Source organism: Mytilus edulis, chromosome 7 (assembly GCF_963676685.1).
Source record: "Mytilus edulis chromosome 7, xbMytEdul2.2, whole genome shotgun sequence".
Lineage (NCBI taxonomy): Eukaryota > Metazoa > Mollusca > Bivalvia > Mytilida > Mytilidae > Mytilus > Mytilus edulis.
In genome coordinates this window covers 80,425,574-80,556,274 of record NC_092350.1, presented here as the reverse complement: position 1 = coordinate 80,556,274, position 130,701 = coordinate 80,425,574, and the positions used below count along the sequence as shown (strand labels likewise).

General features: G+C 32.8%; 6 protein-coding genes across 9 annotated transcripts; 2 read left to right on the top strand and 4 right to left on the bottom strand.

The window, feature by feature from the left end:
- Positions 1 to 19,063: 19,063 nt before the first annotated feature.
- LOC139482381 (small ribosomal subunit protein uS9) lies at positions 19,064 to 37,759 on the bottom strand. The gene is made up of 5 exons (XM_071266244.1): positions 37,604 to 37,759; positions 29,277 to 29,378; positions 22,114 to 22,210; positions 20,797 to 20,844; positions 19,064 to 19,261 (listed from the first exon to the last, which is right to left on the bottom strand). Exons 1-5 carry the CDS (start codon positions 37,649 to 37,651, stop codon positions 19,116 to 19,118), a joined length of 441 nt encoding a protein of 146 aa, XP_071122345.1. The 5' UTR covers positions 37,652 to 37,759; the 3' UTR covers positions 19,064 to 19,115.
- Positions 37,760 to 42,211: 4,452 nt separating this feature from the next.
- On the bottom strand, positions 42,212 to 46,120 carry LOC139483443 (uncharacterized). Its single transcript, XM_071267467.1, has one exon. The coding sequence runs from the start codon at positions 46,118 to 46,120 to the stop codon at positions 42,212 to 42,214; it is 3,909 nt and encodes a 1,302-aa protein (XP_071123568.1).
- An 8,095-nt stretch (positions 46,121 to 54,215) lies between these two features.
- LOC139482361 (di-N-acetylchitobiase-like) lies at positions 54,216 to 71,788 on the bottom strand. Its single transcript, XM_071266219.1, has 10 exons — positions 71,251 to 71,788; positions 66,124 to 66,277; positions 64,813 to 65,024; positions 64,051 to 64,228; positions 61,691 to 61,788; positions 61,008 to 61,172; positions 59,110 to 59,200; positions 58,243 to 58,371; positions 55,815 to 56,593; positions 54,216 to 54,748 (listed from the first exon to the last, which is right to left on the bottom strand). Exons 1-9 carry the CDS (start codon positions 71,398 to 71,400, stop codon positions 56,415 to 56,417), a joined length of 1,356 nt encoding a protein of 451 aa, XP_071122320.1. The 5' UTR covers positions 71,401 to 71,788; the 3' UTR covers positions 54,216 to 54,748; positions 55,815 to 56,414.
- LOC139482360 (ferredoxin-fold anticodon-binding domain-containing protein 1 homolog) lies at positions 71,735 to 88,501 on the top strand. 2 transcript variants are annotated; one of them, XM_071266217.1, is made up of 7 exons: positions 71,735 to 71,808; positions 76,537 to 76,703; positions 77,290 to 77,477; positions 83,781 to 83,937; positions 85,441 to 85,644; positions 86,348 to 86,482; positions 87,151 to 88,501. In XM_071266217.1, exons 3-7 carry the CDS (start codon positions 77,291 to 77,293, stop codon positions 88,481 to 88,483), a joined length of 2,016 nt encoding a protein of 671 aa, XP_071122318.1. In that variant the 5' UTR covers positions 71,735 to 71,808; positions 76,537 to 76,703; position 77,290; the 3' UTR covers positions 88,484 to 88,501. The 2 variants fall into 2 exon arrangements, with proteins under 2 accessions (XP_071122318.1, XP_071122319.1); XM_071266218.1 differs by having other exon boundaries at positions 71,790 to 71,907.
- Positions 88,502 to 98,823: 10,322 nt separating this feature from the next.
- Positions 98,824 to 124,996, top strand: LOC139482359 (cryptochrome-2-like). 3 transcript variants are annotated; one of them, XM_071266215.1, is made up of 11 exons: positions 98,824 to 98,947; positions 102,520 to 102,734; positions 103,755 to 103,949; positions 106,702 to 106,805; positions 108,938 to 109,092; positions 109,567 to 109,713; positions 111,855 to 112,019; positions 119,711 to 119,851; positions 120,275 to 120,426; positions 121,772 to 121,974; positions 124,474 to 124,996. In XM_071266215.1, exons 2-11 carry the CDS (start codon positions 102,520 to 102,522, stop codon positions 124,584 to 124,586), a joined length of 1,590 nt encoding a protein of 529 aa, XP_071122316.1. In that variant the 5' UTR covers positions 98,824 to 98,947; the 3' UTR covers positions 124,587 to 124,996. The 3 variants fall into 3 exon arrangements, with proteins under 3 accessions (XP_071122316.1, XP_071122315.1, XP_071122317.1); XM_071266214.1 differs by having other exon boundaries at positions 98,842 to 98,970; positions 124,474 to 124,691; XM_071266216.1 differs by having other exon boundaries at positions 98,868 to 98,888; positions 124,474 to 124,691.
- A 1,299-nt stretch (positions 124,997 to 126,295) lies between these two features.
- LOC139482358 (probable endochitinase) lies at positions 126,296 to 129,584 on the bottom strand. Its single transcript, XM_071266212.1, has 3 exons — positions 129,482 to 129,584; positions 128,634 to 128,657; positions 126,296 to 126,510 (listed from the first exon to the last, which is right to left on the bottom strand). Exons 1-3 carry the CDS (start codon positions 129,537 to 129,539, stop codon positions 126,332 to 126,334), a joined length of 261 nt encoding a protein of 86 aa, XP_071122313.1. The 5' UTR covers positions 129,540 to 129,584; the 3' UTR covers positions 126,296 to 126,331.
- Between the last annotated feature and the right edge of the window lie 1,117 nt (positions 129,585 to 130,701).

The following is a 130,701-nucleotide window of genomic DNA, read 5'->3' as shown; positions in this document are numbered from 1 at the left end:
CCCACTGTCAACACTAGGGACTATATTTGTGAACAACGAAAATCAAGGGACGACAATGGTGGTCTCGGACCTAATAGGGTAGAAAGAGTAGACAAATCTTAAAAAAACTTGGTATGAACAAAGCTTAATGTATTATAACACTACTTACAAAGTTTCATGACAATAGGATGTATATTATAGACATTAAGTTTAGTTCTATACTCATCTTTGCGTGTAAAATTTTGACGTTAAAATTGAAAAATTTCAACTATCAACATTTGGGGCTTTAAAAATTTAAATATTGCAAAAAAATACTTGTTAAATGCCTTAATATATAACTTATCATGTACTAAAAGCAATAGAGTACTCATTTGATTTATCAGACTTGGCATAATTATTCATAAGTCAAATTTATATGAGCCTGCGCCTAAAAATTCAGGTTTTTCAATGAAGTGGAGCCTTACATGAAGATGTAATATTTTCCAGCAATTTTAAATTTGTGAAGCTTTTTGGTTATAAATAATCCTTACATATGTATTTAAAGTACTTTAAATGGAAAGAAAAGTTACAAATAACATATCATATTAGTTTAAAAGGGTCTTAGGCCAAGTAAGACTGGAAAAAATTTAGGGTCAATTAAGGCCGTGCCACATATTTACATTTAAAAATGCATATTGAGGCTATAAAAAATAAAAATGTGTGTCTTTTTTATCATTTCTATACTCATGTGACATGATACAACAAATCTGAGCACAAAAAGACTCTTGCAAATAACTTTTCTTACAAGCAGTATGGGCTGAAATAAAGATTTTTGCCTTTTTAGGGAAAAACTTTCATGCAATTTATTCTCAACAGGCTTATATTTAAACCACTTGCTATCCTACAGAAGAAAAGAAATATAGTATGTGAAATGGAACAGGTACAATAGACATTGTAAAGTGCATTTGATACAAATTTAGTGAAGTCTCTAATATGGACATCAAATTTTATATACCAAGCTCCCCACTATTGCCTTCATCCAAACAAGGCGTTAGACAAGGGTCATTCATACAACACATTTTGCACATTTTATCTGAGATAAACTTCTTTTCTGTAGATTCAGAGTTCATAAATAAGTAAAAGAAGCAGGTAAAGGCATAGAAACACAAATATTGACACATAAAAACCTGTCAGATAGAAAGTCAGGATGCCATTTATGCATCAATATTGAAAAAGTTATAAAATGCCTATTTTGACCATAAAATGTCAAAATTGGTCGTTTTGGCAGAAATTCTATAAAATAAAAGTTTAAATCCTTTAGTTTCATGCTATTTGACAAGTTGACACCATCAAATCATTTAGGGAAGTTGCCAGAGTACAAATTCTATATTTACAGATTTCACCTCTTAGGTCCGAGAACACAATTAATTCGTAGTGCATTTCTTTTAGAACATAAATGAAAATAAAAAAAATCCCACCTGCGCTTTCTCAAAGAAACTTTTACAGTGTGTTGTACTACTTTTGGGACAAATTATATCAAATTTATAGAAAACTTCATCGCCTCTAACTCAAAATATGGCCAATTTTATGTTTAGGGCGTCTTGAAATCTTTTGACAGCTTCCGAAGTGCTCATTTTCAACCTTTTTCAGCTGGACCAAATCACTACTTTCCTTTAAAATTCTGGACCCAAATTTTTTTACAGTGTAATTTCAACCCCCTTCTTGCAATTTGAGGCAGTGAACATGGAGAAATAAATTTGGAAGGGGTATAAAAATTAATGGCAAGTAACCCACTGTCAACACTAGGGACTATATTTGTGAACAACGAAAATCAAGGGACGACAATGGTGGTCTCGGACCTAATAGGGTAGAAAGAGTAGACAAATCTTAAAAAAACTTGGTATGAACAAAGCTTAATGTATTATAACACTACTTACAAAGTTTCATGACAATAGGATGTATATTATAGACATTAAGTTTAGTTCTATACTCATCTTTGCGTGTAAAATTTTGACGTTAAAATTGAAAAATTTCAACTATCAACATTTGGGGCTTTAAAAATTTAAATATTGCAAAAAAATACTTGTTAAATGCCTTAATATATAACTTATCATGTACTAAAAGCAATAGAGTACTCATTTGATTTATCAGACTTGGCATAATTATTCATAAGTCAAATTTATATGAGCCTGCGCCTAAAAATTCAGGTTTTTCAATGAAGTGGAGCCTTACATGAAGATGTAATATTTTCCAGCAATTTTAAATTTGTGAAGCTTTTTGGTTATAAATAATCCTTACATATGTATTTAAAGTACTTTAAATGGAAAGAAAAGTTACAAATAACATATCATATTAGTTTAAAAGGGTCTTAGGCCAAGTAAGACTGGAAAAAATTTAGGGTCAATTAAGGCCGTGCCACATATTTACATTTAAAAATGCATATTGAGGCTATAAAAAATAAAAATGTGTGTCTTTTTTATCATTTCTATACTCATGTGACATGATACAACAAATCTGAGCACAAAAAGACTCTTGCAAATAACTTTTCTTACAAGCAGTATGGGCTGAAATAAAGATTTTTGCCTTTTTAGGGAAAAACTTTCATGCAATTTATTCTCAACAGGCTTATATTTAAACCACTTGCTATCCTACAGAAGAAAAGAAATATAGTATGTGAAATGGAACAGGTACAATAGACATTGTAAAGTGCATTTGATACAAATTTAGTGAAGTCTCTAATATGGACATCAAATTTTATATACCAAGCTCCCCACTATTGCCTTCATCCAAACAAGGCGTTAGACAAGGGTCATTCATACAACACATTTTGCACATTTTATCTGAGATAAACTTCTTTTCTGTAGATTCAGAGTTCATAAATAAGTAAAAGAAGCAGGTAAAGGCATAGAAACACAAATATTGACACATAAAAACCTGTCAGATAGAAAGTCAGGATGCCATTTATGCATCAATATTGAAAAAGTTATAAAATGCCTATTTTGACCATAAAATGTCAAAATTGGTCGTTTTGGCAGAAATTCTATAAAATAAAAGTTTAAATCCTTTAGTTTCATGCTATTTGACAAGTTGACACCATCAAATCATTTAGGGAAGTTGCCAGAGTACAAATTCTATATTTACAGATTTCACCTCTTAGGTCCGAGAACACAATTAATTCGTAGTGCATTTCTTTTAGAACATAAATGAAAATAAAAAAAATCCCACCTGCGCTTTCTCAAAGAAACTTTTACAGTGTGTTGTACTACTTTTGGGACAAATTATATCAAATTTATAGAAAACTTCATCGCCTCTAACTCAAAATATGGCCAATTTTATGTTTAGGGCGTCTTGAAATCTTTTGACAGCTTCCGAAGTGCTCATTTTCAACCTTTTTCAGCTGGACCAAATCACTACTTTCCTTTAAAATTCTGGACCCAAATTTTTTTACAGTGTAATTTCAACCCCCTTCTTGCAATTTGAGGCAGTGAACATGGAGAAATAAATTTGGAAGGGGTATAAAAATTAATGGCAAGTAACCCACTGTCAACACTAGGGACTATATTTGTGAACAACGAAAATCAAGGGACGACAATGGTGGTCTCGGACCTAATAGGGTAGAAAGAGTAGACAAATCTTAAAAAAACTTGGTATGAACAAAGCTTAATGTATTATAACACTACTTACAAAGTTTCATGACAATAGGATGTATATTATAGACATTAAGTTTAGTTCTATACTCATCTTTGCGTGTAAAATTTTGACGTTAAAATTGAAAAATTTCAACTATCAACATTTGGGGCTTTAAAAATTTAAATATTGCAAAAAAATACTTGTTAAATGCCTTAATATATAACTTATCATGTACTAAAAGCAATAGAGTACTCATTTGATTTATCAGACTTGGCATAATTATTCATAAGTCAAATTTATATGAGCCTGCGCCTAAAAATTCAGGTTTTTCAATGAAGTGGAGCCTTACATGAAGATGTAATATTTTCCAGCAATTTTAAATTTGTGAAGCTTTTTGGTTATAAATAATCCTTACATATGTATTTAAAGTACTTTAAATGGAAAGAAAAGTTACAAATAACATATCATATTAGTTTAAAAGGGTCTTAGGCCAAGTAAGACTGGAAAAAATTTAGGGTCAATTAAGGCCGTGCCACATATTTACATTTAAAAATGCATATTGAGGCTATAAAAAATAAAAATGTGTGTCTTTTTTATCATTTCTATACTCATGTGACATGATACAACAAATCTGAGCACAAAAAGACTCTTGCAAATAACTTTTCTTACAAGCAGTATGGGCTGAAATAAAGATTTTTGCCTTTTTAGGGAAAAACTTTCATGCAATTTATTCTCAACAGGCTTATATTTAAACCACTTGCTATCCTACAGAAGAAAAGAAATATAGTATGTGAAATGGAACAGGTACAATAGACATTGTAAAGTGCATTTGATACAAATTTAGTGAAGTCTCTAATATGGACATCAAATTTTATATACCAAGCTCCCCACTATTGCCTTCATCCAAACAAGGCGTTAGACAAGGGTCATTCATACAACACATTTTGCACATTTTATCTGAGATAAACTTCTTTTCTGTAGATTCAGAGTTCATAAATAAGTAAAAGAAGCAGGTAAAGGCATAGAAACACAAATATTGACACATAAAAACCTGTCAGATAGAAAGTCAGGATGCCATTTATGCATCAATATTGAAAAAGTTATAAAATGCCTATTTTGACCATAAAATGTCAAAATTGGTCGTTTTGGCAGAAATTCTATAAAATAAAAGTTTAAATCCTTTAGTTTCATGCTATTTGACAAGTTGACACCATCAAATCATTTAGGGAAGTTGCCAGAGTACAAATTCTATATTTACAGATTTCACCTCTTAGGTCCGAGAACACAATTAATTCGTAGTGCATTTCTTTTAGAACATAAATGAAAATAAAAAAAATCCCACCTGCGCTTTCTCAAAGAAACTTTTACAGTGTGTTGTACTACTTTTGGGACAAATTATATCAAATTTATAGAAAACTTCATCGCCTCTAACTCAAAATATGGCCAATTTTATGTTTAGGGCGTCTTGAAATCTTTTGACAGCTTCCGAAGTGCTCATTTTCAACCTTTTTCAGCTGGACCAAATCACTACTTTCCTTTAAAATTCTGGACCCAAATTTTTTTACAGTGTAATTTCAACCCCCTTCTTGCAATTTGAGGCAGTGAACATGGAGAAATAAATTTGGAAGGGGTATAAAAATTAATGGCAAGTAACCCACTGTCAACACTAGGGACTATATTTGTGAACAACGAAAATCAAGGGACGACAATGGTGGTCTCGGACCAGATGTTGTTCAAGCAATACTCCAGAAGGTAGAAAATAACATGCTAGACATCGAAACCGCTCTTGATAAAGCATGTGGAAATCATATGCACGAAGAACTTGTCTTGTGGATTTTAGAAAATATCGACCGAGAACAAGTAGATTTGAAAGAGGGACGAAAGATACCAAAGGGACAGTCAAACTCATAAATCTAAAACAAACTGACAACGCCATGGCTAAAAATGAAAAAGACAAACATAAAAACAATAGTACACATGACACAACATAGAAAACTAAAGAATAAACAACACGAACCCCACCAAAACTAGGGGTGATCTCAGGTGCTCCGGAAGGGTAAGCAGATCCTGCTCCACATGCGGCACCCGTCGTGTTGCTTATGTGATTACAAATCCGGTAAATAGTCTAATTCGGTAGGTCAAATTCATGAAAGGGAAGGGGATTGTAGTTACGACGTGAGGAACATATCCGATATCATTTGTGAAATGGTTATTCCATAACGGTCAACCAACTCGTGATGTCGTCCGTAAAATTTACGAAGGGATGATTTCAACTTCACCATTTGGAACTCTTGATTTAATAGCTTCCTTGTGAGCAGTAACCCTCTATCAAGAAAATCATGATAGGAAATGCAAGCACGGGAATATCGTATCAATTGAGAGATATATACCCCGTATGCAGGTGCTGCTGGAATGTTGCTACTTAGAAATGGAAAGTTCACAATTGGAAAGCTGAAATCATCTCTTTTGTCGTAAAGTTTTGTCTTCAACCGACCCTCATTGTCAATTTCTAGATGTAAGTCAAGATATGAAGCTGACTTAACTGTATCTGTAGTATCCTTTATCTCCAATTCGATGGGATAGATGCGTTCCACATAGTCACCAAATTTTGAATTGTTTAGTGAAAGAACGTCATCTATATAGCGGAAAGTAGAGTTAAAGGATATTGCTAACTTCTTATCTTTCTTCCTAAGAAGTTCCTGCATGAAGTCAGCCTCATAATAAAACTGTCAAAAAACAGGCAGTTCGACATAAATGGTGGAAGGTTCAATTTGCTATCCCAGAGGTGGACATTGAAGATCGTAGTGAAGCCGAACAAGAGACTGAAACAGATGTCATCGTTATCTCGTAAAAGATAAGTTGAAATAGAGCCATTGAAACGAACTTTATTCATAAGACAGCAGCAAAATTAAACAAATATACATCAAGCAACATATTTAAACTAAGCAAATATATAGCATGTTTATTATGCAAATTTTCAGCAGAGTGTTTGCTGTGTATTTTGCTCAATAAAAAATCCACTGCTGAAAGATGAAAACTAAAAGAAGTAATATTTTAAAAAAGCGTGCTTCACTTGATTCAACGAGTTTTTGATTCAGAATTTGTTTGTCAGTTAACTTAATACATGTAATTTGGCGAAATCAGACAGGAAACTGAGTTTGACTATGATGTGATGTTATACATATGTATTTGCTCGTGTTAATAATCAACATGTGATCAATCATGAATCTATTCAGCTTATATCAATAATATTATTAATAACATTATAAATGATTGTTATTACTATTGGCGAGTGTTGAAAACATAGACTTTCTTAAGAATGAAAAAAAGACTTTTTAGATATGTTAAGATTATTATATTGATAAAAAAACTGACAATAATTACAGACTAGCAGGTATTAGTAGAAGTAAATGTGTCATAGTCTTTTTATTCTATATTTGTATATCATAGGTTGTTTCTTGTTTCTTGTTTCATGTTTTATATATATAAGAAGATGTAATATGAATGCCAATGAGACAACTCGATTTCAAAGTCACAATTTGAAAAAAAAAAAAAGAAAAAAAAACATTATAGGTCAATGTACGGTCTTCAATACAGAGCATGGGTTCACACCGAACTGCAAGCTATAAAGGGCCCCAAAACACTTGGGTATCCTCAGCCTTTCTTTTATCCTATGTTTGACAATTTAAGGATTTTTAATTGATACGAATATGTTTATTGCCTGAAATACACATAACCTATCAAATTCTTTATAGCTAGACGTTCGAGGAAGAAATTAAGGTGGTTGATTTCTGTATACATTTCTTTTTAATTCACGCATATCATTCATAATTATTACTAGTATTTTATATATCAAGAAACCAATGTCAGTGATCTTGTGTTAATTGTAATTATATGATTCATCTGTCAAGTTCAATATGTTAAATGCACATGTTTGAATTGTTTGACACATTTTTTAGTCCTTTAATAACTTGCTGTTCGGTAAACGCTCCGTTTTGAAGGCCTTACTTTTACCTATGATTGTTAACTTTTTTTACATTGTAACTTAGAAGGAGATTTGTCTCATTGACACTCACACCTAATCTTCGAATCTATATAATCAAATATTGTAATGTTGTAAAGTGTGACATATAAGGGCATACATATATCACTTTATTTTTTTGTATATCATCAAATAACTTGTATTTCCTATTTTCTGTCAATTCAAAGTTTACTATTAGTCAATCTTATATTATAAACAGAGCTTTGTTTCTAGTATATTTATGTTCATCTAAAACAGAAATTGTGTCATAGATCATTTCCAGCTATTTTGAATTCGAGACAATATAAAAAGAAGATGTGGTATGAATGCAAATGAGACAACTCTCCACAAGAGATCAAATGACACAGAAACTAACAATTATATGTCACCGTACGGCTTTCAACAATGAGCAAAGAAATCATGGTATAAATGAAGCGATATATCGACTCTTTGTTTAATTCATAATTTGGATTTGTTATAGATGAGGAAACAGATTTTTTCCCATCCCAATTATTATAAGAATACATGAATAAAATTTTGATCCTTTTGTTAAACATGTTAAATATAATTTATGTCGCTTCTCTTGCTTCCTTTTCGAGTGTTTAAGTATAAACGACCTTGAATGCAACACTGTTTATGTATATGCATGTACATTACCTATGTAAAATGTTAAGTACGATTTGTAATTATTTTCAATATACATCATGGTATGCCTTTCCAATTGCTTATTATGTTGTGTTGTTTCATCCCCATCCCAAGTAACACGAGAAATTAAAAAAAAAACTAGACTAGGTTTTGCCCCTTTGCTCTTATCTGAAATAACTATAAAGATTGTAATTTTCAGAAATAGTGGTAAGCCTTAACAGGAAGAAAATGGTTTTGTATGGTAATACACTTGATGTTTGTAATGAGTTTGTGCTTACTTTTTTATTACACTGGTTATTTTGTTAATACACAATAGAGATTGTCAGAACAAGGGGAAAAAGCAGTATATAGTATGTTTAAGAAAATACAGGATGACTATTATAACTATGAAACATTATTGACTTTATTTGAAACTTATGTTGCAAGAATTTTGAACTATGGCTGTGAAATTTGGGGGTATCATAAGGCATGCGTTATTGAAAGGGTGCATATGTATTTTTTTAAACCTATACTGAAAGTAAAACAAGAATGTGTCCATAGTACACGGATGTTCAATGGACCGTGAAATTGGGTAAAAAATATAATTTGGCCTAAAAAGTAAAAAGATCAACCAATACGGAACATGTGTACTAAGTTTCAAGTTGATTGGACTTTCACTTCATCAAAAACTACCTTGACCAAAAACTTTAACCTGAAACTCACACTTTTAATTTCTATGTTCAGTGGACCATGAAAATGGGGTCAAAAGTCTTATTTGGTTTTAAAATAAGAAATATCATATCATAAGGAACACGTGTACTAATTTTCAAGTTGATTGGACTTCAGCTTCATCAAAAACTACCTTGACCAAAAACTTTAATCTCAAATGGGACGAACGGACGGACGAACGAACAGACGGAAGGACGCACAGACCAAAAAACATAATGCCCCTCTATTATCGTAGGTGGGGCATAAAAAGAGTACTGTTAATAACATGGTATATTGTGAACTGGGTAGAATGCGTATGTGTATAGACATGATAGAGAGAGAATATAGAATGGTAAAATATTGGATAAAATTATAATGTACTAATAATTGCATATTGAAAAATTGTTATGATGTAATTTTTAGTAGCTGTAATAGAAACCCAATTGATAAGATGAACTGGCGCTGGTAAGATTTAAGATAGTTTTGGTAAATATGGCTTTAACTTTATTTGGTTAAGTCAAAAGGTAGATAATGTAGATTTTTTTCTAAGACAATTAAAAGTGAGAATGGTTGATACATTTATATGAATATGTGAAGCAAATGCTTTCTTTGAAGTCTCAAACAAATGCCAATCATATAAATATACTTTTTGTACACATACTTTTCAATTTTACTTAGGCAAACAAGTGAATAATATATATAAACCTTATATTTGTAAATACTGGATTTATGCACATAATTTAGATATAGAGACGATATTATAATATTGACAGGAAAGATAGAGTATGTATTTATTGTAACAGTAATACAAGCTCCATTGACGACGAATTTCATTTTTAATTGGAATGTGATAAATATGCTGACATTTGGGTAAATATATATCAAACAATAGTATTGGATACACCCTCAAGTATCAGAGTGTTTTAATTTATTTATATGTAGTTAACATTTTATTATAATATGTCTGTTTATGTGATATGATGCATGTATAATTAATTTGTCAAAAATTGAATATATATATCCTATAAGCTGTACTTGCTTTTGAAATAAAGTATTATAATTATAATAAAGTCAATGTAGGGTTTCCTTTAAGACATTATCGTGTCTGGTAGACACAAATGATGCCCCGCAGATACAAAGTGTTAATCTAAAATACACTAAGATGAGCATATGAGCACAAACAATAGGTCTATGGTTAATTGTAGGAAAATTATTCGGAAACGTTATGCACCTCAAAAGTAGCTGTGTAGGTAGGTCCTAAATTGGTGAAAAGGGATAAAGGGCCGGAAATGTTAACTGCCACTGGAAACATGAAAATAACACGTTTAAAATTGCTTATGTCAACCTTGCCTAAAGGAGATGAAAACTTCTTTTATTAAATTAATAAACGGATAATTATAGAAAGATTTTTCATAAATCATGTTAGTACCAAAGTATTTTAATACAATAGTACTAATTATTAAAAGTAAATTTCCAGTACCAGATATTTTTAGTACAGAAATAGTACCTATCCAAAAGTAGCTGTGTAGGTAGGTCCTACACTGGTGAAAAGGGATGAAGGGCCGGAAATGTTAACTGCCACTGGAAACATGAAAATAACACGTTTAAAATTGCTTATGTCAACTTTGCCTAAAGGAGATACAAAATTCTTTTATTAAATTAATTAACGGATAATTATAGAAAGATTTTTTATAAATTATGTTAGTACCGAAGTACTGACTACTGTGCGGATGATACCCTCGGGGACTATTATATATCCCGCAAGCAGAGGTATTATTTACATCACGTATACAATAAAAACAACACATGATAAATTTGTGAGGCCCCTCATTGGGGGGGGGGGGGGTCCTAGTAATCACATAATCACCATTTTTTTGCCAATATAATCACATAATCATTAAATATTTGCTTATCTTTAGTAATCAAATAATCATAAACTAAAAATACAGTCCTAGGTAATCAAATAATCATGAAATATTTGGCTTAATAATCAAATAATCATTAAAAAAACGGCCAAGTAATCACATAATCAAAAACCCCATGAGGGCCCTCATTTGTTGCGCCCACAGATTGTTTTGGATTTACCATCATCAGGGACAATCAGTCGAAAATTTGAAAGCCAAGAGGTATAAGATCGACATAATTTAGAGCTTCATGACCTTAACGTCTCCATTATGACTGAAGGTGGTTGCATATTTATACACCCGCACAGCCAAATTTAATTGTATTGCTGTCAAGAAGAAAATTAAGAGGAACAGTATTCTGTTCACCGGTCAAATGTTAGGTTCTCTGTCATGTCTGTGCAATGAACAAAAACTATCAAAGGTTCAATCGATTTGGACTATTGTTATGTTCATCTCAATTTAACTATACTAAAAACAGTATGAAAGGGGGAAAAAACTATCCGCTAACGGCGAATCAAAAGTTAGCTAAGACATTTAGACAACCTATAAGACCGGCACAACAAATCCCTAAAAAAATAGATTAGTTTATGCTGTTCATGATTTTAAGTGGCATTAAATTCTTTTCTGTTTAGAGCATGAGATGTAACGGAAAGACAACGATGTTTAATTGTTTAACTGATTTCTACACACATACAGCCAAATGGAGACTGATTCAACTTGAGATGGAAAAGGCAAATCGTACCTCTAATTAAAACCGAATTTTAAAATCCATGGTAACTTGTAAATCTTTCCTTATATTTTAATTTTACTAATCTGGCATGAAGTATGGCAAATGGAGTTATTATAACAGGGTATACATCAATGAGACAATTCTACAAAAATAACCACAAGACATAATAAATAGCAAAATGCCGTGAGTCTAGCATTATATATAGGTGCCTTCTGATTTTTATTTTTAGCTGAGTCAATAAAGTAGCTTGGTAACAATTAAAACAGGAACTTTGGAAGATCTGCCATTAATACAAAACAAAAAACGAAAAATATATATTAAGATTTGACAAAGTCAAAGTTCAATAACTCCTGTGGAAATCGTCTAATGAAAATGATGGTATGGAAAAATATTATGAAAACTCATGTATCCAAACAATTTTCTTTCAATATGTCTCTCTGTATTGTTATGTTTTGGTCAGATGAACAGTCCAATGCATTTACTATTTCCTCGCGGTGTGTAGCGAGGAAGAGAAAATGGAGAAGATTCACAAAATAGTAACCAAAACACTAGATTAAAATTCAGAATGACAACACCTGCAAGTCTCCAAAAATCCGAAAACTCGAGTGCTCAAATTGCAACATCTATCGCGTTGCTCACGACAAATTGTATCCAATGTGATCACTATCAAGGCAAATATTACGTGGTTGTTATAGTTTATTACAGAGATTAGGCAGCAATGGTACGATTATTAATGAAATGAGGAGACACCACTGAATCTATTAAAAATTAGATCTCTCAGACTGACTTCGTTATCCTGATATTAATACGAGCACGCGAATTTTAATCAGATAACAGGAAACTTATCACCTGGTGAACAAAACAATCATTTAAAAAAGTAACAATTCAGTTCATGAAATAGTACCTTTTTTCTTCTTTTTTTGACTTGCGTTGGCAACGGAGATTACAAGTCTAAAAGCCAATCGAGTCTGTCCGTCAGCCTGTTAGTCTGATCGTAGCTTGCATGATATTGTAGAGTCGAAGTGTGTTAGCAACATTTACAATCGATATTGCATGCTGCAAGACAGGTCCAGCAGATTTTCTTTTTGTCGACATATGGATAGTGATCCGGCGGCGGCGGCGGCGTCTATGGCGGCGGCGTTAGCTAACTTCTTAAAAGCTTTATATTTTAGAAGGTGTAAGACCTAGATGCTTCATACTTTGTAAATGGATGCCTCATGTTACTAAGTTTCCGTCAGTCACATGTCCAATGTCCTTGACCTCATTTTCATGGTTCAGTGACTACTTGAAAAAAAAGTTAAGATTTTTTGTAATGTTAAATTATCTCTTATTATAAGTAATAGGATAACTATATTTGGTATGTGCGTAGTTGCAAGGTCCTCATTCCCGTCAGACATTTTTCACTTGACTTCGACCTCATTTCATGGATCAGTGAACAAGGTTAAGTTTTGGTGGTCAAGTCCATATATGAGATAGTATAAGCAATAGGTCTTGTATATTCGGTGTATGGAAGGACTGTAAGGTGTACATGTCCAACTGGCAGGTGTCATTTGACCTTGACCTCATTTTCATGATTCAGTGGTTATAGTTAAGTTTTTGTGTTTTGGTCTGTTTTTCTTATACTGTATGCTATAGGTCTACTATATTTGGTGTATGAAATGATTGTAAGGTGTACATGTCTGGCTGGCAGATGTCATGTGACCGTGACCTCATTTTCATGGTTCAGTGGTCAAAGTTAAGTTTTTTTGTTTTTTTTCTATTATTAATTGCAATAGGTCAACTATATTTGGTGTATGAAAATATATATGTCAGTCGACCAGGTTTTATTTGACTTGTCCTCATTTTCACGGTTCATTGCAAGTTCTTTTTTTTTGGTATGTTTTTCTTAAACTATAAGCAGTAGGTCAACTATATTTGTTGTAGGGAAGAATCGTTAGCGGTACATGTCTGTCTGGCATGGTTCATCTAACCTTGACCTCATTTTCGTGGTTCATTGTTTGGTTTTTTTGGTTAAGTTTATGTGAAAGTTGTCATAAAGCTTTATATTTAGGATTATCAAAATAACATCAATAATTAGGGAGCTACCATTTGATTTTTATGGGGGGCTAGGATGAAATTTGAAAAAAATAGGCAGGATGAGACACTTGCAAAAAAAAAAAAAGTCAGGACGACAATTTAGGTAAAAAAAAGTCAGGATAAACTAAAAAAAAAAGGCAGGACCGAACAGAGTGAAAAATAAAAAGGCAGGACAGAGATTACAGCTAAACAAAATGCAGGACAAAATTTTTCATCAATTAAGTTTGTAGTTCCTGATTAAATACTTCTTTTAAAAATAGGCTCTTTCATAATGTGTAGAAATACAGAGTATAAGTATTCAGTAAACCGTGAACAGGAAATTGTTGGATGTTGACCTTTTCCCAATCACTTGGGTGTCCTGCGTCCGTCGTCGTTGTTAACTTTTTACATTTTGAACTTCTCTAGAGAACCACTGAATTGAATGAAAACAAACATGGCATGAATGTTCCTTATGAGGTGCTTACCAAGTGTTGCAACTTTGTAGGCGATCCATTATCAAAGATGGCCGCAAGCAGGGGACTTTGTTTAATACAGGACCCTATGGACAATACAATCAAATGTCTTTTTTTAGAGAACCACTGAATGGAATCAAACCAAACATGACACGAATGTTACCTATGAGGTGCTGACCAAGTGTAGTAACTTTAAAGTCAATCCATCAGCAAAGATGGCCGCAAGAGAGGGTTTACTTTAACAAAGGACCCTATGGGAAATACATTCAAATGATTTCTTTTAGAGAATCACTGAATAAAAAGAAATAAAACGTGGCATGAATGAATTTTATGAAGTTGTAACTTTGAAGGTGAACAATAATCAAAGATGGCCGCCAGCGAGGGACAGTAGTTAAACATAGGACCCCATGGGATATTTATACAAATGTCTCCTTTTAAAGAACCACTGAATGGAATGGAACCAAACATGGCATTAATGATCCTGACGACAAAGACTTATATGTTGTTAATTTGTAGCAAATCCATCAACAAAGATGGCTGCCAAAGGGGGATTTAGTGTCAACAAAGGAACGTAAGGAATATTTATACAAATGTCTTGTAGAAACCCGCTTAATGAATTGAAACCAAATATGGTATGAATATTTCTTTTTAGGGGCTGACCAATTGGTTACTTAAGAGCTGATTTGTCCTCCAAGATGGCTGCTAACAAGGGGGATCTAACATAGGACTCTTTCAGAGGCTCAGAAAAAAAATTTCCTATATATATTATGGTATTTTTTATTCAAGACGGCATGACACACAATGAGCCACTAGACAATAAGAAGTCTTTTAAAGTGCCTGTGTTTATATGATTACGGAAGGCACCAATGATCTTAGTTTGGCTGGTCGTCCTGCTTAGTTTTGAGTAATTTAATGTCATATATGGCACAAAATGTGCACATAATTGAGATGCGTTGTTTTGTAAACCACATTGGCATAATGGTTACACTCATACAAACTATCATTAATCATATTCAGAAATTCCCAAATCCTGGTACATTTGTAACCTCCATTTCCCTAATGGTTACACACATGCAACAATCCTTTTATTCCTTCAATGTATGTTTACTTGCTTTTGTTGATATGGATATTTAATCGAGTTAGTTTTCCTGCTTGAATGGTTTTACAATAGTCCCTTTATAGCTTGCTGTTCAGTGTGAATCAAGGCTCTGTGTTGTAGACCGTGATTTGAACTATAACGATTTACTTTACTCAATTGTTACTCGGATGGAAAGTTTTACTCAAACCACATCTTCCAATACCAATTTAGTAATTTCTTCTGTCTGTCCTGCTTCAGGTTGAAGATTTTGGTTGAGATAGTTGTTGATGAAGTTGAAGTCCAAATTAAGAGTTTTTACCCCATTTACAGTCCACTGAACATAGAAAATGATAGTGCGGATGGGGCATCTGTGTACTGGGGACAAATTCTTCTTTTTTTCTACATTGCATTGGCAAGAGGGGGTGGGAGGGTTGAAATCGGACAAAACACGTTTGACATCTCAGCTTTATTTTTTCACATTTGTATAGTGTAGAATGTTAATTACAGAAACGATAAACAAACCTGTTATCACAGAGATATGTCTCGCTTTTTTGTAATTTTGATAATGCAAACGTTGAAATTAAAATAGCAATACTTTAACATGCAAGATTTGCAAATTTCAGTCAATAAACCATGACTGAAGGTACATGGCTAAACAATCTCTATGTAAATGAGATGTGCCAATGCTAATACAACTACTGCATACCAAATACCATCGACTTATAATCATTCCCAAACCTAAATACAAACATAAACTTGTAAACTATCTAAAAGTATCAAAGTCAATGAACCATGAAGAGGGGATGGGGCTATATAATCTCAACGGAAACAACACTTGCAAATGCCAATAAATTTGCATACCAATTATCATTGACTTAACATTAGCAGTTCATCTTAAACTGATCTAATCACAAACTAATACATATGGGCTATTTAAAAAAAATGATGCCAAAGTGTGACAAACATGGTAAAAAATTAAGTCATTGCTAATCTTTTTTCTATCATTTTTCTTTAATCCAGAGACATTCAAGTTTACAAAACTACCAAGGGTTAATGCAGAATAATAAAAACGAAAATTTTAACAACATTTTACTCATAAGAATTCATCCACTTTCAAAGGAAACAACAAAATAATAATATCAACTGACAAACATAAATAAGAATATAAATATCAATGTAATTTTTTTGTTTGTTGCAATACAGGTACTAAATGATTTTCCTGCAATTTTTTTTTACTTATAACCAGTTTTTTTTTAAATATGTAAATTTCACCAATTTTTAGTGTATTCTTTAATATCTTATTTCAAAAGTTTTTATATCTCTTTGCAAAAGCTTTAATTTTATATAAAAAGTATAAGGAAGCAAACATCTATGATCTAATTACATCCTCTGAAAATTTCACAACAATTGCTTCAGTCAATTCTAAGTTTTCTTCATTTAAAAAATACAAACATGTGTTTTTTATCCTTTTGTTACACTCCTGACATATTTTTTCAGTAACTGTAAGACTGTTTTTTAATGGAATGTTTAGAAAATCAGTAATGATATCTATTTTAAATTTACAATCTCACAAATAAATAAATTTATTAGATATATGATTACATATTTTTTTAATTTCTGAGCAAAGAGCAAACTTTTAACATGTTAAATGAGAATTACACTTTAATTTTTAAGAATCTTTGTTGAATAGTGTGCAGAAAAATCACTTTTACAAGACAGATCGGCTTTCTCATTACATTGTAAAGATGTTACAATTATTTTAATAAAGAATCATGTTGAATTTTGTTATAGATAAGCTACATCAGAAACTTGTCAGGAGTGTAACAAATGTTACACTCCTGACCATAATTTATTGCTACCATATTTTAACCTGAAACTGACCTGAAATCATGTAGAGTCTTTATATTTCACATATTAATTTAGTGCAAATTAAGAACAGGTTAAAAAAAATTATATACTTCTTACATATTTACAAATTTTGCTAATTGTCTATTTAAAAAAAAAGATGGCTTTCCTTTAAACCTTGTTCAGTCTCTTGTTTGATACTATATATATGCTGTTTTTATGTCAGATAATGTATTATGATAAGTTTGTTCATACTACCAAAGATGGTAGCAGTATGTGCTCTGTATATTAAAAATTGTCCAAAAATGTACCAAAAAATGTCAGGAGTGTAACGCTTTAAAATGTTTAAGTGTAACATTCATGTTATTTTTTATAGAAACAATGTTGTTATTATTGGTTTTCTTTTCTGGAATTTGAGTGTGAACACCATCTGTCGCATATTTTCAGTAACAAACATGCCATTATTATGGCCTTTATTGCTTGCTTATGCTCAATACTTGTATGGCAGGACTGTAACACATTTAAACAAGCTAGTTCAATTGCAATTTTAGTTCAAAAATTTCAAAAGTAATGATGTAGACTTGTATTCTGTGTTAAGCTGAGGTGTAGTAATGTCATTTTATAATAATTGTCAGCTTGTTTTTCTTCCAATAACTTACCTTTGCTAATAAGATTGAAATAAGGCATTTTTTTTGTGTTACACTCCTGACATTGGAGTATTGAGCATACAAAAGCAATGAAGGCCATAATAATGGCACGTTTGTTACTGATAAACTGTAACAGGTAATGTTCACTGAAATTCAAGAAAAAACAACAACTATAACAACATTGTTTCTAAAAAAAATACATCTTAACCCAGTTGTTACACTCCTGACAGACCTGGGTAGTCCTCTTATTGTAACCATAATATTCCAGTAGTAGAACTTCAGGGTCAACTGGATGCACCTGTGCCAAGCTATGATACTAAACAAAAAAAATAAACCGTGCAAGATGTACAGAAACATGTTATTTCACCTACAAAGACATTTTCTGGCAGCATATTCACTTTTACTAACATTTTTTTTTTTACACAAATTTATTTGACTTACCTTATGAGGCTCATAAAAATGTAAATATATGGAAGAATTGAACAAGAAATCATAGTCAAGATATAATAGTTGAATGAAAGATATTGTTTGGTATTGTATCTGCCCTTATTTATTCTTTATCATCAATGAATGCACATGCTTTCTTCTAAATGTCACACTAAAAGCGTTACACTCCTGACATTTTGAGGTACAATTTTGGACAATATTTTTTAAACCGAGCACATACTGCTATTATCTTTGGTGGTTAGGACCAACTAATCATAATACATTATCTGACCTAAAAACATTACAGATATAGTATCATACAAGGGACTGACAAAGGTTTAAAGGAAAGGCATCATTTTTTTTGAAATAGCCCATATAAACTAAAATAGTTTCAAAGTCATTAGACTGTTACTGAGGGGGAGGCCAAATATTCTCCATGGAAATGAGATGTTCCAATGCTTATACAACTGAATACCAATTAACATTGGCCTATCACTAATGGTTCCCCTTGAACTGACCGTATCACAATTCAAACTAATACTTGATAACTTTAATAGAAAAAATGTTCAAAGTCAATAGACCATGACTAAGGGGGCAGGGCCAAATAATCTCCGTGGAAATGAGATGTGCCAATGCCTAAACAACTGCATACCAAATATGATTGACCTACCACTTGTGGTTCACCATAACCTAGACCTAATCACAAACTAATACATTGTTGACGCCACCGTAAACAGCATACCTATGTCTCGCTTTTTGACTCCATCAAGGCAAGACAACAAGACAAAAACTGCAATCAGGAACAAGTTTTTAGCTTCTTATTCTTTGTTCTTGATGGCTAGCTGTCTCATTGACAACTTCCCACATCTTATTTTAAAGTCAAAAATATTTTTATCATATTTGATACTTAAATAATTTCAAACATTAACAATCGAGATGGAAAGTAAATACACAAAACACAAGGTAGATTTTTTTCTTTTTTTTACTGATAAATGTACACCAGAAGAATGTCCATTTTAACGGTATGACTTCTGGTAACGAGCACGGGGACCTGGACCTCCAAACTTCTTAGGCTCACACCGTCTGGGATCTGCTACCAATAATGTCCTGTCATAGCTGATCAACATGTCCTTGATTTCCTTCTTGGATGCCTCATCAACATCTGAAATGTAAACCTCGATTATTACAGAAAACAATAATTATTAAGTTACAAAGAAGAACGGTTTAATATGAATTATCCCTTTTGTTTATATATGAGCTGTGTCAGAGAAATCAACTTTATGCAATTTAATATCAATACATCTTATAAGCTGTTGCAAATTGAATTGTTATAACAACCCTACAAAACAAACCATAATTAATCATTCATTTCATATTTGAATTTTTCAAAATCAATCAAAAGTCTTCTACATGAACAAGTATATGTGCACTTGCATAAAGGTTGATTTTTTATCCGACCTAGCTCGTACATTAATTAGACAGTAAATACAAAATATCACAGAAATCTTCAGACCAACATATAGAGACATGTACATGTAAAATTGGAATATTATTATTAATGTCCATTTTAAAAAATCAACTATATTTGGAAAGGGAAACTAGGTGACTGCTAGAACTACATGTAGGTAAAGGAGTAGGTCCGGTAAGGGCCGATTTTGGCAGTCCTCAAATTTCAGGTTCATCTGACGAAAGATTTTTGACACTCTTTAAACACTTAAATGTCTATTTCAATTGATTTGATTAACTATTGTGAAAGTTTTTAACTGATTAAGTCATTAAAAACGCTCCAATTCAAGCTTAAATATGACAAATCTAGCAAATATGCCAAAAAACGTCACTTTTCAGATGGTTTTGGTCAAAAATGAAAGTGGCCGCATCCATGTTCATCCTCAACCTTTATATATGTTATGTATTATCATCAAATACAACTTACATTTCAATATTATGAATGAACATGAATGCGGCCACTTTCATTTCAGACGGAAACCGTCTAAAATTTAACTAAAATGCTAAAATTGTGAAGATTTCAGTAATTTAGCATGACTTAATGATGCCAGTACCCGATATATGTACATTGTATTGTAAAAAACAGCCTATATTTATGTAGCAGAAGCATTCTACTTTCCAATAAATAGATAAAAGATAAAAATTTCGTAATTTTGTAAAACTGCTATATTTTGGGGCCAAAAAGGGGTCTTACTGAACCTACTCCTTTGTCTATGTTGTCAGTTACGATTCAAATTTGTGACCATGAAGTGAAACAGACTGATCTATATATAGGTAGCCTGTGATTAACTATGGTTTATATTTGCTGTCACCTTCACAGATTATGACTAGATAAACAGTTATCTGCCCTTGCCCAGAAGTGAAGGTAAAAGTTGGTCTACTGCACCTACCTCAACAAAATTAACCTACTTATCATGGATTATCTTTTCTTTGTGGGTACATGGATACTTCAAAAAGTTTATTTGTTTCTTATACTATCGATTTCTGCAGGCAAGTTCATGTAGATTTTGTATTTTGTTGACCTACTTAGTTAACAGGACAACATGTGGAGAAAGACTGCATACCCTTCCTGAGATAAGATCACATCTGGTTTTTCTATAAAGTGTTTTGTAGATTGGTATAATTTTCCTTGTTATTTCTTTTAAATGACATTGCGAAAAAATGTGTTTGCTTATTTAATTAACCACTTACATTTCTGATAGTAAGCTACAAGAGACTTTGAGATAGCCTGTCTGATAGCTGAAAAATAAAATATTCATTATTAATTTGATTGTATTCGACTTGTAATAGTTACAATCTTCCTGAAGAATAAGACTATTTCCAGTCTTCACGCTGAACTGCTAAATGTACAGGCCCGCAGCTCAATTTTTTAAAATGTTTAGTTAGATTCTGTTGGCCTGTAAGTTATAGGGGAGGGTTGAGATCTCACAAACATGTTTAACCCCGCCGCATTTTTGCGCCTGTCCCAAGTCAGGAGCCTCTGGCCTTTGTTAGTCTTGTATTATTTTAATTTTAGTTTCTTGTGTACAATTTGGAAATTAGTATGGCGTTCATTATCACTGAACTAGTATATATTTGTTTAGGGGCCAGCTGAAGGACGCCTCCGGGTGCGGGAATTTCTCGCTACACTGAAGACCTGTTGGTGACCTTCTGCTGTTGTTTTTTATTTGGTCGGGTTGTTGTCTCTTTGACACATTCCCCATTTCCATTCTCAATTTTATGGTCACCATCAGAGCGCTGTGATGATTGTCCTCAGCTAATCTTCAGTTAAAAGATGAACTGTCACAGTATCATCATAAGTAATTTTGGTTGCAAAACTTATTTGAAAACTTGGTTGCATAACTTATTTGACAATCAAGCGCTCAGCACATTATTTATTTAAAAATTCTGATTGCACAGCAGAGAGAATACTACTTATTTTTTTCTTCCAAAAGGAAACAACAAGAAAACTTTAAGCGGTTTATCACAATCATTTTTCTTGATTGTTAATCTCTAACTCCTACATGTTGGAATTCAATTTAATTTTTTGAAAGATTTTACTGATAGCTTGTTGCACTACATAAATGCATGAAACAAATTATGAAAGTAAAATAAAATATAATACAAAAAATTATTTTTCTTATTTTTTTATCTTTGTAAACTGTATGGTGTTGTCTATATATACATAGCTACATTGTGTACATGTTGACCAACTGGATAAGATTTAAAAGCACTGTATAGTTTAGTTGTCTATAGTTGTATTGAACAAAATGAATTGAAGTGTGCAATATTCTTCTGTCCAACATCTTTTGATTGATTGATGCTAGTTTAAAGTCATGTGGAAAGCATTCCATTCAGATTTAGGAAAGGTAAACATTCACTATTCCAAAAAAATTTGTAGGTTGTATAGAGAAATAAAAGATTTTGTTTTCTGGACTTTTTTTCAACCTTCCAATATGTGTCCTATTTCTGAGTATTGAGAATTGTTTTTTTAAAACGAGCAATATTTTGACCCTAATATAAACGTACCATATATCTGTGCAATATGTCCACCACCTTTAACTCTGACTCTGATGTCAACTCCAGCAAACTTCTCTTTTCCTAGCAGTAAAACTGGTTCCTGGAGCTGAAATTAATGATATTCAAATAATTTAACTCTATGTTCATCATGTGGTCTTAGCTTGCCCATTATAGTTTCTACAGAGCACAAAAGATAACACACTTTTAAACTGTATTGAAATAGAATTGCAATGTAACTTATTTGGAATTAATCAAGCATTTGTTCTATAACTGATTACATCTATTCAATTCAACATGAAAGAATGGACATCTCATGATCACAGACACAAGAGAAGAAATTGAAGCAAAGTTCTAATGAATACCAAAAGATATGAAAGAGAACACCACAAATTCCTAACAAATTTTGTGTGACTATGCTTGTAAATATTGTTCACGATATCGTAATGACATCTAGTTGTATAAGGACATGAAAGAATTTGTATGATCCCATCAGAGCGCTGTGATGATTGTCCTCAATAATTATCAGTTAAAAGCAGAACTGTCACAGTATCATCATAAGCATACCAATACAAATTTTCAGTCTAATATAAATCAGAAAATATTTAATTTTGGACATGTTCAGTTGAATTGGATAGTTAATTATCATGTCATGTGAAATTCATTGTAACAGGGTTGACTTCACAGTAATATGTATATGAACTGTTTGGGTTTTTTGTGGGGGGAAAAGGGGGGGGGGGCTCTTTTTTAGCACTTGTAGGGTAATGATGAGTTATAGGCATACATTTCGTTTAATATGTGAATTTTGAACAACTACTCGGAGTTAGTTTTCAACAGACCAAAACAAACATTAAGTTGGTTGGTTGTTGGTCAAGGGTACAAGTATACTGCCTGGAATCTGGGGAAAACTTTGTATGATACCATCAGAGCGCTGTGATGATTGTCCTCAATGATTATCAGTTAAAAGCAGAACTGTCACAGTATCATCATACTGATAAACATACAAATTTTCAGAGTCCTGTAACCCATTCTAAATTGGAAGGAATAAATTTAAACAGAATGACAGTATGACAGATTTGTATGATTTATTATGATTTCTGATGTTTATACTTTAAGCATTTTAAGTAACTTGTAATACAATACTGTCACAGATACAGTCGACTTCAGTTAAATAGTTTAATTAACACATGCATAGATGACTTTTAAAACTCAGCAAGTCATATGCAAGTAAAAATTAGAAATAACTTCAATGCCTAGAGAGAGTGTAGAGCAGTCAGTGAATGCTTTTTGCATCATAGTTCATACATGCATCAAGTTAACAACCCCAACCTAAATTTTATATCATTCGTGTCCTGGTTTTCATTTAACAAAAGGGACAATTGAAAAGACGTTCACCTACAAATTTAACTTGACAGGGATATTCCAGAATTTAATACATGGGGGATTTCCCAGAATGACCAATCTCAACAGTTGTATTCAAATTTGTAATGTATTATTGTATGAAAAATTGTTTTATACCCCCATGGCCACTACCCAGGTTGGTGGTTAAGTGCATACTGCGTATTACAACTCAACACCAGAAAAAAACTTTGTATGATACCATCAGAGCGCTGTGATGATTGTCCTCAATAATTATCAGTTAAAAGCAGAACTGTCACAGTATCATCATACAGATAAACATACAAATCTTCAGTCTTATCTATTAAAATGATTTAAATCAAAGAAAATATAATTTTTGAACAGGGTGAATTGCACAATTAATTTTAACTTCATACATGTATCTATTGTTATGTTTACAAAGTGTACAAAAAATACAACCTGGTTGACAAGCTACAACATTTCCCTAGACTTCTGCACTTCATCTGACCGGGCCCCAGCAATACAACATGTCTACAAGTGTCCATATATTGATGAGATAAAAGATAACAAGAATGTGTCCCTAGTACATGGATGCCCCATCCACACTATCACTTTCTATGTTCAGTGGACCATGAAAATGGGGTAAAATCTCTAATTTGGTATTAAAATAAGAAAGTTCATATCATAGGGAACATGTGTACTAAGTTTCAAGTTGATTGGACTTCAACTTATCAAAAACTACCTTGACCAAAAACTTCTTAATGGAGCAGGACAGACCAAGGGACGAACAGACGAACAAAATCAAAGAGCTGAATAGCTCTGAGGGGAAAGACGGCCCTTGTTTCTATTTTATTATGTTTTTGGAAAGGGGGGGGGGGGGGGGGGGTATCTTTTGATAGTTTACATATGAAGAATGAAAAAGAGAACCGCTAGAACATGTAGAAAGGTTGACAATATTGAAATCAATTGTTGTTTATGTAATTTCATTTCCTTAGTTTAGGATTCAATTTGGACCAATGGAAGTGATCTGCATCTTCTAAATCTAAACATTTGATTAAAGTTGATAGCTAATTATCTAAAACTCAACTGAATTCTGTCATTTCACAACAACTACAAATATTTTTTGAAATCTTGATTGTGTACCACTGAACTGCAGGCTAGGGCGATTTTCCATTTTTTGTGACAGTACTCTTGGATTTTAAAGTTTTTTCTTTAGAAAGTGTGGACTGAAAAATCTATTCAGTTTTAAATTTCCATTGTTAAAGTTCTTAGTTGCAACTCTCATCACAGGGAAACAGGTACTAATTAAAACTAGAGGCTCTAAAGAGCCTGTGTCGCTCACCTTGGTCTATGTGCATATTAAACAAAGGACACAGATGGATTCATGACAAAATTGTGTTTTGCTGATAGTGATGTGTTTGTAGATCTTACTTTACTGAACATTCTTGGTACTTAGAATTTTCTCTATCTATAATAAACTTGGACCTTTAGATACAGTGAAAAATATTTTGTAAAAATTTACAAAAATTTACCAAATTAGTGAAAATTGTTAAAAATTGAATAAAATGGGCAACAATTCCTTAAGGGGTCAACTGACGATTTTGGTCATGTTTGACTTATTTCTAGATCTTATTTAGCTGAACATTATTGCTGTTTACAAGTTATCTCTATCTATAACAATATTCAAGATAATAACCAAAAACAGCAAAATTTCCTTAAAATTACTAATTCAGGGGCAGCAACCCAACAACAGGTTATCCGATTTATCTGAAAATTTCAAGGCAGATAGATCTTGACCTGTTACACAATTTTACCCCTTGTCAGATTTGCTCTAAATGCTTTGGTTTTTGAGTTATAAGCCCAAAACTGCATTTTACCCCTATGTTCTATTTTTAGCCATGGCGGCCATCTTGGATGGTTGGCCGGGTCACCGGACACATTTTTTAAACAAGATCCTCCAATGATGATTTTGGCCAAGTTTGGTGTAATTTGGCCAAGTAGTTTCAGAGGAGAAGATGTAAAAGATTACTAAGATTAACGAAAAATGGTTAAAAATTGACTATTAAGGGCAATAACTCCTAAAGGGGTCAACTGACCATTTCGGTCATGTTGACTTATTTGTAAATCTTTTTTTGCTGAACATTATTGCTGTTTACAGTTTATCTCTATCTATAATAATATTTAAGATAATAACCAAAAACAGCAAAATTTCATTAAAATTACTTATTCTGGGGCAGCAACCCAAAACCGGGTTGTCCAATTCATCTGAAAATTTCAGGGCAGGTAGATCTTGACCTGATAAACAAATTTACCTCATGTCAGATTTACTCTAAATGCTTTGGTTTTTGAGTTATAAGCCAAAAACTGCATTTTACCCAAGGTTCTATTTTTAGCCATGGCGGCCATCTTGATTGGATGGCTGGGTCACTGGACACATTTTTCAAACTACATACCCCAAAGATGGTTGTGGCCAAGTTTGGATTGATTTGGCCAAGTAGTTTCAGAGGAGAAGATTTTTGTAAAAGATTACTAAGATTTACGAAAAATGGTTAAAAATTGACTATAAAGGGCAATAACTCCTAAAGGGGTCAACTGACCATTTCGGTCATGTTGACTTATTTGTAAATATTACTTTGCTGAACATTATTGCTGTTTACAGTTTATCTCTATCTATAATAATATTCAAGATAATAACCAAAAACAGCAAAATTTCCTTAAAATTACTAATTCAGGGGCAGTAACCCAACAACGGGTTATCCGATTCATCTGAAAATTTCAGGGCAGATAGATCTTCACCTGTTTAACAATTCTACCCCATGTCAGATTTGCTCTAAATGCTTTGGTTTTTGAGTTATGAGCCAAAAACTGCATTTTACCCCTATGTTCTATTTTTAGCCATGGCGGCCATATTGGATTGTTGGCCGGGTCACCGGACACATTTTTTAAACTAGATACCCCAATGATGATTGTGGCCAAGTTTGGTTTAATTTGGCCCAGTAGTTTCAGAGAAGAAGATTTTTGTAAAAGTTAACGACGATGACGGACGACGGACGACGACGGACGACGCCAAGTGATGAGAAAAGCTCACTTGGCCTTTTAGGCCAGGTGAGCTAAAAACCAATATGAGTGATGTAAACTGTGTGAAGCTTGTTTCCCAATCATAATTTTGAAATATTTGTAAATATAAATATGTTAAAACTATAAAAATGCAAATTTTTTTTTTTTTTTTTTACCATTACAATGATTATGTAGGTACACAAAAATTTTGTTTTAATAGAAGACTACTAATCCAATGAAATGTCACATTTGAAGTGTTTAAATACTTTAACTTTTATTTTAGTGGATAATTACTCATCAATTGAGGTGCTCCTGAATTGGAGGAAGATTCTCAGAATTTTTACAGAAACAAGTGGTCTCACTAATTAACAACAAAAAGAATTTTAGCGACAAGAAGAATATGTTTTTCTTGTCGCTAAATAGTCTTCTTGACGCTTCTTGTCGCTTTTTGACGCTTCTTGTCTCTAATTAGTGAGACCCTAAAAAAGTAATAAAATCGTTTCTTTCCCCTGTGTCATGTAACCCCACGATCTTTGTTTATTTTGAAAGTTGTTGACCTACAAATTAAAGTATTGCATGTTGATGTTTAAATCATCTACAGTAAACAATATTATGTTTAGATTTAACAAATACAAATTTGTGATTAGTGCACGATCTCTAAGTATGATTTAAATAACCAGTGAACTGGTGAAGGATATCCCTGCTTCTTCCAAGAATGACGTCACTATAAAATACAATGTAGGTTGGATATATTTAGAATATCTCGTCATACTAATTTTTCCAGATTGTTAAATAAACGTAAATAGTGTAAAGGAGAGTTCAAGATACGATAATTTCGTGAGAAACAGAAGGGAAATGTGTAAAAAAGTGTTTAAAGTCAAACTATTCATTTCTGGGTCTCCTTCTCTTCAATCTAAGTAAGATTTGTTGGGGGTTTTCCCACACTATAACATGTATAAAAACAAAATGAATGATGTGAGGGAGTGTCACTCTGGTCAACCCCATAGGGGATTGACGGCTTGAAGCCGTCTTTCCCCAAAAAATGGACACACAAACCAGAAAACATAATGCCCATAAATGGAGCATAAAAATTGTTTAAGTTTTGTTTGAATGATATCAAATATTTACCAAGGGCATAACGATGTCTACTTAATGGAATCAAGCCTTAAATGCACTTATAAATGGTCTCTGTTTTCAGTGTAAATCACTTGTTAAAGGCATACATTTTGTTATTTTTTTTTTTTTTATTAATTTTGATCAACTACTCAAAGCTAGTTTTCAACAGACTAACATCGAGTTAGTTGGTTGTTGGTCAAGCATACAAGTATACTGGTCAGCATCTGGGGAAAACTTTGTATAATACCATCAGAGCGCTGTGATGATTGTCCTTAATATTTATCAGTTAAAAGCAGAACTGTCACAGTATCATCATTGGCATCTATACAATCATGACAATTATACATCAACAAAAATGTAAGTCTACAAGTGGCAATTTCATTAAAATTTTTATCCATATAACGGTTAGACAATTTTGTAGTGTAAAACTTGTGTTGAAATGATATTGGACAAGAACAAAGATATATTTGATATATATATATATGAACAAGCCTTAAAATGTACTTGTAAATTAACATCTTTTCCAAAGATTGCCTTTATCATGCATATGTATATAAACTTTGGGATTGTCTTTTGTTAACATTTGCAGGACAATGATGAGTTAAAGGCATTCGTTTAATATTGTAAATTTTTACCAACTACTTGGAGCTAGTTTTCAAGACTAAAACAAACATTAAGACTAAGTTAGTTGGTCGTTGGTCAAGCATACAAGTATAATTAATGGTCAGCATCTGGAGAAAACTTTGTATAATACCATCAAAGCTGTGATGATTGTCCTCAATAATTATCAGTTAAAAGCAGAACTGTCACAGTATCATCACTAGCATCTATACAATCATGACAATTTATTATGGAAAACCATAAAAATCTGTTGCAAACAGTTTCATGTTACATGTATATTAATCTTTTACATTATTTTGTGTTTTTATTTGTTACTCAATTAAATGGTTTGTAGTAAAGACTGTCATACCTAAATGAAATATACAGCAACTACTAGGACCAATCAACACTTTTTGTTTTTTATTTAGAAAAAGTTATTTTCCAAATCATTAAAATAAAATGCTTCGCTTAGCTCAGCCTAATATGACCGCAGAGGTCGACCAGTTGGGGCAAATTTAGATACAATATTCGTGCTTGATAGAAATTACATCTATATATATGTCTATAAAAGAAAGACTTTAAACGTGAACAAGAAAATGAAGCAAGGATTTAATCTATTGAGATCTTAACTGCCATGACCTATTGCTACAATGTATAATTGAATGGTCACCATCAGAGCGCTGTGATGATTGTCCTCAGCTAATCTCAGTTTAAAGCAGAACTGTCACAGTTTCATCATGAGTACCCTTCCGTTTGCTTGAACTCAAACTTAATTGAAATGCACAATCCTAACGATCTGTTCAGTCTGTGCCAAACTGATATAGGATTTGTTGGAACGAAAAGAAATTTGACCTTTTCTACTATAAATGTCAACTAAAATTCTAAATATTTCTGTCTGACCAAATGATTTTTTGTAACATTTTGTTGATCAGACAGAGCTTGGGATACACAGCTGTGAGCTATAATGCAGCAGAATTATTTGACATTCAAGAAGAACTTTGTCATGTCAGTGACAGTGTTGTAGGTATAGGTTTACACAATACCTTATATCTTAGAACTTGTGGTTCCAATAAATCTAAAGGTCTGCCATTGACTTTGATTAAACCTGTTCCTCTCTTGCAGTGAGCTACAGCCGTGGCAGTTTTCTGAAATAAACAATAACATCATTTTTATACAATCATTGATTGACAGAAAAGAACACAATTATCAACAGGAAATAGACACATGTTCAATGCAATGTCAAGACCAGCAAAGGTAAACTACCATCTAATTTCCTTCAACTTAAAATGAGACAGGGTCTAAATTTTGGCTTTTAACTGACCCTTTAATATAATCAAATGTATAAGGGCCATAACTCTAATTTAGGGTTTTTGACTTGCCCTTTAATAAGCCAGTCTGTATCTAACTGTTGTATACTTCTGTTTTGAATGTTAACTGAGTAAAATAATGGTTTGGTTATATCTTGATAAACATTACCATTCTCATTTGATGCCATCATTTTTAAAACTGAATACTTGACTGCTATATATGAAGGGGCCAACACTTGCACTTCATACTGATCACAGAAATGCATTTAGATTCAAAAGTGAAGTAGTAATAAAATGAATTCCTAATCACATTTTGTCACAGATAGACATGCAAGTAGGACATCTCAATTACGCCAATCAGAGTGTGTAACAGTAATCACTGACAGTCATTGCCATGGAAGTAGTTATACTTTCATCATGTGTGGCATTCTTCTTATATCATGATTGCAATTGGGTAAACAAATAACAAGAAATTCTAAAATAAAATAAAATTATGGTGTATACTGACTTAATACTTTAAAATTCCTTTCCGACCCCCTAGCTACATTTATAAAATTGATAACTAAGGGTTAATATATATAAGCAATACCACATAGGAATGAAAAGAAGCAAAAATAAAAACTGCTGAATCCAATATTTTAGATAGTAAAAGCTTGGGACAACTTTGAATTAAGCCAATCAGAGTGTGTAACAGTAATCACTGACAGTCATTGCCATGGAAGTAGTTATACTTTCATCATGTGTGGCATAAGTATTTTAAGAGCTTTCATCTGCTGTACAATTGTCATCTAAAGAACTGTCGTTTTATTTTTAGGATAGTTACCCCGGTAGTTCTTGAAAAGAACTTCTAGGTTTGTTTTTATTTATTTAAATATTTAGTTTGAGAATAACTATCTATTCTTAAAAGACTATAAACCATGACAACATCCAGAACACTAAAAGGGTGAACATGTTTATTTCAATCATTGGTATGTTTCTTGCATAAAATTTCTGCTTGAAATTGGCATGAATTGGGTTAAATAAAAAATACATAAATCTTGTTGGAAGGTTCACTGTACATGTAGTGTCAGGGCTCGACATTAACGTTTGTCCGATTGTCCGGGACAAGTCGACACAGGTGTCGGGCAAGTAGATTCACCATACTACTTGTCCGATGGGACAAGTGAAAAATCAAGGTCAGATAAAAATAGATCAAATTCAAGACTTATACATTTCCAAAAATATGAATGATTGCTTTATTGATCATACTAAATGAAATAATTATTCATTGATTGAACCAGAGACATATAAAACTTGTATAATATATCTCTGATTTGGAGTATTTGAACATGCTGGCAGCCATTGACCAGGGGGTATCAGTAAGGGGAAAGAAATCAATGTTAATGTATCTTCTTAGTATAAACTTCCTTGAATTAGGAGCACCTCCATATGGAGTTTTACCTAAACTTTAAAATATTAAATTAAAGTATGTTTCATTTCATTTTGCTTTTATGCATAACAATACATTAAAAGAGGTTTTATTTGATAAGATCTATGATATAACCAGGTGCTCCGCAGGGCGCAGCTTTATACGACCGCAGAGGTCGAACCCTGAACAGTTGGGGCAAGTATGGACAAAACATTCAAGCGTGATACAGCTCTGAATTTGGATTGTGATCAAATTTTTGACATTACATGGTTTTTTTTACACAAAACAAATGTCAAGATTTTACAAATCAATTAAAGATTTCTTCTTATTTAAATCTAAAATTAAATAGTTGACACAGCATAGGTTTCTGACACAGAATGAATGTGGTCTAATGAACTTAAAAGTTTTTTTTTGCCTTTGAGCAATTCACTATGCTGTTGAATATTAATCCTCTCAAAAAAATGTTTGAAGAAATTTTCTTTCTATTTATGAAATCTGAAATGAGAAAAATTTACCCCCCCCCCCCCCCTTTTTTCACATCCCCGTTTCCCTTTTTCCAAAACTGATATCAATTCAAATTTCTAATGGAGTTTGCAACAATAACTACTCTTTTAAATACATCATAAAATATTAAAATGTAAAATAAAGTGCTTGTTATCACTGAATGGTAAAGATTGATTGGTAGTAAAAGTGAATATACATTGTTTATTGTATAAAACAATAAAAAAAACTTCATCAGCAACATTTTATATTGGCAAATTTCCAATGAAGTTATTTACATAAAGTTATTGGCAAATAAAAATAGAAAATGACATCATAGTCATGTCTGGCAAATTTCCAACATACATTATCTAAAACATTTTAGATAAGATAAGGAAAAAAAGCTTCATCAGCAACATTTTATATTGGCAAATTTCCAATGAAGTTATTTACATAAAGTTATTGGCAAATAAAAATAGAAAATGACATCATAGTCATGTCTGGCAAATTTCCAACATATATTATCAACTACTATTCTATACAAAGAAAGATAACTCCAATTGAAAATTAATTGCTATTGCACAATATTGTGCAATTAGATATTTCTTGCTATTGTGCAATACTGTGCAATTGAAAATTTCTTGCTATTGCACAATACTTGATATGGAATCCTGATTTGGACCAACTTGAAAACTGGGCCCATAATCAAAAATCAAAGTACATATTTAGATAAAGCATATCAAATAAGCCCAAGAATTTAATTTTTGTTAAAATCAAACTTAGTTTAATTTGGACCCTTTGGACCTTAATGTAGACCAATTTGAAAACTGGACCAAAAATTAAGAATCTACATACACAGTTAGATTTGGCATATCAAAGAACCCATTTATTCAATTTTTGAAGAAATCAAACAAAGTTTAATTTTGGACCCCCATTTGGACCAACTTGAAAACTAGGCCAATAATTAAAAATCTAAGTACATTTTTAAATTCAGCATATCAAAGAACCCCAAGGATTCAATTTTTGTTAAAATCAAACTTAGTTTAATTTTGGACCCTTTGGACCTTAATGTAGACCAATTTGAAAACGGGACCAAAAATTAAGAATCTACATACATAGTTAGATTCGGCATATCAAAGAACCCCAATTATTCAATTTTTGATGAAATCACACAAAGTTCAATTTTGGACCCTTTGGGCCCCTTATTCCTAAACTGTTAGGACCAAAACTCCCAAAATCAAACCCAACCTTCCTTTTATGGTCATAAACCTTGTGTTTAAATTTCATAGATTTCTATTTACTTATACTAAAGTTATGGTGCAAAAACCAAAAATAATGCTTAATAGGGCCCCTTTTTGGCCCCTAATTCATAAACTGTTGTGACCTTAACTCCAAAAATCAATCCCAACCTTCCTTTTGTGGTCATAAACCTTGTGCTAAAATTTCATTGATTTCTATTTACTTATACTAAAGTTATTGTGCGAAAACCAAGAATAATGCTTATTTGGGCCCTTTTTTGGCCCTTAATTCCTAAACTGTTGGAACCAAAACCCCCAAAATCAATCCCAACCTTCCTTTTGTGGTCATAAACCTTGTGTCAAAATTTCATAGATTTCTATTCACTTAAACTAAAGTTATAGTGCGAAAACCAAGAAAATGCTTATTTGGGCCCTTTTTGGCCCCTAATTCCTAAAATGTTGGGACCAAAACTCCCAAAATCAATACCAACCTTCCTTTTGTGGTCATAAACCTTGTGTTAAAATTTCATAGATTTCCATTCACTTTTACTAAAGTTAGAGTGCGAAAACTAAAAGTATTCGGACGCCGGACGACGACGACGCCGACGCCAACGTGATAGCAATATACGACGAAAAATTTTTCAAATTTTGCGGTCGTATAAAAATTGAAGATAAAAAAAAAAAATCTAAAAAGGCAGATTTTTTAGTGAAATGTGTATGTACTTCATGATCATATATCAATGTATATACAAATCAAAATAAATTAAAAAGGTTAACTCATATACATGTTCAAGGTGGCCAGGTGTATTTACATCCTTGGTTTAACCCATACCACTACTAAAGAATGAATAGGTCCATAGGGGAACGTAGTGGTTTGGGAAGAAATGATGATTTAATGATTGACAAATGATAGTGACATTGAGTCAGAGAACACAGTTTTGCCAAAAAACTTTCATTCTGAAATAATGAAATGTATTTTGATGTGGTATTCATATAACATTACAAATGCTCCTTTTATTAGGTACAATCAAAGCCCAAGTGTTATTATTGTGTGTGTGCCATAAATCATCAATATGTTAGATTTTCAATTATGAATTCGGACAAGTGAGTTAAGAGTTCGGACAAGCTGATTTTCTTGCCACTTGTCCGAAGGGACAAGTTAGAAAAAATGTTAATGTAGAGGCCTGAGTGTAAACAAAAACATGATGTATTCAATATGCAACAAAATGTTTTAAGAATTAAATTGTTAAAAACTTGAAATTATAGGGGGTAATTTTCTGTGACTTGTATAATGAAACTAAAGGATACAATCCCACGTGCACCCTTTCTGAAACCTTTGGCAGACATGTTTAATCAAAAATATTAAAAACACAATTAAAATGAAAAGAATAGATCATTCATTTCCTAAAGATTACAAATTGTGATCTATGCCAATCAGAGTGTGTAACATTAATCACTGACAGTCATTGCCATGGAAGTAGTTATACTTTTATCATGTGTGGCACAAGTATTTCATATAATACATATACTTTATTCAGTACTCCCAAGAAAGGATGTCAAGAAAGGAAAGTCATTGCTTCTTCACATTTTCTTTGTAAAGACTCATTCAACCAAGATAATGTATCTACTCTTTAAAAGGAAACTTTCCATTTATTAAGACAAAATCCAGAAAAAATGAAAATGCTAAAAATGTTATTATCGGTCATTGGTAATGAGGTCTCACATTATATTTTCTCTTAATATTTATATGTGTAAATGATGATTATCTTAATAAATAATATAATTTGTACATCTAGTTGTTTGAGAGGTATTAAAAGTGGTGTCAAATGCAACAAAAAAACTGCTTTTCAGACACGTTTATATATAGAAACAATGGGTTATTCAATTATCTCAACGTTTCTGATAACCCTGCTTAATCAAAAGCTAATGAAGAAGTAAAACAATTCATACATCTCCTGAAGAGGTTATCAAAACTTGAATTACAAAAATGTACGCCAATCAGAGTGTGTAACAGTAATCACTGACAGTCATTGCCATGGAAGTAGTTATACTTTCATCATGTGTGGCATAAGTATAAATTTGCAAACATAAGTTTAAAAGATGCAGGTATTAAAATAAAATGACTTATTTCTCAACAGCGGCAGCTCATTTTAATGACAAAACTATGGGCTTCTGGCCAAATATATTTTAGAAAATTAAGTAACAAGAATATATTTTTGTTGTCGAGAAATGTTGACTTTTACCACAAGTAGAATTTACTACATGTATGCGACAATGAAACAGTAACCCCAAAACACATAAACTAAAGACAATAACTATAGATTGGGGTTAAATTTGGACTTATACAATAGACCACAAGCATGTATTAAGCTTGATTTAGTATTTACATGTATCTACTGACTGAATATGTACTGCAAAATGTGATCCAACATGTTAATATAAAAAAAGAAGATGTGGTACATGTATGATTGCCAATGAGACAACTTTTGACAAGAGACCAAAATGACACAAGAAGTAACAACTGTAGGTCATTGTAAAGGTTTCAACAATTAGCAAAGCCCATACCCCATAACCAGCTATAAAAGACCAAGAACTGACAATGTAAAACAATTCAAACGAAAAAAACAACTGCATTCAGGACTGCACTATACAAGATTGGAGGAACACCGTATGAATGCAGTCTTGCTATTGAAATTATCTTGTATCAACTGACCATTGTACTACTTCTATGCCAATCAGAGAGTGTGTAACATCAATCACTGACAATCATTGATATAATATTCTATCATCATGTGTGGCATAGAAGTGGTCAAGTCAAAAATGTTTAAAAAGTCATCTTTTCTCTTACTTATTAGTTATATAACCTTCACATCTTCTCTCCTTCTAGTTGTTTAGCATGCATAACTAATCATTTCTTATCTTATACAACTAATGTATAATTACTTGAGCTAAACAGGAAATGGACTTTTTTCATAGCTTTTATTCAAAATTCAAGTTATAAGATTGCACATGTTTTAGAAAAGCTAGAAAAATTTATTCCATTAGATTGAAGACACTTATAAATCTTATTCATCTTAGGAGACTAAATTTAAGAGTGGACCTAACATTAAGAATCTCTAGTGATTTACTGTAAGAGATAAAACTACAATCGGTGTTCTCTTTTCTTTATTTCTAGAAATTCTGTATGAACACATGCTTAACAACTTCTAAATCAGTAAACACAGAAAATACTAACACTTTAAAACATGAATCCAGCAAGTTTTAAAAGTAGTTTCTCATGCACTGACCAGCTGTACGACTTAAACAAAGTCTTGCTTACATACATGTCCCTAGTAGGTCTTTATTGGATGGTTGTCTCATTGAACAATTGTACCACCACAACTCCTTGATTCTATATAAATTTTATGGTACATTTATTCATTAACTAAATTGTGCCAATCAGAGTGTGTAACAGTAATCACTGACAGTCATTGCCATGGAAGTAGTTATACTTTCATCATGTGTGGCATATTTAATAGTTACTATGTACCTACATCTTTATTTCTTGAAGTCTTCTGACTTTAAATGGGCCTTTATTGTGCACTTTCCTGTAATTTTTCTTTTTCACAATGTCATGCTCACAGTAAGATGTACTACTATTACCACTGATTGCAGTGGCAGATCCAAAAAATTTCATAAGTGGGGGTCCACTGACTGCCTAAGAGGGGCTCCAGTCACGCTTCGGAAATTCCCTATATATTGACCAAATGTTTTCCCAGAAAAAAGGAGGCTCGGGCCTTAATCTGCCTCTGTGCAAGTCTACCAAATAGTTATAAATAGGGCTCTTCATGGTTAGTTTGGCCATATTTGATAGGGGCAGATTTTTTAGGAAAGAGGTCGAAAAAGTATGAAAGTATGGAAAATCCTATGCACGTTTACAGGCAACTGTTTTTATGATGTTTTTCTGCATTTTCACACCATTTATACCTCCATTATGAAAATCTGCCCCTATCAAATATGGCAGAACTAACCTGAAGAGCCCTATTGTTCTATGATGGAAATAATTTGCCAATAGTACTTTCGAGTTCATCCATCACCGGAAAAAAATCGACAATTATGCTTGCTTTATGACGTCATTTACCAGATAGAGGTTCGCCTGTATCCCTGCACTATTTACGTTCATCAAGCGTCATAGTGATCGTCATTGTGCAGGATAAACTAGAAATAATGGTTGTTCTTTAGGTATTTAATGACAATTCCCTAATGATAGCAATGCTGATTGTCAATTTTGAGATTTCAATTTGCCAAATAATTCGTACAATATAGAATTAGTTTTCCAACCACTCGCTCAACATTGGAATGGAAGTGACGACACCCCTAAACGCACAAATGACGTTCACTCAAACCAGAGTTTTTGACGGAAATGCAACGAACTGGAAAGTGGTCTATTGACTAAGAGTCACCTGGTGTAACCCATTCATAAATAAGACAGAGATTGGTCTATTATATATGGTCCAAATAATAATGAAATCTTCAAAGGCTGTTTTTGTTTTTTCGTGTGCGCCTTCTTACAACATCATAACACTGAAAGTGAAACCGTTTTTTTCTGTCTAGTTAGCTTTGAGATTTTTCAACAGTAGTTCGAGACCAAAATTTGATGCGAAATGTTAATTGATGGTGATCAAATTCATGTTTTATTTTGTCCTTATTTCTATACTTTTTGTATTGTATTTGTTGAACATGTATGTATCAGACTATCATCTGTTCTGTAGTGCATATTAATTGCTGTTTATCTGTAGTCCACGAGTCATAATTGGCTTATCTTTTGTTACGAGTCAGTTTTCAAATGAAACCAGTGTAAGTATCGAGTAAGGGTTCGTATATTTAGTTAAAGTTTATTTAGAACAACCCTTTCATAATTATGTGCTGAATGTGCTCATGAAATTAATTAGTTTTACCTTTCGTCCGTAGACTTGAACGGACTGTAAAGGTCCTTTTGGTGGCATTCTGAAAGAAAAAGAAGCTATTCATAGTAAAAAATATCTTTATTCAACAAGTTTAACTTGTTGTTTAGATTAATTTTAAGAAAATAGGTGAAAATTAGGGGATAAAAAAGGCATGCTTCCAACCTGAAAGATTACCGGAAGTGAAAAGATCGAGCTAACGGAACCACGTGCACAGACAAATATAATACTCTCTAAATTATATAATTTAGATTTATAAGGTAAAGTTGAATAATACACTTTATTCGATAAATCGTCATAGATTTTAATAAATCAGTTTGCTGTATAATATAAAAAGTTCTAATCATGTGTTTGATAGGATAATTCTGGAAACACATCTTGGAATTAAAGTTCTTTCCCGCCTAAATACAAACTGTTCTCGGTGTTTTCTCTGACGTCCGCATTTTATCGTACCTTTTCAAAGTCTTTATTTGTATGCCATTATTACTAAACTATCTTATCTTTCGCTGTTGCTCAGAGAAAGGTTTTTTTTACAATGTCATAGCAGCCCCCTCCCCCTCGTAACAGAGACTTAATACATAAATTTGTATTTACTGACCTACACTGAGTTCTGAGTGAACGATCATTTAAGTTCAAAGATTCCTTAAAAAAAATACCCAGTTGGATGAAAACAAGTATAGTTGTGAAACAGGTGACAAAAAAAATCTAATTTCAGATATTTCTCAGTACCTATGTATACCTTATATATAGTGTTTGATTTTTGAAAAAAACTAAATTAATTTGATTTAAAAGCGTAAAAAAAAAGAAAAAAAACATAAAATATTTTAAGAAAAATCTGATTCAGACACACAAGAGGGGCCCCCTCGAACAACCGTAATCCCCTTAAAGTTAAATGGTTGCCCCTGCCATGTCTCTGGTCATAATAAAACTTCATGATTACATATGGAATACATACGTACACCAGCACTCGTCTTTGAAAAAATCATGTTATACATAGCTTTTTTTTAAGCGCCTGTGTATCTAATAAGAAATGAGAGTTCTCAAACTGTACTAATGGGGTTTACAAACAAGGCGAGAGTCTGGATGGATTTACAGAAAAGAGAAAAATGGCCATTTAATGCCAGAGGAGAGAAAAAAATCACAGTTTAGAAAAAATAAAGGTGTGGAAGAGAATAAAAATTAACTGTAAACAAATAAATAATTATGTAATAAAATACTAATTACAGAAATCAAGGATTTGTATAGTAAGTCTTACTATACAAATCCTTGCAGAAATGAAAGAACAACTAAATGAAATAGCAAAATAATTTTCAGGGAATTCCCGAACTTCACAGAATAACGGAGTCGCGTTTAAAGATAATACAAATGTTTTTTTGAAAAAAAGACTACAATTAAAGGAAAGAGTATACCACCACCAAGACCCTCATAAAAATTGATTGACAAAACGTTGAGAATTAAAGACAAATAAATAATTAATGTTCATTCGGGCAGAATCAATTTTCGCCAATTGCAGTTTTGAAAAGGTATTAATTGCGCCACTCTTTTTTATTTTGATGGTATTAATTGCGCCACTAAATGAAATGAAATTCATTCATTCATTCATATCTTTGATTCCTCATAAATGAGATGCAATAATGAACCATTTGATACAATGCATGAATATAAGTAAACTTACAACATAATTGCACACAAAATATTAGTATTTCTATAAGAGCAAAATATAAGGTAAATACACAAAAGATAATATATAAATAGTTTATACAAGCAATATTTCAGTAAAGTATAAATGCAGTGACACATCATGTATTGACACATCTAATAACACTGTCTAAGAGATCGACTATATTCTGCTACACACTGGACAACATGTGCATGACACAGCTTGAAAATTGAACCTATTTATCTATGCTTGAAAAATTGTCAGTGGTTTTCGACCGAGTAACATTTGAAACAGAATTTCGTCGTCATACATGTTTATTTCAGCAAAACTAAGTACATTAGTACTTGGACAATTGCAACAAGCGTGTACATAAATAAAGTGATGATAAACATCTTTAAAATTCCTTGTACACATATCACATGTATTACTTGTTGTATTTGGTATTTCAGTTAGTAATTTAGTGATTAAAAAGGAATTTTTAATTATAATCTCCTTAAAAGAATTTGAGTGTTTCCAAACTTCCGTAATTGTCACTGACGTGTGAATATTCCTGACACGTGTAAAACTGTCATCATAAATAACACGGTTTAACCAATTGTTTAACTGCATTTATCCTGCAATTGAGTGTCCTACTATACAGATACAGCCCTACAGATATCGCTATGCTGTATCTGTATACTATACAGATATCGCTTTAAAGCTCCACCCACTGCCGGACTGAGTATTGTTTGAACCTGTGTGACCTCAGAATGTGTATTCCAGTTGCATTCCAATGACGATGACAATTGTCGATTTCAAAACTTGAATGTGTATGATTGTGTTACAAAATTAACCATGTCAATTTCAGCATGCATGTTTAGTGAATGTCAAGTCTGAAGCGTAGGACAACTCGTACACTTCTGTTTCAAATTTGACAATGTTTTTTTATTTGTTTTTACTGTTGAAATTAGTTGTTATGTTAAAATAGATAATTATTCACCTTGAGCGATGAATTATTGTTGACCATTCGAGATTATTTTTTTTTTGCGAACCCGTCTTCAGCGTAATGTGTGATTTTGAAATTACTACGCGGGCCTCAAGGGATTACAAATCGAAAATAAATGCTAAATATGTTAGTTTTTGTGTCTTTCAAAACACAAACAATATACAGAACTAATTACAGGATAAAGACAATAACTGTTTAGTGTCTTTAAATATCAGTTGTATTTGTACTCGGCTCGAAACAGGTGTAGTAGCTCGCTAAAAGCTCGCATACACCTTGTTTCCTAGCCTCGTACAAATACAGCTGATATTTAAAGACACTAAACAGTTATTGTCTATGTATACCATTAACTGCGTGAAATATTTAACCCTTGTCTGAATTTTGGATGTCAAATCAAAACCTATGCTGAAAAGTAGTTTCAGTATTAGAAGCAATAATTCAAACAAAAAATACGTGCAATACATGAATGCATAAAGGTAAAATGGCTCTTGAAATTATATGAGCCAGAGGGTCGCAAGTATGGAAGTTTCTTTCAATTTTGTATTTTTCCGTTATTCTCTGGTTTACATTTAGGCCTTAAATATTCTTTTGTGGCGTAATCTGTACTTTTTGATTTTTGCCAATTTTTCGTCTTTTTTTTTTTTATTTGGTCAATTTTCTGTCAGTAGAAAAGACATATTATTCCAAGACGAAAAACTATTTTAAAATCAGTATAGTTGAAATACGACTTTGGAATTATACCTAAAAGGCATGTAATGATGTAATGTTTGACTCTGATTTTCGACTTTTTGTACTGAACAAAGAAAATAACACAGAACCTTGAAATATGATGCACGATAATTATACTGTTTTTCTAAGCAATAGCATACTTTCCCACCGTTTATTTAATGATTAATTTATGACATCTTTATCACTGTTTAATTTAAATAATCTTATAATATTGATAATACCTATATCGAAATCTTAGACTTAACTGAAACAGTAAAGACAAGCATATTGATGTACGAATACACGTGTTTATAGAGAGCATCCCCATTATAGAAAGGAACATTATCAGATCCTTTGGTCTCTGTTGGAAAGATCTCTCGTTGGCAGTCATCTCCCTGTCGTTATATTAACCTATTATTTTTCAAACTTTCTTAGTTGCGAGCGTTCTTGAAACCTCAGCCATAGATGATAACGTAACATATTTTTCTCCATTTTGATGTTATGACTATAAACACCATTGCAGTTGTAGATTATTGCGTTGCGTTGTGTATTTGATCGTAAGTTAACTAAGTCTAAGGCGATAAAGATATAACTACGTCTGCCATTATACGTTTCTATTCAATACAACATAAAGTATAACAATTACGCGACGTCACAAAGATAGCGGCCGTACCGCAAAAAGGTACGTTAATATTAGCGCAATTCTTAACATTCTGGGGCCGCAGAAAATGATATTTAACTTAAATTTGAAATACAATATGAAAAATTCGTAAATTGTGACATAAAAAGAAATAAAATCATATTTAAAGTCTCTCAATAGTATTTTAACTGTTCACGTCTGAATAATTTAACACTTTTACAAGTCTATATAATAACTGGAGTTAATTGAACAGTCTATACATCCACTAATTTCTCCAGGGCAGAAAAGTTCATTCACTGTCATCATGTGTACTGCGTATTTCCAACGGATAGAGCTTCACAATCGGACGGTTGGTGATTCCTGTGTCGGTCTTGATAACAGCTGATCGAATGAGTCCATCCTTTCCACGAACTAAATCTTGTACAACTGCTAATTTCCACATTATACGATTTATGTCATTGTGTAATTGTACAATGTCACCTAGTTGTATTGTTTGTTCGTTTCTTCCAGATGTACGGTGAAATTCACGGAGTGACGTCAGATATTCGTGTTTCCATCTTGAGCGAAAATGGTTGATTAGTTCATTATTTCTCTGTAAATTTTTATTGAGTTTCACGTGCAAATCTTCGGAAGTAGCACTGTCAATATTAGAACTTTTAATGCTTTACATCGCTCCTCAACACTGATAAATCCGATTGACCGTTTATCTTTTGAATTCCGTATATTCTGTATAAAACGCATGACGTATGCTGTTACTCTAATTGCTTTTTCTAAAGAGCTGTATCGTTGTATATCTATACATGAAATTGTCTGTGTTAAAGCATTTGTACTTTTATCGTCTGTTTTTTCATCGCTAACAGTTATCATCGTGCTGCATTCTTCAATTTTCCTCGTCCATGTCGGCCAATTCTCACGATTTAAAATCCATTGTGGACCGTTCATCCATAAGCTGTTGTTATAAAGTTGTTTAGCGTAAATTCCGCGAGTTAGGTAATCAGCTGGATTGTCATCTGTTGGACAATAATTCCATTCAGCATTTTCTGTTAATTTTCTTATTTCTTTAAGTCGATTTGCTACGAACGGTTTTAAGTTTTTTGACGATTTAATCCAACTCAAAACAATTTGACTATCGCTCCACATATACACATGTTCTGTTGTTATGACTTTAAGAAGATGCTTTGCTAATCTGGCGCCGATAAGCGCGCCCATAAGTTCTAAACGTGGTAATGAAATCGGTTTCACGGGTACTACTCTGTTTTTAGCCATGACGATGACCGATGAATTTGCTGTAACTAAGTAAGCACAAGCTCCGTATGCTAACTGACTGGCGTCTGTGAAAATATGTAGCGACGTTTTCTCGTTAATAACTCCTTCCGTTAACATTCGTGGAAATATTATTTTGGTAGCCTCCTCGATATCTAAAGCTATTACCTGCCATTTACTTCTCAGTTCGTCGGACAAACATTCATCCCAATCCAACTTTGCCTTCCATAAAGTCTGCATAAACAGCTTAGCTTTCACCGTAATTGGCGTGATTAATCCAAGGGGGTCGAAAATTCTAGAAGATGTGCGCAAAACCTCACGTTTTGTTATCATTTTGTTCTTTTCCATAAATTCAATCTGTTGAAATTTCAAATCGTCGGATTCCCTATCCCATCTCATGCCTAAAATTTTGACTATGTCGTCATTGTCGCCGATCTTGTCTTGTCCTGCGACGTTCTGTAATTCCGTACTATTAGAATTCCAAAACCGTAAGTTGAATCCTGCCTCTGACAATAATTTTCTTGACTCCGTGTAGAATTTTAAAAGGGATTGTTTATCTGTAAAACTGGTTAGAACGTTATCCACGTATAAATTTCTCTGTAATTCTGTTGATGTAGTTGACGGATTGTCTCTAAAATGTTTCATTAGCGTGGCGCTTAACATGAATGGCGAACAGGTGGCGCCGAAAAGTACAACCTTAAACCGGTAAGTAATCAAACGGCTTTCTGTGTCCATGGGATTCTCTAACCAATAAAATCTTGTGACATCTCTGTCATCAACATCTAATTCAATATGCAAAAATGCTTTTTCAATGTCTGCTGTAACTGCATATTTGTACATTCTAAAGCGTACTAATATCTCCGTCAAATCAGTCATAATTGGTGGATATGTTGCTAGGCAATCGTTAAGACAAGGACTACTGGCATTCGCTCTACAGCTACAGTTATATACTATGCGTATCGGGGTGGTGACTGAATCCTTTTTTACGGGATGATGCGGAATGTAATGAACCTTGTTTGTGCATGTACTTTCATCACATACCTTTTCAATGAATCCTCTTTGTTCTTGGTCTGTAATTATCTCACCATACTTTCGGAACATCTCGGGATCCTTCTTAAGGCGACGAATAACGCTTTCCGTTCTGCGTTTTGCGATGTCTTCATTTGTCGGTAGTTCTGGCGCATTCTCTCTCCATGGTAATTTCGTAATATACTTATCATTTTTCTTCGTAATAGAGGTTTGTAAGTAATTTTCAATTGATTCAGCTAGGTCTGGATCATTTTGTTCTTTAGCGTCAATTCCCAACGATTCAAGCTGCCAAAATTTTTCAAGATCGCACTCTTCTTGTTTGTGACATACTAGTATATTCATCATTGAGAAAGATGCATTACTGGTTCTTGTAGGGACAGGACCGGAAAGTAAATATCCAATTTTCGAGCTAACTGCAGTTGGACCGTTTCCACGCACTATTTTGTCTTGAACTATGTCCCAGTAGAAATCACCTCCAATTAATAAGGATATTTCAAATTGCTCTCCATCCATGACTGGGTGTGCTAATTGTAGACCACGTAAATATGAAAACTTCTGCGTGATTCCTATGTTGTGGGTTTGAAGTGGTGAAGCAATGGTTGGTACAATTAAAACTTTAATAGGGATTAATTCTCCTTCTGTAGACTTAAGATTAATTGTTGTTTTGTCAAGATTTCTCACCTTTTTTGTAGTACTTCCAAATGTAGCTATACTTAATGTTTCAGACCCTTCTTTTTTAATGTCCAATTTAGCTGCTAGTTCTTCGGTTATAAACGAGCGCTGAGCTCCCTCGTCAAAGAGTATTCTTGCATCTATACATGTATTTTTGTGAACGACTGGACTGAATGCGGTTTTCAGTAAAACAGTGGACCTTTCTTCGCTAGCGGTATACAACATAGAAGTTTCTGTGTCTACTTTATTTTGCGATTGTTCAGTTTCAATATGATGTTTATTTGAGTACAAGTTCTGTTTACATAATGAAGAGTGATGCTTCCGGTGGCAACACTTACACGTATTCTTGGATTTGCAATCGGCTATTTTATGCTTACCTAAACAATTAAAGCATAACCTCTTTTCTTTTATAATGGCTACTCTTTTATCGTGATCTATGACATCTTTACATTCGTTAGGCCAGTAGTTTCCGTCACAATATGTGCATTGTTTCTTCCGATTCGAGTTGAATGATTTGTCTGTTGTGTTTATCGGACGGGTTTTATCTGTAGTTACTCGTTTAACGCCTGTTATGAAATTTGCGCTAGGTGTTGCGGTTGAATACGTCTGTGTATAATCTCCGTATCCGGACTCTTGAATAGAAATCTCTTTACCTATCGCGTTTCGAAGCGATTGAATATTCCAACTGTCGCTCCCGTTTTCTCGTGTTATATTTTTTCGTACTTCATGCGGTATCTTCCCGAGAATTACTGGTATCAATAACGATCCGTACATTTCCTGACATTGTCCGAGAGACTCTAGACCCCGTATGTAGGCTTCCGATTTGTCATGAAATGTTCTCAAACTTTCTAATGTATCATGTGGTGCGGGTATATCAAGTAGTGCTCTCATATATGCATTAATGATTTTATGTGGTTGCCCATAGCGGTTTCTCAATAATTCAATTGCTTTGTGGTAGTTTGGATTTGTCATGGTCAATCCTGAAATTACGTTTGCAGCTTCAAATTGAAGCAATGAGTTCAAGTACGAAAATTTCTGAATGTCAGTTAATGTGTGATTGTGATGAATCGTGGTCTCGTATGAATCCCAGAAATATTGCCATTGTAGAATGTCTCCATTAAAATTGGGAAGAGATAGCTTTGGTAGGCGATGGTTATTACTTGAGGTAGAACTTGACTGAGATAATGGCTGACTTGTGTGAGTAAAGGGGTTTGTGTACGGAACAAACTCTGGTGCGTTTGAATCTAGTATAGAAGATGTTGCGTTTGTTACGGGCTTTAAGAACTTCTTAAATTTTCGAATTTTACCCTCTAAATCTAAATAATACTCATCTGTTTCAAGAATTTCATTTGTAATATCTTCTGATTCGACTGCATTTAATATCTGTTCATCTATTGAGGCTAACGTCTTCTTTTTCTTCTCAATTGCTTCGAGCAATGTTGATACTTCCTCCGTGTCTATTTGTGAATCTCCGATGGCTTCCTCCAGTTTTTTAAAAACTTTTGTTACTGCTGCTTTGTTCCCCGCTCTCAAGGATTTTAATCGGCTGATGTCCATTCTCTCCGTTTGAAGTCACGGCACCAATGTAGATTATTGCGTTGCGTTGTGTATTTGATCGTAAGTTAACTAAGTCTAAGGCGATAAAGATATAACTACGTCTGCCATTATACGTTTCTATTCAATACAACATAAAGTATAACAATTACGCGACGTCACAAAGATAGCGGCCGTACCGCAAAAAGGTACGTTAATATTAGCGCAATTCTTAACAGCAGTATTGAAGATTGAGAAAATTGAGGATACCCGAAGACCAATCTATACCTATAGATTTGCAGTTGAAGACGAAAGTGAAGTCGCTAATGACTACATCACTCATGAAACATAATATATAATATAATAGTCTCAGGTCACTCTTTCCAAAAAAAAAAAAAACCATTGTATAACACGACGGGCAGTGGCGGATCCAGGGGGGGGGGGGTTCCGGGGGTGCGCACCCCCTTTATTTTTGCCGATCAATGCATTTGTATCGGGACATATGTTTTGCACCCCCCCCCCCCCCTTTGCCCTGGGTGCCCTGGGTTAGCACCCCCCCCCCCTTTTCGAAAATTCCTGCATCCGCCACTGACGGGTGCCACATGTGGAGCAGGATCTACTTACCCTTCCGGATCACCTGATATCATCCCCCCTTTTCCTCTTTTTTTTTTTGGGTTGGTTGGTCAGTCTTTAGTTTTCTATGTTGAGTTTTGTTTACTGTCATTTTTCATGTTTGTCTTTTTATCGTTTTTTCGTGTTTTTGTTGTCATGACATTGTCAGTTTGTTTTCGACTTTGATTTGGTATTTTCTTCTTATCTTTTGAGTAACAATGCTGCTAACACTGAGTGGACATGTGTTAAAACGTAAAAGCCTACCGTTACATTACACAAACAATATACAAAACATATCTCAAATAAGAATGAATGTCAGTATATCAAAACAGTTTGCACTATTAGTAAATAACCAAGATTTATATAATAAGATTTTTCCGATATATATCATATGTTATACTTAGGATCTGTTATTTCTGGAGAGTCCTTAATTAATTATGAATACATTGATGAACGAAAAATGACGGGACATGTAATAGCTCATTTGGCTTGTGATCCAGGTGAGCTTAAGTTAAGGAATTAATCACTCGATAAGATAGCAATAGACATGTGTTGCTTCCTCTATTATTGATAGAAAGAAAAATAAGTGCCACATATGATTTGTCTTGTTTCTCAATGGTGCAAGGAAATATGATTGGTAGAAGAAAGAAAACTTATATTTGAGGATTATTTTCAAACTGTTTTCAAAATCCATTATGACAAGCACGAGTTATCATGAAAAAAATGCATCCAAGCAAGAACTATATACATATTACATTTTTTGTAGCTATTATGTAGAAACAACAAAAATTCTTACAAATATCATTTTGTGAAAATTTTAGTGTATTTAAAGATGTAAGGAGTTTTGCATTACTTTCTCCAGGCGTATGTAGATCTCCCTCAGCAGGCGCGTAGCTGCCTATACGCTAAAACGCAGTTGCGTGCACATCAATTCGGCATGCAAAAAATAAAATTGGCAAAATAAAAATTTATAAATTGAATGTTAAAGGAAACACCTATGTTGTCACTTTTTTAATTGATGAACTATCATTAAATAACGACATTTGGTTTCAAAATAAAAGTTTTATTGGAGATTATGACAAAATCGGACAGTAACTTGTATCTTTTACAAGATTTTAATTTGTAACACTCAGTCTAAGACATGTAGTTATGGAGCACATTTTACAGTGTAGGTTCATCAGTTTGGAAATTACCAATCGAAATTAGAATTATCAGAACCCTTCGATATCGTTGAAAATATAAACAGAGACGATGTGGTCGACAGACTACCGGAGCCAATCACCCTGCAAACACGCCAAAACAGTATTGGAAAGTTTCATTATTTGTTGCGTTCATAGACCATATGATAAGGGAACTGGAGAGTGGAGTCGCATCTAGTACTAGTATTATCAGGAAATCGCTTCTTTGCGCTGTATCTGCTTCATCGTGTTGTAGGAAATATAACAAACGAACAAATCTCAACATTGTCTGAGACATAAGAAACTGACCTTGCATGTAATTTTGACGAATTCAATTGGGAGGTCGCTCGATGCCGAGCACGTACGCTGGTTTATAACATCTCGCGAGTGCTGCCATGGAGATCTATCAGTGTACTACGTATGTTGAAAACAAATGTACGATCAACAATGAACAACGACAGTTACTAGCATTACTGCATATTCATCGGGATTTGTGTAAATATTGACAAAGTAAAAGAGAAGTTTGTTTCTGCCTAGACCCGTAGAGCAGTCTGATTTTGAGTAAATTCTGTATCACATATATGTGTTGTTTGTGTATTACTCAATTCAAAAGATTTATCTAATAGTTTTACATTCATAAATTTTTTATAAGTCCTATCTACATATAGCGCTTTTAACATTCCTATGACCGAAAACCGAAAAAAAACCATTTTTCTGTATAAAAGGGTCCCAAAATTTTTTCGCATCGCTCCGCTCGGCGCTTGTTGCTTGCACATCGTTTCTTTCTAGCTACGCCCCTGCCCTGATACAGATGGACATTACAAGATAAAGAATATTCCTAATACTAGTAAGATTAAAAGCTATGGGAAATATCTAGAAACCTAGATTGTGAAGAATTCACACTATGTTTTAGAACTTTTAACTGTGAACTTTTAATTGACCTTCAAATTAATAGGCTTTTCACCCTTTCTGCTGTCAATAACTTGTTTGATTTATATCTAGTAAATGTAGCATAATTATTTTCCTAGAAAGAGCAAATTGCACCAGGTCTAATTATTTTTGTATTTTCAGGCTATTTTTCATATTTTTAAACTTTGACCATTCAGGTATTGACCTGAAAATAGATAAAGTTTAACCTATTTTTTTTTTTTATCTTTCACCTACTTTAGTATTATTCAAACATAAAAAAAACCACTTGTGCAAGCAGTTGTCCATAAACCAATTTAATATAATGTAAGCATCTATTTTTTTCTTTGTTGGTGATGAGCATTGCAAAGATTTAAATAACAAACATAAGTTTTAGACAATGGATTGCAATGACAGACGACAAGAAATAACGAAGGCTTAGGTAAGCTAAAAACATAAGTCAAAGAAAGACATACAACACCATAGCCAAAACCAATCAAAGAAAATTGTGTCTAGGGACACAAATGCCCCTCTACGGCTTTACCATGTTTCAATTTAAAAGGGTTTTCAAATTATAACTCTCCAATGGTTAACAACTCACTACAAAAACTCTTGTCTGCATGTTGTGGTTCTAAGCATTGTGTACAAGTTTTATTAAATTTGGATGAGAAAAACTTGAGCGGGGGAACTATATTCCAATTATTAAGGGGCATAACTCTAGAACAGTAAGTGACTCACTGCCCAAAATCAAATCTTGATTGCAAGTTTTTGATTTTAGCATGTTGTATGAATTTGTTGAATTTTAGATGAGAAAAACTGAAGTTAAAAGAGGCAGATTTATGTGGCCCAGGCCCCCCTTTTCTTTGAAAAATTTGGTTGATTATACTGGGAATCACTGAAGCTTGATAGGAGCAGGCCCTCTCTTAGGCAGTCAGTGGGCCCCACTTATGAAAATTTCTGGATCCCGCACTGGTATGAAAATGAAAAAGGGATGAACCGACAGGAGGACATACTGAAGGATGGTAAAGGGAAATTTAACTTTAAGGAAAACGAAATCCTTACAAACCAGGGGTGAATTCAAGTGCTCCGGTATCATAATCCATTAGGGGTACCAGTCTTGTCTTTAAGGCAAGTAAAATTATAGAAAACCGTATAAATGATCAGTTTATTAAAACAGTTCATAAAAAGCAAATGATATAACATAAAAGAATTGCAATAAATAAGCAACAAAATACAAAATGCACAAAATTTAATATTTTGTGTAATGCTTTATCAGCAAGTAGTCTTGAAAATCACTGTAATAATTCAATAAGTGAACTGATATTTTTTAACTGAATTTTTCTTTCCAACTCAGTTTTTTTTTTAATTTGAATACAATAATAAATCTAATAGATGTCATTATAATAAAATGCTGACATTTTCAACAATTTTTAGCGGTTGGTGTAGTTCTTTAATATAAAATTGAGAATGGAAATGGGGAATGTGCCAAAGAAACAACAACCCGACCATAGAGCAGACAACAGCAGAAGGTCTTCAATGCAACGAGAAATTCTCGCACCCGGAGGCGTCCTTCAGCTGGCCCCTAAACAAATATATATGGTTCAGTGACAATGAACACCATACTAAACTCCAAATAAAAACAATAAAATCAATAATTTCCTTCACTGGATTACCTGAACAAAATTTTATCAAATTACAACAGAGACATGTAGGTATGTACCTTATCGCTTTTTAGAGATCTGTTCCGCTTGACCTTAAAATCTGCACCAGTTGAACTTTTAACGTCGTACATCTATATTTCCATTGTGGCGCAAGATATTTCCTATTGTGACGTCAAAATTTTACGGGAACCTTTGTGATGTCCAGTAATGGCAAACAAATAGCGATAAGGTGTATTACAAAATAAAAATTTCTTTGAGTAATGTTTACAAACACTAGGACACGCATTTTAAGAGCTTGATTCTGTGTTGACTACAACAATAAGCTTTTCCTAGAATGATCTACACTATATAAACTATAAAGGCAGCTATTGATAAAATAAATTTTGATTTTGGATTATACATTATATAATACCTTAGATCTTTGGTCTGCAGTAAATTTCTAGAAGTCAAAGCTCCCAGAAATCAGATATCTATCGGTAGGAATATTTGGAACAAATAAAGATCTTAGATCATACTATAATTATTCATATTCTCTAAACAGTTTTTTCTAATCAATAAAAAACATACTCTCAGGTTTGACTGATTATTCAACATTCAAATTTTATACAGCTTAACCTTTTCCCTGAATTTAACCTAATTTTATATGGTCTTGGTTTTAGGGGGGAAAATTGGCCTAATCATACCTGCTTCTTTATAACTGGTTTATCATAATAAAATTTCAAAATAATTTATTACCTGAACAAAAATTATTGATGCAAAACAACACAAATATACAAATGATTCTTTTCAGAAAGAGTGATAATTAAAAATGAAAAAAGCGTGTTGAACTGTGATTATCATTACTTTCTTTACCCTATAAACTGTGAATCAAACGGGTTTTTTTAAAACTATTTTAGCTTTGTGATTCTCAAAATGTCTTAATCTACTTCAGATTGGAATTATATTTAATCTTGAGTAATTTAAATGAGAACACGAATAATCGAAACATAAAAACTCCATATCACATCAAAGCATTCAATTTCATCTGCCTGTGCTAAAACACAATAAATGATACACTAATCATGTCAGATATAAAGCGCTAAACATGAAAACTAATGTATAACTTTAACAAAGAATTGCTTTCAATCAATATGAAACAATAAGTTCACATGACAAAATTTAAAAAAAAAAACAAAAGGAGTATGTTCGATAAGGTCCTAAAATGGCCCACTTTTTTAACGTAAATTTCAAATTCGGATTTATTGACCAATATGACGCTAAATTATAGCTAATACATTGACTAGATAGGATATAAGCCATTTTGTTGAAAATTTTGCGTTTCTGCGTTTCATTATGACGTCACAAGTTGTACTCATATTGATTTTTGAAAAATCAATGAAAATGGATAAATTTCCATAGATTATTGGACAGGAAACATAGAGCGCATACGTCGACAACAAAGATCTTTTAAAATAATGTTTGTGAAGACATTTCACATGTCTCATATGAATATTAAGCTTGTCGACGCCTGCGCTCTATGTTTCCTGGTCCTTTATTTGGTTGAAATCCAGCTGATTTTGTCAAATTTCACCAAAATCCCTTATGTTGACCTTTTTGGGATGTAAAAATCAACGTGTTAGAATTAAACTTTGACAAAAACAGTTCTGTTCAACTTTCTCTCATGTCTTTACGGCAACTTAAAACATTTTTTGTCTTGTAACTATGGACTTTATAATTGGGGCCAAATATGGCCCTTACCGAACTTACTCCTTTGGCATTCTTAAGCTATATATATACATAGTTTTGTTAAAAAAATCTTCATTACGGTAAGCATGGTGTAATCACTTGTGCCTATGTCATATAAGTAAATACATATAATTACATTAAACATTATAAAGTTATATACATTATACACAATGGTTTTAAGAATAGAAATCTGTATTTCTTAAGGTACAATCAAGTGTGTCTATTTAATAAATATGAAACACATAAAATTACTCACACATTTACATTAAAAGAAAAGATATAAAATAGCAATAAAAAAATAACTTAATATTTTGTATCTTGGTATAAACTACACAAATATGGTGTAAAACTTATTTCACATCACAACCATATGTTTTTACACAAAAATGTTAATGGATAATTGTAGATATTGATGTGTTGGGTAAGTACATCTTTCCCATGTTCAATACCATTCAAAACAACAAGTCACATGATTATGTCAAACAGTTAGGCATATTGGAATCAATAATGTGTCGTCTGCATGAAATATCAACATTTTAATTTTTAGGGTTAATTTGGATGTATCTTGGTCAAAAAAAATATTTTTGCGGAACACTTCATGTATCCCCTCTTGACCTTTCAAAAATGCCCCAAAATGAGAGATCAGTCTTAAAAATGAAAAAAATATAAAATAATGGGAGATAACTGTGTTTAATTATCATATCTCCTTTGCCCAGTCTTCTCAGAGATCAAGTTAAAGCTTTCATAATTTATTTGAGTTTTTTAATGATTCTATAAATGTCTAAATCAACTTTAGCCTGGAATTACATAAAAGCATGGAATGTTTAAAAGCACAAATTAAGAATATTTATATAAATTAAAATAGAAAATAGAAAATTATTTAGATTTAGTACAAAAGCAAAAATTGCAACAATAAAATAAATATTTTTTTTTACAAATTTGACAATCTATATTGTATTGAATGAATCTTTCCTTTTGTTAAATTTGTTCAATACTAAAGCACTGTATGGTCTAGCAAACACAATGAACGAATCAACAAACAAACAAAATCTAAAAACATGTACAGTCTATATACATACTATCATATTTCATTTTTCAGGAGTCAGGCTTAGGCTTTGTTATTGTGGGAATTCAGAATTCACACTTTTCTGGACTTCGGAATAAATGATTATTTTTTCTGGGTATGGGAGAGAATGTTTCTTTCTTCAGAAATAAAGCTAACACCCCCTTCACCCACCCCCTCTCCATTGGATTTTGTTCAATCTCTGTCTTACCCTTTCATTTAGAATTACTAGATAAATGGAATTTAAAAACAAAATCAACATAAAATTCCATTTGTAATGTCTTAAAAAATATATGCTTAAAGTAATAATTAATACAAATCAAACAACAGTATTTACAGAATATTAAAAAACAATGTAAAGCTGATATAAAAATGTAAAACTATAATTCAATCACTATACACAGTTTGGATATTAATTGATTACAGTTTTGTGTACAAAAAAGTTCTTATTTAACAACTTGACTGATTGAAAACATCTCTTAGATGATGTTCTTCTACCTACTTATGACTATTTGTTAAACATTTATGGAAACATATATGCAGAAGTTAAAGACACATATCATATGTACATATATATAAATAATTTAATTTTGGATGTAACACATCTTCTGATTGGCTGACATTTTTTGTTATCAGGCCATAGACATAATTTAGTCATGTGACCGTGACGTCATCAACGTTTTTTCATGGTTTTCTACGGTTTAAAATGGAATTTAGAATTAAATTATAAGAAAAGACTAATATTTTTTCTGTCTATTCCAAATAACATAAAAAATGTGGTGCACACTGTTAAATAACCTGCTACACGTGTTATTCAGTGTGCACCAAATTTTTAATGTAATTTCTTCATAGACAGATATTACAGTCATTCCTTAAATAAAATTTCATCTCTATGCTGTGGTAAAACAATACCTAAAATATTCTATTTTTTTCTGTAAGGCTTATTTTTATCAAAATTAGATTTGGGGCAGGTATTTTTGTTATTTTTACTTTTTTAAATCCATAACTTTATAAGTATTCTTCATAATTTACAAAATAACTCACTATATAACAATAGAAATATAGCAAACAACAGATTCACATTACAAGATAAAGTTGCATGATATCTATACATCAATATAAAACGAAAAATAGTACATATACAAATATTTCTTACACTTATATGTTTAAATACATTACAAAGCATTATTCTTTATGTTTTTCAACTCTCAACATGGCCGGATGTTTTGCATAACTACTGAATATGGATTCAGCAGGAATATTTTTAAGTTTACTATATCCATTAAATCTCGAAATAAGCATTTAAATGTTTATTATGACGATTCTTTAAGCATATAAATAATCTCCCTAATTCCATACAGTGAAGAAAAATATGTTGCTTAAACTCAAGCTCTAAATAAGCAATTTAATCTCAAAATTATTGGGTCTAGGAAGTAATCAGATTTATACAGTAAAGCAAGCTCTTTAAAAGCATAGTATTATCATGATCATTGACATTGTGCTAAAACTACACAAGAGTGCACATGCTGAAATGTCTCGCCTTCTATACTAATCATTGATATTATGTTGATAGTCCTAAGTATAAAGCTAAGCTTTATTACAACTGTCACATAAACTTAACATTAACCAAGATAACTAAAAAAAGACCAATGAACCTTGAAAATGAGGTCAAGGTCAGATGAAACATGCCAGGCAGACATGTACAGCTAACAATGCTTCTATATACAACATATATAGTTGACCCATTACTTATAGTTTAAGAAAAATAGACCAAAACACAAAAACTTAACACTGTGCAATGAACCGTGAAAATGAGGTCACAGTCAAATAAAACCTGCGCGACTGACATAAAGATCATAAAATATTTCCATACACCAAATATAGTTGACCTATGGCATATAGTATTAGATAAAAAGACCCAAAACTCAAAAACTTAACTTTGACCCTGAACCATGAAAATGAGGTCAGGGTCACTGGACATCTGCCCGCTAGACATGTACACCTTACGATCATTCCATACACCAAATATAGTAGACCTATTGCATATAGTATAAGAAAAACAGACCAAAACACAAAAATTTAACTATAACCACTGAACCATGAAAATGAGGTCAAGGTCAGATGACACCTGCCAGTTGGACATGTACACCTTACAGTCCTTCCATACATCGAATATACTAGCCCTATTGCTTATAGTATCTGAGATATGGACTTGACCACCAAAACTTAACCTTGTTCACTGATCCATGAAATGAGGTCGAGGTCAAGTGAAAACTGTCTGACAGACATGAGGACCTTGCAAGGTACGCACATATCAAATATAGTTATCCTATTACTTATAATAAGAGAATTCAACATTACAAAAAATTTGAACTTTTTTTTCAAGTGGTCACTGAACCATGAAAATGAGGTCAAGGACATTGGACATGTGACTGACGGAAAATTCGTAACATGGAGCATCTATATACAAAGTATGAAGCATCCAGGTCTTCCACCTTCTAAGAAGTGAGCTAACGCCGCCACCGCCGGATCACTATCCCTATGTCGAGCTTTCTGCAACAAAAGTTGCAGGCTTGAAAAAAATGATCAGCAACTCTTTTTACAAAAACTCCTATGATTAAAATTGATTTCAAGTTATATACAGAAATGTGTATGACATATTATGGGTATTTTTAGTCTTAAGATTATTTAGGAAAAGAGTCACAGATTTTAAACCAATTTTGTTTAGAACAAGAAATTTTTATTGAATAAACAGATTAATTTGCAGAATTGTCATCAATTGTCCTGCTTCAAGTGTTCAGATTTTACAAATTTCAAGTCAACACAGATTTCAAAAGAATATCCAGTTAAATAAGGTTATTCTAAGACATGTTTCCTGCATGTGTTAGCACATGGTTCAATTTAAACATATTTCATAATGGCATTAAATCACAACCAAACAGAATATCTTAAAATAAACAAATAGTCTGATAAAAAAATCTGTTCACAACCTTCAGTTCTTGTAAAAAAAAAATTCTACAAAACTCTTGAAAAATTGTTCATAAAAATTTTACAGTAAAAAATATCACAAAGGAAAATAAAAAAGGTCGGTTCTTGAACGAGTGCAGAATAGCTCTAGAAATAATCATTTGATTTTGTTTCAATTCATATTGACATTAAATAAAGTTGTTTTATCACAAATATCTATCATCTTCATGAAAGTTTGCAGTTTCATCATCCTCGTCTTTTTGAAATGGAGGCTGATATCTTCTGTTCATCAACTTCATCTGTTTCTTGGCTATTATTGTTGTTATTATGGCTCCAATTAATGTTCCCCCAATAAAGCATCCAACACCAATGGCCATGGCTTTCACTAAAACATAAATTGGGCAATAAGATAAATTTTCAAATGTGACCTATGAACAAGGTGTATCAATGAATGCTTGATTATAGAATAGATAAAAAAAAACATAATTCCAAGTAGCTGACATAAAACATAGGCAATCAAATTCTCTTCACAGGTTTTATTTCAATGAACAAATTTAAATTGATGGATCTACAAAACTTGTGACCACAATCAGTGCTAATGATAAAAGTCTTTACATGTTGTTTTTATTTCTCTAAAGCTGTTTTCTTCTATGAACTGATGAAGTGTGTATTTGATATGTAGATCAGCAATAAAAGCCTATCAATAAACTAGATTTTTGCATCATGAATCTACAATATATTTTCTTTTCCATTAATCATTAAATCATCAGTGTGGCGGATCAAGCCATTTAAAAAAAAAGGGGGGGGGGGTCACAACCCAGAGTAAAGGGGGGTTCCAACTATATGCTCCCATTCAAATGCATTGATTGGCCAAAAAAAAGGGGGTTCCAACCCCGAAACCCATCCCAGGAAATACACAACAAGAGCTGTCAAAATGACAGTAAACCGGATTCTTTAACATTTATTTGTGTTCTGGCATTTATCAATATTACATGGACCAAAACTCCTAATAGGTAAAATTTATGATTATCAATATCAAACTTGACTTCCATGTTGTCAACAATAACAACATATAAACTAGATAGAAAATGACCCTCTAGCAGGACAAACTGTGTGCCCTTAATGCATAAAGTAAGAAAAAATTACAAGTCCACCTACCTATGATTTTGAAAATATCTAAAAAAAATGAATGAATTGTATGGTTTTCAAATGGAAAGACAAAAATCAAGCTTATTAAAATTTTAAAAGGTTTGGTTGAACGGTTCATGAGTAAATGCACGGACACAACATTTTTTAAACTTTCAAGAACCGTATCTCCTGAACGGTAAAAGTCAAAATCGTCATTATTGAACTTAACCTCCATTTTGTTGTCAGTAACAACATATTAAAATTTTAAAAGGTTTGGTTGACTGGTTCATGAGTAAATGCACGGACACAACATTTTTTAAACTTTCAAGAACTGTAACTCCTGAACGGTAAAAGTAAAAATCGTCATTATTGAATTTGACCTCCGTTATGTTGTCAGTAACAACATATTAAAATTTTAAAAGGTTTGGTTGAACGGTTCATGAGTAAATGCATGGACACAACATTTTTTAAACTTTCAAGAACTGTAACTCCTGAACGGTAAAAGTCAAAATCGTCATTATTGAACTTGACCTCCATTTTGTTTTCAGTAACAACATATTAAAATTTTAAAAGGTTTGGTTGAACGCTTCATGAGTAAATGCACGGACAACATTTGGTTGCCGCCCGCCCGACGTACATCCCCAAATCAATAACCGACATTTTTGACACAAAAATCCAGTTAAAAATTAGTATGGATGAATAACAGTAGCTAGATCAAATTTAATGTATTTCAAGATTTCAAAGGGATCCATAGTCAGGTGTTAGACGTCTTGCCCATTAAACTAAGATCAGTGGTAATAATTTCCTTGATTATCAAATCTAATGTTTTTCAAGATTTCAAACTGAAAGTGATCCATAGTGAGTTGTTAGGCATTCTGCTTTCTACAAGGACAAGCAGTTACTTACAAGCCATAGACATGTCTGCTCCCTCTGTATGTTTACCAGTCACCATCATACTATGCATCAACCAATGCCACTCCTGGGCATCACCTTGGTCAAAGTTCACAAGGTCATCCACTGTCCATATCACAACACCTATAAAAGCAGCAAACACAATAATAAAGGGTTACAGATAGTTTGGTTATAATAATGTATCAATGAGGATTAAAATTTAATAGACAACCCTGAATGCCCCAAAACATGGTTAATTAGCAAAACTTTAAAATTACTGATTCCTATGTACCAACGATTTAATCTAAGCCTCCTCACAACACAGATTAGTATAATTTGGTATTAATAAAAGGGGGCAATAGGAGGTCCGTTAACATGTTAACAACACCTCGATTTTGACAGTTAACAACAAATTCAAAAATGCTGATAACAGTTAACACAGTGGGTTGAAAATAGTTAACAGTTTAAATTATCTCAGATAACAGTTAACAACACTTTTAAAAGGCCATAATAGATTAACATAAAAAGGTATTGCCCCCCCCCCCCCCCCTCGGATAAAAACATATTAATAAACCTGACTATCACAAATAAATTATCTCTCTTAAAGTCTGCTTTCTAAAGTTATCCATTCATTTGATGTTTTAGAGCTTTGATTTTGTCATTTGATTATGGACTTTCCATTTTGATTTCCCTGGTAGTTCTGTTTCTTTGTTTGTTTTTCTTTTACATTTTTTTGAACAGTGAACCGTAGAAGTAAATATTGCCATGTGTGTTTTAGATGTTACAAACAAAGTTTGACATCCCTATGACAACAGGATATACATATAAATTGTATGCTCTGTTGAGCAGGATTTGAATATATATGAGTTTAAGAAGATTTACCTCTGAGTTTCATGTCAAGGGCAAACTTGTATTTTTCATACAAACTTTCGTCAGATTCATACCAGATTTGATGTTCGCCGTCATTTGTAACCTAAAACATAACATTAAAAATAAGTTCCCTTCAACAAAATAATTATAAAAACAAATTCTAATACAAGATGTGTCTGTATGTATGTGTATGCTTTTATATATGCCTAAACTTAAGTAGTTTGTTGTTCCATCTTTTAAACGGAGTTTTCTGTGCCAATTGCTGTATGTTTGTTTATTCTACATTGGTAAGAGGTATCTGCTTTTTGGTCGGGTTGTTTTCTCTTTTGACACATTCCCCATTTCGATTATCAATTTTATGATATATAAGTACTAAAAGATTACATAGCACTGCAAAAGTGGACATATTGACTGTAAAGTTCAAAATACCTCTATGTAAATAAAACCAATCTGCGAAATATTGAATATATATATATATATCTCATTCATATGGTTCTGTCAAATTTAATGCAACGTCATAAAACAATGATATGTTATTTTCATAAATACAAAGTTCAATGTTATTTAATGAATGGCTATTATCTATTTTGAATTTATTGAACCATAAAACTAATTTTTGACTCTTTACATTGAATAATCCGCGAAGCGGATTATGTAAAATGTGAAGAGTCAAAAATTAGTTTTATGGTTCAATAAAATCAAAATAAATTATTGCCATTCATTATAAATAAATTTATATCAAAAATAAGGCTAAAAGAACTTTTTGTATTATTTATATTAACAATAACAACGTACACACATGTTGGCGTATGAATACACAACGTCAGAGTGGGCGCGTCGCCATCAAAATTGACAACATTGAAAATAAAACTAATAATTCTAACCAATCAGAAGACAGTAAAAACACCAAATTTATTTATATAAATGAAGCTTTTAGAAAAGAGACAATCTAATTTTAGTTTCAATCAAATATTATAATTCTCATATAAAATACCTGTAGGATCTGACATAATTTTTCCAAGGTCTAAATATTAGAGTGACTAATTAAATTAGACTAGCTTATTTCTTGACGTTGATGAACAATAACATTAACTTATCACTATTTGGTGTATTTTTTACTTTGATCTTTTTTTGTGATCATATTTCATAGCATGCAACTTGTGTGAGAAAGAAAATGATCGCTAGAAACTAATGACAATTTAAACACTTTAAAGCATCATAATCAAATAGCCATTCTGCTCTTTGGTCAGGTCATACCCGTAGCCAGGGGGGTTCGGAGGGTTCGGACGAACCCCCCTTGAAAACAAATAAGCACTGTTAAAGTCAATGTTCTGTTTCGAATTGTGACTGTTAAAGTCGAGTTTGTGAGTCCAACTAACCCCCCCTTGGAAATTCCTGGCTACGGGCCTGCAGGTTGGTGTCTCTTTGACACATTCCTCCTTTCAATTCTCAGTTTTATAAACAGATCATCAATGGTCTTTCAAACATGAGGATGTTTCTCGGCGACAACTCATCTAAGGCGGGTAAACCTTTAATGAGATTGTAGCAGAATAACACCATCTCCACTAAATTTCATCGATAAAAAACAAATGTTTTTAATTTATAGATAATATCGGTGATCATTTCAACAAGATTGATTTTCTCACTTGAGCCAGTATGGCAAAAGTGAGAAAAGAAATCTAGGTGAGATGAACAAAGATAATCTGTTTATTGCTATTTTACCTATGACGATATTAATTTCATTAACAACGGCACATGCTCTCTTATTTTTTAGTGATAATTTTCATATCACTAGACTTCACCGAGAAAGAAAATTATCAGCCAGTAAAATTAAATGGAAATTTCGTAAAATAGCTATAAAATTGTATATCACACACCCTTAAAAAATTTGATAACTGGTAAATACTTACATTAACATTGAAATAATTAGAACTGTAGAATTTACTCCATTTGTGATTCTTTTCAAAATAACTGTGGTATTTTGTATCAAGGTCATAAAAGGTCATTTTCTTCTTTGATTGAAAATCACAAGTGTTATTCTTCTGTGGTAACATACAAACATCTTCATCATTACCCTAAAAATATATCACAGAATCTAATACAAACATCTTATAGAACAAACCTAGAATATACAGTATTACTTAAAATGTTATTTACGTAAAAAGACCTAGACTTGTAGTTGTTCACATTTTATACTAAATATTCTTAATTTTGTATGAAAAACTAAGTTTTCTTGTTTGAATTGTTATACTTGTCATATTAGGCTTTTTACAGCTTAGAAAGTAGTAAAGGTTTTGCTCATTGTTGAAGGTTGTACAGTAAGCTAAAGTTGTTAACTTCTACATCATTTGGTCTTTGTGGAGAGTTGCATCATTGGCAATCAATATCACATTTTTTTTAAAAATCAAATGAGAGCATCAACAAGTATGGACTATCTTACAATAATGATTATTTTTTGCTGATAATATGCGGTACTGACTTAAAAAAAAAAATTTTTTTTTTAATATTTCTCATGAATTTGAATTATTTTGTTGAACATGCTTCTCTTCAGGTACTGAAGGTTACAATAAACAGTCACCTTCAAAATACTTACTAAGTATTTAGAACACTTATAATCATACCCATGCCAAGGCACGCCCATGAACAACATGGAGGCAGGTACATTTGAATGGTACAAATATTCATCTGTTCCTGAAAAGATAAATTAAAAATTCATCTACCAGTGTGGATTCATTAATTTTCATTGGAACCAATTTTCATGGATTAAGGAAAACTTGCATTATCATGATATTTAATTTCGTTGTTTTGGCAAAGTCTGCATACCTTTTTTTAGAGTATTTATAATTTGTTGATTATTTAATTTTTGGTTCTCCTGTATCTACGAAATCCATGAAAATTAGTATCCAATGAATAATAATAAATCCACAGTATAATGAAATTTACTGGTTCTTTTGAGAAATACAGATGTTGATGAGTTCGATGAAGTATGCCTATACCATAAAGCACAAATGCTGGCCGCTGTGAAATAGCCTAAATGCTGTCCTGAAAAGTGGTGTTCAAACACCAAAAATCAAACAAATGCCGTTTATTCCTGTAGTAAGGATAAATTTCTAAATTAACAGGTTGAGTAGATATAGGAAGATGTGGTGTGAGTGCCAATGAGACAACTCTCCACACTTAGATGTCTTGCTTTCTTTTATTGGGGAAATTCTTTGGTATGTTGTATTGTTAATATGTACCCATGATAACCTTAATGATTGGCATAGTAGCTTTTTATATGGTACATGTAGCTTACCTATGATAATGTTAATGATTGGCATAATAGCTTTTCAAATTCTAGCTACCCCATGATATGCATGATGTTAATTTTCATTGATGTTGCTTTGAATGTGGGATTTTCATGCTCCGTTGAAGACTCATTGGTGGCCTTCCGCTGTTTTCTGCTCATTGGTGGGATTATTGTCTCTTTGACATATTCTCCTTTTTCATTCTCAATTTCATTGTAGCTTTTTAAGTTTTTTTATGCTAGCTTACCTTTCATTTGGATTACATTATTGATTGGCATAGTGGCTTTTTATATGTTAGCTTACCTATGACTACATTACTGATTGACATAGTGGCTTTTTATATGTAAGCTTACCTATGACTACATTACTGATTGGCATAGTGGCTTTTTATATGTAAGCTTACCTATGACTACATTACTGATTGGCATAGTGGCTTTTTATATGTAAGCTTACCTATGACTACATTACTGATTGGCATAGTGGCTTTTTATATGTAAGCTTACCTATAACTACATTACTGATTGACATAGTGGCTTTTATATGTAAGCTTACCTATGACTACATTACTGATTGACATAGTGGCTTTTTATATGTAAGCTTACCTATGACTACATTACTGATTGGCATAGTGGCTTTTTATATGTAAGCTTACCTATGACTACATTACTGATTGGCATAGTGGCTTTATATATGTAAGCTTACCTATGACTACATTACTGATTGGCATAGTGGCTTTTTATATGTAAGCTTACCTATGACTACATTACTGATTGACATAGTGGCTTTTATATGTAAGCTTACCTATGACTACATTACTGATTGACATAGTGGCTTTTTATATGTAAGCTTACCTATGACTACATTACTGATTGGCATAGTGGCTTTTTATATGTAAGCTTACCTATGACTACATTACTGATTGACATAGTGGCTTTTATATGTAAGCTTACCTATGGTAGCAATACACAGTTAGGAGTTTAGTTTCGCATTTTGGCCCCGGTGGATTTTTCAAATAGGAAAGTTATTGTGTAATAAAATTCATTTTTAGACAGATGAGTGCTAATTTAGCCTTCAAAGATGGTTTATAAGTGCATCAAGATTATTTTTTACATGTTTTATGGGCTGTTTTCTGTTTGACAATCCGTATTTTCATAGCTAGACCGGCCATCGGTCCAGAAATTAATGTACTGTTTACAAACTCTTTTTTTCTACACGAAGTTTTTGACGCAATTTTACAAAAAAATGAGACGAAAGACATATGATTTTCATTGGATTTGCTGAATGATATATGTACACAGTTTCAGAAAAGGTATTACTTCAAGCGATTGAAATTCTACTTTTAGACAAATTTTGGGGAAATATGTGACATCTTTCCCCCCCTTTTTGCAATATTTTATAACAAATAAATGCAGATTGTTGCCATGGATACACCAAAAAGAAATTATATTTCACCATTTTATATACTGGATATAAAATCTATGGAAGATTCTGATTACATACATATGCCCATATATGACACAAACAGTAAGCTTGATATTGCAAGAAAGCAATGAAAAGGGGATGGTAAAATTCATAAGGGCAAACTTTAGTATTTTTTCCTAACTGTTTATTGCTACCTATGACTACATTACTGATTGGCATAGTGGCTTTTTATATGTAAGCTTACCTATGACTACATTACTAATTGGCATAGTAGCTTTTGCCCTGCAAGGTTTATCACAATCTGTAATAAAGCTGTCAGGACTTGTCATTATAGTATCACAAGTTCCAGTTTTTATCAATTCTGAAGTCAAGTCACAATTTGAGCCAAAACATGGTGGTTTCCATGGCAATATGCATGACAACTAAAAAATAAAATAAAGATACACTCATTATGTAATACCTCACAATAAAATATGGTTATTATCATTAATAATATTTTATTGATAGTTCTTTTCAGGTGGCATAGCTGCATATACTATTAGGTAAAATTTTATCTATCTCAAGTCTCTTATATTATCCTCCATTATAGCTCAATCCTTTTTATATCCATCTAAATTTGTCATACCTAACAAAAATGTGAAGCAAGTGATCTGAGATACAATTCATTGGGGAATTATTGAAAGAGATGAACTGAATCAAAATTATAATTAAAATAACTACAAACACAGAATTTCCTTGAGGATGTTATCTCATGGAGTATACTGTAAATTCAGAAATTGCTGGAAGCAAACAATTAAAAAAAAGTAAATTTCTTTTAAATTTGGACATTTTATAGAATTTTCTTGAGAAAAAAAAAGTATATGTACATATTAAAGTTTTATTACACAAAATAAAAAACAAATTTTTTTAAAAACATATGCATTATTTTTTTTAATTCAAAATTTCATATGACTTTAAAGATAAAACATGTAAAGAAGAATCGTGTTAATATCATGGCAAAACAAACCTTTTGATTGTGAAGGTGAACCCTTTTGGCAAAGGCATTGGTAAAGTTAAAGGCTATTTGTGCATGATGCTCATCCATGTGACAGTTGCCGACAATACCTAACAAGTCCACCGCTATGATTTCGGCGTACATTTTCTTTGCACGTTTAATAGAGTTATTTACCCATGTGTCAAAATCAGATTTATTCATATCATCACTGTATGGCATTTTTACTGAAATTATATAAAAAGATTAAAATATTGTATAAAACTTAGAAATGATTGTGAGATCTAAATGATTGCTAGGTTTTTATGTTTAGCAAATAATGTGACGGAGTGATCATGATGACATGTATTGCAATAACAAAACGTTACATTCAGTAATCTGACACATACAGTATAAATGTATTTGTATGCAGTTTTTCTTGTTATGGCATTACTATTCTCACATTTTTGTCTGTCATGAAAAAATCGAAATCAAAAATGTGCACAATAATAACACTTTGTTGACCACTGTACCCCAATTTTTGTCATTTTTATCTATTTAATTATTTGTTTGTTTTACTCACACTTTGTTGTCAATATAATGAAATTCTATGCAACTGTCATATACAAGTGAAGGGTTTAGCTAGCTTTAAAACCAGGTTTAATCCACCATTTTCTATACATAAGAAAATGCATGCACAAAGTCAGGAATATGTTTTCCATTTGTTTAATGTGTTTGTTTTTTCTATTTGATAAAGGACTTTCTGTTTTAAATTTTTCTCTGTGTTTGGTATTTTTGTTATTTTACTTTTTTTTAAATTTACCATGACTACAGTATTGATATAAGAAGTCTGGGTATTGACATTATCTATACATGTTTTCTTCTTTTATAAAGTTTGCTGCCTGATTCCAATCCATAGTGTTAATAAATTGTGATTTAAATATTTTTTTAACAAGCAAGTTATATTGTTTTTAAGTGTGCAGTCAGTACTTTTGTGCTGACATCCACTAAGTTCATCTGACAGTGTTCTCCCCAAGCCATTTTAGTGCTGTGGTCTTCATTTTTTTTTATTAAAAGTGACAAATTTGAGGTTTGAATCTTGATAATTATGCATATATAAAAATGTACATCTTTTTTATATATTTTGGAGTTGAGTATGATGTCCATACCACTGAACTAGTATTCATTTTTGTTTACTGGCCAGCAAAAGCACGCCTCCTGGTGCAGGATTTTCACGCTGCATTGAAGACCCATTGGTGGCATTCAGCTGTTATCTGTTATCTACACTTTGGTCTGGTAGTTGGTTCTTTGACCCATTCCCCATTTCCATTCTCAATTTTATCTTACCCAGAATTCCATAGTTAGCTTTCTTGCTATGTGTATAACACATAAGATCTGCTTCATCCTCACTTTCTGTATCACCGACTATATGAATTACATTGTGTATTCCTTCCCAGGTCCATTTCTTAAAGTCAGATTTCTTTTCTGTTATGACAGTAACCTAAATACAAAATAATCATCTGAATTAAAAAAAAAACGAAAATGAAACCATTAGAATAAGGAAACAGCAGGTGTGTTAAGGCTTGTGTGTCACTAAAAATGTACTTATATATAAATAAAGTTTAAAAATAATCTTAATGTCAAAATGTTAAACTTCAATGTCAAAGAGATATAACTCTATCATGTCTATGCTACATTTGTATAAGTACCTCCTACTCTACCAGTTAATAAAAAAAATTGTAAGGGTTCCACGGAACCCAGTGTCTCGCCTACTTTTACTATTAATCGCAGACTCAACAAAAATGAGGAAAAACATCAATAAATATTTCCCTCTGATTACTGTCTTTTGATTGAAAGAAGCTTCCAAGTTTGGTAAAAAATCCAGGATAGTTTATGAATCTAATAAATGTTTTATAAACTTTAACTGCAGACTGTATGTAATGTTAACTGGAAGAAAAACTAAGTCCATTTATAAGTAAAATACGGAAAAAGTGAATTTTTTTTTCACAAAATTTACTTCTGAATAATATATCTTATGATCTTTTTGTCTAAGTTTGGTAGAAATCCAGGATAGTTTAAGAACATTATAAAAATTTTAAAAACTTAAACTGTTTTGTTTCTGGCAAAAAAACTAACATGACTAAGTCCATTTATAAGTAAAATACGGAAAAGTGGAAATTTATTTTTACAAAATTTTCTTCTTGATACTATCTTATGATCATAAACAAGCTTCTGTCCAAGTTTGGTACAAATCAAGGATAGTTTATGAAAGTTATTAAAATTTTAAAAACTTTAACCACAGAGTGAATGTAATGTTTCCTCGCAGAAAAACTAAGTCCATTTATAAGTAAAATACGGAAAAAATGGAATTTTATTTTTACAAAATTTACTTCTGGATACTTTCTTATGATCATAAACAAGCTTCTGTCCAAGTTTGGTAGAAAATCAGTATAGTTTAAGAAAGTTATTAAAATTTCAAAAACTTTAACCACAGAGTGAATATTTGTGGATGCCGCCGCCGCTGCCGACGACGGAATGTAGGATCGCTTGTCTCGCTTTTTCGACTAAAGTTGAAGGCTCGACAAAAAACACACTTGAATAATTAGATATAAAAAGATGTGGTATGAGTGCCAATGAGACAACTCTAGCTCCATCCAAATAACAATTTATAAAAGTAAACCATTGTAGGTCAAGGTACGGCCTTCGACATGGAGCCTTGCCTCACGCCAGACAACAAGCTATAAAGGGCTCCAAAATTAGTAGTGTAAAACCATTCAAATGGGAAAACAAAGGTCTAATCTATATAAAAAAACGGGAAACATGTATAAATTACATTAAGAAACGACAGTCCTCAACTACGGTACATCAGATTCCTGACTTAGGACAGGTGCAAACATTTGCAGTGGGATTAAACGTTTTAATGGTACCAAACCTTCTCACTTTTTCTGAAATAATAGTATAACATCACAACATACACAAACACATGAATAAGTATGTTTTATACCTGTACTTATTGAATTTTATGTTTCTGTCTCACTGTCATAAATTTAATCTCTCCATCTCCTTTTATTCATGATTATAATATTATGAGTGCCACTAGTGTTGCTTAGTCTTTAGTTTTAGATCTATGAGTTTGACTATCCCTATGGTATCTTTCGATCGTCCCCCTTTTAAGAATTGACCAAAATATATACATTTGTCATGTTTGTATACATGTATCAAATAATGTTCATTTAAAAACTAAAAAGATGTGGTGCATAAGCATGATTATTAAAGTAAAGTTTCTTTTTTTTCTGCAGCTGAAATAGTTTGTGCATGTCCATTTTTCCTTAATAAATAGCATGTATTTATTTACATATAAATATCTCAATATATATAGTTTATAAAATGTAAAGGTCATGCCAATCACATTCCATCACAGTCAGGGGCTCATTTGGGGATAAAAAAATAAGTTTTATGTTTAGACTTTCACAGCTATTTTCAAAACCTTTTATCATGTTTATAGTCATGATACATTGTAGTTGCAGTATAAAATCAATACAACAAGCCCAATTCAAAAATATGATATTTCTGGTGTATGTGTTATTCAACACAAAACAGTTGAGTTTGCCCTTCCAAAGTTTCCCTTTGTTATTGTTTGTTGATACTTTTCAGACATTTGGCAGCTTGATATTTTTTTTATTTTTTTCGTGTTATTGTGTTGTCATCATTCCTGTAGTAGGTATACCTTATAAACAAAAAAAACATTTAAATTAGGTAATAACTACTCAATCTTTGAAATGTGCATTCAGTGACTTTATTTAATCATGGTTCAAATGAAGTAGAAAGTCTTTAATGCATTTTAGTTTAACTTAATCATGTTCAATTTTTGTCATCAAACATGTTAAATGTTTAAAAATTATTATCAATATTTGAAATTTTTTAAACATGTTAAATATAATTATCGTTACTTTAAACTTTCATATATATATAGACATCAACATATTAACATGATTAAACATGGGAAATCTAATTTACATTAATGTAAAACAAGAATCTGTCCAAACAATGTAATACATGGATGGTCCACTTGCCATTTTATATGTTCATGATCAATAGACTGTGAAAGTGGGGTAAAAACTCTTATTTGACATTGAAATAAGAAAGATCATATCATAGGGAACAAGTTGATTTGGCTTCAACTTCATCAAAAACTAAAACCCAGAAGCTGACCAGATGGAAAATTGAACTGACAGATGGATGAACAAAAGAATGAAAAGAATATATGCACAGACCGAAAAACACAATATCCCTAGGTGAGCAAAAAAACACCCAACCTTTTAGTACATGTTCTTATCAAATTTATCAAACTGATAAAAATATGTGGCCAACTGGACACTGGAGAACTGATCTTGGGCAGATCATGTATTAAAAGTATTGAAGGCTTTTCTGTCTAGCTAAAGAACAGGTCAAAGACTAGCCAATTGACAATGATTGATATGCACCCCACTGGTGTATTCTTTTTGTACATGTATATCCTAGAACAGAGGCAATAGACAAGAGGGACATTCAAACTTATTAGTAGAAAAATAAACTGACAACGCCATTGCAAAAAAAGAAAAAAAAATGTGAGGGTTCCCAGTGTCTCGCCTACTTTTGCTGTTAATCGCAAACTCAGCACTAAGGAGGAAAAAAATAACAAAAAATATCCCTTTCGACACTATCTTTTGATTGCAAGAAGCTTAGAACTGTCCAAGTTCGGTAAAAATCAAGGATAGTTTATGAATTTAATAAATCTTTTAAATCTTTAACTGCAGACTGTATGTAATGTTAACTGGAAGAAAAACTAAGTCCATTGATAAGTTAAATATGGATAAACAGGTACAAAATTTTAACAAATTTTCCTACTAGATACTAGCTTTTGATCATTAACAAGCTTCTGTCAAAGTTTAGTAGAAATCAAGGATAGTTTAAGAAAGTTATTGAAATTTCAAAAACTTTAACATGCAAATGACATGTTTAATCACAGAGTGAATATTTGAGGACACTGTTTCTGCCGATGGATTGTTGGATCGCTATGTCTCCCTTTTTCGACAAAAACAAAAAAAAATATGATAATGTTAATTGTTTTAAATATACATCATGTATTCATGTAGACCTATAAAACGATCAGTACACTGATGTTGAACTTGAACATGATAACACAATAATGCTTTATTAAACAATTATATTTTTCCTGTGCATTTGCGTTTTGGTCTATCATAAATCTTTATCTTCAGAGTCAATATATATCAAAAGTCATCATTATGTTTCTAAAATTGAAACTTCTAGTGAGAACAAATCTAGTTCAATGCCCTGATCATATTTAGTTTAAACATAAATTTATTTATAGTGGATTGGGAAACAAGTTTTGAAACTAATATTAATCCCTTTCCACTTTGCGGGTGCGAGTGCTGCCTTGTAGCGGCATTAGCCTACTCTTTATCGAAATCTATAAGGGTGTCTTTAACAAATCCGGGTCCGTTGGCGCCCATTCACGTTCGCACCCACTCATGTTCGCACCCTACATGTTCGCACCCTACATGTTCGCGCCAAATTTTGATTGGTTTTATGTTTAATAACTCTGTAATCAAGTTTTGGCAAGTGTATTCTTATAAGTATAATTGTTGTCATTGTCTCAAAATAAACTGAGACAGCATTTTTTTCTGTGTTGAATATTTTATCATGTTTTAGTTATAACATGTACATATAGTATGATAGTGTATTGCTATATTTTATTGTTTTATTGTTTCAGATCACAGGGACCAAGCTGTGTGTTTTTCATTTAAAATCTTCAATGTTTTACTCATACAAAGCTATAAATACATTCAGTATTTACACCAAAGCGATTTAAAACAACAATCATGATTTTCCAATTATTCAACTGGAATTAAATGAATTAAAATTGGGCGCGAATGTGTAGAGTGCGAACAGACCTTGGGTGTAAACGTGCATGGTGAGAACGTGTAGGGTGCGAAAGTGTATCGGGCGCGAACGGACCTGATACCGACTTTAACGTGCAAGAGATATTGCTCTCTCTTAACACGGGTCAGCCATTTATCGTCCCCTTCCGACGGACTAATTATCGTTTCTTCAAGACCATACTCGCAAATGGCGTCAAGGGAGAGCCGAAAATTGAGTTCCTGAAATTTTCATCCCTAACGGGAATCGAACCAGGAACCTTTGTGTTAGTAGTCCGATGCACTAACCACTACACCACGGCTCTCTATTTAAAAGTATTTTGAGTCATAAAAATATCATCAATGGTATAATGACATGTTTTCCTAAAAAAATACCAACGTGAATGGGAGCTAAAATGATTTTGGACGAATTGATACCTACAATGTACCTTCATAATTAAATCATGTAAACTACAACATGTATATATGGTGATTCCGTCCCTCAATAATTTTTCAAACAACATGAACAATAGCTTTTATTTTTTTTATTTCTTACCTCTCTATGGTTAGTAAAATGATTTAGCCGACACAAAGATTGAGATTCACAGGGACAGTTCACAGATTGTGCAACAACCAACTTGACAAGCGATATGAGAACCACAAATTTCAAGGTGATGAGTTTTATTGGTTTTGGAATAATTAGCATTGTTGATTCTTTTGATTGCAATATATCTTATATTTAGTTAAAATAGCACAATTCTCCGTCAGCTTATTATCATCGTAAATGGAAACACTCTGTAAATTATTTATGAGTTTTCAACACCTGAACAAACATTCAACAATATTCAACTTCCGTATCACCTGAAGGCGTTACTAAAAAACTACCGGTGACGGAAAGTCGGAATCTTTTATTCGTCGATTTGTTTTCTTTCGCCAAAAAGCTAAAAAAAATGATACTAATTGACCAAAATTAATCAACTTATCAAATTTATCTGAATTAGACCACCTTAAATATAAATCATGAATGAGAGAAAAGGAAACTTATGACAGATGTCGGAATATTTTTTTATCAATCCGGCTTTACTTTTGTTTTATATTGTGAGAAGCACTTCCGGTAAATATTAAAACCATATTTTCCCAAATTTTAGCAATTTGCATGTGATATTATGATATATCTCAAACACGATTTTGTAAAGACAAAACAAAAACATTGGTTAAGAAATCATATCTTTAAATTGAGTTTAAAATGGATAAAAATGAAATTTTCCTTCCATTCTGGTCAACATGGTCAGAAAAGTGTCATAAGTTGAAAAGATACTCACAGATACTCACAGATCCTCTTCTGACTGTAGGATTCCTGAGGAATCCTCTTCTGTCAGCTCCTTGTCTAAACTTTATTTACTTAGGTCTTGTCCGGTCGTGTGTATTTTTTCACTATAATTATATTTTTGTGCTTGATTTTCCCAGTAACGGTCTAATCTGGCTTCAAAACATGGTATTGTTGGTGCTGATACTACTTTTTCTGGTAGACTGTTCCAAATTTCTACTGCTCTTTGTGTAAATGTATATTTTCTTACATCTAGTCTAGATCTTGTTTTATACAATTTGAGATGGTGTCCTCGAGTGTTGGAGTCAGTACACGGTGATATAAAGTCTGATACATCATCATCATATTTTCCTGATAGTATTTTGTACATTTCTATCATGTCACCTCGAGATCTTCTGTAGGCTAATGTTGGAAGTTTTAGTTTTCTAAGTCGTTCTTCATATGTTAATGTTGATAGTCCAGGTATTTGTTTAGTTGCTCTTCTTTGGACATTTTCAATGGCTTCAATTTGTTTCTTCAAATGTGGACACCATACCTGGTTGGCATATTCAAGATGTGGTCGTACTAAAGCTGTGTATAATAATTTAAATGTATTCATATCCATGTATTCCATTGTTCTTCTTAGTATTCCCATGATTGAATTTGCTTTGTTTATCTTTTCATGCATATGTTGTTCAAATGATAATTTGGTGTCAATGGTAACTCCTATATCTTTCTCAGCTTCTACATATTCCATCGGTGTTATTCCTTCCTTCAATGTGTAAGCTTTCTGTTCTACTTTAGATCGTCCAATTCTCATCACTTTACATTTGTCTGGATGGAAGCATAGGAGCCATTTTTCTGACCATTCATGAAGTGCATGAATGTCTTCTTGCAGGTGTTCACAATCAGACTGTTGAAATATACCTCTAAATGCTTTGGTGTCATCTGCAAAAAGGTATGTGTCTGTGCCAATACTGGTGACTTCAGGCATATCATTTATATATAGTACGAATAAAATGGGGCCTAGCACTGAACCTTGAGGTATTCCGCTCGTGACATCTTTCCATTCGGATTTCTCCCCATTAACTATAACTCTTTGTTTTCGTCCTAATAAGAATGATCTAATCCATGTGTTGTATTGTCCTGTAATTTGGTATTTATCAAGTTTGTGTAGCAATCTTAGGTGCGGCACCTTGTCAAATGCTTTCATAAAGTCACAGTATACGACATCCACACATCCTCCTCTGTCTAAAATTTCAGTCCATTTATCCATAACTTGTAATAGTTGGAGTACTGTTGAACGACCGCTTATAAATCCGAACTGTCGTTTACTGAAAAGTTTGTGCCGTTTCATGTGTTCTATTATTTCTTCCCTCACCAAAGATTCCATCAATTTGCATATGATGCTAGTTAAACTAACGGGTCTATAATTACCAGCTACCTTTTTATTACCTTTCTTAAACAATGCTGTGATATTTGCACATTTCCAGTCTTCAGGAAGTTCTCCGGTAGAAATAGATGTTTGAAATATAATGGCTATTGGAGTAGATATGGTGCTACTTATTTCTCTTAGTACCCTTGGATGTATTCCATCTGGTCCCGGTGATTTGGATATATTCATCTTGTCTAGTTTTTTCTTTATTTTCTCTACATTTATTTTCATAGTTTCTAATGGTGGAACCTTAACTTTCTCTACTTTTGGCATCTCAGTGTCCGTTTCATTAGTAAATACTGATGTAAAGAATTCAGCTAGTACATCTGCTTTCTCCTTATCAGTTGTTGTTGATTCTTTTTGGCTAGCATCCTTAAATAAATCTGGAATACTTGATTTTGTCTTTGTTTTGGACCGTGCATATTTCCAGAATTTCTTCGGGTTTTCTTTTACTTGTTGCGCTATTTGTTTCTCATATTCTTTTGTGATTTTTCTGGTAATAGCCCGGACTTGGTTTCTTATCTTACAATACTCAGAATATACTTGTCCATCCCTTGTATTAAAAGAAGACGTTTCGGCCATGGACTGGTGTCGGTGAGGCATTGGTCGTTTCGGCCAATAAACCGCTTTGGTCATTTAAGAGGGTGTAGATAGGCCTAGTGGTTTTTAGAATAAAGGATAATGGGCAAAAAATATTAGGAATGAAAATAATGCCACACATCAGGAGATGTATCTGTAGGGGGTCTCATTGGGGACTATTAGACGTATTTACACTTGTATGCAAATTTGTCCGCCATTACGTAAAATCACACAGGTTCCCATAAACTTTGACATCATAATTTAAAATATTTGACGTCACAATTTGAAAGTGATTGTTGCTTGACGTCAAAATGTGATTCGGAGTAGATCTAAGGTCATTCGGAGGCAAGATTCAGCTAAATACCAAAAGTATAAATACGTTTATTAGGATCCTGGATCCCGCTTACTGTTTTATCCGATTCCTGTATCCCGCTTACACTATATATGTAAGCAATTCTCTTTTTTTTGTAATTTCCCATGTCACGCTAGGCCACATTTAAAAGAATGTCTGTTTCCCCTCCCCCGGGTCTACCCTTTGTAAACAGACCAAGTAGGCAGGTTTTTTTTTTTTTTTTTTTTTTTAACTGGATGTGATTGTCATAGCAAGGTCACATGAATGGTTTGACTTGTCCGGTCCAGGCCACTTATCAGTTGTTTGTGTTAATTTGAGTGTATTTATTTAGAATATCAATCCTTCTGCTTTCAAGCACTTTCCATACAGTGGAGTCCCCAGTGTCCACGCGGCCTGTGATATTGCGCATTAGCTGATTTCGTCATATCAACACAGTAACACATACAAAATCGTTCTTGTTATTGTTTTAGCCTTCCGAAGGGATAAAAAAGAATAAAATTGATAAGTTCAAGAATTCATTAATAACTGCAATCACGTGATTTACCATATTTGGTCAATTTCCATTAAAAAAATTACATCATCAGATAAAATTTGTTTTATTTAAGTCAAATTAATATCAGATTGAAATAATTTTTGCTCTGCATCCTTGGAAGTGTGTTTGGTATAAACTCAGCTATATTTCGTAGTATAAAATCTTTCCTTTATTCCAAATAAGCTATTTTTGGAAGGCATGCACGAAATCACCGGACATTGGAGGAACTCACAGGGTTTCCCTAATTTTGGACACACAATACACAAAATCTAGAGGATGAAACCATACAAACAGAATATTTTATGAAATAAAACTATGTTATGAATGTGTTCACTCAAAATTATTTAATTATTGGTTTTATCAGTTGAATGAAGTGAAGTCATAAGTCTTAGGTGCGCAGATACACCGGACTGCACCTTAAATGGAAACAAATTATTTTTAGAAAAAAAATAATTTCGATTTTTTTTGTGGAAAATAATTTTTTGACCCAGGGGCTTATTTTTGACCCGGGTGTTTACTATTGTGTGACAGGTTGGTCAAGTTAGTTGCACTTGCTGAGGAGTGCTAATTCATACTCCTCAGTTATAGGGATGCACACTAAAGAGTACACCAGACGGTTCCAATTTAATGCAGTGCGCACACAAATGGAGTTTTTGAACTGGTCTGCCTTACTGTTTGGGACTATGACTGCTGGTTTTGTTGTAAAAGACTTGTTGGTCTATTATGTTCTTAGTGACAAAGTTATTAAAGGTTGTTGCTCTAATTTGTCATTTTAGTCAGTGGAATTTATAAGTTCATCTGGCATTACATATATGTCTGGAGGGAGTGCTGGTATCTTCCCCTCAACCACTTTGAAAAAGAAAATAAGTTGTTTAATAGACAAGGCTATTAAAACTGAATAGATATTTATATGCCAAAGCATACTTGATTTTCTCATGTGTTAATTAAAGACCGACTGGAGTCCTTTGGCTGCTTTCTGCACTTTGGTCAGGTTTTTGTCTAGAACTTTGACATTGTCATTCCTCATTTCCATTCTCAATTTTATTGACATGCTTTATGTATATACATATATGGCAATACACAATGTGACGAAAAAGCTGCTATTCTTAAGCTTGTTTCTTTGAAGACCTATTTGTGACCCATGGGTTGATTTTTTGCTCTTTAGTTTTGATGCTGTCTCTTTTACACATGTATTCCTTTTTCCATTCTCAATTTTATGATATACATTTTTTGTAAAGTTCAAAGTTCTTTAAATTTATTTTCCAATTATAACATAATGACAAAAAACACAATACATTCTCATTCATCATGTTCATATCACAGAAACATATAGATGAAGATAAAACTTAAAAATGAAATATAATGAACTAATGTGTGTAATGGTATGATGGTTTTATCAAAATTTGAAAATTTTGAGACTAAAAAGACCATTTGTTGTGTCAAAATATTTGCCTAAATACGATTTCATTTCAACTTATTGGTTCAATTTAATCTGTTATCAGTAGCGGTGCACAAGATTTTAAGATATATGAATATCCTTTTAGGTTGAAAATATTTTGTCATCATCATGATCATTGTAACATGCATATATATATGTGTAATGCATACTTTTTGATGATTTATTTTAATCTTTTTTAGGTAAATGACCATAATTGACCACATGATTATTTAGAAAGATGTTGGTGTTCTATGCAAAGCAATCTTCATAAAGATGTACAGTACTGTTAGTCTTTAAAGGATTTGAACAGAATTCTACAGTTGTTGTTATTTGTGTTATCAGAAACATATCACTTGGTAAAATAAAGGTAATAAATAAAATGAAATTATGATTCAATTTTTCTTTAAATATTATTAATGGTCAATAATAATAAATTAGAAATTTATAGTTGTTTCAATGACATATGAGTCATATGTCATTGCAACAACTATAAGAGTAGTAATAAAACATGGTATATTACTTTCATGGATATATTATTGATTAAAATTGAGAAAGGAAATGGGGAATGTGTCAAAGCGACAACAGCTGGACCATAGAGTAGACAACAGCCGAAGGCCACCAATGAGTCTTCAATGTTGAGAGAAACTCCCGCACCCAGAGGCGTCCTTGATGATTAACACTTATTCTGGACAATTAAATTCATGGCTTTAACCCATGAAATCCACTTAATTAATATCCCTGGACCCACTAATAACAATGATTTCATAGCTTAATCAAATATGAAAGATTGGTTTTAATCTACTTGGAAATCAGTTATTTTATTGCAACCATGGCCAATGTAAAAGATTGTTTGCATTATGTAGTTCTTAAAGTTAAAGTTCTTAGATGAAAATTCGACTGAAGATGCTGCTTAAATTTCCTTTTCACTACAAAATTTACATGTGTATTTTCAGGATGAACTCTTCATTTGAAGGTCAGATTTTACTTCTTGGTGAAGGTGATTTCTCCTTTTCAGTTGCCATGGTGAAGTTCCTTTCAAAACAATATAGAAAGCTTATGGTGTCAACTAGTTTTGAGACAGAAGAGTCCATTCAGAAACACAAAACAGCATTGGAAAACATTGATCTGTTAAAGGAACATGGTATGTTGTACACACAACTAGTACAGTTTGTTTGCTTTCAATTTATGATACTGCTGTTTTTCATCTCTAAGTCACAGTGAGGCCTTCTTCAAGGTGCAAAAATACTCTCACCTCACTAATTACACAATTCGAATATTTTTTATGCGCCACCTACGATAGTAGAGGGGCATTATGTTTTCTGGTCTGTGCGTCCGTTCGTTCGTCCGTCCGCCTGTTCGTTTGTCTGTCCCGCTTCAGGTTAAAGTTTTTGGTCAAGGTAGTTTTTGATGAAGTTGATGTCCAATCGACTTCAAACTTTGTATGCATGTTCCCTATGATATGATCATTTAAATTTTAATGCCAAATTAGAGTTTTTACCCCAAATTCATGGTCCATTGAACATAGAAAATGATAGTGCGAGTGGGGCATTCGTGTACTGAGGACACCAGTGATATTGTTGTCTTTTTTCAAAACTACCTCTACCGTTTTTTATTGGGAAAAATGTATATTTTTCATTGAAATTGGGAAATTTGTATATTTTATTCTAAACACATCTCTGATTTTTTGCTGACCTTTGCTGTCTTTTTTGCACTGTTTTTTCATGTATAATTTGGTTGTCAGACATTATCAACCTGAAAAGTACTTTTTGGAGAGGGGAAAGAAACAGAAGCAATGATGGTACTTACTGCATTGAAAACTACGGGTGCATTTATTGCTAGCAAACTGGTTTAAGTTTTGCAACAGTTTTCAAAACTTTTCATTTGTTTTGACAAACCAGTTTAGAACCTGGTTTAAAACTGAAACTGGTTTGATTGTTTATTGAGACAAAACGAAAACCAGTTCTGGAAACTTATCAAACCGCTCTCGGGGCAGTTTAGTAGTTTGGTTTCGAAAAAGAATATGGCGGAAGAAGTGCAGACGAACATGACGAAGCAGCTCAGTACATTTACTTTCCAGCAATGTGAACAAAAGTGGAAAAACTTAAACAAAAATATTTCGTGACACTGTGGAAAATGTAAAAAAGAGCCCCTATTTTAGTGAAATGGAGGAAGCTTATGGGTACAAGGCAAATGTCAAACCTATCTTCACAATGAGCTCATCAATGCCATCAGCAGAATCTGTGACATGTGAGGATAGTCCGATGTAGAGTCTTTAAATGAAAGTAGTTTGGCAGAAGAGGGTAAAAGAAAGAAGAAGGCAAGTGATTCAGATCAAACAAATAACCAGGGAAAGAAAGTAAAAAAAAGTAATGAAGTTTTGATGTTTTTGGAAACCATGAACGAGGAGTTTAAAGAAGAACAGAGAGGGTTGCTATCTGAAATAAAGGAACAGCATAAGGCAAAAATGGACAAAGAAGACCAAAAAATTCAGCTTATGTCACAGATTATTGAACATATGAAAAAATAGACATACTACAATAATTGGATAGATTTAAGTTTTTTTTCTTTTTGACTTTATTATGTTTTTCTGAGTTGCAGCATTGTCAGAGTGACATATTAGTATTGCATTCCACTTTATTCTATTGTTAAAAATACAAATTTATGTCATTATATGAAACTGTTTCATTGTTGAACACATATTGAAAAAAATATCAACTTTATATATAATTTTTTTCCATCCAAGGAACAAAAAAATAGCAGGGGCCTAGAACATGTGGAACTCCATGATCCCTAAAATTTGGCCTGAAAATAATCATTGAGTTTATATTACTGCACAGTGTATAGCTAGTCGTGCTAGTAGCACTGATATAAAATTGAGAATGGAAATGGGGAATGTGTCAAAGAGACAACAAACCGACCATAGAACAGACAACAGCAGAAGGTCACCAATAGGTCTTCAATGCAGTGAGAAACTCCCGGACCCGGAGGCGTCCTTCAGCTGGCCCCTAAACAAATATATATACTAGTTCAGTGGTAATGGACGTCATACTAAACTCCAAATTATATACAAGAAACTAAAATTAAAAATCATACTAGACTAACAAAGGCCAGAGGCTCCTGGTCCATTCTTTATGTGCCTGTCCCAAGTCAGAAGCCTGTAGTTCAGTGGTTGTTGTTTATTCATGTCGATCATTTCTTTTTAGTATTTTGTTTTATTAAGCTGTTAGTTTTCTCAATTGATATTTTTCATATTTTTCATGTCTGGGCCTTTTATAGCCCAGTAAATGGTATGTGTTTATCTCTTGTTCAAGGCTGAACGGTTGCCTTAAATTACTTACATCCACTTTATTTGAACTCAGTGGATAGTTGTTTCATCGACAATCATACCACATCTTCTTATTTTTATAAAATATTGCCTTTCTAACTCAGCATATAAACAGGGCAACAGTAAAATAACAGTACCTAGATAACATTGATAATACACAGTGACATGTTATGGACCAAAACATGAAAATGAACACCGAGTCATTTATGTGTGAAAAGCAGGCGATACAAAATAAAACAATACACTAATTAAGAATAGGAAATCTAAATTTGGCTAAAGTTTACAGTTAAAAAACAGATTACACATTTTCTGTTAACATGGTTAAGGGAGATAAATATGAGCAATATCTTTTTATCCCAGCATATCAACAATTGACTGACGTTTATGTTGTGCGGAAGGTCTTCTCCTTAAAAAATCTTGGAAATCATTGATCTCTTCATTGGCATTTGTTCCTTCTTCAATGTATTCATCAAATTCATCAAAATTGGCTAAACAAACTTCATGTAATGTGCAACAGCTGAGCACAAATTTTACCACTTCAGGCATATCTTTCATGTCAATGTATCTTAAATGAATCGACCTTTCAATGCACCAAAGGCTCTTTCAATACACATCCGACTCGAACTATGGATGTAGTTATAACGCTTTTGTTCAGCCGAAAGGTTGCCAAAGTCTTTGAAATGCGTCATTACCCACTGACTCAAAGCATATGCAGCATCTCCAATTAGATGGGTATTACCTGGGAACATGCTCTCTTTGTTATCAGATGCACTTGTAAACAGAAGAACTCGCGAGTCATGCACAGAACCTGGCCACCCACAATAAAAATCTAGAAAATGTAAGTTTTTGTCACATACTGCTTGAAGTATTATAGAAGGAAACTTTTTTCTGTTGTAATATTGTTCACCATCCACTTTAGGAGTTTTGATGGGGATATGTGATCCATCAATCGCGCATAAAACACCAGGGAAACCTTTGTGTTGAAAAAACATGTCAACTGTCTCTTGCACTTTCATTCGAGAAGGCCATTTTTAAACTAATGCAGGAAGCAACCCTGAACAAATAATTGAAGATGTTCGATGTATAATAGTATGAACTGTTGCTTCACATACATCAAAGCTGTCAGCTAATTCAGTCAAAATCTGTTGACATGATGCATATCTTATGAAAATCAGTAGCTGCTTTTCAATAGAAACTTTCATGATGCCACCCTTAAGACCCATCACTAACTGAGGAGATAAGCTTAGAACTAGTGCATCAAATGTTGATCTGCTCATTCTAAAACGATACTTAAAGTCATCAGGTGTGTATTGGGTGATAACATTTTCAACATAATTTTTCACCCTGGCGATGTGTCTACGTTTAGCAGCCAAGCATGATACAACTTAGAAAAACTAGCTTTCTTTTTGAGACACTCTTGTGAATCTGATAAAGCCTATCAATGCTGTCATCTTCTGTTTGTGCTATCAAGTCCTGTAGTAAAAGATATACTTCAGCCATTTTTGTTATGGTTTCAACATTGTTCAAGGAAACCACCCATTTGTTTAAATGTGCCTGAACTTGGTTTATTTTTCAAACTAGTTCGATAAAACCTAAACTAGTTTTGGAAACCAGTTCAAAACCTTAAACTAAAACCAAAACCAGTTTTATTTGCAATAAATGCACCCTACATGTGTTACAAACACCATAATGATTCTGATCAGAAAACCGGATCTCAAAAGTGCTTTCTAATATCAAAATAATAACATCAATACGATATTTACAAACATTACTACCAATGCCATCACTGTTTGGGGAAAATGTAAAACTTTTTGGGAGGAATTTTAAGCCATTTTTTTTAGTAATTGGGAATTTTCTCAAGGGGAAAAGGCCGAATTTCGGCTGTAATTTGAGGCAAACAATATCACTGGACACATTCTTGTTTCTTCATGTGGTAGTGCAGTCCTTGCTACTGAATATTGATCTTTTACTATATGCTTATGAAAATATGAAATGTGGTATATTGTCAAGTAGACTAACAGACCCCAACATGACAAAATTAAAAAAATTTCAAGCATCAGTTATTAACTTAAATTTTCTATTAATGTACGGTATAGGATTTGCAAATCTTAAATGATAGAAAATATATTGTATGTCCTTGCCATTTGATGTGCATAAAGGAAATTGAAACTTTGTTGCTGAAACATGTGGGATTTTTTTTCATTGCTTTATATAAACATGATAAAGTTATAATTCTCACAATAAAATATAGCACATTTCATTATGTACTTAATATTGTGAAAATATAAAAAGAAAAAATGTGCCAATTTTTAAACAAAGTTTTACCACAAAAGTTATCTCCCTTTTGCTACAAGAAATCTGGCTTTTGAGATATGTATAAATTCATTGCATAAATAATTAAAAAAAAGAGAGAAACACAGATTCTTATATTCTTATTGACTTATCTATACTATTAAACAAGAAGACCTCATTTATTGTGTGTCGTTTCTCTTCCTCCCACAATAAATTGATCAGCATGCCTTGTGTCCTATTGATACCATGCATAGTCGCATTTGTCATCCATTCTTATGACTATTCAGTTTTGGTTATTTTGGGAAAAAAACAAAAATAAATCTGGATATTCATTCCGTCATCAGACCGACTTTTATGTCAGACATGACTACCGGTTTTAACGTTGAGAACCAATTGTATGATAGATAACAAAAATGAAAAATAAATAAGCCAATCAGAGTGTTGTCCTAACGTGGTTTTTAGATCCTAAGAACCGCTACTATTATACCTTGGTTTTAACTTACACATAATTTTCATAAGTACTCTGACGGGGACAGGATAATTATTTTTGCGCTTTTCTGCATGTACTGTGTACTATGATTAAAATACTACTATAATATATATATATAGACACTCTGTATGATATAGCAGAGAACACCATGGAGAAGAAACTTAGAATTAATAGTTAATAGGAAATTAAATACACTTTAATATTTATAATATGGATACGTATGTTCATAGCAGAGACATAGAATGTATTATATGTCTCTGTTCATAGTATACATGATATACAGAAACGCGAAAATAATATAATATAACAGAAAACAAAATGATAACCGACTGATTATGAAAAAAAGAGAGAGGGCTTAAAATTAATTTCCTGTCTCCATGTACCTATATGACTTTTGATATCATTTCTTAAATTCTCCAGACATAAAAAAATCTTTTTGGCCAAATAAAAATATATGTGTGGTTCCAGTGACCCTACCTTCCCTACTTTTTCGTCTTGAAATTAGCCTACCCTAAAGATTTTATTGTCATTTTTCATTAAGCACTGTTAAAGTCAGAATGATGCTCCCATAGACTTAATGTAAAAAAAAACACCATAAAATAAAAGAAAATCCCTACCTACATGTACCTACCCTAATTTTTTTTCAGATGTAACTGGAACCACACATACTATTTTATTTGACCTTACAAAAGTTCTTCCAAAAAGCAATAACATACTTTCGACCAAGCTTAAAATCCCAGCAATTTCACTTTTAAGTCAAACAGGACTTCAGGTTTTAAACTTGCACATAAATTTCATTACAGTTCTCAGGGACAGCACAATAATTATCGGGTTGATAGAGACTCTCTAAGATCACTGCTATATTATAAAGACTCTTTATAATATAGCAGTGATCTCCTATGAGAAGAAACTTGAAATTGATAGTTAATAGCAAATATACTCTATTTATGGGATATGTATGTTCATAGTATACAGAAACTTAAAAATAATGGAATTTAACAGAAAAAAAATTAACGAACTTTGGAAACAAGGGAAAGGACTGAAACTGTTTCCAAGTGCCTATGAATTTTTATATCTGTTCTGAAATTCTCCAGACATGAACTCTTTTACTGAAATTCTCCAGACACAAAATCTTTTACTAAATGTCTCCCTACAACAGTATATATACTTTCAATCAAGCTTCAAATTCCCGCGATTTTGCAGGTGTGTTCTAGTTCAAATTAAGATAGGAAAACAGTTATCTCCCTTTTGTTACAAAATAAAGGTATCAGGTTTAAACAAAGTTCATAGTTTCCATGGCGTTCTTTTTGTTTAATTCTCATTTTTTTCAATTTTAGGTGTAACAGTGTACCTGGCAACAGATGCTACTAAAGTACATACAGATCCTCGATTCAAGAATGTAAAGTTTGATAGAATTATTTTCAATTTTCCTCATTCTGGTGGGAAGTCTAACCATAAGAAAAATAGAAAGCTGTTGTCTGACTTCTTCTGCAGGTAACAGAAACTATCTTCACGGAAGTGATTTCAGTGCTACTCAATTTAATTACCGGTACTCAAATTTGACAGTAGAAATTAAAATTTATGTTTTACCATAAACAAACTTATTTTTTATTGCTTGCATTATTTATTCCAATCGAGATTTTGTTTTCAGTCAGACAACTTTTGTTTCATTCAAGTGTCCCAAAAACAAAGGTCATCAGTAATGAGCTGATGGAGGGAAAAGTTGAGAAAGTCAACATTTAGAAATTTTGATAGATTATGGTTCAATTTTTGAAACACTAAGTGAGGTCATAAAATGGATTTGGTTTTAAAGTGTTTATGATGGTTTAAACATATCTCTTTGAATGTTTTTTGTAACAGTTTATTGTTTATACAGGGCGCCAGTAAGCTTCAACTCATAAAAGACTTTTGTGATGTCATGCAAAAGTCATGTAATTTCAGATAAGAATAAATGATCATGATGTGTATTAAAAAACCTTTTTTTACTAGTTCTTAGATTCCTATATATATGCTTTAATTCATATTAAAGTAAATAGGGTATTTCATCCATAGGGGAAATCAAATATCTAAATACCAATAAGATTTTCTAGAAGTCTTATTCAGATTTAGATAGAAAAATTACAAATAGTTATCTCCCTTTGGCTACAAGAATTAATGAAATATTTGATCAATGTCAGACATTTTTTTTTATGAGACTGAGAAACTAGGGAAGGGTGAGGTTTTACAGAGCCCTTCTCCAGTTTTGTGCTAAATACAAAATTATTTATACCCAGAGGCAGATTTAGATGGTTTTTCAGGGGGCCTGGTCCCTCCTCCTTTTGTGAGAAAAATTTGGTTGCTTATATAGGGAATCATTGAAACATGACTGGAGTGGGCCCCCTTTGAGGCATGTCAGTGGGCCCCCTCTTATGGACATTTCTTGATCCGCCACTGATACTTTTCTGACTTTGACCTAATTGTTTTGTTACTGCAACTCAATTTAATACATTGATAGCTATTTAACTTTGTAAAAGCCAATGGTGCAAATTTAAAATTTATTTTCATCCCTGAATGAACCCCTAATTGCAGAAAAAGTGATCAATGATGAAATTTACTTTGAAACTTTACATACAAAACTGTAAAGTTTTACTGTTTGTACCTTGTCCAATAATAACAACCAGGTATTTGATAATAAATTGTTGTATTCTTTACAATACATTTGATTGTCTATAGTTAAAAAATAATAATTTGTATGCTAATATGAAAAAGAAGATGTGGTATGACTGCCAATGAGACAACTCTCCAAAAGAGAGTAAATGATGATTTGATTAAATGCTTATATTTTCACTGAATGTGAGCCCTGATGGCATGTCTTCAGCCCTTACATGAGCAACAAGCAAAAAATTATTTTAGAAATGTCATTTTAACTCATTTATCAAATTGCTGTGGTCTCACCCAGAGCAACCTTTTTCATTTTTTGCTTATATGATTATTTCAACCAACATTTTTTTGTTACAGTGCTGAGAATATCATTACAGATGAAGGACAAATCCTAATGACATTATGTAAAGGTCAAGGTGGAACACCTGCAGACAAACCAATGAGAGCTTGGCATGATAGTTGGCAAGTCGTTTCTATGGCAGCTAATGCTGGCCTCATTTTGAAAGATGTTTGGCCATTTGTAGTCAATGACTTTGAGGAATATTCTTCTACTGGTTTCAGGTACATTCTAAATTATAAAAATAAGTAGGTGAGGTATGATTGCTATTAAACCAACAATCAATTGACCAAATAACAAATATGTTAACAGCTACAGATAACCCAACATATGACCTTCAACAATGAGTAAAACTGACAACCTTGAGTAAGAACTTTATGACAAAAGGTGAAACAATTCAGTGTCTGATGTATACCACAACAATGAACAAAAGAACAATACAAAAATACAAAAACAAAAGGCACATGGATTTTATTGCTGTTTCATCTCAAAGTCACAGGGTGAGACATTACTGATGTTATTTACATGCTTTTAAAAATACTTTTCAGGGGTCTTTGGTTTTTTTCTGTTATAAGAAGGATTTTCAGTAGATTTTGTTATCAGGTGTACAGTTGATATGCTATGGAATAGACCTTTAATAAATGAATAATATTTCAGCCTAATCCATATTTTTAAGATCAATTAAAATTTGTGAACTTAAATTTGAAGATTTAAATCAAGTGTTTTACTGGAAAGTATTTGATTTCAAGCAATTACCTAATAACAATAATGCTTTTATACACAGTTGTTGATGTAGAGTGAAATAAACTGAACAGTTGAGATAAAATATGTTACGTAGTGGAACATCCAGTTTATTCAGCTATCAAATCTACAAAAAATAAAAGCTCATCAATTAAATTTGGCAGTTAGTTTACATTTCTTTTATAGGAGTCAAGATAAAGGATTTAACACAGAAAGGGCAATAACTCATGTCTTTCAGAAAGGGGAGATAATTCCATTACCAACAGAATGTATTCCATTAACCTTAATAAAATCTGAATATCTAAACAGAAGAATTTCAAGGTAAGTTGATGTATTTACGGGTACATGTTCATAGAAATGATAAAGAAATACTAGGCAAAGAATAAATCTTAATAATATAATGGAACTGGGATGTAATTATTTTGTATGGCATCCATGATATTAAAAACTACAATCTAACCTGGGACCCACACTATCTCTAAGCAAAACAAAATAAGAAAAATTAATGGACCAATATAATTATTAGTTGAGAGTGAATATTATTGTTTATATTTTAACCTATACCATGGCTTTTGGTTATTTTTATCAATATCATGTCCAGTGAACGTAGGCTTAAGATGAAGTCATGCTGTATTTATATTTGTCATTAGATATCATCACACAAAATGAGATTAATCAACCACAGCTAGTTAATGTTGTATTAAGCATAGCAAATAAATAAAAAAGATATGTTGGGTATTTAAAGTGTAAAAATCAGTTAGGAATGAAAGAAAATATTAATATGTTTTAAAAGAATATTGTTTCTTTCTTTGCTAGACGTAGGGCATCAAAAGTTATTGTGTTGATAATAATATGTGAATTTTGATTGAAGAGTTTTTGCTATTACAATGTAATAAGGTTAAGCACATGAAAATATTTTTATTTTGGTAATTAGCAGTGTTAATTTAGTTGTCATCTATAATTGCACATGTCAGTTTTATATTTTCCAGAAACCTGTTCAAGGAAGATAATCATCCAGTTTCTCAGGTATATAAACACCTCGAAAGTAATATAGCAGAACATTTTACTATTGAACTGATTCCAGCACCAGCCCCAGTTTTGGAAGAGGTACCAGGCTCACTGAAAGAATTACTTGCTGTGATCAATGGAGAAATGCCCAAATCAAAATACTTTGAAAACTTTGAATTGAGATTTTATAGAACAGAAAAATGTTCAGAATTTGATTGGAAACAAACCTTTGAAGTCAGTACTGTGAAAATTTATGACTTTCAAAATATTGATGGACAAGGTAAACTCAGCAATGAAAATTCATGTCAGTCGAAAGGGGAAGTAACTGAATGTCAGGCATGTGTGGAAGCAGTTCAAAAAATGTCTGGCTGTCATTTGAGATTTTCACTCCTGGAACATTTGCCTTTTTTATTCAACAAAATTGCAGATTCAAATCATGAAACAGCTGGAAATGTAAATGAAATCAATGATGAACTGGAAAATTTACATTGTGAGCAATTTTCAGATTCTGATCGACAAATTAAGGATAAATTGCCACCGCTATGTCTGATGACTGGACAAGTGTTTAGACCTTGTGAAATAAACCCATTCAATTGTCCTGTAAAATCTGAAATGCTGGGAGTTTTCAGCTTTAAAAGTGGAGAAATATGCAAATCTGAAGATATTTCTTCAAGCTTTAAGAAAATAACCTCCTGTCTGGATGCATCTTTTCCAGGCTTGAAAATATCATGTGATGCTTTAGAAAATTTGGGTACTGATCTGCCTGGTTTGAATGAGATTGGTTCAATACAAGTAGACTTTGATTGTCCTTCAGAAATCAGGAATAGAACTATTGGTCATTTGTGGTTTTACAAAAAACATTCAAATAAGAACACAGTCAATTGTTTAGTCTTTGTATTAGATTTAAATCTTCTGACTATAGCAGCATTCAGACTCCCTCATGTTGAATTGTTATTTTCAAATAATTTAGATTTTTCTAAACAATGTACAATCAGGGGAGATAATTCTTTTGAATATAGTCCAGTTAGTTTATTTCCAGTGATGTTTGATCATGACATGAGTTTCTGGGAGAATGAAAAGAAAGATTTTGATGAATATACATTTTTTGATGTCATTAGAGGAGTGGCTAATGATTCAGTTATGTCAGTCAAATTGATTGACACCTATGTCTGTGATATAACTGGAAGAAAGAGTCGTTGCTATAGGTTACAGTTTCAATCACATGACAAAGTGTTGTCATATGACACAAGTTGGAAACTACAAAGTAAAATCAGATTAGAAGTAGCTAGAGAACTAGAAATTACTTTGAGATGATGTGAATAAAGATATGCTTTTAATTCTTTTGTTTATCTTTCTTTTAAAATACGTAACAAAATAAACAATCAATATCTATCCATAAACATATAAAAATAGGGAGATGTGGTATGATTGCCAATGAGACAACTATCCATCTGAGACCAAATGATTTTGAAGCAACTATAGATCATAGTACAGGCTTCCACAATGATCAATGTATACCCGACTCGAGTAAATATATTTAAAACATCACAATTCATCTTATGAACTGGCAAAAGCCCATAAATAGTCCCGTCGCTCCTTTAAATCTGTGTTACTAAATTAGTATAAATGTCCATGCTATATTCTGGTCTTGGCTCAAGCTATCTAGGAGACAGGAGTTATGGCTTCAGTACTTATTTTTTTGTTTTTTAGAACTTTAATAGTCTGGCTCTGAAATACTTTTCCATAAAAGTAAATGTTAAAGAAGATTATTTCAACTATGTTGAGGGTATTTTCATATAGTCCTTCATCAATTGATCAATCAATTATTTATTGAACCAACAAGTCAACAAATTCTTTAATGACTTTTAAGGCAGTAAATACATCTCTTATTACCAATATCTTATAAAGAAATAATATGTTAAAGTCACATAGAAAATACAGAGACACAAATGCAAGAACTGTTGAATCCTTCAAGAATTCATTCATAATTGATTAATAACAGAATTGCCTCTATGATCGAAGTTATAATAGTATCCCTTCCATATAAGAAGAATGATGTGGGTTTCAACATCTCTACAGGTTGATCTAACTACTGTGGATTCATTTAATTCGTAGGAACCAATTTTCATTGATTGTGGTAAACTAGCATTTAAGTGAATATATTTTTTGTGGTTTTACATACAAAGCATACAGAATACTTGTAATTCGTTGCACATTTGAATTCATGGACCACCTGTACCCACAAAACTCACCAATATTGGTATCCAATGAATATTAATGAATCCACAGTAGTAAAAATTGGTACTAGCTATTTTATTGCTAAGAATGCAGAGTACTGGATTAACATAGTACAGCTCATAACCACAAATGTTGTTTGTTTCGATCAACATACAAAAATAAGTAGATTTTGTTTGATTATCAATGAGACAACTATCCATCTAGACCTGTCACCAAAAGACAAAGATGTGAACAATTACATGTCGCTGAATGACATGTCTTCTTGTGGACTATTATTTTGTAAACATTTAATAAAAACCTCCCAATAATTTTCAATTTATAGTAATAGTTATAGTATAGTATAGTTATAGTATGGGTTTAACCACACTTTCAGTGTTCTTGGTTATATAATTGCAAGTTGGCAAAAGGATTTGTTATTGGTGGTTGAAGTAGTCTGAGAACAGAGAGAACACTGACTTTATGTCTTTAGCATTATCCCAAATAAATGGTAAGCTAATAAACAACATTACCAAACTAGAGGCTCTAAAGAGCCTGTGTCGCTCACCTTGGTCTATGTGAATATTAAACAAAGAACGCAGATAGATTCATGACAAAATTGTGTTTTGGTGATGGTGATGTGTTTGTACATCTTACTTTACTGAACATTCTTGCTGCTTACAATTATCTCTATCTATAATGAACTTGGCCCATTAGTTTCAGTGGAAAATGTTAGTAAAAATTTACAAATTTTATGAAAATTGTTAAAAATTGACTATAAAGAACAATAACTCCTAAGGGGGTAAATTGACCATTTCGGTCATGTTGACTTATTTGTAAATCTTACTTTGCTGAACATTATTGTTGTTTACAGTTTATCTCTATCAATAATAATATTCAAGATAATGACCAAAAACAGCAAAATTTCCTTAAAACTAACAATTCAGGGTCAGCAACCCAACAACGGGTTGTCCGATTCATCTTAAAATTTCAGAGCAGATAAATGTTGACCTGATAAACAATTTTACCCCATGTCAGATTTGCTCTAAATGCTTTGGGTTTTGAGTTATAAGCCAAAAACTGCATTTCACCCCATGTTCTATTTTTAGCCATGGCGGCCATTTTGGTTGGATGGCCGGGTCACCGGACACATTTTTCAAACTACTAACCCAAAAGATGATTGTGGCCAAGTAGTTTCAGAGGAGAAGATTTTTGTAAAAGATTACTAAGATTTACGAAAAATGGTTAAAAATTGACTATAAAGGGCAATAACTCCTTAAGGGGTCAACTGACCATTTCAGTCATGTTGGCTTATTTGTAAATCTTACTTTGGTGAACATTATTGCTGTTTACTGTTTATCTCTATCTATAATAATATTCAAGATAATAACCAAAAACAGCAAAATTTCCTTAAAATTACTAATTCAGGGGCAGCAACCCAACAACGGGTTATCCGATTCATCTGAAAATTTCAGGGCAGATAGATCTACACCTGTTTAACAATTCTACTCCTGTCAGATTTGCTTTAAATGCTTTGGTTTTTGAGTTATAAGCCAAAAACTGCATTTTACCCCTATGTTCTATTTTTAGCTCACCTGGCCCAAAGGGCCAAGTGAGCTTTTCTCATCACTTGGCGTCCGGCGTCCGTCGTCGTCCGTCGTCGTCGTCGTCCGTCGTCGTCGTCCGTCGTCGTCGTCCTGCGTTAACTTTTACAAAAATCTTCTCCTCTGAAACTACTGGGCCAAATTTAACCAAACTTGGCCACAATCATCATTGGGGTATCTAGTTTAAAAAATGTGTCCGGTGACCCAGCCAACCAACCAAGATGGCCGCCATGGCTAAAAATAGAACATAGGGGTAAAATGCAGTTTTTGGCTTATAACTCAAAAACCAAAGCATTTAGAGCAAATCTGACATGGGGTAATATTGTTCAACAGGTCAAGATCTATCTGCCCTGAAATTTTCAGTTGAATCAGACATTTCGTTGTTGGGTTGCTGCCCCTGAAATGGTAATTTTAAGGAAATTTTGCTGTTTTTGGTTATTATCTTGAATATTATTATAGATAGAGATAAACTGTAAACAGCAATAATGTTTAGCAAAGTAAGATCTACAAATAAGTCAACATGATCAAAATGGTCAGTTGACCACTTTAGGAGTTATTGCCCTTTATAGTCAATTTTTAACCATTTTTTGTAAATCTTAGTAATCTTTTAGAAAAATCTTCTCCTCTGAAACTACTGGGTCAAATTTAACCAAACTTGGCCATAATCATCATTGGGGTATCTAGTTTAAAAAATGTGTCCGGTGCCCCCGCCCAACCAACCAAGATGGCCGCCATGGCTAAAAATAGAACATAGGGGTAAAATGCAGTTTTTGGCTTATAACTCAAAAACCAAAGCATTTAGAGCAAATCTCACACACAGTAAAATTGTTCATCAGGTCAAGATCTATCTGCCCTGAAATTTTCAGATGAATCGGACATTCCGTTGTTGGGTTGCTGCCCCTGAAATGGTAATTTTAAGGAAATTTTGCTGTTTTTGGTTATTATCTTGAATGTTATTATAGATAGAGATAAATTGTAAACAGCAATAATGTTCAGCAAAGTAAGATCTACAAATAAGTCAACATGACCAAAATGGTCAGTTGACCACTTTAGGAGTTATTGCCCTTTATAGTCAATTTTTAACCATTTTTCGTAAATTTTCTCCTCTGAAACTACTGGGCCAAATTTAACCAAACTTAGCCATAATCATCATTGGGGTATCTTGTTAAAAAAATGTGTCCGGTAACTCGGCCAACAAACCAAGATGGCCGCCATGGCTAAAAATAGAACATGGGGGTAAAATGCAGTTTTTGGCTTATAACTCAAAAACCAAAGCATTAAGAGTAAATCTGACAGGAAGTAAAATTGTTGATCAGGTCAAGATCTATCTGCCCTGGAATTTTCAGATGAATCGGATAATAGGTTGATAGGTTGCTGCCCCTGAATTGGTAATTTTGAGGAAATTTTGCTGTTTTTTTGTTATTATCTTGAATATTATTATAGATAGAGATAAACTGTAAACAGCAATAATGTACAGCAAAGTAAGAACTAAAAATAAGACAGTATGACCAAAATAGTCAATTGACCCCCTAAGGAGTTATTGCCCTTCATAGTCAATTTTTAACAATTTTCTTAAAATTTGAAGATTTTCAATAACATTTTCCACTGAAAGTACTGTTATAGATAGAGATAATTGTAAGCAGCAAGAATTTTTAGTAAAGTAAGATCTACAAACACATCACCATCACCAAAACACAATTTTGTCATGAATCCATCTGTGTCCATTGTTTAATATTCACATAGACCAAGGTGAGTGACACAGGCTTTTTAGAGCCTCTAGTTAGCCATGGCGGCCATCTTGGATGGTTGGCCGGGTCACCAGACACATTTTTTAAACTAGATACCCCAAAGATGATTGTGACCAAGTTTGGTTTAATTTAGCCCAGTAGTTTCAGAGGAGAAGATTTTTGTAAAAGATTACTAAGATTTACGAAGAATGGTTAAAAATTGACTATAAAGGGCAATAACTCCTAAAGGGGTCAACTGACCATTTCAGTCCTGTTGACTTATTTGTAAATCTTACTTTGGTGAACATTATTGTTGTTTATAGTTTATCTCTATCTATAATAATATTCAAGATAATAACCAAAAAGAGCAAAATTTCCTTAAAATTACTAATTCAGGGCCAGCAACCCAACAACGGGTTGTCCGATTCATCTGAAAATTTCAGGGCAGATAGATCTTGAACTGATAAACAATTTTACCCCCATGTCAGATTTGCTCTAAATGCTTTGGGTTTTGAGTTATAAGCCAAAAACTGCATTTTACCCCATGTTCTATTTTTAGCCATGGCGGCCATCTTGGTTTGATGGCCGGGTCACCAGACACATTTTTCAAACTACTAACCCAAAAGATGATTGGGGCCAAGTTTGGATTAATTTGGCCCAGTAGTTTCAGAGGAGAAGATTTTTGTAAAATATTACTAAGATTTACGAAAAATGGTTAAAAATTGACTATAAAGGGCAATAACTCCTAAAGGGGTCAACTGACCATTTCAGTCATGGGACTTATTTGTAAATCTTACTTTGCTGAACATTATTGCTGTTTACTGTTTATCTCTATCTATAATAATATTCAAGATAATAACCAAAAACAGCAAAATTTCCTTAAAATTACTAATTCAAGGGCAGCAACCCAACAACGGGTTATCCGATTCATCTGAAAATTTCAGGGCAGATAGATCTTCACCTGTTTAACAATTGTACCCCATGTCAGATTTGCTCTAAATGCTTTGGTTTTTGAGTTATAAGCCAAAAACTGCATTTTACCCCTATGTTCTATTTTTAGCCATGGCGGCCATCTTGGATGGTTGGCCGGGTCACCGGACACATTTTTTAAACTAGATACCCCAAAGATGATTGTGGCCAAGTTTGGTTTAATTTGGCTCAGTAGTTCCAGAGGAGAAGATTTTTGTAAAAGTTAACGACGACGACGGACGACGGACGACGGACGCCGGACGCCAAGTGATGAGAAAAGCTCACTTGGCCTTTTAGGCCAGGTGAGCTAAAAACATACTAGCTTTGGTATTTAAAGAAAAAAGATACAAAATTGACCATAAAAATTAAGCATCACTCCCTTACATTTAATGAAGTGTCACCATTTCCTGCTCAACACGTGAAAGCCATCATGCAACTCCTGTTAAAATACAGTGATGAGTCATTTCGTGAATGGGGAATGGGTTAATATCTTTCTTCTAACCATTTTAAAGAGATCACAGAATTCCATCTTCGCTAGCCAAGGGTTACCATCAACTCCCATTCTCTTCACATGAAGAGAACTGGAGTGGATCGTAACCCTTAGCTAGCGAAGATAACACAATTCATGTATAACATTTAAACCATCAAATATATACATCAACTTCAACAGAAGTCCCTAGATTCCTCTGATGGCAGACTACCTTTTTTAGCTCACCTGGCCCAAGAGGGCCAAGTGAGCTTTTCTCATCACTTGGTGTCTGTAATCCATCGCCCTTTGTCATCTGTTAACTTTTACCAAAATCTACTCCTCTAAAAAATACTGGGCCTAAATAAAACAAAACTTGGCCTAGATCATCCTTACAGTATCTTGTCAAGTAGTTTTAAAAATGTATGCTATGATCCTGGTCATCAACCAAGAAGGCTACCATCACTAAAATAAAACATGGGGGTAAAATGCAGTTTTAGGCTTATATCTCTGAAACTAAAACATTAAGAGCAAATCTGGGTAGCAGTTAAATTGTTCATTATGTCAAGATTTATCTGCTCTGAAATTTTCAGATGCATTAAACAACCACAGGCACCTGTCTCAGATTTTTTTCTTATATACCTAACATAACACTATGTTACATTAAGGTATATAGGAAAATATTTTCTGAGACAAGTGCCTGTGTAAACAACCCCTTGCTTGGTTACTGCCACTGAATTGGTACATTTGAAGAAATTTTGTCGGTTTTGGTTATCTTGAATATTATAATTGATGGAGATAAACTGTAAACAGAAAAATTGTTCAGCAAAGTAAGCTTTATAAAGAAGTTGACATGATCAACATGGTCAATTGACCCCTTCCGAGTTATTTCTCTTTAAAGTCAATATTTCATAATTTTTATTAAAATTTGTGTAAATTTTACAAAAATATTTTCCTCTGAAACTTCTGGGCCAAGTCCATTAAAGATGGAGATAATTATGAACAGCAAGAATGTTCAGTTATCATGGTTATGTAAGATCTACAAACATGTCACCATCATCAAAACAAATTTTGTCATGAATTCTATTCATGTTTATAATGTGTGTACTTTGTTTAATATGCACATGGACCAAGGAGAGGCTCTAGTTAGAACTTGTTGGGGTCCTAAAAAGGACTATAGCCCATTAAAGAAAAGTTTTTCCACGTTTAAAATATGAAGGTCTACTGATATCAAATCAATTAAAAGACAACTTTCCCCTTCAAATCGATTGATTGTTAGTTTGCTCAATGTACAGTGACAAATATTTCAGACATATATTCATGGCAAAAACAACAAAAAGTGCTTGTTGCATATGGCAACTTCAGTTAATCGTATTATTCAATTACATTTAAAGCAATGATGTACAATTTAGTTCAATTAAATATCAACAGTAGTGGGATTAACTTAACGGGTACATCAGGCATGTACAATTTAGTTCAATTAAATATCAACAGTAGTGGGATTAACTTAAAGGGTACATCAGGCAAATGAGATGTTGCCTTGTTCAACCCCACAACTAAAAAGGAAACAAGAAAATGTCTTGAGATCAACATATTCTTTAAAAATACTAAAACAAATCTGCTTTACAAAAGATACAGAGATGTGGTAGGATTGCAAATGAACCAAATATCCATGAAAGTTAATATGAAGTAGATGTTGGCAATTATATGCAACCATACGGTATTCAACAAAGAAAACCCATGCATACCGTATAGTTTTCTGTAAAATGCTCCGATATGAAAGTTATATTAAAAAAAAAAATGACTAGAGCTTAATTTATAACAAAGCAATTATAGCAGATGTAAACCAATGTCAACCAACTACAAACTTATATGCCTGCTAATCAATATAGTTGCTTTTTTTTTGTCGCATTTGATGTAAAATATGCTTGTTATGGGTACATCATTGTCTCGCTGGGTTTATATGGCATTGACTTCAGTAGTGTTCATGGTTTATATAATGTTTAGTTTATGTGATATTCATAGCAAAACATTCATATTCAACCATGATGTGTACTGCAGGCACGACATTTCTGTGTGTGTACTATTGTTTCTTCTTTATCCTTGAAATGTTTCCCGCGGTTGATGCTTAAAACTTCGGGGATATCAAGTCTTCATAAAATAAATGTTAATGAGAGTTTTTTGTAACTTTTCAAGAAACGGTGGTTCACAGAAATACACATATATATTATACTTAGTTTAGAAGTTCGCACAATCATTTTTTTTACCGTGAAGGATTTTATATTGTATAAAATCTGTATTGTGTCTTCTACTGCAAATCTCCAGAATGTATTGCACACCTATGAATATGATGATCTTAAGACATTACACCCGAGACCACCAACTCTAAGATTCCTTGAAACAGCAGACGCAAAAAAGTGTGGTTTTATGTAACGTCTCCTGGCTGTACGCCTTCTAATTCTGTTGGTCATTCAATCATGTCACAATTTGTGACAATCAAGTCTTATTATTGTTGAATCCATCGAATCATTGCTCACCAATGTCATATGGTTTGATAGAAAATTACAGTTTAGTGTGTGGATGGGAAATGTGCCAGTTCGGCTCTTACAGTGACATCGAGAACTGCTTTGTTCAGGAAACGTTTTTATAGATGCAGCAATAGGTGTAATGCAATGAAGAAAATAACTTAAGTAATATCTTGTTCTCAGGCCTATTTATACATCTGAGGTGACCGTGTAATCAGAATCAAAATAAATCATGTACGTGTCTACAGTAACATATGTCCCAGATCTAGGCCATGCATAGGTTTATAGGAATAAATTTACAAAAAATGTATAAACTATAATGATTGCCGAAAGGGCCGGCCACTAGTTCAGTGCCATTTAGACCCAAAAAAATAAGGTTATTTCAAACAGTTATAAAAGCGAAACAATGAAATACTATATTTTGCCGTCAGTTTGGTTAATTTTGCCAGTCAAGTTAAGTTTTAAAAACATCACAAATGTATTATTGAATTTAACCTCAGTTGATGATGATCGTCAAAAAGGGGGATCATGGATCTACCACGACCTTTTACCCTCAAAAAAGGATTGTAGTTACCATATGAAGAACATATATCTGCTATATCATCTAGGAAACGGTATTTCATATTGGTCGACCAATTGGGATGGCGTTCGACTCGTAAACTATCATCGGATTTACGAAGGGATGATTTCAACTTCACCATTTGGTTTGAAAGCTTTCTTTTGTTCATTATCCCTCTAGATCATGACAGGGGGAAAAGTCTGGGATTATCGTACCAATTGGATGATGTATACTTCATATGCAGGGGCTGCTTGTATGTTGCTACATAGAAATGCACGGTTCACATCATAGTGATCATCTCTTTTGTTCAATCGATCCTCATTGTCAATTTCTAGATGCAAGTCAAGATATGAGGTAGACTTTTTGTTGTATCCTTTATCTTGATCAATCTTTAGTTCGATGGAAAATATGCGTTCACCATATATACTGCATAGTCATCAAATTTTGAAATATTTAGTGAGATGATCATCTCATAGCGAATTGTCGATAGAAGTGAAATGACCGGTACCAAAGTTGTAGTTTTTAGTTTCAGACTATACTAGTTTAAGGTAGCAGTTCCAATACTCCACTGATTCACTAAGGATACTAGTTTTGACGACTTCAGCCTGCACAGATAACATTGTTTATTATTTTTTTTTTTTAACTAAAAATGATATTTGTGAGAAAAAAAATATGTGTAGTCCCTATCCTTAAGTGTATTGTATCATGTATATATGTTAATGATAAGCCATTGACCAATATATGAGCAATGTCGGCAGGAGTGCTTTTTCAATCATGACTGAAGTACAAATCCTTGCATAAACTGTTATAAAGTTAAATGTTTCTTTTGAACCTTTTTGTAATTTGGACTTTTTGCACGTTTTAGTATGCTATGAATCAAATATGAAAATTGTATTCATATCGGTGATCATGAATTAGACAGCTATAATGCCACTTTAAGTTTTCATACTGTACGTTGCGGTTGCTACCTTAACATTGAAAAGCAAAATCACAAAAATACTGAACTTTTTATAGAGGAAAATCTAATCGGAAAGTCCATAATCACATGGCAAAATAAAATGACAAAACACATAAAAAACGAATGGACAAGAACTGTCATATTCCTGACTTGGTTCAGGCATTTTCAAATGTAGAAAATGGTGGATTAAACCTGGTTTTATAGCTCTAAACCTCTCACTTTGATGACAGTCTCATCAAATTTCGTTATCATCTACAATGATGAGTGAACTAAACCAGTGGCGGATCCAGTAATTTTCATAAGTTGGGGCCCACTGACTGACCTAAGAGGGGGCCCGCTCCAGTCAGGCTTCAGTGATTCCCTATATAAGCAACCAAATTTTTTCCCAAAAAGGGGGGGCCCGGCCCCCCTGCCCCCCCCCCCCCCCCCCTAAATCCGCCTCTGTAAACAGACATAATAAATAAAGTAGTCAAAATATGGGTACAGCAGTCATCATCGTGTAACAATTTTAAAAGGAACAGAACACAAAAACATCTATCTACAAACACATTCATTGATTCGCGTGTCAGACGTCAGAAAATTTTATACGTGACGGAATTGGTACCTAGTCATTCCGACTTCGCTCTATATATATAATTTTTGCGCGCCATATTTTGTGTTACGCAACGTATTTTGTTTGTGGCTGAGTTTGCCTGTGGTATGTTTACAAGAAGATACATCAAATCGTAGACTATTACATGTAGAAGAAACAAAAAGGTTTTAGTCAAAGCAAACTTATTGTACGGCAATCTCTAATATATGATAATCAGAGCGATTTTCATATTTTAGACGCCCTCGAAATCACTGATGATTATCAAGCCCTGTTTGGTCTATAGAATATCTCAGATCCGGACATCCTGGCATTTAAATTTTTCAAGGGGTGATGCAGATAGGATTCCTCTAGATTTTTCATCTATTTGAAGGTGATGACTGATTATTTATATTGCTGATTATTTTTTTACCAGAGGATATAGTATGATAAAAATCAAAATGGAGATATTATATACTGTAAACCGGCAAATTTTCGCGCCGTCTTTATTTCGCGATTTACTTACACGATCCTAATTCGCGCTATTTTGAATTCGCGATTTCCCAGTGGCCTAGATAAATATTTTCATAAATGATTTGGAAAGTGAACATATATTTTAAATCAAATGATAAAATCAATCAGAAATCTTTTGTTTTCGGTTCATTAATGTTAAAGTAGATTAAAAGTTTGGTATGTTTCAATGCTCGTAAAAACACATACAGAATAATAGAAAAGTAAACCTAATTAGGAATAAATTAAAATAAAAAGCTGTCAGGATTAATGCTAATTGATCGATCTTTTGATCTGATCAATCTTTGTAGTAGATTCAAAGAGGTGATACCTTTATTAATGATTGATAGGTGTCATTAACATAATTTTAATGAGTGTTGTTTACATAACAATATCCGTAATGTTCGCTTCAGTGAAATAACTGATATGAGTTAAAGACATGACTTTTAAAATTGCTTTTCATTAAGAGATACAGTTATCATTTATTTTTGTCGTCTTTGAAATCAGTGTTATACAGTAGTCCTATAGATATCCTATTCATATACATAGATATAAGACGATGTGGTATGAGTGCCAATGAGGCAACTCTCCATCCAAGTCACAATTTGTAAAAATAAATGTAATTAGAAGAGTTTTTCCTTGATATTTTCGCGGTCGTGTTACTTTCGCGTTTCACTTCTTCCCGCGAAAATAGCGAAATTAAAACTACCGCGAAAATTTCCCTGTTTACAGTAGTGTCTTTAACAATATTAAGTGGGTAAAATTACTAGTTTCAACTGGTGTCAATATATATCAATTAAATTAATTTGCATTGAAGTCGATGGAAAATCTAGAGGATTCTCACCCGCATCACCTCTCAACATTGTTTACATAACACAAATGCTAATCATTGATTGGTCAGTTACATGTTGTGATGTCACTGCAGATCTGAGATAGGATTTTTTTTGCAACTTACTTTACCTCGAACCGTAGCCTTTTACTCCTACAGCACGGGTCCACACTATCAAAGCAAGTAGACATATATACCATATGCATGCAAACTCTCAGTATCTGATAGAATTTTGTAAATACATCAAGTTATAAATCTGTTTTAGATAATAGGGTAAGGGGTCATCCATAATTGTCAACCATTTTCCAAAGTGTACAAAACATACACTTTTTCAGACCCCCCACCCTCCCTCAAAAAGTGTACATCAACCATTTTCAGATTTCAAGAGTCTTAGGAATCAATCATTCTTAATAAAAAGAAGCTCCTGTTTATTATATTTTAGTTTAATATAGAAATTTGCATGGAAAATAAACTAAAACATATCTGACTGTTTTATTTGATGACATCTATCTGTGATGCCTGTGTTTTGTTAGAATAAAGAGTTCAAAGATTAGTGTTTCCCCTATCACACAGTGGTAACTCCAATGAAAAAGGGCACCTAGAGCATGCAAAAGATTAACAAAAGGGCACATAAACTATGCTTAGAATCAAAGAAAGGGAAATGCATGTATATATTGCATTGGTAAAGTATGGACTGACAGTTGTTGATGGAATCAGAGCTCAAGACAGCAATCAATAAAAATGTTATGTTTTTAAACATTTTAAGTTTTTAAATTTCCCGCCTGTATTTCTATTTAAAAGGTCCCTGTAAATATGCCATTCATGGCACTATTATCGTTTATGTATATATACTGTAACGTGTACATATATTGGATAATTTTTAAGGTTAAGGTTAAACTTCATATGGAGGTGCTCCTAATTAAAGGAGGCTTATACTAAGAAAAATAAGTTTACTTCCGTTTTAATGGTTTACTGTTTTTGAATACATTACAAGGAAATTAATCGAAGGATCAGTTTAAAATCTTTTCACAAAATGACGTCTTGTCAAAATCAAAACATTCAAAGAATTTAGTGTTTCCATCAGTTTTGTTTATTAAACAGAGTGAAACGATAAAGATTTATAATGAAAGCAGGTGAAATTGACAATCAGGAGTACTGAGAAATGCTTGCAAACTTTTTGTTTAAATTTTTTTACAAGTTTACATTTTTGAAAGATTTAGTTTTCATATGATTTGCTCTTTTAAAAGTTCAATCCGGATTGAGGAGAATTATGATATCGAAATAAATATCATCAAGTGAAAATAATGAAGAAGAAATAAGAAGAGAAACACACCCAAGCCAATTCTCGATTTTATACATCGACCTTCCCTACGGAAACGAAATAAATTCTGGAAATAAAATAAAAAAGCGTATGGTAAAAATGTTGATTTTTTAATCCCCTCCCCCCAAGTGTACGTTTTGTACACTTTGGAAAATGTTTGACAATTATGGATGACCCCTAAGGGGAAGCACTGTTACACCTTCCTCACCTCAGGAGTCATTGAACTATGATATTTTGATCACTTTACCTTTGCAGACCTTGCGCCCCTAAATCCGATTCTAGAAGCAGGTAGAAAAAAATTACATAAATGAAGAAATAAATTAACAATTTAAGCCCACTTTGTATGGATTCCTTTGTGGCCGCCAGAATCAATAATGCAGATCATCCATTTTGGCTAATATATAGGCGTTACTCTGGGATTTCTTAAGATTTAGGGATTTTTGGTTCAGGGCACACATTTTGTACTTGGAGAACATCATTTGCCATTCAAAATTAATAACTGTACCAGTGTTATATAATAGCTAGTATGTATGGTCGGATTATGTTTCTGTGTGAAAGAGAGAGTTGTCCCCCTTTTGCCTGTAATTTGTATTTTTGTTTGTGACGTCATGTTTGTCTGTTTAAAATGTAGAAAATGGAAGCAGATGTGTTTTTATCTGTCCGAATATAATCGCCTCCATCTATGCTACCAGCTTGTATTCAATGATGGTAATATTGTCATTAACTTAGTGACCAACCGCTTCAAGTACACATATAAAGGCAGAAAACATTTTCAACATTGTGATACATTTGAACATAAACATGCGCAGGCTTAGCTCATTGTTGAAGGCCATACAGTGACCTTTAGTTGTTAATTTATGTGTTTTACTACTTGTTGCTACAAAATGACCATGGTCACTATAAAAATGGTTAAATAGCAGTCAAATTGGCTAGTCGGGTTCAATTTTTGTAAAAATAAGCTCATCAACAACATGAATGGTTTGAAAGGGAATTCACCTAATCCCATTTGAATCCATATATGCAATCCATAGTTTGACCTTCATCTTGAGAACATCCATATGAGTATAATTATGATAGGTATCCATTTTTTTCTATTACAGATGACAAAGAGATCTATTCACTGGTTTCGCAAAGGTCTCCGTCTCCATGACAATCCAGCATTACTGGCTGCTTGCGAGAATGCTGTTGATGTTAAACCAATTTTCATCCTGGATCCATGGTTTGCCAGTAAAGCAAGAGTTGGTGTAAACAGATGGCGATTCCTGTTACAGACTCTACAAAACTTGGACCAAAGTTTGAAAAAATATAATTCTAGGTACATGTGTAATTTGATTTATTAAAAAATATATGCCATAAAATATACACCAAGAAATTTTAACAACACCATAAAAAAGATTTTTAGCATATTTTTTTTTTGTATTTGACCCATTCTGTCAACTGTCTAGAATGAATCTTTGGGTTATATAACTTATTTTTGGCTATGTTATATATATATATATATTTATGCAACATCAAATTTATTATAAATTTTACTGTTACCATGGTTACTGAGACATATTTCTTTAGATCAAATTGTAAACAGCTGAAGGCCGCCTCAGTCTCAATCACCAAGATGAAACTATAAAATATGACACACCTTCATTTTGATTCTTAACTGAATGAGCTTTTTTACTGTAAATATGATGGTAATAATTGATTATCTCCCCTTATATATTATATACCCACATTTACATTAGTAAGTAGATAGACCTTGACAAAAATTCACTTTTAATGTATGGTTTAAATCATAAATCAGTCGCATTTTATATTTAGGTAAAATATCCAATTGATCGTTCACAAAGAAAAAGAAAAAAAAAATTATGTTGTTGTTTCTTATAAAATATAAAATAAAGATTTGTCTGTTGAAAATGTTATTTATTGTTATGTTTAAATATATAGGAATAAAAGGTGATTACGTTTTATGCATACCTGTAATTGTTTGAAAAAAAAATCATGCATTGCAGAGTTCTTGAAAAGAGTTGGTGAAAAGGTCATGACCACCAAAACATGAAAAGAACCTGCACAATTTTGGTATTTTAAGAGAGAAATAAATCTGAGAACCTGTAGATTTTCTTCAAGGACCATGAGGGAAGAAAATATTTTGAGAACTCTGGCATTGTATTAATGTTACCTGAGAAATATTTTGATACATGTATTTTTAACGTGTCAGTTATACAAATGTACATGTACAAAATGTACATGTAACCAGAAGCAAAGGATATGTATGATTTTGCCTTTGAACAACATGCTTAAGAAAATTTCACTGAAGTCCTTTAAGTTATGTATTTAATTACAGGTTACATGTTGTTAGAGGAACCCCAGGAGAGGTTTTCCCAGAACTGTTCAAACAATGGGAGACCACTCACTTGACCTTTGAACTTGACATTGAACCTTATGCCAAGGTCAGAGATGCTGCAGTTAAGGCACTTGCAGAAAAGTCTGGTGTTGAAGTGATGACATTTGTATCCAATACTCTGTATGACACGGAGAAGTAAGATTTATATTTATATGGAGTTTATACTCTAGTTATCAGATAGTCTGTTTATAGTGTTTTATCTTGTGTTTAATTTCATCGTTTCTTACAAATGTCACTTCATAAAGTCAAAAACCTTGCAATGCTTGGATCAATGCAACATTATCTGCATTTAAACATCACCTTATTGGCAATGTCAGTAGGTTTTCAACAGACTGAGGTTGTCGAAAAGGAAAAGAGGGGCCTTAGTTGCCAAGTGGTCTAAGTAGTTCTTATTCTATAATCAGTAGACTGTCAACACTGAGGTTGTGAATTTTTACCCTGCGGGTGCACTAACCCTAATCTTAATTGACTAGGATTGTCACATTTCCTATCTGAGGTCAGTGGTTTTCTCCTGGCACTCCTGCTTCTTCCACTTATAAAAACTGGCTGCAACGAAATAGTCCAACAGTCAATTGCAATCAATCAATCAATCAAAAAGGAAAAGCGATCTTGATTCTCCTATGTGTGAGGAACTAGGAATATATGCAAAGACAGCTGTCACATGATACTATTTCAACTGCCCAATTGCAACCATGCTTTTCTTGGAACTATTGATTTATATTATTGCATATGATTTTTCAGTAGCATACATTTTGTACACTAAAACTTCACAAGTGTCTGATTAGAAAGTTGATGAACCAGGGGTATGTCAAAGAATGTCTTGTCCTTTTCTAAAAATGTTCATCAGAAGGTACCAAGACCTTGTTGATAAATATTTGGTTTCAACTTCTTAAATAATACACAATGGTTGTCAAGTGTATATTCTGTGTACTGATGTTGTTTATCATCTTAATACATGTTTCTTTCATATTAACTTTGTCCTTGTGACTTTTATGTTTCTTTGCTACATATGACGTGGCTTTTGGGATGGTGTATAGGTGAGGAATCAACAAATGTAAAATATATGTTGATTTCAATAGTGAAATTGAAAAGTACTTTGAATAGGATATATGTTTGCTTTGCTGTGTTAATTTGTATGCCCCACCTACGATAGTAGAGGGGCATTATGTTTTCTGGTCTGTGCCTCTGTTCGTCCGTCCGTCCGTCTGTTCGCTTCATGTTAAAGTGTTTGGTCAAGGTAGTTTTTTAAGGAGGTTGAAGTCCAATCAACTTGAAACTTAGTACACATGTTCCCCATGATATGATCTTTCTAATTTTAATGCCAAATTATAGATTTGACCCCAATTTCATGGTCCACTGAACATAGAAAATGATAGTGCGAAGTTCAGGTTAAAGTTTTTGGTCAAGGTAGTTTTTGATGAAGTTAAAGTTACATCAACTTGAAACTTAGTACACATGTTCCCTATGATATGATCTTTCTAATTATAATTCCAAATTATAATTTTGACCCCAATTTCACGGTCCACTGAACATAGAAAATGATAGTGTGAGTGGGGCATCCGTGTACTATGGACACATTCTTGTTGGTATGTGTAATTTGTTTCAGTTATCTCCCTTGTGCTATATAGATATACAGTCAGATACTTAGGTGCCTTTTATAAATTTTATGAAAATATCTTTTCAGTTATTATATAGACAACTATCATGATTATTATCATTAATAATTTTCAGAATTTTTCAATAACAGTTATCATGATTAAAAGTTAGAAGAAAAAAAAATGTTGATAATAATGATAAAATTGCCCAAAATTACAGTAATACAAAAGGATTCAATTTCAAACATACATATATGTATTTTTATGGCTTTTTTACAGAAATACATTATAAAAAAATCTTTATTGATTGACAAGGAAATATAATGCTACATATACATAATGTACATGATATATATAACATACAAACACACCTGTCACCTGTCATGCAAACATTTTAAAGTAAATTCAGTATAACAAACATTTGTATTGATCATTTAAATATTGATCATCATTTTATTTCTTATTTATGTAAATTAAAAATTTAAAACTATACAAGATATAATATATATTTTGTTAAATTTCCAGTTTACAAACTATGACCTAAAACAAATTTTGAAAAACTAAAAAGGCAAAACATTATTATTCATTACAGGCTTATATTTACCCTTATTTAAATATAATTTCTTTATTGTCACTGTTGCCCCCTCCTTTTTTTCAACCAAAGCCACACATAGAGTACATCCATGTCACACTTTCCCAATTAAGGTTGATGCTATTTTACTACCTGATATTTTAATTTTTTATCTGAGTGATTTTTGGGGTTGCCCATATCAAAACACAGACTTGTCCATTTCAGATTATGTCAGTTTGTTTATCTATAACCCATTGCTAAGTTCGGATCCTTTGAGGACAATCTTTATTCACCTTCCAGTTTTTGTCTTGTGAGCAATCAACCAATTTTGATGGTTGGAATTTCAACCATACACACAGGGGTGTGGAAATATAAAAATCTTCAATTGTCCAATGTCAAGTTTTATTTAAAAAAATCTACATTCTCAGATTGTTTTTAACCTTTTAATACCCTACTTGTTGTGTTATTACAGATAATGCTTGTCTCCTCCAAGTAGTTGGAACATTTTTGTATGGGAAATTTAAGGACAAGTCAGGTATAGGCTTTGCCCACCCCATCCCTGACATATACATTTTTGACAGCTGCACATCATGCACATGTATTTATGAATATTTTTATGCTCATTAAAGTGCTTTCCTACAATTATTTTTTGCGTTGATACTGTGTTTGATAAATATTTCAATTTACATATTTTTGCCTAAAATATTAAAATTTATTGCAGAGTTATCAAAGCTAATGGTGGAAATCCTCCATTGACCTACCAGCGTCTTCAAACTGTTCTCTCCAAAATGGGTGCACCTCCTAAGCCTGTTGAGGGACCTAAAGGTATTTTAATCTTTCCTGTTAGTTTAAACATATTTATTTATAGTGGATTGGGAAAAACTTATATTAACCCCTTTCCGCATTGCAGGTATGAGTGGTGCCTTTAAGCCTGTTCTTTTTCAAAACCTACAAGGGTGTTTTAAAAGTGCAAGAGATATGGCTCTCTCTTAACACGGGTCAGCCATTTATAGTCCCCTTTCCACAGACTATCATCGTTACCTCAAGACCATACTCATTAATGCTGTCAAGGGAGAGCTGAAAATTCCGTTCTTTCTTGTTTATTCCTTGTTGACAGTTTCCAAATAAATTAGCGTTATTTCTGACTATAACCCTGTCATGACATTAAACATATCAGTCAAAGAAATAAATTCTTGGTTCCTTCATGTCCGTATATAAGTGAATTCTTTTTTTGAAATTTTTCAAAGTATATTGTGAAAAATGTTCAACAATTGAAACTGCATATACGTTCTAGAGCATTACCCCCCTTTTTGGGAAATATTTTTCCTCCTTAAATTGTTGAATTTTCAAATTTAAATTTATTGATGTTTCCATAGCATTATAAATTTTAACTATCATAAGTGGATAAATTTTGTTATTTACTAGGTGAAGTGCTAGAATCCGTTTCTCTTATCATACAGAGGAAATAGATAAGTGCTTTGTACCGATGAGATATGACAGGAAATTTCATGTGATATGTTTAATATATTAGGGTCTGGATTTGGTTTACAGAATAGAGAAAAAATTTGAAAAAGTGCTGAATAAATGATTAATATTTTTATTTAAAAAACAGATAAAAATATGTGTAAAATTTTACTAAAAGAGAAAAAATAGGTAAACAATATCAAAAATAGAGAATGATGAGAAAATAAAGAAAATATAAAGAAAAATGTACCTAAAAATCCCAATCCAGACCCTCATCAATGTTGACTATTTAGAATTGATGAAACTCAACATCATCTTCAATGATTTTTATATTTCCAGGAAGAACTAGAAAACATTTATAACTTATAGTCATCATAAAATTATGGATTTTTAAACCAAACAATTTTGAGACTTCCCTTATATTAATTATAAAGAGGTTTCCTTCTATTTGCAAAATTTGTTCTTTTGTCTTTGACATGGCTGGTCCAAAAAAAAAGAAGTTGAAGGTTTCTATCCAGTTTGGATGTTACTTTCAATATGTGTAACACATTATTGATATATAGTCAGTTATAACAGATTATAAAGAATGGATATAGTATAAATTCATCCCAAATATGGCTCCCTACACACTCAAATCAATGAAAATATGTTTCTTTGCTTGTCCTAAGCAAGGAACCCTGTTAAGGGATATCCATTTTTGCCTTTTATTGAATTTGATGATGACTGAAGATCATTGGCTATGTTGACAGTCTGTTAAAATAGTTCAACCTGTAAATACATACTACCTGTGGAAATTTATTTTCCTTGATTGCAGAAAATTGTATTTAGTTGGAAATGTGATTTCATGGTTTTGCCTAACACAGCATACCACATAGTATTTGGTTTCTTGCATTGTTTGTTTGCTGTCTGATTGAAATTTTCACAACACTACTGTACTTTTTATTTACACAACAAATATATGAAAAATAATTCTTAAAACTTAACAAAGAAAATGACAGGTAGTCTTAGATGGTTAGTACTGTGTACATTATTAATCTATAAATCATTTTCAGATATAGGAATCGTTCTCATGATTTATCATCAATTCAGCAGGTCCTTGCTTCTAGAGGTCTGCATAATTTATGAGGTTACAAGCTGACTATCAAGTAAATAGAGTAGATCTTCCACTTCCTCAAGCTTTTTATGTCCCTCCAATACACTAATCTACAAAGCAGCTTTGTCATTTTTCTAAATCTTCAATTATTAATTTTCAATTCATTTAACGACCATAAAAGAGAGGCAAAGGATACCAAAATAAACTGACAACACCATGGCTAAAAATAACACAATCAAACAGATGAACAACAGTACACAAAACACAACATAGACCACCTAAGACTGAGCAACACGAACCTCGCCAAAAAACCAGGGGTGATCTTAGGTGCTCAGGAAGGGAAAGCAGATCCTGCTCCACATGTTCATCAAAACCGTTCCATTTTAATTTAATTATTTAGAAATAAAGACCAAAATAGCAGCCAATCATGATACAGAATATGGTGTACCAACCATGGCCGACCTTGGGAAGGATGATTCTGAATGTGGCCCGCTGCTGTTTGCTGGCGGTGAAACTGAGGGTCTGAAAAGACTGGATACTATGATGAAGAAAACAGTACTACTACTTCTATTCATTATATTATTTACTTGTATCTTGCTACGAAACAATTCTTTTTTTTTGAATATACATGACATATTTGCCTCTGAATAAGCTAAGCTAACAACAACCACACAAACCTGTTTAATTTCAGTATTGTAAAAGTGTTTTTTTTTGGCAATTTTTATATTTAGTGTTATTTTTTTTTAAATTTGGGGGTTTGAAATGAGTAGAAAAAAACATTTTCCCACTTTATAGTATTATGACATCATAGCATATAAAAGATCTTGTCCAATTAAGTGGTAAATTTTGGTTGTATGCATTTGCCTACAGTATATGCAAATTTGATGTAGTGATCAAAGCTTCATTTTCTTAGGCCAAACATTGGCCATCAAACACTATCAGTTTTAATATTCAAATATTAAAATGCAATTGGTATTTGTCTCATGAAAAAAATGTAATAACAATGTTAGTTTCTTACAATTTTTTTAGAATTGGGTGTGCAAGTTTGAAAAGCCCAAAACAGAGCCTAACACCTTGTCACCATCCACAACAGTGTTAAGTCCATACTTAAAATTTGGTTGTGTTTCTGCAAGAACCTTCTACCATGATGTACAGAATGTTTACCGTCAAAACAAGGTGAGCATGTGAAATTAAGGCTTGGTATCAATGGAAACTGATCAACAATGAACTTGATTTTGACTAGGTAAATTTGAAGGTGAACAACAGGAAATGAAGTTTGTACCAGTTAATTGTTTATACTTACTGGATTGAGACAAGGAGACAAGTACTAAATAACTGTTGGAATAAGATTGAGACACATACTAAATAAGTTTTGGAATAAGGAGACTAGGAAATGTCCAGGTATCTGTTAAAAACAATGAGCAGAGTTGAGATAAATGATCAGTCGAGTATCTTTTTAGCTCACCTGTCCCGAAGGGACAAGTGAGCTTATGCCATCACTTGGCGTCCGTCGTCTGTCGTCGTAAACTATTTCAAGAATCTTCTCCTCTGAAACTACTGGGCCAAATACTTTCAAACTTTAACTGAATGTTCCTTAGGGTATCTAATTTATAAATTGTATCCGAAGTTTTGATCTATCAACAAACATGGTCGCCATTGCTAAAAATAGAACATAGGGGTCAAATGCAGTTTTTGGCTTATAACTCAAAAACCAAAGCATTTAGAGCAAATCTGACATGGGGTAATATTGTTTATCAGGTCAAGATCTATCTGCCCTGAAATTTTCAGATGAATCAGACAACCCGTTGTTGGGTTGCTGCCCCTGAATTGGTAATTTTAAGGAAATTTTGCTGTTTTTGGTTATTATCTTGAATATTATTATAGATAGAGATAAACTGTAAACAGGAATAATGTTCAGCAAAGTAAGATTTACAAATAAGTCAACATGACGGAAATGGTCAGTTGACCCCTTTAGGAGTTATTGCCCTTTATAGTCAATTTTTAACCATTTTTCGTAAATCTTAGTAATCTTTTACAAAAATCTTCTCCTCTGAAACTACTGGGCCAAATACTTCCAAACTTTAACTGAATGTTCCTTAGGGTATCTTGTTTGTAAATTGTATCCGAAGTTATGATCTATCAACAAACATGGTCGCCATTGCTAAAAATAGAACATAGGGGTCAAATGCAGTTTTTGGCTTATAACTCAAAAACCAAAGCATTTAGAGCAAATCTGACGTGGGTAATATTGTTTATCAGGTCAAGATCTATCTGCCCTGAAATTTTCAGATGAATCAGACAACTTGTTGTTGGGTTGCTGCCCCTGAATTGATAATTTTAAGGAAATTTTGCTGTTTTTGTTTATTATCTTGAATATAATTATAGATAGAAATAAACTGTAAACAGCAATAATGTTCAGCAAAGTAAGATCTTCAATTAAGTCAAATAGACCAAAATTGTCAATTGACCACTTAAGGAGTTATTGCCCTTTAAAGACTTTTTTCACAATTTGTTCATCATGTTGACTTACTTTAAAAAATCTTCTCCTTTGAAACTGCTGTATCAATTTCAGCCAAACTTAGGCTAAATGAGTTTCAGAGTATCTAGTATAAATTTTATATTTTATTTCCTTGTATGTCAAGAAACATAGCTCCTATGGCTAAAATAGAACATAGGAGAAAATGATTATTTTTTTTTGGCTTTTGAAGAAAATAGGACGATCCAAAAAACATTTAAATAAATTGAAAAGCCAAAATAATCATTGATGAGAGATTTAACCAAAAGAATTAAGGTGAGCGATTCAGGCTCTTGAGAGCCTCTTGTTTAATGATGTACCTAGATTAGAATATTTATGAACAGTAAACTAGTTTGAACCTGATAACTGCTTACAGTGGACCAAGCTTCTTCCTCAAGTTTTGTTTCTTAACATTTATCAGAAACCAATGATTACATAATACCAATATTTCACAAATAATATCTTCTGTATGATTAGATAAACAATGTAAGGACTGATTCTGTTGTTTTATTGAGAATATTCTAAATTCAATTTATGGAGGTTCTGAATGATTTAATAATATTCTGAAATCAAACTATGGAGGTACTGAAATATTTTAGGTGGTCCTCAATGATTTATGGATATCCTGAAACCTAATTATGGAGGACCTGAACCTAAAAATACACTTATTTCGACTTAATTTATGCCTCAAATGATATTGGTCAATGCGAACGAATATCATCTTGAAACATCATGTTTTGAATTGTAGGATAGAGAATAAAAGAAATAAGAATTAAAGCATCATAAAAATATATTCTTTCAGAATCACACTCAGCCACCAACATCATTACTAGGACAATTATTCTGGAGGGAATTTTATTATGTCATTGCCTCTGTGTCACCAAACTTTGACAAGATGGAAGGGAATCCAATTTGTACACAGGTCGACTGGGATGATAATAAAGAATACTTAAATGCTTGGAGAGAGGTGAGTATAACACATTTCATTAAGATAATGATAAGCAGACATTTGGTTTCCTGACAGTAACTTTAGTTTAAGTGTATGGATCCCTATGAAATTTAAACAAAATGTTGGTTGGGATTGTTTTTGGGGGTGAGGGTCCCAACCATTTTCCTTTTAAGATTTAAGAAATTATCATTTTTCCAAAAAAAAAAATGGGGGGTCTCATTTTTTGCTCACCTGGCCTAAAGGGCCAAGTGAGCTTTTCTCATCACTTTGCGTCTGCCGTCGTCGTCGTCCGTCATCGTTAACTTTTACAAAAATCTTCTCCTCTGAAACTACTGGACCAAATTTTACCAAACTTGGCCACAATCACAATTAAAAAAAATGTGTGGCGTGACCCAGCCAACCAACCAAGATGGCCACCATGGCTAAAAATAGAAAATGTAGATTTTGACTTATAACTCTGATACCAAAGCATTTAGAGCAAATCTGACAATGGGTAAAATTGTCTATTAGGTCAAGATCTATCTGCCCAGACATTTTCAGACTAATTACACCTTATGTAAGAATCTTGGATTTTGATTGGTTGATTGCTAGTGTATTTTTCACCAATTTACTGTTATCAAATGAATATCGTTCATTTTTAAAGCCGCCGGGGTATTTGCCAAAAAATACTCTATCCAACTGGACACTTGTGACGTCACGATCATCAATGCGTTTTTGAACATTAACATTCGGTGTAATTAAACAGATATAGCATGTTCTTAAGGGGTATTTGCGAAAAATACCAGTCTTGAGAATGAATTTCCCTCGCCTTACGGCTCGCGAAATTTAACATTCTCTCAACTGGTATTTTTCGCAAATACCCCTCCTTAACATGATATATCTGTTTAAAATTAGACGACCTGTTGTTGGGTTGCTGCCACCAAATTAGTTATTTGTAATGTTAAATTCTCTCTTATTATAAGTAATAAGATAACTATATTTGGTACGTGCGTACCTTGCAAGGTCCTCATGCCTGTCAGACAGTTTTCACTTGACCTCAACCTCATTTCATGGATCAGTGAACAAGGTTAAGTTTTGGTGGTCAAGTCAATATCTCAGGTACTACAAGCAATAGGTCTAGTATATTCGGTGTATGGGAGGACTTTAAGGTGTACATGTCCAACTGGCAGGTGTCATCTGACCTTGACATCATTTTCATAGTTCAGTGGTTATAGTTAAGTTTTTGTGTTTTGGTCTGTTTTTCTAATACTGTATGCAATAGGTCTACAATATATTTGGTGAATGGAATGATTGTAAGGTGTATATGTCTAGCTGACAGGTGTCATCTGACCTTGACCTCATCTTCATGGTTCAGTGGTCAAAGTTGAGTTTTTGAGTTTTGGTCTTTTTTTCTAATACTATATGCAATAGGACAACTATATTTTGGTATGGTTCATCTGACCTTGACCTCATTTTTATGATTCATTGGTCAATGTTTAGTTTTCTTGGTTAATGTTAAGTTTATGTGACAGTTTAATAAAGCTTTATAACTAGGACTATCAACATAATATCAATGATTAGTAAAGAAGGCGAGACATTTCAGCATGTGCACTCTTGTTTTTCAAGTACATATATTTACATTGCATGTATGTTTCATTATAATCCTTTATTTTGATTGGCTAACAGTAATCTTGCATCCTTCTGAAATTAACATTCAAAGTGCACAGGTAAATTTAATAAAAACTTGATGGAAATCATGTTTTCATGATCCTAGCTTAAAATGTAATAATAAGTATTGAATGCTATTTTTAGCTAACCTGGCCCGAAGGGCCAAGTGAGCTATTCCCATCACTTTGCGTCCGTCGTCGTCCGGCCTCGTCCGGCGTCCGGCGTCGTTAACTTTTACAAAAATCTTCTCCTCTGAAACTACTGGGCCAAATCAAACCAAACTTGGCCACAATCATCATTGGGGTATCTAGTTTAAAAAATGTGTGGCGTGACCCGGTCAACCAACCAAGATGGCCGCCACAGCTAAAAATAGAACATAGGGGTAAAATGCAGTTTTTGGCTTATAACTCAAAAACCAAAGCATTTAGAGCAAATCTGACATGGGGTAAAAATGTTTATCAGGTCAAGATCTATCTGCCCTGAAATTTTCAGATGAATCGGTCAATCGGTTGTTGGGTTGCTGCCCCTGAATTGGTAATTTTGAGGAAATTTTGCTGTTTTTGGTTATTATCTTGAATATTATTATAGATAGAGGTAAACTGTAAACAGCAATAATGTTCAGCAAAGTAAGATCTACAAATAAGTCAACATGACCAAAATGGTCAGTTGACCCGTTTAGGAGTTATTGCCCTTTATAGTCAATTTTTAACCATTTTTCGTTAATTAAAGTAATCTTTTACAAAAATCTTCTCCTCTGAAACTACTGGGCCAAATTAATCCAAACTTGGCCACAATCATCTTTGGGGTATCTAGTTTAAAAAATGTGTGGCATGAATTGGTCAACCAACCAAGATGGCCGCCACGGCTAAAAATAGAACAAAGGGGTAAAATGCAGTTTTTGGCTTATAACTCAAAAACCAAAGCATTTTGAGGAAATCTGACATGGGATAAAAATGTTTATCAGGTCAAGATCTATCTGCCCTGAAATTTTCAGATGAATCGGTCAATCGGTTGTTGGGTTGCTGCCCCTGAATTGGTAATTTTGAGGAAATTTTGCTGTTTTTGGTTATTATCTTGAATATTATTATAGATAGAGATAAACTGTAAACAGCAATAATGTTCAGCAAAGTAAGATCTACAAATAAGTCAACATGACCAAAATGGTCAGTTGACCCGTTTAGGAGTTATTGCCCTTTATAGTCAATTTTTAACCATTTTTCGTAAATTAAAGTAATCTTTTACAAAAATCTTCTCCTCTGAAACTACTGGGCCAAATTAATCCAAACTTGGCCACAATCATCTTTGGGGTATTTAGTTTAAAAAATGTGTGGCATGACCTGGTCAACCAACCAAGATGGCCGCCACCGCTAAAAATAGAACATAGGGGTAAAATGCAGTTTTTGGCTTATAACTCAAAAACCAAAGCATTTTGAGGAAATCTGACATGGAATAAAAATGTTTATCAGGTCAAGATCTATCTGCCCTGAAATTTTCAGATGAATCGGTCAATCGGTTGTTGGGTTGCTGCCCCTGAGTTGGTAATTTTGAGGAAATTTTGCTGTTTTTGGTTATTATCTTGAATATTATTATAGATAGAGATAAATTGTAAACAGCAATAATGTTCAGCAAAGTAAGATCTACAAATAAGTCAACATGACCAAAATGGTCAGTTGACCCCTTAAGGAGTTATTGCCCTTTATAGTCAATTTTTAACAATTTTCATTAATTTGGTAAATTTATGTAAATTTTTACCAAATATAGTTCTCTGTTACTAATGGGCAAAGTTCATTATAGATATAATTGTAAGAAGCAAAATCGTTCAGTAAAGAAAGAACTTCAAACACATCACAATCACCAAAATACAATTTTGTCATGAATCCATTTGTGTCCTTTGTTTAATATGCACATAGACCAAGGTGAGCGACACAGGCTCTTTAGAGCCTCTAGTTGTAATTTCAAAGGGTTGTAAAAGCTTCATAAAAAAATTTACTTCGGTCAACCCTTTTACACCTCAATGAATTTACAAAATGAACAAATCAATTCTTAAATATTAAACAAGATTAACTTATAAATGATCACCAGTTGGACTTGTGGTAGTAGTTATTAGTTATCACAATAAATTCAACACCACTCCTCCACTGCTATATTTTTTATGACAGTTCATATGATCGCCTTTCAAGGATAAATACAATGCTCCCAAAACTACAGGGTTTATCTGCTATCTATTAACATTGAACAAACCACATTAGACATTGATGTCATAAAGTTAAATGGACTATTTGTTAAGTCATAAAAATTATCAATTTCTAAGGCAACGAACCACTAGTTACCTTTTGACATCAGAAGTGGCTATATAACATTAATTCATGTGTACATTTGTAACTCCTTATTTACAGAAAAATGAAACAAAGAACAAAAATGTGTCCTGGTAAGAAATATTTTGATCAATATCATTATTGTACTCGTGAATAGAATTTCAATGAGAAAAAAAAACTTCCTGTTTTAAAAGAAGTTCTTAAGATATCTCTTTCTCTCATTTTGTTCATAATAAAACAAAAAGATAAAACGACAAGATAAAACAAACAGAACAAAGTCCTACATGAATTGCATCATTTACAACAGAATATTTAATCACACATGTTGTGAAACATCAACCTAAATCTGCATTTTTGAAATATTTTAAATGTATTTTAACAATTGCAATGATAATAACATTTACACATGTTTGTGTTAATTTATATCAGACAAGTATTGCATTAGGTAGATTTTGATGTCAAGGAAATAATAAAATAAAACAGAAATCAGTTTCAACACATATTTAAGATGTATTTTATGGTCTTATTTATAAATTAACTGTTTACAAAACTTTTAAATTTTTGAAATACTGAGGTTTTTCTACCTCAGGAATAGATAACCTTAGGTTAATTTGGCAAAACTTTTAGGAATTTTGGTCCTCAATGCTCTTCAACTTCGTACTTTATTTGGCCTTTTTAACTTTTTTTGGATTCGAGCGTCACTGATGAGTCTTTTGTAGACGAAACACCTGTCTAGCGTAAATACAAAATTTAATCCTGGTATCTATGATGAGTTTATTAATTACAAAACAAAATAAACCTAATATTGACTTGGCTTTACCTTAGTTCACACATTGTTGTCAATTTAATGGAATTCTATGCACTTGTCATTTAAGTGAGAGGGTAATAGCTAGCTATTTTCTACATAAAGAAATACCTGTAACAAGTCAGGAATATATATGACCGTTGTGTTTCATTCATTCAATGTGTTTTAACTTTTGATTTTGCCATTTGATTAGGGACTTTCCATTTTGTATTTTCCCTTGAGTTCGGTATTTTTGTTATTTTACTTTTCTCCATGTTACCCTCTTTTTCAGACATATATCATATATTGTTGTGCCTTCATAATTTTGTTTATGGTGAACCACTAGTGGTAGGTCAAAGATATTTGGTATGCAGTTGTGTTAGCATAGGCACATCTCATTTCCATGCAGATTATTCGGCCCCGCCCCCTCAGTTATGGTCTTGAAAACTGTGAAACTTTTGCTTAGTTTTCATGTACAGTATTAGTTTGTGATAGGTCAGTTTATGGGGAACCACTAGTGGTAAGTTAAAGCTAATTATAATGCAGTTGTATAAGCATTAGCATATCTCATTTCCATGAAAATTATTTGGCCCCACCTCCTCGGTCATTTTCTATTGACTTTGAAATTTTTGCTTAGTTTTTGTCGAGCCTGCAACTTTTGTTGCAGAAAGCTCGACATAGGGATAGTGATCCGGCGGCGGCTACGGCGGCGGCGTTAGCTCACTTCTTAAAATAGCTTTATATTTTAGAAGGTGGAAGACCTGGATGCTTCATACTTTGTATATAGATGCTTCATGTTACGAAGTTTCTGTCAGTCACATGTCCAATGTCCTTGACCTCATTTTCATGGTTCAGTGACCACTTGAAAAAAAAGTTCAAATTTTTTGTAATGTTGAATTCTCTCTTATTATAAGTAATAGGATAACTATATTTGATATGTGCGTACCTTGCAAGGTCCTTGTGTCTGTCAGACAGTTTTCACTTGACCTCGAACTCATTTCATGGATCAGTGAACAAGGTTAAGTTTTGGTGGTCAAGTCCATATCTCAGATACTATAAGCAATAGGGCTAGTATATTCGGTGTATGGAAGGACTGTAAGGTGTACATGTCCAACTGGCAGGTGTCATCTGACCTTGACCTCATTTTCATGGTTCAGTGCTTATAGTTAAATTTTTGTGTTTTGGTCTGTTTTTCTCATACCATATGCAATAGGTCTACTATATTTGGTGTATGGAATGATTGTTAAGTGTACATGTCTAGCAGGCAGATGCCATGTGACCTTGACCTCATTTTCATGGTTGAGTGGTCAAAGTTAAGTTTTTGAGTTTTGGTCTTTTTATCTAATGCTATATGCCATAGGTCAACTATATTTGGTGTATGGAAATATTTTATGATCTTTATGTCAGTCGAGCAGGTTTTATTTAACTGTGACCTCATTTTCACGGTTCATTGCACAGTGTTAAGTTTTTGTGTTTTGGTCTATTTTTCTTAAACTATAAGTAATGTGTCAACTTTATATGTTGTATAGAAGCATTGTTAGCTGTACCTGTCTGCCTGGCATGGTTCATCTGACCTGGACCTCTTTTTCAAGGTTCATTGGTCTTTGTTTAGTTATCTTGGTTAATGTTAAGTTTATGTGACAGTTGTAATAAAGCTTAGCTTTATACTTAGGACTATCAACATAATATCAATGATTAGTATAGAAGGCGAGACATTTCAGCGTGTGCACTCTTGTCATGTCATAGTTTGTAATTAGGTCAGTTCAAAGAGAACCACCAGTAGTAGGTTAATGATAATTGGTATGCAGTTGTATAAGCATTGGCATTTCTCATTTCCATGGAGATTATTTGGCCCTTCCCCCTCAGTCATGGTTTTCTGACATTGAAACTTTTGCTTAGTTTTCACGTCATAGTATGTGATGATGTCAGTTTATGGCGAACCACTAGTGGTAGGTCAATGATATTTGTTTTGCAGTTGTATTAGAATTTGAATATATCATAACCATGGAGATTATTTGACTCTGCCCCCCTCAGTTATGGTTTATTGACTTTGAAATTTTGCTTAGTATACATGTATTAGTTTGTGTTTAGGTTTGTTTAAAGGGAACTACTTATGATAAGTCCATGTTATTTGGTATGCAGTTGTATTAGCATTGGCACATCTCATTTTCATGGAGATTGTTTAGCCCTGTACCTTCAGTCATGGTTCATTGACTTTGAATATTTTCAAAACTTACATGTTAAAGTGTTGCTATTTTAATTTCAACATTTGCATTATCTAAATCAAATAAAAGTGAGACATATCTCTATGGTAACAGTTTATTGAATTTTTATCAAATATTTGGAATCCTGGTTTTATCATTGTAGTGCCAATAAAAAAAATTGTCCACTAACATCTACTTTTCTTTCCATAATTTGATTACATATAGTTAAAAATGTCATCTTTGAAAATCTTATAAAATCATCGTTTTTGAAAGAAAAAAGGCACCAATGTTAAGTGGATGAAAAAAATGCAGAGAGAAATATTCCCGGCTCTGTTTAATGGCTTAATACACATTTGTATTATATTTCTGGAAAACAAGCACACGGACCCTTCATTTTTTTCTGTCTTTTTAGTTTCTTTATTTATATACTATCAGTTTATAACAGTCTTTGAAGATTAGCTTGTTATTTTGAAACAGAGTAGCAAACATCCTTAGTTAAAGTGTAATCACTTATATATATTTTTTTTTTTTTTAACTTTTTCTCTTACTGTGAGTTTATGGTTGTTGATTTCATTTGTCCCTAGAGTGTTAAAATGACAATTGACCTGTTGATGCAGGTGCATGTTTTGGTTAAATTAATGGAAAGTTTACAATTGCATTATATATAGGATATATTTCATTAGATCATTATGATAAAGTCTGATATACAACATCACTGATTCTTGTCACTAAAATAAAAATTCCCTTTATGACATACAGGGAAAAACTGGTTACCCATTTATTGATGCTATCATGGTCCAGTTAAAGACAGAAGGTTGGATCCATCACTTAGCCAGACATGCTGTGGCTTGTTTCCTGACCAGAGGAGATCTGTGGTGTCACTGGGAGGAAGGAATGAATGTAAGTAACACTTATATCAGTTTAAGAAAAAGTATTGATTTTTGATTCATTTCTGCATATTGATATTGAATATTAGTGAGTCTCATTATGAATCAAGAGAGCATGGTAAAAGAATTCTAAAAAACTATATTATCTTGAGCAATTGATTTATAGTATATGAAAATTCTTGAAAACTTGTTTCATGTTTCACTAAATGGACAATCCCGTCAAACCATAAGTGGGAGAAAGACTAACACACCATAGCCTAAAGAAAATAAACCATAGACGAGCAACAATCTACAATCTACAAACTGTACACAGAAAACTGACAATTAAGCGATATTAACCCTACAAAAATCAAGTGAAACAACAGCCCAGAAGAGTAAACAGTTCCTGCTCAACTGGTTGCACCCATAGATGATGTTATTTGGAATTTTTTTGAAGGTATTTGAGGAATGGTTGCTAGATGCTGATTGGTGTCTGAATGCTGGTAATTGGATGTGGTTGTCTGCCTCAGCATTCTTCCACCAGTACTTCAGAGTGTATAGTCCTATAGTTTTTGGCAAGAAAACTGACAAGGATGGAAATTATATCAGGTATTGCTAATTATAAAGTTGAAAATTGGTTGCTGTGATTTTGAGATAAATAACAGCAAAAATAGCATTAACTTTTGTCTTAGCCTTTTTAGCTCACTGGGGCCCGAAGGGCCCCATGTGAGCTTATGCCATCACTTGTCGTCCGTCGTCTGTCGTCATAAACTATTTGAAAAATCTTCTCTGAAACTACAGGGCCAAATACCTTCAAATTTTTACTAAATGTTCCTTAGGGTATCTAGTTTATAAATTGTATCCGAAATTTTGATCCATTGACAAACATGGCCGCTATGGCTTAAAATAGAACAAAGGGGTCAAATGCAGTTTTTGTTGAGCCTGCGACTTTTGTCGCAGAAAGCTTGACATAGGGATATTGATCCGTCGGCGGTGTTAGCTAACTTCTTAAAAGCTTTATATTTTAGAATGTGGAAGACCTGGATGCTTCATACTTTGTATATAGATGCCTCATGTTACGAAGTTTCCGTCAGTCACATGTCCAATGTCCTTGACCTCATTTTCATGGTTCAGTGACTACTTGAAAAAAAAGTTAAAATTTTTTGTAATGTTAATTTCTCTCTTATTATAAGTAATAGGATAACTATATTTGGTATGTGCGTACCTTGCAAGGTCCTCATGCCCGTCACAGTTTTCACTTGACCTCAACCTCATTTCATGGATCAGTGAACAAGGTTAAGTTTTGGTGGTCAAGTCCATATCTCAGATACTACAGGCAATAGGGCTAGTATATTCATTGTATGGAAGGACTGTAAGGTGTACATGTCCAACTGGCAGGTGTCATCTGACCTTGACTTCATTTTCATGGTTCAGTGGTTATATATTTGTAGTTAAGTTTTTGTGTTTTGGTCTGTTTTTCTTATACTGTATGCAATAGGTCTACTAGGTGTGCACTCTTGTTGGCTTATAAAGCTTTTAGAGCAAATCTGACATGTGGTAAAATTGTTCAATTGGTCAAGATCTATCAGCCCTGACATTTTTAGACGAATCGAACAACCCATTGTTGGGTTGCTGCCACTAAATTGGCAATTCTTTTTTCAGATCATTGAAAAGATAATAAAGTATGCTTACAGATTGTCTTAAAATCATTAAAAAAACAGATTCCACCATTGAATCTCTTGTTGTATGATATTTCCCCATACTTGACAGGTATTTTTGAAATATGTAATACACTTAGCAAGCAAGAAAATTTAACAGTCTCAAGTGGAGAAATATCATATAACACTTGATGCAGTGGTAGACCGTATATTTATAAAATCTAAATACATAGCAAGAAGACCATTTAGACCAAAACTGAATGCGTGGACAAATCAGTTTCTCTTGTATTTTACAGAAAGTATTTACCACAATTGAAGAATTTTCCCACACAGTACATTTATGAGCCGTGGACAGCACCATTGAAAGTCCAAGAGAAGGCAGGGTGTATAATTGGGAAAGACTATCCTAAACGTGTAGTTGAACATGATAAAGTGAGGGAGAAAAATATAAAACGAATGGCTGAGGCGTACAAAAAGAGGAAAGAGAGCAGTAGTAAGGGTAATTAAGTTAAAACAAACATATCTTTTGTTTTCACACCTTTTGTTTGTATTGGGGGCTTTAATGATAGAGCTTTTCCAGAATATATTGAAAGGGGGGGTTGGGGGGTTGGAAGGCACTTTTGTTAAAATTTGATGGGTGGTTGTTATTTTAGACACATAGCCTTAACAATTATATGAATTAATCAATTAAAATTTATGCATGGCAGGGTTAAATAAAAAGTGTCTTCTGACCCCCAATCTTAATTGACAAGGATTGTCAGTTTTCCTGAAGATGGTTGGTGGCAATCTGGCTTCCTCCACCGATAAAAACTGACTGCCACGAAACTGCCAATAGTGCTGAAAGTGGTGTTTAACATCAACCAATCAATTAATCAAAAGATGTGTACAAAATCAGGTCACTGTATGGCCTTCAACAATGAGCAAAACCAATACCATAACATGTACACTGAACTGAGTATACTGAAGAAGCAGGACTATATTAAATATTACTTGATTTATCTCACTTGACTGGGCAGGGTTTAACTAGTTTGCTTAGCATAGACCATAGACCAGTCCATCTATAATCAGGTGTTTTGGGATAAACTCATCAATGAAGTGTTCAGTTTTAGTCATTGATCTGGGTAAAATATGTTGACACTATATGTGTATTCGCAAAGTAGATAGGGAGACACAGCCTTTGATTTTCTTGTAAAATTGAGTTTAAAAACATGTAAAAGTTGTCAAATTTGATTAAAAGCTTTATATTTTAGAAGCTGGAAGACCTGGATGCTTCATACTTTGTATATAGATGCCTCATGTTACGAAGTTTCCAATGTCCTTGACCTCATTTTCATGGTTCAGTGACCACTTGAAAATTAAAGTTCAGATTTTTTGTAATGTTGAATTCTCTCTTATTATAAGTAATAGGATAACTATATTTGGTATGTGCGTACTTTGCAAGGTCCTCATGCCCGTCAGACAGTTTTCACTTGACCTCGACCTCATTTCATGGATCAGTGAACAAGGTTAAGTTTTGGTGGTCAAGTCCATATTTCAGATACTATAAGCAATAGGGCTAGTATATTCTGTAAGGTGTACATGTCCAACTGGCAGGTGTCATCTGACCTTGACCTCATTTTCATGGTTCAGTGGTTATAGTTAAGTTTTTGTTTTTTAGTCTGTTTTTCTTATACTTTATGCAATAGGTCTACTATATTTGTTGTATGGCATGATTGTAAGGTGTATATTTCTAGCGGGCAGATGTCATTTGACCTTGACCCCATTTTCATGGTTCAGTGGTTATAGTTAAGTTTTTGAGTTTTAGTCTGTTTTTCTTATACTTTATGCAATAGGTCTATTATATTTGTTGTATTGAGTGATTGTAATGTGTACATGTCTAGTGGGCAGATGTCATTTGACCTTGACCTCATTTTCATGGTTCAGTGGTTATAATTAAGTTTTTGAGTTTTGGTACTTTTTATCTAATATTATATGCCAAAGGTCAGCTATATTTGGTGTATGGAAATATTTTATAATCTATATGTCAGTCACGCACGTTTTATTTGACCATGACCTTAATTTCACGGTTCATTGCACAGTGTTAATTTTTATTTGTTTTGGTCTTTTTTTCTTAAACTATAAGTAATAGGTCAACTATATTTAATGTATGGAAGCATTGTTAGCTGTACATGTCTCCCTGGCATGGTTCATCTGACCTTGACCTCATTTTCATGGTTCATTGGTCTTTGTTTAGCTATCTTGGTTAATGTTAAGTTTATGTGACAGTTGTAATAAAGCTTTATACTTAGGACTATCAACATAATATCAATGATTAGTAAAGAAGGCGAGACATTTCAGTGTGTGCACTCTTGTTTTGCAGGGGGATTCTCCGTATAGTAGCCTCGCTAACCAGGGTAACTTCTGCAATTCTCTTTGTAATGTCAAATATTTAAAATCACAATCTAAATTCAGATTTGAGGGGGGGTCGGAGGGGTCCTGATCCCGAATTCACTTAAAACATGAAATCCCGAGGTCCCGAATTTAAAAAAATTGAAATCCCGACGTCCCGTAATTCGAAAAAAGAATTCCGGGATCCCGAAAGGATCAATCCCGAAATCCCAAGCTTAAAAACACCTGATGCCGATGTCCCGAAAAAGGTCCTGCCCCCCCTCAGAGTTGTATTGATTACAATTTATAGAAATTGTAATTAGAGTCATAGTTGGAAATAGATACAGCATCAAATCTAATTTTAGAGAAGAAATTAGTTTGAAATTTACTGACCATAATTGATAAAAAGTCCAATTTCAATTTTTCAGTTCTTTGACTACTCATTCTGTGTTGGAAACCTATGCTGTTTCAAATATTTAATCACAATCCTAATTCAGAGGTGTATCAACCTTGAATGTAGTGTTCATACTTGCCCCCAACTGTTCAGGGTTTGACTTCTTTGGCTGTATCAAGCAGCGAAGCTGTGCCCTGTAGAGCATTTTGTTTTTAAAATTTTTTATTCTCTTTCTAGGTATTACTGAAAAGAGAAAGACTGAAGGCAGTGAGGATGGGACTCCAAAGAAAAAAAGAAAAACGGGAGGAAATAACTCTAAAATAACAGACTTTGTCAAAAAGTCAAAGTAATGTTAAAAAGATGGAAGACTAATTAAGGCCATAATGACCTCGTTGTACTTTGAAAAGAACTTTATGAATGATATGTCAACAATAAATTGTGCAGTTCAGCCTAAAGCATTTGTTTGTAAGCTTACCTTGCCAAAAGGGCTGTACAAGAATTTGGTGTATCTAAGTTGTAGTCCACTGCATTTTCGGATTTGATGGAAAGAAATGTAACAACAGAATGTGTTTATTAATCAAGAAACAACAAGAAGTCCTTGGGTAGTGGACTGGTCTTATATTCTTTTAAGGAAGCATTGTTTTGTTTTGTCCTTGATTTAATGTAAGATGTCATCATAGGAACTTTAAAAATGTATGGTTGATTAATGTGTCTATTAAAAGACTTATGCAGAATAAAGTGTGAACGCAAATGATGTTAAAGAGATTTTCTTATTAATATTTTCATTTATAAGCATGCATATGCCTTATTCTTAGTCCTCCATTATCTAATCACAAATACTTAATAAAAATTAAGGACTTCCCTTATAAAGCCTAGCATTTGGACCTCATGGATATGATAAACCCTCTCATTGATAAAATTAGTTGCCATCACAAGTTTCCACACCAATTTATTTTTTATCTCTGGTAGATAGTCGTCTTATTGACTATCAGACCATGTCTCCTTATTTTCATATATCTATAGCTTTGTCTTTTGGATAAAGCCAGTTTCTAGACATGAAAGCTTTCTTGATTATTTATCTCATTAAATCATCTCAGAAACCAATGAGCTAAAGGTGATGCTATATCTCTAGGTTTTCATTTATAAAGTTCAGAAATTTTGTTCTAGATGACAGCTAAAATGGCCTCTTAAGCATTAATTGATCCGACCAAATAGTTTATTTTTATATGTATCCCATCACATTTGTTGCCAACAAACATGTATTTGAGAATTTTTGTTTGAATGGGAGTAAGCTATAGAGATTTCCTAATACAAATAACTATCTTATGGTTCATGGACCAAGGTCAGAGTGACTTGATATATTTTTTTGTAGTTGCCACTCACTGATCCCATGATTTTTAAAGATACAAAAGTTATGAGCCAGACACACTACAGACAATGTTTTGCTATCAAAGAGGCCTGACTTTGATAAATTGCACACCCCCAACTGATGATATAACTACATACCTAGTTTTGTTAACTTAAGTTATGGACATGAATTGGACAAGGATTTACTTCAATACACTATATCGCTATTTGTCCCCCAATACTGGACATAACAAAAGTTCCCATAAAATTTTGACGCCATAATAGAAAATATCTGACGCCACAATGGAAAAGTGATTGTTGTATGACGTCAAAAGTTCAAGCGGGACAGATTCTCAGGTCAAGAGGGACAGTTTTCAAAATAGTGATAAGGTGTATAGGAGTCAAATGACGAAGTCAAGGTCAGAGTGATATGGGTATAATATATGGCACACTTTCAGTTCATGATGCATCTGCATAGTATCACCGGTACCAAGTTTGACCAACTTAAGTTCAATGATCTTCACTGTCTGATGGGAGTTTAATAAAAATTTGGCAATTGTATCTTAGTTGGCCAAATACCACAAGGGGTGTTTAACAACCTTGGTCTTTTATCCATCGTTATGCCAAATATCTGAGAAAATGCATGGCTCTACAAACTGCTTACACAAGTAAATATAAATTTATAGTTCAGTCTAATAAGTAACAAGAGACATTTTGAAATGCTTAGTAACTTTATTTAGTCTTCACTTTAAATAGTTTCACAAGTGGGCGTTTTTCTGTCACATCCTTTAGTATCATCGTTCCACTTGAGACCATCAGGACACTTCCGGTCATACTTCAGTCCCCATACACATGTGATGTACTCTTCACATGAGTCACATGACTGGTAGTAACCAACCCATTTTCTCTCACACTTCTGTATACAGCCTACAATTAATACAAAATAATTTCAGTTTTAACAAATTATCTTGAATATATATCACCTTTATTGATGTGACTTGTGCACCTTCAAATCTAATTTATAAATAGATAATGAGAACTGTATCAGTCAGGTTGTCTTAAAAAAACATTATCTTCTGCTAGGTCATATCTGGAAATAGTATATCTATACGTCAATATATATGTTCCTCGTCATATTGAACAAATATGCCTTTGATGAGTTTTTTCATGAGAATAATTATTGTAAAACCATCTGTACTTAGACCTGTAATGGTTTACTTTTACAAATTGTGACTTGGATGCAGAGTTGTGTCATTGGCAATCATACCACATCTTTTTATCTCAAATTAATAGAAAGAATATATGGTGTTGTTCAATATTTACACTAGTTCTAAAATTTTAAGTCCTCGGTTACATTTGTGTACATGCATGATTATTTAACCGAAAGCAATCAAATACATGGCCTTTATAGTGCTGACAAAAAGGATACATTATTGAACTTAAATACATATATATATATATACAACTCGTCTAAACATCAACCCAACAATGTTAGATCTGTAAATTTGCTTTCGCAAATTTTTGGTTCTTCCCTCGCTGGGATTCGAACCCATGCTACTGTGATATCGTGACACCAAATCGCCTGCACTGCAGCCGTCCCGCTAGATAGATCTGTAAATTTGCTTTCGCAAATTTTTGGTTCTTCCCTCGCCATGATTCGAACCCATGCTACTGTGATATCGTATATAAAGTGCCTAGTAAATCAACCTAACGATGTTAGAGTAGATTTGATTCGTAACTTCCTCCCCGGCGCCGGGGTTGGAACCTGTACTTTTTATTTCTAACTTCTACGACAACACCGCCTAGCATTGCGCAGAGACCTTATCCCCTCCTCTAACTCTAGCTTATTAAAATAAGCTTTCGTTTCGGGAGGTGTTACCTTGTCGTAGGAATTAAACAAGGATATATATATATATATATTAGTTTAAGTCTATAATGTTGCCTTTTAAGATACATATAATACAAGGATAGTAAATTATTTATGGACCATGCATCTTAGATTTGAAGTATGCGGTTAATGATGAATGTAATATTGCAAAGTGTATGCAATGATTGCTTTCAAAAGAGTCCATTTTGCAGGGTTCATCAGACTTTGGCTCCATTTCCTTGTATCATTGTTAAAGAGAATTTCATCATAAAATTGAATAACAATCAACACAGCAGGGGAGACATTTCAGTGTGTGCACACTTCCTTAATATTAAGGGTATTTATGAGCAAAATTGTGTATCCAAATGAAGATTTAAATTCAATAAGCTATTATATATCAAAATAAGTGGGTAGATAAAATCTATGAGGCTGTAGAAATGCAATCATAAAACTTAGGAACTGGTTATGATTATACGTTCCAGTAATTAGTACTTAAGTAACTAAACGTAACAATATTTTTTCGTTATTGTTGCACGTTTTCATCGTAACCGTAGATATTTTTTTCTTTTCAATTAAACTTGTTGTAGAACTATGTTTCAAGTTAAACATATATCTTTCGAAAAGAGTAATCAGTCTGAGGGTAATAACCTTTTACTCAGTAGTTGGACATTGGTTTAATATATTGATCAGTCAATGCAATGTGTAAATAAACTCATCATAGATACCAGGATTGAAATTATAAAGCATATTGATTAGAATAAAGCATATTAATTAGAATGAGTTTACAGTTTGCAGAGGATGAATTTTTAAAAAGGGGGTTCCCAACCCAGGATAAAGGGGGGTCCAATTATATGTCCCCATTCAAATGCATTGATCGTCCAAAAAAAGGGGGGATCCGCCACTGGTTTGTTGCTTCTTGTCTTCTTTCCAAACTGACCCTGACGCATCTTCAGTTGTCACTTAAGGGCTAACTGAAGAATTCAAATAATCTTCATCATGTTCATATTACGCATCACGTCCACCTGATTACGGAAGTGTGGTTTGAACAAGGACCTTCAAAAATGCAATGCACACCAAGTTTTGATATGACCAGAGACATATATGTCTCTGATATAACAAACAGTTTCACCGCCCGACTGAGTTAAATAAATAAGAGAATTTGACAAATTAACGTTTAAATTACCTTTTGTCTTTACTTTTGTTTTTGCTGAAAAGAAAGATTTGTAATACTTAAAAATAGGTTTAATGTGAAACCGTGTTAAAAAAAAGTCAAAATGGTGTTTATAGTTGTTAATGTGTAAAATATTTTCGTGTCTTAAATATTTCCTGACTAGCTAGAGAAAAAAAAATATTGGATTTGGCCTGGGACTAATTATATAATGGTCGCAGATTGACAAGGAAAACATCATTAATTTCCATCTTATTTGTTTTATTATGCTGTTGGCTTACCTCACTTAAGTATGTCCTCGTTGATTCGTAAACGACTACCTAGCTGCCGTGACATATTAGTTTGCGTCAACTATGATATTGTATGTTGACCAATGATATCAGGCTTAATTTTCAATGCTTTTGATTGATTGATATGCTTCCAGTCCAGTGGCAAAAATGTCATACATGTTCAGACGAACAATAATTTAGAACACATTTTGTGTTAAAAATATTTCATTTACCGAAGAAACTAACATGATTCGACCCCTAAAGTACTTTCGCGACTGTTCACAGACCTCATAGGTTAACATATTTAAAGTGTAAATAGAAACTCAAAGGGACGAACAACGATAGAACCACTACAAAAAGTGAGTTGGAAGTTAGCTAAAAGATGTTGACGATCTATCGAGCATTAAAACATTGAAATAAAAAAAAATACTTTTATCAAATTGTCCATGGAAATAATATATTGCCAATATTCGATACCCAGATTGTTTCTTTGGGCTTTGAAACAAAAGCTTTAAAACCAGTCACTTTAAACAATCAAAATTAATTTAAATCGAATATTAAACAATTTTTCACACAATAAAATGCTATACATACCATCATTCAAGGTCAAGATGGCAAAAATCACAGTAATAAGAAGAACAATTTTCATCATTGCGTTTACGTTAAGTGACAGAAACAGAATGAGGATAGTAATAATGGCGTGACACATCTGTCAAAGTTGTTTTTGAATGAAGATATTTGATATATAAAAGTGTTTTTTTCCCAATATTGAAATGTGTTGTGAAAAACTCTTGGTTTTTAAATAACGTACATTTTGTTTAACTATACAGTTTGGACCATTTTCAATACAATTACAAAGTCTATGTGGACCCAATAAGGCACGTAAAGTGACAGTTAATTTGTCTGCTAATAACCTATTTATTAGAATTTCTATCGCCGTCTTTATATCGAAATGTATGACCTTTTCCTTTTTCCAGTATAATTTTCCTTTTCCAATAGAGTTTTCCTTTCCTTGACTGAGTGTGGTGTTTCAATAGCCATTTATTATGAAATGTACATTTTTCAGTTGGTTCGATCATTTGTCGATATTGAGCTTTTTAACAGACATCAAAGAGTTTTTAAAAATGCATGAACTATTTGCATTGTAAAAGAAACTTTTACAAAGGGGATACTAAGATCATTAATTGGTCAAAGGAGAGGCGAAAGATATCACTGCAGGGACATTCAAAATAAGTCGAAAATAAACTGACAACGCCATGTCAAAAAAAGAAAAAGATCAAAAGACAAACAACAGGATACAAAATACAACATAAAAAAACATCGATACTTTAACTTAATATTGCCACAAGTGTATATAGAGATATTTTTTGGAAATATTATTCCACCTCCAAATATTTAAAAAAAAAGAAGATTTTTCATTCCCAAATTTTAACGGTTATATTATTTATATGGTTTAAATGATATAACATTAAAAAATGTATGATAAAATGTCCTTTTTAGGCTGTCCTTTTAGCTTATTATCACCACGATTATAACTATACTGTTGTCCATGATCAGGTATAATTAAGGATTGCATTGGTTGAATAACAATACACCAATATAAAAATCGAAGCAAGACTCAAATAATTTATTTAATTTTTCTGTGTTGATATTCTTTAAAAGATATTTATACATGGCACTATAACTTTAGTTTTAACACAAGGTTTATGACCACAAAAGGAAGGTTGGGATTGGTTTTGGGAGTTTTGATCCCAATATTAAAGGAATTAGGGGCCAAAAAGTTTTGGTTCTAACAGTTTAGGAATTAGGGGCCA

Coding starts and splice junctions, on each gene's coding strand:
- LOC139482381 (XM_071266244.1), bottom strand. CDS start 37,651: ATGCCACCAAAAGGACCTTTACAGTCCGTTCAAGTCTACGGACGAAAG. Junction 29,379..37,603: donor TTCAAGTCTACGGACGAAAG/GTAAAACTAATT, acceptor TGTTTATTTCAG/AAAACTGCCACGGCTGTAGC. Junction 20,845..22,113: donor ACATATTGCACAGATATATG/GTACGTTTATAT, acceptor TTTATTTTTCAG/CTATCAGACAGGCTATCTCA.
- LOC139483443 (XM_071267467.1), bottom strand. CDS start 46,120: ATGGACATCAGCCGATTAAAATCCTTGAGAGCGGGGAACAAAGCAGCA.
- LOC139482361 (XM_071266219.1), bottom strand. CDS start 71,400: ATGCTAATTATTCCAAAACCAATAAAACTCATCACCTTGAAATTTGTG. Junction 65,025..66,123: donor AGCTAACTATGGAATTCTGG/GTAAGATAAAAT, acceptor ATATAATTTCAG/TAAAAATGCCATACAGTGAT. Junction 58,372..59,109: donor CCTTGACATGAAACTCAGAG/GTAAATCTTCTT, acceptor CTGCTTTTATAG/GTGTTGTGATATGGACAGTG.
- LOC139482360 (XM_071266217.1), top strand. CDS start 77,291: ATGAACTCTTCATTTGAAGGTCAGATTTTACTTCTTGGTGAAGGTGAT. Junction 77,478..83,780: donor TGATCTGTTAAAGGAACATG/GTATGTTGTACA, acceptor TTTCAATTTTAG/GTGTAACAGTGTACCTGGCA. Junction 85,645..86,347: donor TATTCTTCTACTGGTTTCAG/GTACATTCTAAA, acceptor TTTCTTTTATAG/GAGTCAAGATAAAGGATTTA.
- LOC139482359 (XM_071266215.1), top strand. CDS start 102,520: ATGACAAAGAGATCTATTCACTGGTTTCGCAAAGGTCTCCGTCTCCAT. Junction 109,093..109,566: donor ATACTATGATGAAGAAAACA/GTACTACTACTT, acceptor CAATTTTTTTAG/AATTGGGTGTGCAAGTTTGA. Junction 112,020..119,710: donor ACTTAAATGCTTGGAGAGAG/GTGAGTATAACA, acceptor TATGACATACAG/GGAAAAACTGGTTACCCATT.
- LOC139482358 (XM_071266212.1), bottom strand. CDS start 129,539: ATGATGAAAATTGTTCTTCTTATTACTGTGATTTTTGCCATCTTGACC. Junction 128,658..129,481: donor CATCTTGACCTTGAATGATG/GTATGTATAGCA, acceptor CTTTCTTTTCAG/CAAAAACAAAAGTAAAGACA. Junction 126,511..128,633: donor AACAAAAGTAAAGACAAAAG/GTAATTTAAACG, acceptor TATTAATTGTAG/GCTGTATACAGAAGTGTGAG.